At 42.2% G+C, this 144,179-nt stretch overlaps 1 protein-coding gene across 3 annotated transcripts; it reads left to right on the top strand.

Annotated features, from left to right (window-relative positions):
* The first annotated feature begins 48,459 nt into the window (after positions 1-48,459).
* Positions 48,460-132,315, top strand: nrg1 (neuregulin 1). 3 transcript variants are annotated; one of them, XM_066711496.1, is made up of 11 exons: positions 48,460-48,807; positions 61,390-61,561; positions 61,697-61,818; positions 109,143-109,278; positions 114,031-114,089; positions 118,761-118,784; positions 120,798-120,900; positions 121,421-121,547; positions 122,420-122,550; positions 123,806-124,009; positions 126,032-132,315. In XM_066711496.1, exons 1-11 carry the CDS (start codon positions 48,711-48,713, stop codon positions 126,696-126,698), a joined length of 1,842 nt encoding a protein of 613 aa, XP_066567593.1. In that variant the 5' UTR covers positions 48,460-48,710; the 3' UTR covers positions 126,699-132,315. The 3 variants fall into 3 exon arrangements, with proteins under 3 accessions (XP_066567593.1, XP_066567591.1, XP_066567592.1); XM_066711494.1 differs by lacking the exons at positions 48,460-48,807; positions 61,390-61,561; positions 61,697-61,818 and adding an exon at positions 82,398-83,626; XM_066711495.1 differs by lacking the exons at positions 48,460-48,807; positions 61,390-61,561; positions 61,697-61,818; positions 114,031-114,089; positions 118,761-118,784 and adding exons at positions 82,398-83,626; positions 113,422-113,489.
* The last annotated feature ends 11,864 nt before the right edge of the window (positions 132,316-144,179 follow it).

The following is a 144,179-nucleotide window of genomic DNA, read 5'->3' as shown; positions in this document are numbered from 1 at the left end:
GATTCCACTCGTTTTGATGTTTTATATATATTTAACATCAAACAAGTGGAAACATCTTTTTATATATATTAAAAAGTGAAGTGTGGTGAAGCATGGTAAAAATATGGTAGAGATAAAATCATGGTAAAATGTAGTACAATAATGGTAAAAATATTGTAAAATCATGGTAGAAATATGGTAAAAACATGGTAAAATTGTGATAAAATCATGGTAGTAACGTGGTAAAGTGTAGTATACACACAAACATATCCACACAGAACAGTGGTGGTGTAACATCATTGTTGATGGTTCATGGCTCGTTAGAAAGCAGAGACACAGAGCTTTCAGCCCCCATATCTCACAGGCAGAATACACATGTTAAATTCACACTTGCAAAGGAAAGATCTTACAATTCTGATTATGGAGAATTAATTGATGCAGTTTAATTGGGAATTGCTAATGTAATGGAAGTGTCTTTTATTAACTCTCATCTGGCATTCGTTCTACATAACGGCTGCTCGGCTTAGACTTGTAGCAACACAGTTAGATCACAATTACTTTGTCCCACGGCTTCTGAGTGGCGGAAATGAGTCATTGTATTTTGGTTTGGTTTCTATTTGCAGTATTATTTTATTATATTAAATGTATTCTATTATACAGACTTTATTTTGAGCAACTGGGATAATTCATCACAGTGATGGAAAATATTTTATTTTGGGTGTTGTCTTGATCATGAAATGAAGTAATTTTGTGTGCGTTTGCTTATATCCTTAAATCTAAAGAATCAATATTGTACCTTATTTTGAAGAATGCTGCATAGATCTTGGAAACAAATGCCTGCAGTATCCTTTAAGATATATACCATTAGTCATAGCCCCCTGGAATATAAATGACCATAAAATTCCCAGTTTAATACCGTAGGTTTAAAGAATTTGATTTGATATTCACATGCTTCATTAAGCAGAGTGTACTTCTCATTCTTTCCCCACAAAAGACACACAGAAGCTAATTTAGGAGGCTCAGACCATCAGTTATCTCCTGCTATTTTCATCGTTGTCTTTGGAAATGGGAATCAAAAATGCCTCGAGGTTTTGTTAAAAGATCAATTGTAGATTAATACGAAGGGCCCTTGGTAACATATGAGTTAAAATATGAGAAGAAACAGTATTGACAACAAGGCAGGCAACTAAAAGCCAACAGACGCAAGAAATGCACAACAAATCTTAAAACCCCCAACTTGAAATAAAATTAAAAAATAAATAACAGTTGCATGGAGGGAATGCAATCTTTTACCCACCTGCCTATCAAAAGGGCGAGATGAGGGATGTATGAAGCAATATGTACTATACATCTCTAATAACGGTCTTTGCCTGCATGAATGAATGAATTAATTAATAAACTGTGCCCTTAACGAAGGCAGGCCATGTACGTACAGACACACCGAGACAACGAGATGAGTGGGCAGTAAATTATCACCGCTGACATGTTAATGTAATTAGCCTGGCCCTTGTGCTCGCTAGTGATTACAGCCCCCCCACCCCGATACATCTCTGTTGAGAAAGCCCATTGTGGCGTTCTCAGTTGTTTTCCCAGTCCGCTGTCACACCACTCACAGCTCTGACGCGTCTCCTCCGCGGGGGTTTGAGGAGGCCCTGGGATTCGGGCGGACGCTGTTCCTGCAGGCAGCCATGTTGACGGGGTGAAGTAGCAGGGAGAGGAGCGGTACCCTGAGCCCCGAGAGGACACGACTCCATCTCCTGAGGAAACAATTGAGTTGTTAATTTTATCGGAACCAGAGGAACATCTTTCCACGTCTGCGTTTCTGTTTCACCAGAAGCCTGTGTGGCCAGCACTGTCATATCGACCGGGGTCTGATGGTTTAGGCACATCTGTTGTTGTCCAGCAAAGAAAAATATGTTTATGACAAGGAATGACTTGGGTAATTGAATATTACATCAGCAGAAAAACATTGTGATTCATCAATCACAGCTAATGCCTCTTGTTTGGTCCACAGACACAAATAAACTGATACAAGACTGAATGCTCTGAGAGGTGCTCCATATGGATAAGAAAAATTAAGAGAATTACATTTTACAGCAGTCAAATCGCTTTGCTTTGATTATCATATGTGATTGTACCTCAGGTATACTTTTAAATATTCAAAATCTGCACTTAATGCATGCCTCTCCTGATAGCCAGGGCAGAAGAGAAACCCTTTCTTTCCTCTGATAGCAGAATTGGTTAAAAAAAAAAAAACTATGACTTAACTATTCACTCTGTATTACTGGACTTGACTTGGGTTGAAATTATTTATTAATGGAAAATCTATGTCAAGAGATGACTGAGAAATGTTGCAAAATCGATACAGACTGCTGTGATCTTGAGTTTTATTTAAAATATAATATAATAACAAAGAAGACCAAAATGCCAGGCTTGCTCACTGGAGTGGAGTCGGCACTGCTATAATTTCATGGCGGATTAATGCACCCTTGATTTCAGACGCTGATGAGTGAGAAGGAAATTCCACCCAAAGCTGCAGCTCGTTACTCCTCTGCCTGTTCCTAGATTGTGATCCCAGACTCGCTAATTTATTTCAGATGATTTGGTATATGAAGCAGCAGATGTGAATGCCAACAGATTAACATAATGTTTATTTAAATCTTCACACTTGGCATTAGTGCCAGAACACAGCTCCTCGGCTGTGCATCGTGAGCCGCGGCAATAAAGAATGTGGCTTTTAAAGCTTCTGATTTTCTCGTCACTGTCCTTTTCTCTTCACTGCCAACTGTGCTGGCACGCTTGTGTGCATCAATAAACCCCTGATGTCTCCGGAGAGGAGAGGTGATGCAGGGTGGATTTGCCCTGGCTGTAAATCACAAGGAGATCAAATTGGGTTTCAACGAAATACCAGACCCACTCGAAATCTGTCTATAATCAGCCTTGACCAGCGGGACGGCCTGCTCTGGCGGAGTGCTTAGTGCACCTGGTGGGACTGTCACTCAGTAATCTGCCAGAGGAAGATGGGACACTGAAAAGAGATGCTCTATAGACGGCCTAGTGACACAGGCAAAGGTGATTTGCAATAAGCCTGATGGTTTATAAAAGACTCACCAGGAAATACTTTTTTTAATAGTGAGGTGCCATTTTGGGCCTGTATGTGTTCCCCATGTGTGAAGCATGGAATAGAGGGCTGTTTTGGAAGTATAATTTATATTCACTGTCTGTGCCGGTTCAAATATAACAGATACCAATATCATGGATGCTATACTATGATATCAATTTGGTCTGTTATCAATAATGTGTAGATTTGTGCATCGCTGTGTTGCAGTGATGTGCCTGGACAATGACACGGACATGGTTTACATTTTTAACACTCTTCGCTTCAGTAAACATATATTGAGGTTTCTGATATGCTAAGAAACAAATATGATAAGAAAAGCATTGTTGTCTGTCTTTTAACACCGTCTTTTAACCCCCTCTGAGAGACGCTGTGAGTGGCGGGAGGCTGCCTTCTGATCAGGACACTCCGGCTCGTCTGCATTAATCGAATGAGAAGTGGCTGAGGGGGTGATGTGCCCGTAGCGCCACTTTCCTCACTCAGGAACCGAGGCACAGATGATCAGTCAGAGCGGAAAGCCCCCCGGCAGCTCAGGATTGCTCCCAGCCGGTGGTGAGTCTCCGCAGCTGTTCCCGGTGGGAGGAGGTGCTCAGGCTTGTTTTCTAAAGAAGGGAGCGCTCCTGTGGCGGCGGCAGTCACGACGCGGAGAGGGAGGTGGGAGACACAGAAACCCTCACCGCAGATGCGTTCCACTCGAGGCCGTGCCCAGCCTAGCGTAGGGCCAATTTCCTTTTGATTTACATATTCAGCTTTTCACGTCGCCACTTAAGCAGCCTGAAACTGGTGGACCAAATATTTTGAAAGCAATTATCCTGCACAGGATGCGGTGTTGTGTTTAGTTGAGTTTTTTTTTTAACAGAGCCCCAAAGCTGCATTTGTCTCAATCACACACACACACGTGCAACACTCCTTGATTCTGGACTCTGGAGGGTTGCTCGGGCTTGACTTATGCTTCCTTTCTAATTTCAGCAGGAGGCAATATGTCAGGGATGTCTCATTCGGCAGTCTGATGAAAATGGATGCGACTTGTGTGTTTTTAAATGATCTCACAGTGTCGTTATAATAATGCTGACCTGACATACTGTATGTTTAACTGAATGTAAATTCAAGTCAAGAATTCCCTTGGTTGTGTTGCTTAATTGATTAATAACTCCCATGGGTTCCCAGTATTTAGAAACTGCTGATTTAAGGTGACCTATAAGATGATGTGGATTGGGGCTCTCAGGACCAGGCTTGGAGACACTGCTGACGGACCATTGTTAGAAACCGTTTTATACATGTTTAGATAGAATACTGTTCTCATCATTCAAATGTTCTGTAGATTGGGGTACTGTGTTCCTGGTTGTGATGACATCATTATCTTCTAATGGGGTTCGAACAGGACCAGGCTCCTCAAGGGGTTAACTGGTTCCTGCAGGTACCTTTCAATTAGCGGACCTGGAAAAAAAACAACCCAGGTGAGTTAAATCCAGAGCTGGAATAAAATCCTGTCCCCCCTGCGGCTCTGAAATGGCTCAGTCATGGGGCGAGGGGATGTAAACCACACAACATACATGATTTTGAACCCGACAGGTCCTCACATGACATGTTTGCTACTGTATAGGATGCTGCATTGAAACACGCTTATCCTGAACTTCTCGCATAGATGTGACCTGTGGAAAAATCATTTTTTAGATTGTAGATTTTAAGATTTTCTTTTCCTTGGGGAACTTTCTTGCCTTCTTCAGTGCTGATGTGTGTATATTTTATTATTACTAAATTTGTACTTTACGGTGCAGTTTTAGTGATGAAATGCCTTCGGTCCTGTTCTAATTTTATCCGTGTTACTGCTCCGATAAACTTCATCTAATAGCAGGTGTGCGAGACTCTGCTACACAAGAAATACCAGCTGTAATTAAAAACAACCGTTTGTTACAGTTATAATGGATAACATATGAATCTCGGCTCAGTTTAACTTTTGCCAAAAGGATGCTTACTGCTCCAGTAGTTTTAATTAAGAAGGCTATTATAATTTCTTGGACTGTCACCCAAACCAAGGGCTATATCCCCAGTCACTTTCAACACACAGAGAGAGAGAGCAGGGGATGTGAAAGGAGGCAGATAGAGATGGTGAATTTAGATTAAGGTGTCTTAATGAGAACATAAGACAGTGTCCAGTCGAGAGGAGCCCATTCGCCCCATCATGCTCGTTTGGTGTCCATTAATAACTAAGTGATCAAGGATCCTATCCAGTCTGTTTTTGAATGTTCCCAAATTGTCTCTTCAGCCACATCGCTGGGGAGTTTGTTCAGATTGTGACGCCTCTCTGTGTGAAGAAGTGTCTCCTGTTTTCTGTCTCGAATGCCTTTAATATATTTTATCAATAGAACTTCCCTTTTCTATATCAATGGTTCAATTAAAAGCTGTTGTGTACGTGAGAGAAGTTACAGAAGGGTTTACAGGAGCAGAAATTGCATGCTCAATGGTCTTGCTCTGTGCTTGGGAGGAGTTACAATAAACACAGAAAGCTGGTGGAGGTCGGCTCGGAAGTGGCTCATCCCTCCTAGGGCTGCGGTTATAGGAGCGCCAAAGCACAAGGACACAGGAAAGCCCCGGTGAGGCAGGTAGCCGAGCCCTTCACTTCAGTGCGATTGCGGGGGAATCCTGCCTGAGAGAGTGCCGACTCAGCACGCATCACTAATGAGGCCAGCGATGCTGCGGGGCTCCCTGCAACCTGCCGCGTCTTCCTGCTCCTTCCAGCCTGGGATTTCTTTTTCTTTTTTTTTATAGTCATGCCATATACTGAGATATGAATAGCTTAAAGGGACATTGAGTTGAATTTCATACTTTCGAACTTCACATTTCATTGACACATCTGTGCTAAAATCTGTGAAGTAAACCGTTAGCCGGTTACTGTCTTATTTCACAGTTGTTACTTTGGAATTCTCTCTCTGTGGGGGTTATAATTTATTAAAGCTTTATTTGGAACTGTCATGAAAGGTTTTCAAAATAAGGTCAATGGTTGTGCATCTCGAGAGACGGCCACAGGGAATGTGATTGTCCAGTCTCCTGGAACGGGCCGCTAACCAGGGTCTCCACGAGCCTGGCCTGTTGTGTGGCAAGAGCCCCACGGATCTAGCTCTTCTCCTCTGCGTCCCTCAGTCCTCTGGGTCATCCTCCTTACCCTCCGGATTGTTCCCAAATCAGGATTTAAGACAATTAATTCCATTATTAAAGTGGAATAAAAGGGAGTCACGCAAACCTTCTGAGACATTACAGTGTTGTTCTGTACATATAGTACGTGTCCAGTAGGACTCGAGGGTAGCCTTGACATGACCAACACTGGGCATTAGTGATGAATGGTGGTCACACGCTGCCTGTACTTTGTAGTATATGCGTGGCCTGACTCAATCTAGGTCCTCAATCTTTACCCAGCAGGCACTGCTCTGAGTCTGATGCATTATTTATTTGTATTTATTGTGGTCTTGCAGGCTGCTGTTGTATCCAGGGCTGTGTATGGTTAGGATCTGCTTTCAGGAAGCAGTCATCGCTGTACAGTTGACCGCTGGTTATCATTGATTCTGCTGATAACCTCCCGGCATGTCTTGATACGTGCGTTCAGAAGCTGGACTACTATCATTTCAAAGACTCGACTTCATCTTGGCAGATGTGGCTACTCCCCTCCACGTGTGAGGTGGACAAGGAGCTAAAACTCGGATTTAGGGTATATTCTCGCTCATTCACCCTAATTGCCCTCAACTTTGACATGCCAGTGCTGGTGAGGTAAAATAGTCACATAACAGCAAGTTAATGATTAAGATAGAAGCACATTATTATGCCCTGATATAATAGCAGCTGGTTTCACGGCAGTGAGTGTTTTAGGGTGTGTAATCAGCCTGAGAAAGTTGAGGAATTAACTTCTGTAATCAAAGGAATTAAGCAAGCATTGATTAATTATTTTCCTTTTCACTTGTGTCCAGTGAGACATGTTCAGCTTGTATTAATTCCCAATAAAATACTATTTCACTCCATATTCCAATCATATGAAGACCTGATTGTCTTGGCAATTTTTAAATTAAATTTGCACACAATCATCAGCTGTCGAAATTGATAGCCTCGCCGCAGCGTACACCACTTCACGGCTCGAACGCAACTAAACCACATGCAAAACGCAAAGAAAGTGTGCACAGATACCTGCTGGAGTGGATCCCCACTTTTACGTTATTTCCTTCAGATGTGGGCTAGAGGCTTGATTTATTGTACTGGGTACCAGTCTGCGTCAAAATGCAATTCAGATCTACACACCAGGAGACCCTTAACTCCTCTGATCAATTGCAGCCATGCTCCTGCTCAGCAAGGGTTTGAGAAAACAAGCCCAATGCGGTGGAGGACGGGCAGGCGTGCGTGTTGGAGCCGTCAAGGGCAGCATAAGAATACAGACACGATGGGGCGTCATTGATAAGATGTTCAGCAGTCGAGGACAACCTGTTTCAACTTCAGTGAATTAAAATTTTTTTTATTGAGTCGAGTAGAGTAGCTACACATGAACTTTGTGCCCCAATCCTCTTAGCAAAGACCCCACTGGATCATTCAATTGACGGATCGCACAATTGACTTTGAGTAAAAATAATACATACATAAATATAAACTAAATAAATAAAGCTTTTGTGTTGGCGTTAGCGATTTCATTACCTTCAACAAAAGCTGAGGGTAACTGCCCAGTGGCCCACCTTTCTGTGCAGCGCACCGGGTAATTTACACGTCTAAGACACTCTTTGAGAACATATTCTAGTGTACCCTGCAGCCGCTTGTGCTTTGGTTTAATTTAATTTCCCAATGAGAAACCACTCATCCAGGAGGACCTTTGGATGCCTCTCCTTCACAGAGAAGTCCTGAAGCGAGGAAGCATCAGGGTGATTTGCCTACCTTGCTCTCATGCCAAGTAACAGTGAGAGAGTCAGAGGACGGCCAGGGGAGGGAATAAATCCTTATTGAGAGAGAGAGAGAGATCGAAAGCGAGAGAGGGGGTTTTCTGATGTGCTTACGATGCTGTTTCTTGTAATATTATTATGGCATATAAAGATATGATCTAATCCTGCCTCTGCCTGCCTCTATCGTGATTTTGCTTTGCAGACTATAAGTCGTGAAGTTCCAGCTAAAAAGCCAACCTAAGCAGAGACAATGTGAAAATGATTCACTTTAGGTACGAAGGGTTTCTCCTCAATCAGTGCCAGACACGAACACGGTTAAAGATTACCTAGGACAAAAAACAGAAATCCAAAGAAATCAATGTTGTTCTGGTGCTTTAATCACACCGTTTAGGAGACACAATTTCTGCTCTGGCTCCAATCCTCTCTTAAGTACTTCTGACTGCGTGTGAGAGCAACGGGGACATGTCTGCGAGGCCCAGAGGGGATTTTAGGAAATACCTGAGGAGTTGCACATTAAGGAGCAGGTGGTGCCAACAGGTGTGAGAGATTTAGTCCAGGCAGAGGTGCATTTGCTTATTGGGTTAAAAAGCTGTCGGACTGATGTTGACTGGTCTGTCTAGGCAGTAGGATAGGAGCTAAATTAGGATTTCCCAAAGCCCTTAGTGCCATGACTAAGGAAGGCTCTTCATCTTTCGCCGGGGTGGAGGATAGGTAGGGGGTGGCACAGAGGAGTTTTTCTGCAGAACTTTTTCAACCATGAGTATCAGACTTGCTCAAGTTTAAACCAATGTAAACTGCATGACTAATAGCTGATGATGCAAAAAGCAAGGAAAGCCACAGGCTGCAAATCCCTGACTCAACAATTTCTGATTACCATTGCGAGTTTGTCAATTTTTTCCAACAGTTGTAAATTAGCAAGATTAGCCAGGGGGAATATATGCACACAACTGTTTAAAATTTAAAATGCCTTGCTTACCAACCTTTTCGGTGTGTGAATGAGGAATGATTGATCTTTCAACGGTTTACCCTATAACAGGGTAGACAGTTGGATCTCCCCCTGCACATCAAAATCAGGGAACAGAAACATGGCTGGCTGTCAACTGACCAAGGGCTCAGCCAAACACAAAGGTAGATCTCATTTCACAGCTCAGCTTTTTGTACTGGAAAGTCTCACACAACCACTGTTTTCAGATTCATGTTGTTGTTTTTATGCAGATAATATATAGTCTTTTCCACGAAGCAAAAAGCAGAGAAAAAAAGTTCTGGTCAGGTTTGCCGAGAGCGGAGACATCGATAACATCCTCACAAGGCCGCCATATGCATTTAGCAGCACGCTCCCGCTTTATGAATTTCGTCATTAAACCTTCCTGCCGCAAACCCTCCCTGATTGACAATGGAATATGGTCTTGACAAACCAGGGTAATTCGAACTTCACCAGTCAGAGCAGGTTTTTCAGTCTGACTTGATTTGATTTGGACCGATATATTGTATCTCTAGAATGATAAATGTATCACATTTTTGCCGGGCCTGTGATATTTCTTTCCCCTGTTCCCCTGGAGGACTTGCTGCTAGAAAACAGGCTTAGAACAAATCTTCCAAATACAGAGTGTCATTTCATTATCGGCGCACATGCTGTACCTTGTCACAACCGTTTTGCAAAACATGCTTTCCTGCGATGCTAGGGGTCTAATTTGAGAGATTTTTCATTTGGTAAATAGAACACTAGCAACGTGTTGATTGAACACGCATCTGTGCTTCTGTACATGTAGATTAAGGTGGCAATCATGCTTAGTACTAGAAAATGAAAAAGAATATAGTTTTTAAAATGAGAAACGAAACCTTTTACGCCCGAGGTAAAGGCAGTTAAGCATGCCTTGGCAGGAAACGAACTAAGGGCAACATTTATGTGTCCGCTTTTCATAGACAAGATTGACCAGTTTATACTTAATTTATTGTACAGATTTAAATGTGTGGAAATTCAGACGTCTATGCACAAAGACTGATTCTCTAAAGGTATTTAATTAAAAACTGATTTTACATTCTGATATTGAAGCGATCACTGTCTTTCAGCGAATCGTTTAACATTCTGGCACCATTTGTGAATGTCTGCTTTATTATTCTATTCCAATCATTAAAAGTCCTAGAAAATAACAATCAAAATGTAAAACTGTAGTTTTAATCTGGGCCTTTAGTAGCACCACAGATTTGTATGTGAACGGATCCAGTACAGTTAAAATTGTGCGTAGCTGACTACGTCCTTGTTGTGGAAATGTCTGGTCTGTCTTGTGATTTACATAAATGTCAGACATGTCTTGCAGGTCAGAATGAATACTCACATGTGTGATGTGCGGTTTCTCAAATGAGCATTAATATAAAACCATTCCAGCGGGAAGCAGGCCGGTTAAAGCCACCACTGTATTTAGACCAGGATAGCATCAAGAAGACTGCACTTCTCAAGCCTAGCGCTAATGCCCCCTTTCCACTGTCCCATCACAATCGGGCACCTTCCTCGCGTTCGTACAGGTGCCATGGCCTCCACACCTATCTCGTTTTCACCTTTGAGCGATTCTCTGCTGTCTTTTCTCTGGTGCTCCTCTGACAGATGCTGAGTAGCACTACCAAACCCCCTGTCAGCCTAGACACCGCTTTAAAAAGGTCACATTGTAGTTCATATGATTGCTCTCATGTCTTCCCCTTCCTTTTTCCTTTATTTCATTCATTCTTTTCATTCGATAACTGACGTATCCTCATCCACAGCCTGATCACAGGAGAAGCTCGCCCTCTAGTGGAGGTTCAGCCACAGATGGAGGGAGAGATGGACAGCTGTGATCGGTGTGTGAATGGAGAACAGATGCTTCGGTGCCAAAACCATCACAAGGGTTCCCGACAGCATCTGCACCACTGTTTAGCACGAATCTCCTCCGCTGTAACATCGAGGAAATAGCGGTTTAGTGGCATCACCCTACTCTAATTACCCCTCGTGTTGGAGCCATCGCGGCGCACGCGGTAAATATGATCAACGAGCATCTGAGAGTCCACCCCTCCCTGAAGCTGCGCTTTCAATTAAGTGTTGATTGTCTCATTATGACTGTATTATTAGTTTGTTAGAACTGGGGGAAAGCCAAGACAGTCAAGGACACTCAGTCATCTATAATCTGCCCGACGGGATAAAAGAAGGTCAAAGTCATTCCTAGCGGCTTCTCTGAGTAATAAACACCGCAATAACTCATGTGGTAGATTTAAACACTAACGAGTTTTTCCACAAGGAAGGATGTTGCGGTGATGGTGAGGTTTGGCCTCTTTCTGGCCTTGTGAGAGGGGGATACATTGAGTTGCCGACAGCAGATTTTTAAATTAACTTCCCGACAGCAGTACCATAGGCCCCGAATAGCTTTTTGTAATCTGAGTGCGATTGTCCCAGCATGTAGCCTGTTGACCACAGTCCCGGCTCATAGCTGCTGCTTCGCTGGGCATCAAGACAAGAGGACGCTTCCCAAAACAAAGAAGATTACATCGCTTTGCCGGACAATCAGCTTTCATCGACAGCGACCGCATGCATTGTTTTTTGGATGCTTCCCGTGTTTCTAATAATTTTGTTATTGTGCATCTACAGAAGCAAATTTTTTATGCTTGGGAAGCCCCTCTGTCTCTTTAAGACAAACTTCCAATAAGCCCCGTGTTTGTGTCCTGGTGCACTAATGTTTTCAGCCTCATAATATGAACGATAAATCATTTTGAAACTGATGGGGGATGCTTTGCCAGATTTGACCTTTCTTAGAAGAACTGCAATCCATTAAAATGAAAGCAAGCTCGATGAAAGTAGCAATTTATGAGATAGCCTCTAACACAAATAGATGTGGAGGACTGTCACAGAGAGCCTACAGTATTTATAATATAGATTTTTAAAATTGTTTGTTCGGTGCTATTCCCTGACCTTTGGAGAGACCGGTTTCTATACGGTATTCCTTGAATTTCACTGCTCTGTTACATAATTTCAGTTTACTTCCCTGCACTTTTATGTGGTTTTAACACAGGGCACTACAGCAAAGGTTAGTTGCCACACAGGTAGTTATGCATTGTGCTACCTGTGTCCCCCCTGTCAGCGCTCTGAGACTGGTGTGGACATCCTCAATGAGAGACCGGTCATATGTGATGCTCTCGGATGAATCAGTGTTCATGCTACATTTCCAAGGTGGCTGTTGGAGGGTGTGATGTCTCTGTGGAGCGACGTTATCGTCTTCCTGCAATGTTTCCTGCCAGAGCTTGATACGGGGGTGACATTCTTCACATCTCTCTGGCTGGAGTTTTGCCGCCTATTGAGAAGACCGCGCGGAGTCGTAGAGTGACCTTCGTCTGCCCTTTGTTTGCGCCGTAATCCTTTTCCAACACGACGCGGCCCGGTCGTTCACATCTTTCTGACTCGTGGAATTGCGTTGCACTGGATTTATAAACCGCATAATTTGGCCTGACACCTACCGTCTGTGTTTCTCATTTTGATGTGTTGACACCCCCACAAATACCTTCTATTATGTGGATATATCTGGATGTTTTTTAACTTTAAATTTACTTTTGAATCTGCGACAGGTTTCACCCTGTAGGAGGCAGTATTCGCATCAGGGGGCAAATCCCATCTCGGGCTTTATCTTCCTCTCTAGTTAATTAAATTCGCCGTACCTGGCAAGTAGGATGTCTGTTAGTATTCAAACAAGCTGTTCTGTTCTCTTCCCTGCCATCCAGCGTTGCCCTCGGGCATTTTTCAGTGCTTCAGTCTGAACTACAGGACAATGCAGTTTTAAATGAAATATGTTTGAGCCACTGGAGCCAGTCGCAGCCTGTATCTCAGTTTGTTCAGACCTTGGCTACACTGAGTGGCACTATATTTAAAACTGGAGAATCAATATGGCCGAGTGCAGACCTGTGTCTTCCTGAATAATTCAGTTAAATTTGCATTTCTGTGATAGTTTCGAGGGAATAAGGCTGATAATTGTAATCTCATTACCAACAGAATAGGAGCATTTGATCGCGCCCGGGTGATAGAGGATGTGTTCTTTGCCATGAGGCGGCGGCAGTGAAACAGGGAGGAGTTTTTTTAAAAAGCACAGCTGGCTTCATGGACACAGATAATGCACACTTGGCCCGATTGTAGAAAATGTAAAAACGCACCAAGGGGGTGATCTGCTTTCAATCTGTTTGCCCTTTTGAATTTATCAAGAGTTATCTCACATTTGGCTTGCCAGCATTGTTTTATTTTGTTGTTTTTTACATTTATATACACACACACACACATATTTTTACCTTGTGGCTTTTCACTGGCGGAGATAACCTTTGAATAGATGAGATCATTCCCCGGGCTTTTTCCAGAGCGTTGGATATCCCACTAATTGCAGACATCTGCGATGGCGTCCGCTGCGGCCCAGTGTGCTGCAGAACCTCCTGTGATGGAAACAGTCCAGTTCGTGCGGCAGCCCACGGTGTGAGGACTGTAATTAGTTTTTAATAAACTCGGCAATATAGCAGGGCTTTACATCGAGTTCAGCGGAAACACGGACTGGGAGTTCTCTGACTTACCATGTTATATTTATGGTTGAAGCGACAATTTGGGAACATTCAAAAACAGACTGGATAGGATCCTTGATCACTTAGTTATTAATGGACACCAAACGAGCACGATGGGGCGAATGGGCTCCTCTCGATTGGACACTGTCTTATGTTCTTATGTATAGTTTGTTCTCCTTGTGTGTCTCGTGCTCCATGCTTATACAGTGACCTCCTCAGCGGTTCGTGGTCCAACTGTCGCGTAAAACAACGACTGTGTAAACCGGAGTGAGTGATTTACATGACTTTTCTCTGGGTACAGATGCCTCTTTAACAGACGTGACTAATTGATGGCCTTTATAGTCCGAGCTTGACTAAATCTGGCAGGCGTGACACTCACACAGCTGCGCCGCCTCTTGGTGACATTGAATAATATACCGATCAAGCCAATTCTGACACATTACAACTCTTGGATTTGTGTCTAGGAGCCGACATCTGAACTGTGCTATAGGCATTGGACAAAAACAGTGACCTGACCTTTACTATAGTCTTACGTGAGTATCTGGTTGGTGCACAATGCATACAGTACAAACACACAGTACACACATACTGTACACACAGATCCTCTTGCTGCCAGCTGTAATTACCTGCACGACAGGTATTCAGGTGCATTCGCGGCGGCGCACACTGTTTGTCAAATCATATTATCTTCTGTGCTTCTAGATAACGAAGCAGAAACAGTAAAGAGCTAGTAAACGGGAAGAAACTAATTACATTTCCATGCCTTCGTGACAACGGCACATTCCCCGCGTCTCACACAGCGCCTGCATTCGCGCCGCGTGCGAGGTGTCGCCGTGCGCGTGCCATCCATCATTGTTACACCATCGACAGGCAATGAGGCGGAGCTCGAGGCTAGATGTGTGCCTTAGAAACAGAGACAGAAACATGAGAGACTCTGGTAAAAGCAGATGGTTAATGAAAAATCTCTAATCGCCAAGATTCAGAATAAATCACTTTTTTTTGTTTACCTTGCAGAGGGAATCTAATCATATCAGTATGTAATATTGACTGAGGATATTAGTCTGCATTTCTCATACTTTGGAATAATGCAAGCCCATCTAGATGATTGATTAATTACAATATATTATTTCCCTATAATAAACGCTCGGGTGTTTTTGTTTTATCTTTTCCCTTTGCGATATTGTAGTAATGCAGTGGCTGATTGCGCAGATACTATATCTGTCATGTATGTCCCAGACTCTTACATGCTTTACACATGCAACCGAATGTGTGTGGCAAGAACAAGCGAAAAAACAAACCTCTCCAGAAAAGAGATTGTGTGATTATTATTATTATTTCATCGGTATTATTGTTATTCTAAAGGAATGACTGTGAAGGAAGGCTTTGGAATAAGGGGGGCCCAGTGGCACTGAAGGAGACCAGTGCTTCAACAGTGCAGTTAAGTGCTTGTTAGCATTTGCCGTAATCAAGGACACTTTGTTAAGTGTGAGGAATTGCCTGCATTAGTGCGTTAACAGTATGGGCTGAGGGATGCCAAGATTTCTTTCTCGTGGGGCTGCCCTCTGTTCAATTCTAAACCAATAAACTCGACAGAAACACCACCAAACAATATATTACCGCTCTCTTCTGACGGGAAATGAATAATGTTTCATGCCAGCTGCCATTTAAATCGCGGCCCGGGCAGGTTGATGAACGACGTCCGCCTCTGAGCGAGCTTTTTCAATTCCTTCCTCTCGTCGGGGGGTGACGGTGTGACTCCCGGTGGCCGTGCGACGAACCGGTGATGATTCTGGAGAAACATTTCACTAATCCAGGCCGATCTGGAGCAAATCAGAGTGTCGGCTAGGAAGTAATGTGTTGTATTTTACATGAAGGACTAAAGACTTTGGTTGTGCAGTACCTGTAGTAGTTCTAGAGAGAGAGAGAGAGAAAATAATCTTCTGAATAATTTTATCAGCTTTTGATTTAGCCTAGAGGATGTTGTTAATACCAACACACAGAATACAAGGTTTACAAGGTTGCAAGGTGCTGTAATGAGTCAATTTTAGGCAGAATCGCTGTACAAAGTTTTTCTTCATGTGTCATAGACCGACTGATACATTTCCTTGTGAAGTAAGACACGGGCGCTGCTTTTTTAAACAACAGCAGATTTGATTTTGAAAGCTGCACAGCAAGGATTTCTCTACATAAGTACATGTCTGCTCCTCTGCACAGATAAATGGCACCTTTTCACAATCCAGTTTTCCCATTTAATGCATCACAGTGAGCCGGTGAGCACGAGGAGGTGTTGAATTGCAGTTGCTTTGCAGCCGGTCGCAGACAAGGACCTTCCTATCAGAGCGTGAAGGCATATTCTGGGATTATTTGAGCAGAGAGAGTGATTCCAGGGCAAAGGAAGACACCCAGCTACTGTACATCGCCAGCGTAAGGTTTAAAAAGGATTGGCAACATGTGGGAAGACATAAAAAAACACAAACCGAATGCATTGCACTAATAAAGTGAGAAGTATCCTAGGCCATTAGCTCTCACCACTGATTACAAAGAATTTAATGATTATAAATGGCCGTAATTAAAAACTCATTGTGCATAACGTGTTGCTGCTTTTGGGCACTAAATCTGTGTGATGTTTCCCGTGGCCGGCACTGGAGTCGAGGCCAGCGAAGGCAATGAAAACGTGTCATTGTATGTGTGCTGACTGATGGTTAGGTGACGTCTGCACAGCTGTGACCTTTAAATCCATATTAAACCTGAGTGTGTGTGTGTGTCCGTCCCCAAAAAACAACACTGCTGCTTTATTTCAGTAAACAGTATACAAACATTACTAACGTCACACAACTCTCTAATGCATTATTAAACTTTCGGGAAGACAAATGTTTAACTGAGTGTCAATCTAATTGTGTAACCCGCTCTCCATTGCTAGCAGCTGACAGGGTGAAGGTTTGTGTCTCTGATGTCTGTGCGCAGTTGGGATGTTGCAAAACGTTTACGGAGGGTCATTACTGTAGTCTGCAACTCAATGCTTAGTTTGTACAACAATTTAAAAGTTCCTCCAGAAATATTGAAGATGATTTATGGGATAGCCTTCAAAGGGCTAAATTACTTTAATCAATCACTACAGGGTTGCAGGTCTTTATGTATTCAGGGTGGCACACTGCTAGAATCCGTAAACTGGCCATTAAGGAAATGCACCCCATAGGTCTGTATTTTTCATACAAATATTCAATTATTTATATAAGTGTAGTTTAACTCTTTTTCCAAAGATGTTGGTGCCATTAAAAAGGCACACGCTTTCAGTTCAAATTCTTCTCCTTCTAATCTGATAATCTGAGGTATTATAAAACATAATTTCATTTATCGAAGAGAGATTGTTCTAATTTCCATTTCCTGTCACACAAGGGAGAATCGGAATGTTTCTGAGGAGAAAAATACAGATTTAATATTTAATAATAACAAAAAATATATATCCACTAAGAAGCCGTTCATTTTATTCTCGGCATTTTGTCTTTGAAATGTCTGCTAAGGTTGTCAGTTTTGTGTTGTTTGGACTCTGCACTAGAGCCCCTGAGGTCCAGCTCGGTTTCCTCACACAGTCCATCTGAGCTGGAGTCGGCGGGCGTCCCATTAGTCAGTCACCTTTCCCAGTGTCCGCCGATCGAGCAGATGGTACCGAAGTACGCTGTGACCTCCGCTAGGCAGTGCCAGGCCTCTGCCCGTATGCCCTGAATATGTTTCTGTGCCGTACTTCCTGCAGATTAAAAAAGGAAGGATAATAGCTTTGCATTACTGCCTTTTCTGTCGGAGGAATCCAGACTTCAGGGCTGCTGACACACGGTGGTGCCAAAGTACTGAGATCTGTACTCTAATTTTTGTCAGATTTTACCATTTACTTTGGACCGGATTTCTGAGATATGTATTATGAGATCTTAGGTGTTTTTCCAGTGGGGAAGGCTGTCTTCGTTTGGATCTTTCATGCTGGCTTGGTTACAGATTTTTCATTCTGATGACATACAAAATATCCCTCCTCATGCGTGGTTTGGTTTCTACACACCTGGCTGAAATATCTGTTGTGCAGCTGTATTTTCTTTTTGGATTCCGAGAGATCAGATTTAAAAGGATTTGTTCTACGTTACACAAGTTGTGTTTGTTGCACTATTATTATTTGTATGTTGTTGTTCTCCAGCTCAGGTGTGTATGAGTGATTCCTGGTGTGATTGCGATGTTGTTGTCCACAGAGGGATGCTGGGAAGCCCCCCGGCTGGGTGGGAATCCCGGCAAGGTCCACGTGACAGCGCCGACAGCTCACCGCACATCTGCTCTGTAAACTAATATTGTGACCGTGGCAGCCGGTTGCCCTTATGGTAATGGAGTCTATCTGGAAAGAAGTGTATCGAAGCAGCTGATCTGAGTGGGAGAGACCCTTTGACAATATATCAGTGGAATCCGTGTGGTGAAAAATGAGGTGGAAAAGGGAGGCTGTTTGAAGGATTGCCAGTCCTGCACACACTGAACCAATGCAACCTCTCTCCCTTTGTGCCGCAGAATTAGTTGGCTTTAATGGAAATCTGTCAGAAACCATTTCTAGTTATCCGTGGTGTGATCGTGCCTTTCTTTTTCAATTCTTAATCTTTTCCTCGAACGCAGCGCTGTTTTCCTGGGAGCGCATTGCCCCAGCTCAGCCCCCTGATCCCGGAGAGCCACTGAGCCTTGAATAACGTGACGGGACCGAATACTTGCTGAATTAGTACAGATTAACAAGTTCTAAGGGTCACTCCTCACTGACCGGTCGAAGCTGTCCTCCCGGTGACCTTGTCTGTATTGGATTTGATGGTCCCCATTCTGGGCTATTCTTTGACTAAAGAGGTTTCCACTCACTTCCATCTACAGCTTCTCTTTTCCACGTCATGAATAGAAAGTGTATGATTTCATTTTCCCATCTTCTACATGGTCTTCTAGTTTTTATTCATCTCTTGGTAATATATATATATATATATATATATATATATATATATATATATATATATATATATATATATATATATATTTGTCTTCCCTACTAACTGTCTGAAATCAGTTTGGCTGCCACAGTAAGGTGTGTCTTAGTTTGACCTTCACTTCAGCTTCGATAGCTGAGTCAGGAGGAACCACCTTGCCTGACATTTCAGCTCTGGCTCCCACTCGGTCGGCGACAGGGTCCCCAGACGGACACAGACCCGCCCTGAATGTCATCTGGATGTTGGCTGGCATTTTCCCTGGCGCTCATGAGATGCTAACAGCAACGGGCACCGCAGACCAGGCTGTAGCACGACCAGAAACAGCCCACACCTCGGCTTTGTCATGACCTTTTTCTCTTTCAGTGCCGATCCCTGACCAGTTCCACTAGGACCTCGGTTACCATACAAGCGGGGCGGGGGGGGTAATCCGTCACTTTAAGGTGATGTTTGTGCAGTAACAGCTCTGCTCTGAGTTTACTGTCGATGGCAGCCAATCAGTCATTTGAATGGGTGGCTAATGACCACCATGAATAGTATTGAAAGCCCCCAGTGAGTGAAAAGCCTCTATTGTCGGAGTCTGACCTTCGCAGAGAGACCCGTGTTCCTGTCATAGTGAGTGGCAGTGTCTCTGGTTAGACCCGGGGGAAGACGGACCCCCCCCCAAGGTTTCACACGCTGGGATCGTTTACAGGGGGCGCTGCATCGATCTGGGTCAGACCTGCCATTCACTTGGCTGAATCAGGCCCAAGCAGGTAGGTGTTCTTCTAATTACCTCTGTAATGACGGGAGGGTTGAACTGAACTGCAATCGATCCTGCACATTGACTGCAGATCACATTTTTCTCTATATACACAGCGCCAGAGACGTGCTGTGGATGACTGTCTACATAATACTGCAAATAATTAACTTAATCATCATCATCATTATCAATTTAGTACTCTTGGGCTTTAAATAAAAGAGCACTGACCCTTAATAAACGAGAGTGAACAAGAGTTATTGAAACCCTTTTTTTTTTGCAGAACCAAGCTATTGTAGTTATTCGTTTGATATTTGTAACTGCTAGGCTGATAACAAACTAAAAAAGGACAATGTATGAAACAGTGCAACAGTGACATGATGGTTTTTCAGATTTGAACTTCGTCAAGTCCGCCATCTGGTGGAGAATGAGAGTCATTGCAGCCCCGGGTCTGTTCAGTTCAGATCTGGGAACAACGTGCTCATGGGTACAAATATTGACAGTATTAATTACCTTAATTACCCATTCCCAAGATTTTACTGTTAAAACAGAACAAAACACACCATTTAAATTATAATAAAAACAATCGTTATGATTAGAATTTATCTGCATGCAGTTTTAGAGTTGAAAGTGCCTCTACACAGTCAGTTTCCACCTTCAGGGACTGGGAAAAACAGCTGTACTGCCCACAAAGTGCCTGATACAATTGTTGTTCAGTGTTTGTGTCAGTTATTCTCTAATACTTATTAATGGGTTGAACCAGAATTTGAATACTTTGTACAGCATCACTCCTGTGACAAGTGAATCCTAAACCAATCATTCTTCACAGTTAGATAAGTATCTCTGGTATGTATTGTATCAGTATGAACTCAAGTTAAACACCTGAATTTGACTCAACACCCACTCCACCACATTTCATAATTCAGATGACTCCAGTGATTCCACAGGAATGATCATGGCTTTTTTTTCTTCTTCCTGAACTTTCTCCAGAATGTGGCGTGTTGGGGAACGAAACAAAAAAAGCAATTGGCACGATGTGTTGAGTCCCATTGTTCTCTGATCATGCTCGGGCAAGCTCTGGCAGTGAAGAATTCAGATTGAATATTTTGTGCTTTTATCAGCACCTCTCGGATTACTGGCCCACGTCGTTTCACCTGATAGCGGAGCGCCTGCGTGTGAGCACAGGGGAAATACTGTTTCTGCTCATCTTATCTGCAGTACGGCCGCTCCACATCCTGCACGCTGACCCGTGGGAGTCCGCACAGAAACCGGCTTCACCTTAAAAAGGTTGTTTATCTGTTGATACAGTGGGGCATACGTCTCATTGTCATCCCACTCGTTGTGTGGACTCACTCGGTTTCCTAGGAGTGTCTGTAGAGTCATGAGTGGGCTGAGAGTCGTGGGTTTGGACTGAGGCCACAGATTCCAGAGATAGGCACGGGCAAGTGAGGAAACCAATCAAGCCCAAGACATGGCGCCCATCGCTACAGAACCCAAAACATTACCCAAACCAACATCTCTGTTGGCTGTGTCCCTCTGAAAGCCGTCCCGTCTCCTGACAAATAAAGAAGTATGGGACTCTTCTCATTATTATTCTGAAAAAATGAAAAAGGGTCCGTGAGATTTCTATCTTCCTGATCTGGAAATTGTCAATCACAGCAGACTATTTCTATCCCCCCCTAATTTTATTTTTCCTAGATTGCTTCGCTCTTCACGAAACGTCTAATCCTCTCCCTCTCTCTGCGTGCTATTGCTGGAGGACTTTGGAGACGTGGCCCCAGGAGCTAGTCTCTGCCCAGCGGACGTGAGACGAATACCAGGCTCTTGTTTATCTCCCAGGTTTGCAGGAGGCGCTGTGCTCCTACAGAGAGAGGAGGCTGCTAAGCTAAATTGATAGTGGCAGGTGGTAAAACCATCTCAATTTCTGAGCAGAAAGGGCCAGCTTTGTCTCCTGGGCGTCCTCCTAACGGTGCGCTCCTCGCTGGAGGAATCCTGGCAGGGAAGGAGCTTTGTGCCAGTATGCTGCCCAATGTTTAAACAAGGCTGTCAGTAGACGGACCGTTTTTAATAAAATACGAGATCCGACATTTAAAAAGCAGCCCTTTAGAGATGTCTGGGATGCTGCACCTGCCTTCTCTTTCCCTGCTCTCTTGTTCTTTCACTTTAGAGAAACTCTGTTACAATATCCGCATTATATTTTCAAACCCCAGGTGGCAGTATTTTGTAAGTCGTGGATGTGTGAGGGTAATGCATGCATGTATGTACAGTGAGGGAAAAAAGTATTTAATCCCCTGCTGATTTTGTACGTTTGCCCACTGACAAAGAAATGATCAGTCTATAATTTTAATGGTAGGTGTATTTTAACAGTGAGAGACAGAATAACAACAAAAAAATCCAGAAAAACGCATTTCAAAAAAGTTATAAATTGATTTGCGTGTTAATGAGGGAAATAAGTATTTGATCCCCTATCAATCAGCAAGATTTCTGGCTCCCAGGTGTCTTTTATACAGGTAACGAGCTGAGATTAGGAGCACTCTCTTAAAGGGACTCTCCTAATCTCAGCTCGTTACCTGTATAAAAGACACCTGTCCACAGAAGCAATCAATCAATCAGATTCCAAACTCTCCACCATGGCCAAGACCAAAGAGCTGTCCAAGGATGTCAGGGACAAGATTGTAGACCTACACAAGGCTGGAATGGGCAACAAGACCATCGCCAAGCAGCTTGGTGAGAAGGTGACAACAGTTGGTGCGATTATTCGCAAATGGAAGAAACACAAAATAACTGTCAGTCTCCCTCGGTCTGGGGCTCCATGCAAGATCTCACCTCGTGGAGTTTCAATGATCATGAGAACGGTGAGGAATCGGCCCAGAACTACACGGGAGGATCTTGTTAATGATCTCAAGGCAGCTGGGACCATAGTCACCAAGAAAACAATTGGTAACACACTACGTCGTGAAGGACTGAAATCCTGCAGCGCCCGCAAGGCCCCCTGCTCAAGAAAGCACATGTACAGGCCCGTCTGAAGTTTGCCAATGAACATCTGAATGATTCAGAGGAGAACTGGGTGAAAGTGTTGTGGTCAGATGAGACCAAAATCGAGCTCTTTGGCATCAACTCAACTCACCATGTTTGGAGGAGGAGGAATGACCCCAAGAACACCATCCCCACCGTCAAACATGGAGGTGGAAACATTATGCTTTGAGGGTATTTTTCTGCTAAGGGGACAGGACAACTGCACCGCATCAAAGGGACGATGGACGGGGCCATGTACCGTCAAATCTTGGGTGAGAACCTCCTTCCCTCAGCCAGGGCATTGAAAATGGGTCGTGGATGGGTAATCCAGCATGACAATGACCCAAAACACACAGCCAAGGCAACAAAGGAGTGGCTCAAGAAGAAGCACATTAAGGTCCTGGAGTGGCCTAGCCAGTCTCCAGACCTTAATCCCATAGAAAATCTGTGGAGGAGCTGAAGGTTCGAGTTGCCAAACGTCAGCCTGGAAACCTTAATGACTTGGAGAGGATCTGCAAAGAGGAGTGGGACAAAATCCCTCCTGAGATGTGTGCAAACCTGGTGGCCAACTACAAGAAACGTCTGACCTCTGTGATTGCCAACAAGGGTTTTGCCACCAAGTACTAAGTCGAAGGGGTCAAATACTTATTTCCCTCATTAACATGCAAATCAATTTATAACTTTTTTGAAATGCATTTTTCTGGATTTTTTTGTTGTTATTCTGTCTCTCACTGTTAAAATACACCTACCATTAAAATTATAGACTGATCATTTCTTTGTCAGTGGGCAAACGTACAAAATCAGCAGGGGATCAAATACTTTTTTCCCCCACTGTATATAAGAACATAAGAACATATAAGAACATAACATTCACCCCATCATGCTCGTTTGGTGTCCATTAATAACTAAGTGATCAAGGATCCTATCCAGTCTGTTTTTGAATGTACCCAAATTGTCTCTTCAGCCACATCGCTGGGGAGTTTGTTCAGATTGTGACGCCTCTCTGTGTGAAGAAGTGTCTCCTGTTTTCTGTCTTGAATGCCTTGAAGCCCAATTTCCATTTGTGTCCCCGGGTGCGTGTGTCCCTGTTGATCTGGAAAAGCTCCTCTGGTTTGATGTGGTCGATGTCTTTCATGATTTTGAAGACTTGGATCAAGTCCCCACGTAGTCTCCTCTGTTCCAGGGTGAGAAGGTTCAGTTCCTCAGTCTCTCAGTAGGACATTCCCTTCAGACCTGGAATAAGTCTGGTTGCTGGAATATGTGTATGCGTGTGTGTGTATATATGTTTTCAATTTCATAGCTACTTCCTTTTGCACCTACTCATGCAAAGGATGCTGGTAGTGGCAGCCTGCACACTAAAATATGTGCACTTCCGAAAAGATAGTTTGTGTTACACCTCAATTCACAATTCTCTTTTGGTGTGCTACAGTGCTAGTTAAGTTAAGATTCATGCCCTGATTTGAAAGCATGTTCCTCTGCTTTTGAATTGAATGTGTAAATGCACACCCACCCACACTCACAAATGTACAGATACGAAAAAAACTAAAAATAAAAATACAACCAACTTCTCTGCGGCACCAGGCTTACATTCCTTGCAGTTGTTTTGTGGGTTTTGGGGAATTGCCACATTTGATATGGCTTGATCTCTATGGCAGCACTCCCGGATACTCAGGATGCCTGGCGTGTGTGACATTATTTCACCATGATTTTTGTGTGTGTTTTTTTGCACACTGACAAGCCGTGCTTCCAGCCCTAGTTTTCCACTCATTGTGACTTTTTCCGGGACAGATGATTGCACTGAACCGCTGACTCTACCGCTTATTTACAAAGCTATCCCAGATCAATGGAGAATTGGAGATGATCATAATAATTTTCTCTCCCAATAATACAATAAAATATCAGATTCGTCCTGCTTACATATGTGTAAAGGTAGATGTATATGTAGGTATATATTTAAACATAAGTAAATGCAGGTTAGAGAATACAGGGCAGCAGGTGTACATACATTGACTGCTACACAGCTATTTCAACTAATCACAAATCCATTTTATGAGGCTTTAAAGTCTTGTTTAGTGTCTTGTCTGCTATACCCAGCATCCTTTGCTCCTAGGAGACATCAGCAGCCACAGCGTTGTCTTTCAGTGTTACTAAATATATATGTACTGGTCGCTATCTGTCTCCCGAAAGAGTCTGGTGGAAACATAAGCAGTGTGACATTTTCTGTAGGTGTTTCAGTGTTTTCATAGATAAGGAACACTAAAAAAGATAAACACACCACGCCATTCTTGTATGTTATGTGTGGGTTCAGTGTTTTGATACAACATAGATGTTTGGTTTCAGTGGACAGGAAGGAAGTACAGAAGCAGGGCATGGAAAAAAAGATCTGCCCTGGATAGGATTGGGGGGTCAGGCAGTTTGTGTAAAAGGCAGCATTGATAGTTTATTTATTTATTTATGTAAGAACATGAGAACATAAGATAGTGTCCAATCGAGAGGAGCCCATTCGCCCCATCGTGCTCGTTTGGTGTCCATTAATAACTCAGTGATCAAGGATCCTATCCAGTCTGTTTTTGACTGTTCCCAAATTGTCTCTTCAGCCACATCGCTGGGGAGTTTGTTCAGATTGTGACTCTCTGTGTGAAGAAGTGTCTCCTGTTTTCTGTCTTGAATGCCTTGAAGCCCAATTTCCATTTGTGTCCCGGGTGCGTGTGTCCCTGCTGATCTGGAAAAGCTTCTCTGGTTTGATGTGGTCGATGCCTTTCATGATTGTGAAGACTTGGATCAAGTCCCCACGTAGTCTCCTCTGTTCCAGGGTGAAAAGGTTCAGGTCCTCAGTCTCTCAGTAGGACATTCCCTTCAGACCTGGAATAAGTCTGGTTGCTCTCCTCTGAACTGCCTCTAGAGCAGCGATATCTTTCTTGAAGTGTGGAGCCCAGAACTGTACACAGTATTCATATGTATTATGCTTGTGACTGATCCTACCTGAATTTGCACATTGTTAATAAACCCCTGTGTTCTGACTTTCCTCACTTTTACGTTCTCTTTCCACGCTCTCTAAAACCAGAGAAAAAGTTTGTAAAAAATCTGACTTCTGACTCAAAACGATGTCTTCAAACAAAAGCAGAGCGCGGCTCCGGTGAAGCAGAGGTTAGGGAGACGAGAGACTGAGGGCTGTGACAGGAAGGAGTCTGCTTTCTATAAATAACCTGTGTTTATCAGCATCTGCTCCGGGGCTCAGGAGTGACCGATAACCTCCCACTGTCTGTGTGAAAAAGACAACTCTGCCCAACTTTAATCCCCCGGTGGCAATGGCTTGGGGGGCAATGGGGGGTGGGTGGTGTCAGCACCTCCCTGTCGTCGGCCGGAGTCGCACTCCACAGAACCTTGTTTTGGTTCCATCGCACAAACCCAGTCTTCGGGTTGAGATGGTCGAGAAGATCACATTCATCTGGGCCCCAATGTTGGTTTTGTTTTGTGAATATTGAGGGAGTTGTTGGGAAGAAAATATTTGTGTAACATTGTTTTTGTTTACTCTGACTATTATGTATCAATTTATATATTTTTATGATACACAATATGCTACAGTGTAAAATACATCCAACTCAAGAAAGGGATTTGAAGAGCAAGCATTAGACTCTATACGTAAAAGCGAGTCAAGAACCCTTTCTTTCCATTTTCTTCACAAGCCAATTAAAGACCGCCTATCAGTAAAGACCGCTGTTGGAGTGTAATTATACTTTAGAAAACACAAAGGAAATGAAACGTGCTTTGCCTTGTCCGCAAATTACTCATCACCTTGGCCCGGTCTGCACTGGAATGCCGTGTTTGCGTTCTGCAAGCCGGGACACATCTGTGCCGGGACGCGGTGTTGTGGGGATTTCATTCATGACCTAAAACTGCCTGTCACACTAGGAGTTCTGTACAGTTTTGAAGGCGTGTATTTTCTTTCTATACCTCTTGACACCTTTCCATACAGCAAACCACTGAAAGGTTTTGTTTGTTTTGCTTTTAAAAGTATATATTTTCATGATCTTCTTGTCGGGTATTGCAAACCTGCCAGTTGTATCTGCAGTGCAGGGAAGGCAGTTCATCTGAGCGGAGAGAACCGTCTGACTTAATTCATGACAAACATCCAATCACTTTAGATTTCTCTGTAAATAGATATTTATAAGAACACGTTGTACTGTTCCTGTGTTTGTGCGGTTTCATTTGGTGTGTTGTATTTGAGAGCTGTTACAGGTGTGCTGTAATGGTTCTGCAGCCCGGGGAACTTCATTCTGTTCAGTCCACTAGGTGGCTCCTGAGATAAGATAAGGAGAGATTTGTTCTTGGTGTTAGTTTAGCCCTGTTGGTATTATATTTTTTAGTTACATTGTGTGTCAGATGACATATAGTTTTGTCCAACTAGTAGAAGTTTGTGCAAACTGTGATGCCAAGTCTAAACCTGGGTTATAATAACATTGTGTCAGATGGATGTCAATATACAAACAATGGCTCACGTCAAACTGGTAACAATTCTGTTTTTTTATGGTCTGGTGGTGAATTTATGGTCAAAAGCCACTTCTACTCAAACATATGAATGCGATAGGGTATCGTTTTGTTCTATTGTGAGCTTTGATTTGGTCTCGACCCAACTGTGTAGATAAATAACTGGACGTTGCCAGGCATGAGTCTGTTGATACTTTATCTTGTGCGGATAAGCCGTCCTGAAACACACGAAAAAAGAGGGAATATTCCAGAACAAGTCCGAACAGTACAGACAGTGCCCTTCCCCTCTTTCCCTCAGTATATTGGTATTTTATTTGATGTGCTTTCATGTTATTTCCTAGGTGTGTTCTCACTGTGAGATGTTCTGTTGGGTGCCTCCTCTCTGGTCCATTGAGGCCAGCTGCAGCGTGTCGCGGCGCTAGGATGTTATCATTGTGAGAGTGCTGGCTTTTTAAAAAAGAACAATTAGTTTAAAAGGTAGATGTTATCTTGGGGTTGTGTGTTATGATTGAGTTGAAATGTGTTTCACGTTCCATATCTAGAATGAAGCTTTTTCTTAAATATAAAACATCATTCTTATACGTGATCCGCATTCGGAACGAGGGCTAGTGAATTAAACATCTCTGAAGTGGGGAGGTCAATAGGTGGTGTCTTCTGTGGTGGGTGGCTGTTGAGTACCACACTGGGTAATCAACGCACAATCCCATGCACATCCACCCTCCCTGGCCCGAGGAAAACAGGAAACTGGGAACAACGCTCTTGTACCGACAGTAAACAATGAGCTCACCGCGGCCAGGCGATGATGGCTTTCCAACAGACTTGCTCCAGTAGATAACTGGCTTCCTGGAGGCCCAGCTGGGAGATGGCAGTAAACACAAACCAGTGCAACCAGCGCTGTCTTTTCATGCTTTTGTCTCAGTTGTTTCCCCCCTATGGATCGGGACTTTCTCTTTTAATTCGTCAAATATTGAATTTCTCCCAAAAAGGAGGGCTTGGATTAGACTTTAGCTATTGCTCTGCCAATGGTATCATAAAGCATCATTGTGATGAGCAGCAAGTCTTGATTTAGTATAGACCTGAAAGCCTCTGCTTTTAGGGATTTAGTTTATTGCTCATCAGACGCGCCACGGGGACAAGTGCCAAGTGAATGTGTAGACAATGTGTCTGGACAAACTGGCCCTTCTTCAAAGTGTGCAGCAATACATAAATATGAGTTGTGATAAATAAATCGGTTGGTATTTTTTCAGATAACAAAAAAGAAAACCAATAATGAAGCTCTAATACTGTAACGAGGCTGTCATCTCGCCTTCTTCCTGCTGTAGTTTAGGAGCATGCTTTAATTTAAACAGCTAAAATCCACCCCTATTTTCACAATTTTAGCAAATTTTGTTTATTTCTTTCATAAAATCTGTAAAGTCAGAATCAACCTCTTGATGGAGGATTTATATTTTGGAATAAATCCTTACAATATCTAATTAATTTTTCTGATTGTTAAGAGGAAATTGCAAAACATAATTTTTTGGCATATATACGCAGCTGTGAACTACATTCAGAGTTTTTCTTCCCTTATTTTGGTGGAAATCCCAGGGTTTTTAATTGCGGGCCATTGCATGTGATTCAATAATGACGGGGGACTTGGTTTCGGATTCTCAGGTGTGTTTTTCTGGCTAAATCCATACGTACACAACCGAGGGATCATCACATATCACGGAAAGTACAGTTCGACCTAGAGGACTGCCCTTCCACAGCCTGTTGTACCCACAGAGGAAGATAGACCCCTATTCCACAGCTGGGTGTGTGAGGAGGACCTCCAGATAAACTCAGCCTTTCTTAATAAACAGAAAGGAAGATCGACCCTCTCATTTGGTGAGCTGTATTTACAGTGGAAAGTGTAGGGCTAAGTTTATAAAATATGTCTTGAGAACCTCAGCTGTGCACTGTTGACATCCTTGGAGCTCCTGGCCCGGTTCCATCCACACAGACGGGCTTCCCGAGAGGGGGCGGTGGGTGCAGCCTTGATAAATTTGAGAAGGGCAGCTGGCAAAGACTCGTGGACCCGCCAGTTTCTGATGGGTTAAAGAGACATTTTTGCTCTAGTGCGGGGGGGAGGAACAAAGGCTTTTATCAGCAATGTTTTGTTTAGTTTTTTCCTCCTCTGTACCACCATACTGCGTAGGAGAGAAGCTGCACTCCTGTTCGAACAGCAGTTTCTGGTTCATACTGTGTTGGGCAAGTCCAACTTCTGCTGCTATTTGTATATAATTGATTTGCCCAAACAAATGCGCAAATGGGAAGACAGGACAGCCAGTACCATCATATTCAGTATTGTTTTAATCTTTTAAAGGAAGGATCTTAATCATTTGTGTCTCTCTCTGCGTGTGTGTGACAAACCACATCAGTTTACCGACAATATTCTTTGCTCTTTAATCGATCCAAATGCAGGTCTCATCGTTTGAACTGCTCTCAGTGCCGTGTTGTGTTTCTCCTGTCTGTAGTGGAGGGATACTTCTTCCACAACACACAAATTGCTCAGTTTTACCCTTGTCAACTGGGATGTTTTCTCCCTTTGGGTGATGGCTGCGTTGTTTCGAAGAATGTCTCTCTGGAATATATTATAAAGGAGAGGTCTGACAACTCCTGTGGAAGAAACATTAAAGTGTGTCTATTACCCATAACTGAGACAACAGATATTTTTCCACCGGTGTTCACAAACAGACAGCTGTTGTGTGGCTGCATACATTATTTATTCAGTTTCTCAATAAATACCAAACACCTTTTCAAAATGTATGCAAGTAACTGGTGCGCTCTTCCATGGTTTTATTGTATTTTATTTTCTGTAATGAAACGTTGGTCACCTTGGATTTTAATTAGAGATTTTTAACTTTTTACCCGAACCTTAAATTGTGTGTAGCTCCATTTCAATTGGATGATAAGGCTGAGGAGGCTACAGTCCTAAGATACACTGGGGTGTGCCCACCCGTTCTGTGTAATTGTGTGTCCTCCGTGTTTCTCCGTGTGTGTTCTCCGTGTTTCCAGCAGTGGGTTGGGGGGGCGTGCTGAGGCCTGGTGACTCCTCCTAGTTACACCCTTGACAATCTTCCTTGGAATCAAATTATCTCTTTAAGCTGGAACAGTTAGTTGCGCTTAGAAGCTCCTACATGATGAAAATTGCTACAGAACCCAACGCCTACTGACACCGAACTGATACTTTGATGGTTTTATGGTTTTTAACCAAAAGAAAGATATGAATGAGGACCTGAACTAGGCATTACACACTCTGACGTGTATCTTTTTAATCATATTTGGGGGGGTGTATTTGTTAACAGACTCAAAGCTTTTAAGAATACATTAAGAAATCAAAACACCACTAAAGTCAAACAAACATGCAGTGAGATGGGGACAGTTGGGAACAACATCTGTACTGACTGGAGTTAAAAGTGCATTCTGACTTCTAAATAACTTTCTACTGCTTTAAAACAAATCAAACAAATGCTTTGCAGATTCATCTAAATGGTAATAAATTCTTCCTCAGATACAGTTCGTTCTGAGGGCCAGATCACACGCCATTACAGAAACGTGGGATTAAAATGGTCCACGGGTAACCGTTATTGACAAAGACCAGCTCTGCGCAAGAAGACAACAGAATTACAGGGAATGACAACTATTGCAAATCTCAGAGGATCAGTCTAATCGATCTGAATTGATTGGATATTTAGAATTGTACCGCAGAGATGGTCTTGTGCAAAATAATTACACACTTTCATAAGTTTAGCAAATTTCTAAGTTTGAACTACATGTTGAAAACCTGGCAACACTTTATAACATGGAGTTAGTAAGCTAGTAAGCAATCTATAGCATTAATATTCATGAACTTACATGATGCAAAATGTGTCATGAACATGTATCCCTTGTCTTTAGTTTGAGGCCTAAATCTCTAGCACACAATCTAAGGAAATTCGTTTTTTTTCAGGTTCAAGAGCTTCACCTGATATGAAATGTTACTGTTATAATTTGATAATTAGGTTAGTCTGTTGGTTTGGCAATGTTTCTCAGCTCAGTCATGGTTAAAGTGAAAGGCACCTGCATGAGAACTGCATGTTTGCTGCCATACTTCTGAGTAAGGGGTTCGAGTCACACTGGCTGCTCAATGAACAATACATATATCACTTTTTGGCACTTTGTGACTCACCATTTACACGACATTTAGAAAGAGTGGGAAAATGACACAAATTACTTACGGCTGAGAGTTGTACATATCTTTCTCTAAACAAAATACAGAGAAAGGCAACATTTGCACGGTTTGATTACACAATTAAGTTCCACGTATTTTGTCGTTGTTGATGCATAATCTCCTTGTATTAGCGGCAGAGTCAGAATGGACCACCAGTCCTACACACACAACCAGACAGCTCCTTTGTAACGCCACTAATGGGGAATGGAGACGGACAGGCATATAGAGTGCCAGTCCCCATGCGTGGGTCTACTAACCCACCTGGGCAATGCAACCAGCCAACGTGCTGCAAAAACGAGGCTCGTGCTTATTAAGGGATGTAGCATATTGGTTTGAAGAGCAAATTGTTTGGGTGAAACTGAATATCCGCTCCAGACCTTTTCTTGGGCACTACCTCTGCCTCCTAACATACGTTTGCGCTTGTCCTGTCAAGGCATTTGCACTTGTCAGAGTCTGTGTCATTAATATCTCCACAGATCCTATAATTGCTACTTTTTGTCTGTCTGTTTGTTCGAAGGATTGTGACCCCTGTCCTTTTGAATTTCTCGTGTTTGTTTCTTGTGCGTGTTTATTAAAATGAAATGCTGAGCTGCCCACGCTGCTCCAGAGCGTTTTTAGTAGTAGGCAGTGTCCTGTTTCTTTCTAAACCTTTGAAGGAAGGGAACAGGGAAACTGGAGAAGTAGATCAACTTGTGCCAAAGCTCATTTTTCCTCAACTTTGCTCTGAGGAGTTTCTTTCTTCTATTTATGAGCTTTGAGATCTTTTGTTTGCCTTCAAAATGTCCCAGTAGAGACACCCTAAATATACCCTAAATAAAACTATCTCTAGATGTATGGAATGGAGGGATAGCTTTTAAACATATAATACTTCAATCCTGTCCTGCATAAAGCATTTGGTACAGAAAAATTAAATGACAGCGAAAGCTGCTCAGGAACAAAATCTAATTTAAAAATACCCCCACCAAAATATCAAAGACCAAATGCTACTTTATTGGATTTATCGATGCTGTTCATTATTTACTTTATAAACGACTGCATACTTCCAGGTTGTAAATTTTTATATGTTGTGTTGTTTTCTATGGAGGGAAATAATTGTATTGTATTTTTTTCTCTAGCTGTTGGATTGCTGTAAAAACTTGAGGGTGTTGAGGTGTTTTAACAACTGCACAACTGTTTTAAACAAATGTAAGAGCAAACAGCCTGGGCAACACTTTATAAAAGGAATAGCACAAGTGAATATGTTAATAGCAGTTAATAAGCTTGTATGTTTACTTTTAAAAGGAATATCAGCTTGTAAAGGCATTATTAATGTATGTACGTGGCTTTTTTTTTTTCGAGCAAGAGCGTTCAATAGGTTAGTATCATATACTGACTGCTCCTTTGACGAGTTCAGGGTTGGATCACCAGAGGGGGCTATATCGACACGCAATAGTCAATTTCAAACTGTGCTCTCTCAGTATGGAGATGCCCTCAAACTGTTACATGAACTGATGATTCATATGAATTGTCTTCCTTTTTGTAGTTGTTCTCATCTTGATTACGACATTCATTTGATTCAGGACTGCCTATAGTATACAGTATGTGTATAGTATGTGTTTCTGCACAACGAGGTATTATATCAGCCAATCAGAACCCTCATTCAGACAACATCCCCAATGAATTGAACCGCAGTTGAAAATAATATCTCATCCTCACACAGGTAAGCAAGGTAGAGACACATACGCCTTTGTGCTGCCTAGACAGAAAGCAATTCTGAAGTTTCCTCTGAGGAGCAATTTATTTTGGCTAATACTGTCTCCTCTGTGCCCTGGTATTTCGTTTATTCCCCGTTATTGCTTTCTCTGTGATATCTTTCTTTGTATTGTGAGCAGAACAAATGTCCACCAAGGAAAGCTGAGACTCCACAGCAACAGAACTGATCCTAAAATAAGATCCACAAATCAGTGCTCTTCCTTTTCCCACATAGACACACTATGATTCATTTTCCTGTAGAGTTCAGTGTGTTTGTGTGTATATATGTATATAATAAATGTGTGTATATATATTAAATAAATGTGTATATATATTTATAGATGTGTGTGTGTATATAGTCTCTCTCTATATATATATATATGAAATATTTTCCAGCTGTTTGAAAGCTTCCTAGAAAGCTGTTTGTTTACTTCAGCCACCTGGTAGAGAGTAATAAAAAAATCCTGAGCATATCTTGCAAAATGGCATCTGACGCACAAACAACAACAGACAATCTTTCAGATCCCATAAAGTGCAATACGTAGCGAGAGACTAAATAAGATTTCTCTGCACAGAATATCCTGTAGTAACCAGCCTCTTAACATACTTTCTTCATAACAAAATTTTTCAGAAATGTCAGCACATTATTTGAAAAGCATAGCCTGATGTAATTTAAATGAAAACAATGTGAAGACATAGCAAGATTAAATTAAGTATTCGAAAGCTGTACAAGATTAAACTATTCACCAGGAATATTAAATTGTGAATTAAAGTTTTTACATATAGACAATATACAACTAATGAAGTGTCAGATTAAACGTCTACAGTTATATATATTTATGTTGGGTAACTTTACCGGAGACAAGCTCTAATTAGATGTTATCTTTGGACCTGAAACACACTGTGCATGCGGTATTAAAGCAAAGATTTAGCTGCCGCGTTGGAAAGAAGGGGAAGACTCTTAATAGGCAAACTGGAGGTCGGAGGTCATTCAGACCATGTCCACAAGGTCTTGGCACTATCTGCTTTGCACTAGGAGGAGGAAAACTGAATGATCACTCAAACACTGATTACAGACACTGAGGTCATATTGTAGATCATGTGAAGATATATCTATACACACACTTAGCGACACACTTCAAAACTGAACATGTGAATGTATTATGAATAGATACAAAGTGTTCCCAATTCAAATAATGACACTGAAGTTACTGAGCAGTTTTAAATTGTTACCCTTGCAAGTTCCTCTTCTACACATACCCAGGAAAAACCATGGCTGAGTTCAAACCCACCGTCATCAGCAGTGGCATCTGTTGGCTTCTACGTTGACATGAACTTTCAAAGGGGAAAAGGCAGAAGAATAAAACAACCTTTAATAAATCCATCGCTTGCCATGAGGGTACGTGTGACATGACTGGACACTATTGACTCAGCGCTTAGCAGAAGCATGCCTTTCACGAGAAGACAGGACATTTCAATTAGCCTCCGAACGCAGGGGGCTCTGGTGCCACTGAGGGCCCACCGCGGAGAAGAGCAACTCTCCTAGTCTTCAAGAGAACGAAAAGAAAGCAAACCGTTGGGGTGTGGATGCGACCGTGGTTATCTGAAATGAACAAACAGTTCTTATACATATATAAAAGTGCTGGAGCATTTTCTCTTTTTCTTTTTAGCCAAATTTATTTGGTGTCTTGAGACATTTGACAAGTGACTTCTTCCTCTTAATTATCTTCCTCTGTTTATGACTTCCTTGTTAGATAAGCCCAAAGTTATATTCAGGCTGTCTTGACACTCATTAGCCTACTTCCAGCATTATGATTGATGTGCAAATCAGTGAGGGGCTCCCGCACTGCGCTGCTGAAGAGAAGAGCAGGTTTGAATGTGATGTTGCCGACCGAGAGAGGAAATCTTGAACATCTGATGCACGCGGCCGGAAAAGACTGCTCAGTCACGTACGGCTGCTCTCCCCGGTCCCTGATGACGAGGTCGCGCATCTAAGAGGGGAGGTTTCCGCATCTTTTCAACCAATTGAATTGAGTGGTAATATGTGGTTGAAATGGTTCTGTTTTATCGAAAGCACAATCGTTTACTCATGTTTCAAACTTCAAACATGGTGGATATTTTTCTTCACGTCTGTTACATTAAACATGGAAAGAAAACATTTCCATGAATCCATAAAATCTGGTTCTATTATAAATGTTAAACTATGCATTGGATCAAGTAAAGAGTCCAGGTCAAGGCATTGCTGTCTGCATAAAAAAGAACATAAGAAAGTGTCCAATCGAGAGGAGGCCATCCGCCCCATCGTGCTCGTTTGGTGTCCATTAATAACTAAGTGATCAAGGATCCTATCCAGTCTGTTTTTTAATGTTCCCAAATTGTCTCTTCAGCCACATCGCTGGGGAGTTTGTTCAGATTGTGACGCCTCTCTGTGTGAAGAAGTGTCTCCTGTTTTCTGTCTTGAATGCCTTGAAGCCCAATTTCCATTTGTGTCCCCGGGTGCGTGTGTCCCTGCTGATCTGGAAAAGCTCCTCTGGTTTGATGTGGTCGATGCTTTTCATGATTTTGAAGACTTGGATCAAGTCCCCACGTAGTCTCTTCTGTTCCAGGGTGAAAAGGTTCAGGTCCTCAGTCTCTCAGTAGGACATTCCCTTCAGACCTGGAATAAGTCTGGTTGCTCGAGACTTATTCTAGGCTATGCATCCTCAATAACATTATTGGCAGAAGTCAGAATCTGTGCTTGACCTCTGCTGATCTCCTTCAGGTACAGTTCGCATCCTTTAGTAACCACTGACCACATAGCTAAAGTTTCCTCGCAGTCGGAGGGATAAAGCCCTCATTTGATAGATACAGTATCAAACCTCACTAGTCCATTACCTTCAGTGTTTAATAAAAAAAGCCTACAAAATTGGAATCCATGGGTTTCCAACTGACTCACAATTAAAAACAGGTTTTTTATGGACCCCCCCACCCCCTTACTGTGATTTATCACATTGCAAATGTTCCCTTTTTCTACGAAAACACTTTGATAACCAGTACACAGGATATCTAAAACTTTGTTTACTTGATGTACTGAGTACGCATGCAGGGCTTTCCACTTTACTGCTATGTCATCCTATCGTCTTATTTAGTGACAAAATTAACCACAAAAACTCAGATGCGGTAAAGGGCAGGGGGATCAAAATGACGAGACTGATTTGTACTTTGAAAGGTTGCAGCTCATGAAAGCTTCAGTCAAATAACAAAAGATCAAAGAGTCCAGTGATTAATGTTTTGTTTGTTTTTTTGGTGTGGGGGATACATTTTCTTTGCAATTTGAAGGAAACCGCATTGTTTGGAGTATATATCTGCGATGTGACATATCTTAAATGTTTACCAGGATGGGGAGGAGTGAGTATGAGTTTATTGTGTCCGTGGGTCTGTTGTGAGTCATTAAATTGTATGTGAACGCTAATATCTTCTAAGTGGAGCAGTTGGGATTTGCATGGCGGAGACCCTTCATTCGTTTATGATTTCAGACGGATGGTGCTGCATTTCCAGAATGGCTAAATATAGAATCGATCTATTTTTTGCTACTTTCCCTCGTTTCTTTGCTTGTTTCACATTAAATTCTGTGTGTGTTGAGTAAAATCTGTCCCCCGTCTCTGATGGGATTTGGGTGAAGAGCTGTCTATGGGTAATTAAACCACAGGGTCAATTACACACAGGTTCAGCGCCAGTTGTGTGCGTTAATGCCTCCAATGGCAGCCCTAGGGTGTAATGCTTCATAAAGGAGCTTCACCACACTTTCTCTGCAGGAACTCACATTCTTCCTAGGAAGCCACATAAACTGTGTCTAAACTTTCTGTATTTTGGAGGCATTCTCAAGCTGTGCACCATATCGTGTAAATAAATTGAATATGCCGGGAAGGTAGAAAAATCACGTTGATGACACTAGCAATACTAAAACATTCAGCATCTGTGATCGGCAATGTCTGAGTCCCTTGTGATATTAATGTAAAAGCAGGCTACTTTTAAGTCATGTCTGTTGAGGGGGCTTGTTTATTATGGGGCAAAAGCACAAGTTATGCATCGTTCATAAACACACTCCACTAGGTTGCCTTATTGAGCCAGAGAGTGTGATTCCACTGCATTGCTCTGAATATATTGGGCTCCAGATGTTTTTTTGTTGTTTTGTTTTTCCTGTAATTGCTGGTGACGGTAGACATGTTTATGGGGGTGGGCACGTCACAGGGACCGTGGGGGTGCAGTACACACACACTCACATGGCCGGTCCAAGGAGAAGAGATGGAAAATCCAGAGACATAAGAAAGGAAAGAGAAAGTGAGTCTGTGTCTCATGCAATGTTTGAAGTAGCAGACTCAGAAAATAAACAAAAATTACAGATCCTCAACATGCGTAACCAGTCCGAACCCCTCACGCAACACCTCGTGCTGCTCTGATGGTAGAGAAGCTCTGAGTGCCCATCAAAATGTTCTTGTCTTCAACAGCTTAAAGAACATAAGAAAGTGTCCAATCGAGAGGAGGCCATTCGCCGCATCGTGCTCGTTTGGTGTCCATTAATAACTAAGTGATCCAAGGATCCTATCCAGTCTGTTTTTGAATGTTCCCAAATTGTCTCTTCAGCCACATCGCTGGGGAGTTTGTTCAGATTGTGACGCCTCTCTGTGTGAAGAAGTTCTATTTGCCTTTTTTATTGCTTGGATGGAGAAAGTGAGGAGTCCACATAGACTCCTAGGTCTTTCTCATGCATTACTTCATCTAGTTCTATTCGTCCCATAGTGTAATTATAGTGGACATTTTTGTTACCTGCATGTATTACCTTGCACTTGTCCACATTGAATTTCATCTGCCAGGTGTCGCCCACAACTGAATATTATCTAAGTCCTTAACTATTAAAGATAAAAAATCATGAACCTTGGCGAAAGTGTCGTTCCTTAGTGGAAATCGCAATATTGTCTCCCTCAGTCCGTGGCATATTGTAACCTTGAAAAGAGCTGTCTGTATTCCAAACACACAACCACAAAAACAATAAAAAGAAACTAACAATCTTCAAAAGTGGACTGGACAGATTGACTGGGTTTTTCCTTGACGTCTTTGGCGCTGCTGTTCAAGCACAGATGCACGCAGACAATCCCCCAGACGCACAACCCTTAACAAGTGCCCCGAGGTTACGGATCTGGTGCACAACCAGCTGAGGTCGACTCGTGATCTCCGGAGTGTGGCTCGTTGTCCGCCTGTACTTTAACCACTCGGACCGTGGCATCTGTTGCAGCGGCAGGGACCCACTCATTCCTGCATCACGTTGCCCTGACCCTGGGCTCCCAGGGATGCGGGCGGTGGATAGATTCAGTTAAGAGGCTTTACTGAAAAACAGCTGGTCAGCCGGGAGATTTATGATCACAACTGACACTGGGAAGAAAGTTGTCTACTGTCGGGGTCTTCTGCTGAGATCCTCTGACATGTGCCAAGGTTTTTTGTGTGTTTTGTAACCTTGGCAAAGGGTTTCCTGACTGTGTAATTACTGCTAATGCAGGGGTTTGGCATAGGCAGCGTAATATTTGATGCCCTGTTAAAATGTGGATTAGCTATGCTTTAGAGGAATGGAAACCAATTGTATAGGTATTTTAATGCCAAAGCCTTTGTAAAAAGATTAAGGAAGAAGGGAATGCACTTTCAATTGAACTGATATCTTTCAATGACAATCTACTTGCTGCCTTTAACTACATGGCTGTACTGCATCTTTTGATTTGATCAGTGCAACTTGGTCTTTTGTGTTTTGGGGATTGAAGAGATACAGTGAAGCAGCCAAGCGATTGCTAAGACTGGGATGCAACTGATGAGGCAATAAAGGGCGACTCTTTACCTGCCTGGTAGCAATAGCAGTCTTTGGTCTTGGTGTTTAAATGTGTACCTGAATGCCAAAATATATCTTATTCAGTCTCTGTATGTATACTTCAAGAAGCAAAGTACAAAGAGACATCAGTGTGCCTCTCATGGGCATGTAGTGCTGTGATCTGGATGACACTGAATGGCAGAAAGTGCTTCTCCAGACATGCCTTGATGTCTCTCCGTACCTGGCTTTTAAAATAGACATCTTCACTTCTCTATTTCCCTTTCACGGAAATGTGCTGTTTTAGAACATGTAGACATGCATAGTCAACCAAAGCCTGCAACGAGAAAGGAGAAATAAAATGATATTATATTATTTATTTAATTTCATTTAGAGGATTTCATGACCATTAATATCTTGGTAAGAGATGAAAAGGTGAGGTAACAGACTGAACTGGAACAGAGATGCCGTGCAGGTGCTGAGATATTTCCTTAAACAGATCTTGTCTAAACCTGCAATAAGAAACCAGCTGTCAGTTTCCTTCTGTATCTTATATAGTTATTAATCAATTCATAGTTCCTTTAATGGGGATTCAAAGCCTGAACAGAATATGTTCTAAAAGGGAAGATCTAGAAGAAAAACACATCCCTAGGGATTTTGCTTGGGCACGGCAGTTTGCTCTTGGTCTGGCCAGGACTGTCGTGTGACTTTTGATTAAAGATCCTTCCAGGCCTGGGGAGGAGATGGAGTTGGGCTGCTTAAGAATGGGCCAGAATCTGTGCCATATCAGTGAGGTACAACCTGCCTCAAATGCACTCCATCCCATATCTATCCATATTTCATTCCAACATGCACGTCAAATATATTCACTATCTTGCTGCATGTACACAGCAATCTATTTAAATTACTTTGTTTAATTGATGTAAATTATATCATTAGCATATTTGTCTCTGGAATACCATGAACGTTGAAATGTAACATTTACGTCGCATTGACTAAGCCAACGACTTCTACCTCTACGTACTCTGTCTATAAGAGCCAGTGAGGTTTAATGGCATTGTAGGTCAATGAGTTTGAACCTCATCTAGAGACCCTCGAAAAGGGTTGTCTCTTTTGCGACAACATGAAATAGATTTTTGCTGATCGGAGCAGATAAACACTACAGTGCTAAGGCTAGGGTAAACGTTAGTCTTGTGTGAGGGATAAAATGTACAGTTTAGTGGACTGGGAGATGCTCTGGAAACCTGTCACAACGGAGTGTGTCTCTGCATTCATTTTGTATCATTTATCACTTCTTTAAATAGGCAACAGGAAGAGTGAACCTAGCGGGGGCAGTGTCTCTGTATTGGACAGTTTCAATATGGTAGCTCCCAGGAGAACATCTGTTACTTTTCCCACTCTGCCACACAAACGCACGGGGCCAGAAACGATCCGGGAGAGAGAGATAGCTTTTGAAAAATGTGAGGTTGATGCGTTGCGACATTTCTGCTGAGGGCATCGTTTTTAATGGTCTTCTCGCTCTCCGCGGTGAATTAGAGAGGTTAAGGAGAAGGTCTTGAAATTTGATGTGGGCTCATTCTTCTTTCAAATGTATTGAAAAGGATTCCAGAGTCATGTTCAATTTCCTCCTTGGTTACTTAATTTTGTTTAGTTTAGTTACCCTTAAAATACTGTATTGCTAAAATAACTGTACAGTCCATGTATTGTCGAGCACAGATTGTACATATCAGAGGCATCTGTGCGTGGAATTCAGAGCTTTTTAAGGCAATTGTTGAAATGAAATGTGTTCATATGCTCATTCCTGGTTATAAGCAATGAAATATGACTTTAAGATAATTATTTCTGAGCAATGATAGCATGGGCTTTAAAACCGTCCTCTTGTGCTTAATTTTCAATGATTGTAGTGACTTTGTATCAGTGAATGCTGACACTAAGTAAAAAAAATAGTCTTAGAGGACGTTGTTTGTTTGTTTGTGTGTTATTGCCTCTGGGGGGTTCATTTTCAAAGCTGGAGATGCATTCAGGGGTGTTGTTTCCAAAGGACAAAAACATGAGAAAGAGAAAGGAAGGCAAATGAAAGAATGTGTTTATCACTCAAAATAACCTTTCTCCCCCCAACAAATGTTTGTTTACTTATTTGTTCTTAACATGTGACCCCTAGAAATGTTAGAGTACAAGGCCATAGTATTGGTGTGGGGTTTTCAGTCACTCAGTCATTCAGGAGACACAGATACAAGCAAAGGAATCCTCTTTATTCGCACAGAGTGAGTGTCACCGTGACTCAAAGATACTTGGTACAGACAAGACACACATATAGTCTTGGTGCAGTTGACATAATGGTGTTAAGAAGCTGTAGCTGAATCATCCTCCAATTCAGTTCCAGTCTGAGCTGGTTCCTCTTCCCCTCTTTTTAGCCGTATCTCTGTTTTAGTTATCGTTGAAAGTCGACCTTCGTGAAAGGAAAACTGCCTGTATATCTCATCAATTGAAACACTGTGCATCTTCATTAATTAAAGGTAAAGAGAAAACAATCTTAGTACAGGGAACACGCTCTGGTCCAATTATATGAACAGTGATACATTTCCTCATTAGTGTTAAAGCTTATTTCTGCTGTTCTTCTCTCATAGCACGTCCAATACCCACCATCAGACTGAAAAACAAAGGTGATGTTCCTCCCCGTATTGTGAGCGCAGAGATGTATTCATTAAACAATCTCGCTTCTAAAAACGTAACATAGAAACACTTCATGGCAAGATGTATACAGCATCGAGAACATCTGCATCGCAAAAGAGATTCAAGATTATTATCACGTGTTAGTCACTGATAGAGCACAACATAATTTCCTACTTAGTTATATAAAAAAATAGAAAAAAAGAAAAAACAGTCCATGTGGGCGAGTTATAGCGGTGATTCAGATCTTTTCATTTACCTAAATGCTTTTACACACCAAAGCAACAATCCTCTGTTTAGTATTTCAGCCGAGGATTCATAATATTTAGAGTAAGATACTTGAATGGTCGGCTTTGTGCTTTTCTGGGATTGGATGACCTTTCAAGGAAAAAACAAAACAAAACATAAAATTGCTTACAAAAATACACCTGTGGAACTTTCTACTCCTACACACACTGAGCAATCATTTTCGACTTTAATGGCTCGAAAATATTTACTTTATTACGGCTGGATTAAAATATTGGTTTCTGAAATACCTACAGAAGAAAACTAAACAAAGCAGAAGACCTTTATAAAAAAAATTGGGGCAGTGTCAGTTTTCATCCATGTAAAAGATTGAAGTTTGTATTGGTTTACAGTGTAGTCAAAGCTTTCTATGGTGTAAACGTTCCTCTGAATAAAAACAATACATTTTTCATTTGAAAAGGACTAATAAGAGAACAGAAGTGAGCGGCACTGTCCTTGATTTACCTAATCTCAGCTTGAACCAAGATTAAGCAGCAGGACGCCATCTTCTGTGACTGTTCTTGCATTTGATCTGATGGACTCAACAGTTTCAAAGCTCTGACCTCTTGTTTAAGTGGCCGTAGTTGCATGTAAAAAGCAATTTCGACTTACCGCTTGTGTGTAGCTAATTGTGACAGTCCTCACTTTAAGTTATGCAATAAGAAAACATGTTTTTCACCAGATTTAAAAAAATAAACATCTCATATATAAACTGAAAGGTAAACGAGAAACATTTCAACATTCACTGTTTTATGTCTTCGTGGATAATTAGTAATATGCAAAACAAACAGTGAAATGACACGATACACTGAATACATGATATTGGCAAAAATTGAATCTGTGTCTAACTGTAACTATGAGAAACAGTATTGCTGTAGAACATCTGCACCCCCGTTAATGAATCTGAGCACTGTGGTTCTCATTTGAATCATTTATCCAGTCATTTACTCATTTTCTCTTTCTGTGATGTTGTGTAAAACATTTAATGAGAATTAATTGAACTTGATGGGTCCTCATTATTAATCAGTTTTCAAGAAAGCCAACCCCCAGCTACCTTTCCCAGTTTCACAGATCGCTGAGCAGCTTCTCCGCACTTCAGCTCTGCTAAAAGACTAGCACGTTCGGACCAGTTCTGTCCTGTTCGTCCCAGTTCAGCCCAGTTCTACCCAGCACTGTCGTCTAGCAGGATTCTATTGGACAACGGCTGTGAAGCCTCGTGCAGCCTTTACTGAAAGGTGACAAAGGCTTTCATTTTGTGAAGTAATGGGTTTTCTTGAAAAAACCGAAAGAAGGGAGACACCTTTTCACAGCCGGCTGAGATATCGGTTCCACTAGCCACCGTGCCCCCGCTGCCAAATTCATCATCTCAGCTGCAGAAAACGATGCTCCAAACAGGCTGTGACTTAAAAACAAATCATTAAAAACATCATAAAAGGTTTAGTTATGTTTGCAAAAGATAAAAAACATAAGTGGCTACATTTGCAAATTGTTCTTTTAACATTTACAATTACACATTATATGTTCATTTTTTGTTCACATTTTACAGTAATGGCAGCAGACAGGCTTAGCTATAATAATAATACTAATAATAATAATCTTTATTCTATATAGCAGTCATCGCAAAGCACTTTACTTCCCCTGATCGTATTACATAAACTGCGTTCGTGCTTCATCGGCAGCAACTTTGCGGCAGTTTAGGCATCTCTCACGGGCCTGCAGGGTCGCCTCCACCGGTGAGACTCGGCTAACAGCGTCGTCACTGCAAATACTTTACACGAGGCACAACATCCCCTCGAAACGGTGCGTGTCTGTGCGAGTCGGAGGCACTGCATCAATGTCACCGGAAAACCGCTTGAAAAATGTGTTTGTCGTCGTGCTGCGTTCAGAGAGTCACCCCACCAGCGGGGCCGGCTAATTTCATCTCGGCTCTTTTCGAGCTCAGGACGATTTGGTGTGACAAAAGGGGACAGAGAAATGGCTCGGCTCCTCAACCTGTGGGGCCTTCCTCTCTGAGAAGTCTGCCTCACACGTTTGAGCGACCAGCAGCATCCCGTCGGAAGGAACTACGTACGATCGTGAAATGTTTCGTTCAGTGTTTGTCTGCCCTGTGTTTGTCGAATCTGGATTGGGATTATCTGTTTTATTACATCCCCATCTCTGACAGGAGATTAATTTATTTATTTCCTCCCCCATCCATTAATACAGATAACAGTGACATCGCCAACATCATTCGTTATTAGAAAGGTTTAATAAGAGAGATACATCTGTGTACAAGCCTTGCTTTTTTTTCTTTTGGATAGTGTGTCTTTTTGATTAACTCTCTGGGCTCTTGTGGGCGTTATGAGTAAACTGATTACAACACACCACATTGGTAATTTCTCAGAAAAGCGCTCATTATACTTGAAATTGGACTAAGTGCTTTGGCCTCATCATTATAAACTGTTTGTACTAAAACCCCTATGAGTAGGTAAATAGGACCAACACTATACCCATCTCGTTTAATCATTGCGTTCAGACAAGATAAGGGAGCGTCATTCCTCCAGATGTTTCTCTGACATGCGAGAAACAGATTAAACTTCGCCTGACGACATATTGATAAGGACATCTAGGACCCTTGACAGTCTTTGAAGAAATTGTTGTCAAGAAGCTCGGCCGGATGAGGGTCCAGTTTTCACAATAAGACCCTCCCCTCGTTTCGCCTTAAAGCATTCAAAAACCCCACAGATTTTTTGAGAGCTGCGGATAACTTCAAACTAGAATTTAAAAGTCATTGTGTGGGTTTAATTAACTGATTTGCTCTGTGATTCTAATGTACAACACTATTTAAAAGAAGACCATCTAAAAGGATTAAAACAAATAGCAACAAAACACATTACACACAATCAACAGAGCAGACATTAGGAATCGTGCCTAAGAAATGACATAGCAGGATAATCTGGACAATACACACTAATACTTTAACTGCACATTTAAGGCATTCTAGCCCCAAGCACTTGCCTCACCTACGAGGTTTATTGAGAACAGCAGGAGTTTATTTTGGAGACAAATCCCAAGTGCTGGAGTCTCAGTGTATCGAGCGTTCGAGCTTCGGCTCAGATGTGCACAGACAGCAGAGGCTCTATAGCCACAGGACATGTAGAAAGCGCCTCAATACAGAGGATTACTGAGTCAAAAGTCTTGTTTACCTAACATTGCTAATCACCCCAATTAGATTTGTGGTTTTGTTTTGTGATGAGAAGCCCAATGAGGGCTGCTACCCCCGTGTACAGGTTTATCTCAGTACACTTACCATAGGATTTATTCTCTTGAAACATGGCTGAACTGTGGTTCTACCAGACTTCAGTGGTTACCGGTGGCTTCAACATACTTTCACTGTGAACATAAGGGATCGGATGTTTGTAATATAGCGCTGTCGACCTGCGTAACCATAGCTTCTGGCTAAAGATTTTTTTTCCTTTTGATGCATCAGTGGAGGTTTCTCAACAGCACGGCTTGAACAACTAATCTTTACAGCAATGTCTCATGGTAGGCATGCAGATTCCAGACTTGCTCACCTTTGCTGCAGTGGGAACAAGTGGGAAGTAATTACCTTAGCAGTGATCCACCGCTATGACTATGATTCATGGCTGGTTTTGAGTAAAATAAAAAAGGTAATTGACAAAAGTGCCCCAGCAGTACCCCCCACAATATTACCCCTTTTCCCTGGAATGCAGAATGACTGGGAGTGGGTGCATCCATCACGGCACCTAGTTTCATTCACGCCCACGGAGTGAAACTCGAACAGCAAGATCTAAGTAGGAAGGAGACCGTGCTGATTGAACAATAAGTATTTATTCACTGGCCTGTCCCAGCTTGCTGGCGTGAAAAAAAAGGTAGCCTGACCACCAACAGGGGAGAGGGAGGCACGCCTGCACTTTTTAAAAAAAAATTACCGAAGGAAGAGTGACAGTGAACTAGCTCTGAGATTGCAACACGCTGAACTGAGAAGAGCGGTATTGAGATCTCTCTGGGTGTGTGGTTTTAATAGCTCTTATGTGTACCGTCTGCAGGTTGTTGCCTTTGGAAGCAGGAGATTTTTTCCCTCCACCCTTTCTGTAAAATTGTGCGAAATTCCAGTCAGAGCAAAAACTTAAGTCTTACAAAAAGAGAAGAAACACAAATTCTGCTGCTAAAACAGTATAAGGATATTATATAGATACTAACTGTAATATCCATGATGTAGAAGTTATTCAATTAAAAAATGTTTTGGAAGCTTTTAAAATTTCTATTTATAAACTGACCAAGTGTGTTACATTTTGTAAACATGCAAAACACAACAATATAAGCAGTTTACACAGACATGAACAGCCATAGAGAGATCTCTCTCTGAACTGCTTTCTGAAGAAGCTGATCTTGATAAAAGGCACACTGCAAGTTAAAATAACATGTCTAACTAAAGTAATGCATTATTCTACCATTTAACAGTACTTAGTGCAATATAAGACAATTAAATACATTGAATTGTATACCTTGAATTACATTATCATGCAAATTACTTTATGTTTAGCAAAAACATATAATAAAAAAAACTTTTTATTTTAATGCTTTACTTAATCAGTTGAATACAATTTGTGGCCAATGTGATTTAAATAAAAGCTCTGTTCTGTCTGAATGAGCAAATTATATCTAATTGAGTGAATCCACCTTCCTTTATCTTACTGTTAACCGATGGAATAAAAAGGACACCCACATGCAAGATACAACCACTCCTGTGACAGTTATTAAGCAAATACATGCAGAAGCTTAACTCCAGATATGATGTGAATGTCTCTGATCAGCAGACGTTAATGAATATATACTGAAGTCTGAATGTTGTGAATTTAGATTCCTCATGCACTAAAGAAATAGAAAATAGAAAAGAAAATCTGTCTGTAAAACATGTATCTCTCTCCTCGCTCTGTGTATATATATTATTTTTTCCAGTGAAAGTCAGAATTTGAGTCACCACGCTGGTATAGTTGCCATAAGAATACACAGTGAAATTAATTCATGAATCATATGCTAATAGTCGAGTTCTTCTCATATATTGCCATAGGAAGTTATTTTTTTATTTTCTTCCGTCTCCAAGCATCTCTCCAAGTTTTGTCTCACCAAAGCTGTGACTAGACACTCCAACAAACATTTATCCAAAGGAGAGGGAAAATATTGAGGTCAACTGTCATTCCACTTTGGTCTGCCCATCCTATTCCTGAGTTTTTTTAACATCTCCATCCATACCCCCACCCGGAATTAATGACATCAGCGCCGTCTACAGCACCGTTTTTTCTCTCTTTTCCCTGTTTCCAAATATCCCCTGAATTTGTTTAATAAGGATCTCAACTCCAATTGTCCTTAGCAACAGCAGACAAGCCTTGTCTTGCAATAACTACTTATGCTCCTTCTGCTTGAATCCCGGAAGTACAAATATAAAACGTTTTCGTGACTTGCACAATATCCGTTTGGCATTTGAAATTGCGTGTTGAAACATAGCTATAATAATAATGATAAAAAGCCCTATTAAATTGGAGACAAAGGGTGCTAATCTGATCGTGACAAGGCACAGAAAATGAGACTTGAAAACTTTGAACAAACGAGCTTAGGTCAATAAACAGGGCATTTTATTTTTAAGTTTTTACTATTCTTTATTTTAATGACCGCAAAAATGGGTGTATTGAGCCTGCTGCTCAATAAAACGAAAACAAGGCCTTGCAGAAGCCATGATTGTCATGCAATATGCCCCCACCACCAGGTGCTTGGATTTCCAGTGAATGCAATATAACTTTGCTTGTAGTGAAGTCCACACAGAAAGGAAGAGGGCTTGGAATGAACAGCCTTATGGAGACTGAAGACATTGATCTCATTTGATGCTGTTCAAACCCTCCAGATTTTCTTCCCCTAAACACAGTAATATGTCATTTTCACAGAGCTTGTGGTTATGTAAACATGTGTAAACTCTGGATTTACCCCCACTTCTTTCGGAAGGATGTGAGACCCAAATTGGTCACTGTGTTGTTTACTTTTACACATAAACAAGATGACTTGTTCGTTACCAGTGTATACTTTGACACTAAATTGACGTCACATCCCACATTTAATTTCTTGAACAGCATTGTCGCTTGCTGATGGAAATAATATGCAATAAAGTGATATGAAACAGAGATGTTGGGGTTAGTCACCTGAATAAAAAAAAACTATACAACTAGGTCCCTTAATATCAAGGGGTCACTTAAGGAGTTAAAAGCAGGACAGAATAATAAATGTACTAAATATAAATAAAATACAACCAAATCTTTGTTCTTGTGCTTTTAAAAGTTATAAGTTGCAAAAACACAGGTAGCCACATAACCCAGCAGCTGTGATTTCAGTTGGAAACGGGTTTAAAGTCTCAGTGCTCAGGGTGGAAGTTAGGTTGAACCAGTTTCAAAGTCACTCCTATTGTCAAACCCACAAGTTGTATCTTATTATGTTTTAACACTGTATGGAAAGCGGTGCTAACATTCATTTGATCATGATACTCCCAAGAGCCTAAAACCTGAATTTTGATAAGTCGCATAATTAAAATACTAACCTACAGTAATTATTCAATTTGTTTGTTAACTTTTTTGTGGTTTTATGTTCTAATATGATTGATTGGTTTATACAGTACTGTTTACTGAAATCTTACCAGTAGCACCAAGTTTGTTTTAAATATGTAATATGGGTTTATTCAATTAAATATTTTAAATTATTATTATTATGATGATGATTATTATTGTGTTTTACAATATATAGATAGTTAGCCCTGTATGTGCTATTGCATAGAAGAGTAAAACATTGAAAAGGAAAAAAAACACCCATTGATTCTCCTCCCATTGTGGGCAGGTCACAGTGAGTGGGTTACTGTGTAAAGCATGCTCTTTAACATGTTGCGTGCTCAAAAGCCAAGGGGACAGGTCTTTAAAGTACAGTGCCACTGAACTCCGGTTTAATTGCCGACCCTCTTCAGTCTGATTTGCGCCGCGGGACCCCGGGACTCCAGCTGCAGACGGAGCGGCGTGACCGACAGACAGACACACACACTGTCTCCCTTCCTTTGCATAAGTGTCATCTGACTGCCTGGACACACAGACAGAGACAGACAGAGACTCGGCTTGCACTAACTCCGGGATAGTCATGTCCGAGAGGAAAAGAGACAGACAGAGAGGTGGGAATAAAAAGAAAGCCAAGGATACCGCGGAGGCTGTGCCCACGGACGACACGGCGCTGCCAGGTATGTCCAGCAGGTTGTCCACTCGGATGGACACTGACGCGGGGACCAGGCTCTGTGTTGGTGTCACAGCCCGCAGCGCAGCGCTGAGATCAGGGCGCACAGTGTGCTCGTACCGGGACCAGGAGTCACAGGTGTTTGGGAACTGCAGCTACACATAGAAACTCTGTAACTGTCGGGAACTTTGATCTTCTTCCTTTTAACCTCAGCTCGGCCGCCCTTGGTAGCTGTATGAATATAGAAACACGCACACACAGTTATTCATGTATTGATTCATTGTCGAATTCATCTTAAACTAGTTCTCCTGGTGTTGCAGTAAATCACGTCAGTCTTCAGTTGGGAATGAAGTTTGGATTCCACTGCCTTCTAGTGGCAACTAGAAATGGGTTATTTCCTGGAAAAGTGAAAGCTGTCCTTTCGATTCCTGTACTACTACCACTTCAACCACTGCTAACATTGCCTAATACTTTTATTTCAGTCTTGTGTTTATGGGACAGGAATGCTTGAGTTCTAGAAGTACATTGTAACTAATTGAATTGGGTTTTTATGACATAAGAAATATGGATGAACTGGTGCTGCATAGCTCAGCAATGTCACCCGAAGTAGGGTTTTGCAAGTATAGTACAAGGAATTTGACTCTTGGTGATCAGATTGATATGAGTTTCAATGGAGCAGCACCATTCCACCTATACTACATTATTTAAATGCATCTAATGTATAAATTACGTTTACTATCTAGATGCAATTGCGTGGCTAAAATGAGGGCACGTCCAATTTGCCTTTACATTCACTTTCTAAGAACAGATCGGACCTGGTTTGACAAAGGAACAAGGGCATGTGCCAGAGGAGAGCAGCAGTCCTCGAATTTGCGCGCAGTTGTTTGTGGTGCTTTCTGTTCGCTGGCATTGGGGCCCTGGAAGCTCAGAGTCTTTGTAACGCGATACGAAGCTCTGATCCTTCTCTTCACTGTTGTGTTTCCAGCCCACATCAGTGGCCCCTTCACTTTCAGTTCCTTCCCTCTGATGGCCTTTTGGCAGCAGATGGGGAATTAATTCTGGTGGTCTCTAGCCACTTCCTTTCGGACAGGTGTCCCATTTGGAAAACTGACACAACAGTCTGCCTCCGTTGGCAGTGTCGCGGCCGTGCTGTGTTGATGCCAATGATGGGAGCGAGGGGAGCTGCTGTTCGAGGCGAGACCACTGCACCCACTTGTGCCCACCCTGGGTGCTCCTGTGGGGGGCCTGTACAACAGGCTCCTCGCCACCCGCCAGCCTAAAGTGGCGACCAATCCTTCAGTCTGCACGTGAACCAGACTTTATGTTGACACGTGTGTGTGCGTGCGTGCTATGTTGGTTTGGCCATGTGATCTAGAAGAGAAAGAGAAGCGACAAATGTACAGTTGTACAGTTTTACATCAGTTCATATACATTTTGAGAACTGGTACGTTTGAGTGCAGTATTGACCGGCTCATCTACAACCAATATACTGGTCTTGGAACTTTTCAGGTAACTACACCTTATGATTCTTAAATGTGATTTGTCTTTGATTAATTGATTGATTGACTGTTTATACAGCCTTGGACTATATTAAACTTCTACTATAAATGTATTAAGGGTTCTTTACAAATTAGGGGTTGTCCAAACTCCTGAAATTGTCTTATTTAAGGCTATGTGTCTTGTCACATAGTCTAACAGCTTCCACTATCATTTTTCATTGTGCATAAAGTTGCGAATGATATATCACTAATTGTCTCTCTGAGTCCTTCTGCCCCCCCATGACAATCTGTCATCTCCATTTGCCTTCGTTTTAAGCTATGATTTGTTTTGTTGTGTTGTGTTTTCTATTAAGTAGGCCGGTTGGGCTGTATTCTGTTCAGGATTTTGTCTTTGTCTTTTTTAAATTTACATTAAGAAGCTGTGAATCAAATGTAGATCATTGCAATTACGGTGTTACTGCCGTCTCATTGGTGGGAGTTGTTCTATGGGACCTGCAACTTATGAGTGATGTTCTTTGAGACTGATCCAGCCTTTGAGGGGCTGAGAGCTGTCTTTTTGTACATTGATATTAATAGCAAATCTAGACTGCTCTAATTGTGGAGTTGGAGCATTCTGTAATTGTGATAAGAGAGAAAGATAGAAAAAACCTCGTGGAACTGACTGTCTACAGTTGTCGGTTGTTTTATGTGGTGATGTGATCCTAGCTTAGGTTAGTCTCATGATTATGTTACTCCCTTCCATGGCAAATCAGCTTGTATTTAAATTGTAACAGAATTTAGGGTCTTAAAGTAGACTCCTATGAAAACATATAGTATCGTATTGTATTTTTAAATCTAATCCATATTGATCCACATAAAGTTATATTCTCCCTACTTCCGTTTCTCAACGCGCTTGATTACTTTTTCAGCCTCTTCCACTGTGGTTTGTCTTGCCTAACTGACCTATATCCAGGTGATACTAAATCTAAGTGTGTGGAGCTGTATTTGTGACTATCATCACACATTGTCCTCCTACAGCACTGTACACACTTGTGGCTGACGCACTTGTGGCCGACGCACTGCTATTTCAAAGCTGACACACTGTTCACTTCAATACCTGTCCTGTTGAGGATAACAATGGCAGAAAGCAGGACGCAAGTGTGTGGTACTGCCCAGCTCCATTGCTGCGTTAATTAATAAAGAATCTGATCTGTGTAGCTTCGGTTCATCGTGTTCATACGTAGATTGTGACCTCTTTGTTACGTGTCTTGCAGTGTTCGTTTTTATTTTAGTTCAGTCCCCCCTACCCTCCACTCCTGCCAGGCAGTTCACCCAGCGAGGGACGGCCTGGGCAGTTCTGACCGCTTCATTATTCTTCACTAATTTTCAAGGCCTTGGGCTGTATCACTAGCAGGTCCTCCTCACGGGCCTCGCAGACAGACAGATGAGCCTCTTAAACCTCATTGAAAGCAATTTAGACAGAAGGGGACTGCAGACGCTGAATAAATGCACTTTCTGAAACAACACGGTGGACTTCCAGAGTGAAGGAGACATTTTTCAAAAAGTAATGTTTTGTTAGATGCATCTGAATGTGTTGTTTGAGTCGGTGAGAGGCAGGAGGCCAGGTTTACTTGTCCTATGTTTCATTTAAAATATATTGTAACAGTTATTTCTATTGGTAACATAAAGAAGGAGCACACAAAGGGTGTGAAATTGTAATGCGGTAACACTTTCTTGTAAGTTAGGAAAATGTGCCCATTGTTTCTGTGGTACAGTTACTTGATTTGCCCCCCAAAGCCCTTTCAGAAAACGAGGTGGGATAAGATAACGCTGCCCAACGAAGTCAGACTGACCTCTGACCGTTAATGAAAGAGGCAGCAGAACAGAGTTTTAAAAGCGCAGCGTCACAGTAAATCCTCTGAAATACTCATTTGTCTCCAGGGGAAGATTTGTTATTGCTGATCAACCCCCAGAGAATTCATGCCGGCCCTCTCTGTCATGGAAATGCATTGCTTCCTGTTGATCTGCATCCGACCTCGTATGACTGTGAGATTGGGGGGACAAGTTAAAAGCAAGAATTAACATGTTTGTGTGAGGGTGAAGTGCAGTATCTCTTTCAGACTTCATTACCTAAATAGCCTGTTACGAGTCAAGTGGTCATCCAAGAAGTATAATCTATTCCTATCGAATGGGATTAAAGGCACCGCGTGTGAAGCATGACAATAAGAATTCATTATGCAATCGTGTAAGATATTTGAAATGAATGTATTGCTGCCTACTTGTTCTCCATTCACACAATCACAAGCTCTCTAATGCGAACAGATGTTTTAGAGCAGTTGACAACAGCTTTGCATTAATGGCGTACAAGGCTTTGCGAGAAACCCAACTGTAATTGTGCTCTCATTCCCAACATGGAGAACAGTGAGATTTGTTTCAGCAAAGCGCTACACAATATTAATTATTAAGGAATATGCAATGTTGTTTGCAGAACTGCTTTTAAATTTTATATAAATCAACACAAACATTAACATTTTATTGTTTTTGCTTTTAGGGTTTTGCTAATAGCATTTTATTGCAGTGTTGCTGTTTTTACAATAAGCGAATTGGAGTTACATGTAGGGAATTTATAGGCACAATAAAAGCTAGCCATTATTTTTATGGTTTGCTTGAATTTGTCTCTTTTTTGATTGGAATCGCCAATCCTAGAATGAAGAAGGGGAGGTAGTGTTTTGAATTGGGCTGCATATGGCATGTGAACTGCTATTTGGTGTGAGGTTTTGGTAACCTGGTGATGTTTAGCTTTTACTTGTGCATAAATCGAATCAGTGCTTAATGTCTGAGAGACGAGGTGGTGCGTGTGTCCCTGCTGATCTGTGGGTTGCTGTTTTTTTTTAAATGTTTTTGCCATTTAGCACATGTTTGCGAATGGATCTATGCACCCCTGCCCCTGCATTGCTGTGTGTCTCCTGACAGGTGACTGAAGCTCTGGGCTGCTCTCTTGACCTGACCGGCAGTGGGAGATGTACTTCCCCTCTGTGTTTGCCTTTCAGAATTTTTGTATTCTTTTCCGCAGGAGAGAGCTTGCTATATTCGTCCACCTCGATCCTCACCTATATTCCCAGCGCTTATTATAAAATCAATACACAGTCTGGTACTCAGGGAAGGCCAAAGAGTCTCGGAAGCAGGGCTTGATCGTACAAGTCAAGGTTGTGTAATAATTTTGTGGTTTAGCCGCTGAGCAGTACCTCTGTGTGAGCCAAGCAACTCTGTCATCCCCCTGTACCACATCTGTAGCCAGTCCAGAAGTGTCTGAGCCCCTGGTGTGTTTATGACTGTAAAAGGTTCACACTACCTGCAGGTTACGTTCTGAAGTCACTATATGTGATGCCAGGACACAAAAACCTGCCGCATACCACCCATAGTCAAACATCTAGGCATCAGATCTCACCTATTGACGGCCACAGTGTGTAGTGTGCTTGTCATTGTTGTTGTTGTAATGTGTGTCTGGGATTGTCCCAGTGCTCTGAGCGTTTTTACTCTTGAAGCTGGTGGATGAAGACACCCCTGCGTTGCTTTGGAAGCCCCGATGTCCTCAGCTGTAGTTGAATCCAGTGAATCAATGTCCCACACTTGTCAGGGCCACATTGTGGACGGCCGGTCAAAGGTTAGCATATATTAATAATATAGATGCACTGTCTGTGATGGACATTATTGACTTAATTTACAGAAATTATTGTAGAGTGTCGTGTACACAGTGTGGAATGACCACGTTATGCACTGAAGTTTAATCTTGTTTTGCAATGGGTGGAAACAGTTCCTGTCCAGAATACATTTCCAAAAGCAACACACCTGCTCCCCCCTTCAAAACGTCCAGAGGACAACAGAAGGCTGTGGTTTTCTGGGACGCCTCATTTCAGACAGAACGGAAACCAGGGAGACTCATTGGGCATTTAGTGTTCCAGACTAATATATATATATTCCATTATCATACACAGATATCAGATTCCTACAGAGTCACAATAGTTTCTTGATGTCGCTGCGACGATGACTGGTCTTTCAGGCTGGTCCTGAAAACAGCATGAGCTCATGGGATCCCGCGGTAACGGCGCTGGCATGCGGTGGAATGCGGATTTTCATCCGTGTTAATTTGTGGTCTGAAAAACACGCAGGGGATCCCCAAAGGGAGCTATAGCATGACATTGTAAAACAGCTGGACAGGCCAGGCTGGGATCCGTGGCATCCTAGTCCTGAGAAAACAAAGGCATTGGAGCTGAATGAAGTTATCCCTTTGCCATAGTAACACTTTTATGAGCACATGGTAGATTTCAGGCAAACATTTATAAAAATAGACTTTCCAATGTGTCATCGGCAACATCTGGACGCATGGTAATTCAGCCCGTGCACTTAAGAGCTCAAAAGGCTGAAATTATCTTTTGAAAAGTCTATTAGCCATTTTAAAACACAAATAAAATAAGCTGGTGTGTGTGTGTATAACAGTTATATATGTCTGTGTGGTTCAATTGTCATTAACTCTCTTGGACTTTTCTACCAGTAATGATGTTTATTTAATTCAGCCTTGATGTTGAGCTAGATTTTGTGAAAGGAAATACATTTTTAATGAGCCCTTGGGGTGTGTGCGGTAAACTTGTTCCTGTTCCCGAACAAATTAATTAATTACTAATTAATTTGTCTTGGAAAATGTAACAAATGGGTTGCATGAGAATATTCAGCAGTGTCCGTCCATGGCTATAACTTTTGAATGTTTTCATTATTTCATTATTTCGTGTAACACTTCCAGTCTTCTATATTACTGTCAGAGGTTTCATTCTTCCCTGAAACCAGCAGGGTGTTTTTACCACGATCATGGGGGCATTGCTGATAAGTTTATTTCCTCAAACCCTGGAAGAAATGCGTAACAGCCAAAGCATTTCATGAATTTTCCTTCTGCGCTGGAGTATTAAGGGAAAGCAGGCGGGCTAATTAGCAAAACCTATGAAGCCTGAGTAACATCTGCGTACCACAGCACAGTGAATGTTCGGTTTCTACTGGAAGTTGAATAGTGAGAGCCCGGGTGCGATGCTGCTGCACAGACACATGTAATATCAGATTCAGAGGTGATTATAAACAGGATGGCATCGGTGCAGGAGTGGCAGTATAACGCTGTTCTTGGCAGCTGTGTTTTGTCCACTTTTAAGTATGTGTAAGGTGTTGTTGGGCCGCCATTTTCAACTGCTTTAAACATAATCCGTACCAGTATGAAAGGAAACGGATCCTAACAAATAACTTCAGAACCCCATTGAGTGCCACCTGACTTTGAGATGATAAACACTTGGCGGTCAACCGTGGACCACAGAAACTGGGTCCGGGACCGCTGTGCCGGGGAAGGAGCTCTCGCTCGTGGAGTGAGCACGTTACATACACTCGTCTGTGGATGCTCTGCGTAGCCGGCCTCGGGGTGAAGCTCTTCGTGAGCTCGGTTGGAGGGAATCTATTAATTGTCTGGTGACTCAGAACTGTCTTTCCTGGTCAGTGGATTAATGAGCTTTCTGAAAGGCTGTTTGGAAACCCAAGAGAGGGTTCTAGTTTAGAAACCTTGCTAATGATTCAGTTCACCCTTTTGTAAAATGCAGCAGGAATTGTGCTCTGAAGCCGGACGATCTCAGACTTCTGTGGCTCTGCTTTTCCCTGCTGGTGTAAAACAAAACACACGCTGACTGTAATCTTTAGTGACGTCCCTTCTGCCATTTTTTGATGTGCTTTGAGTGTGCAGTGTGGAGTTCAGCCAAGGCAGTGAGTGCCTGCCTGCTGAGAAATGAATCAAAAAGAAAACTGAAACGAATAAAAAAACCTGCAATGCCACTATTAGAGTTGCAGGTTGGAGCACACCTTCATTCAAGCGATCCTCCTCAATGACACAGACTCACAGAGTGCTAGTTTACACAGATCTCCCGTTTCTGCTTTCTCTTTCTAAGGAGGTTTGTGAAATGGGATGAACTAGCAGCTCTTTTCCTCAGGTACCCCAGCAATCATATTTCCTTTTAAACCACATAATTGGAAATTTTGCCACACGTATATTGATATTGTCATTAACCTCCAGTGCTGGACACACACTGTACACATCAGAGACATTTTTGTACAGCCCTTGTCAGTTAATGTCACCGACGCGGCCCCGTCTTCAGCAGCACTTGCTCCTGACACGAAGGGCATCTTTCACTCCCTGCAATGCCTCTCTCTCGGCACCGGGCCAGGCATGTCTTCCGGCTCATTGCTGAGCAGGAGATTAAAATTATTATGTCAGAATAACACCCAGTCAGCAACATTTACAAAGAGAATGCAGTGGGATCCCTACGAAAGAAACGCTATTAAGACCTGCCTCCTTGTTCTGAACCCCCCCGAGTATTAAGCCGAGCGAGCGTCTTTGAATGTCAATTTGTTTTGTTGTAGATTTTTTTCACCTCCTGTATAATGTGTGTGTGTGTGTGTGTGTGTGTACGTGCCTGTACATATTTCTGAATCATTTGAACCAGTGTGAATGTCTCTGTCTTAAACTGAGATTTGAATTTACTAAAGCTCCCCTGATATATACAGTATATTTATACAGCTTATGATTGTTTTGGAAATTAATGTCCTTTTCCCAGTGGAGTACGATTCTATTTTTGCTGATTACAGGAAAAAAATCTTTACTTTGGAAAATACTGATGTAAAAACTGTAGCTTATCTGATACAATATTTCTGTGGGAGTGAGAGTTCAGGTTTGGGCTGGGCCCTTAATTCTCCTGTGGTTTCACGAAGAATGAAAGCAACAGCTGTGACTAAGGAGGAACTCTATTACAAACACCATGGAGGACTGGCACACAAAGGCACTTGGATTTCAGTGGGAAACCCTGTGTTTCCCCTCCAGGTTGGCGGCGACCTGGGGCCACCTGTGCAATTACAGGTCTCTCCGTTAACGAAGGACTGAATGGCAGTTAGTCGATGACGTCACCACTGATCTGGTGCCAGGTTTCTGCCTGGTTGCATAACTCAGTCCTTCGTGATTTATTTTTAAACTTTTTCTTATCAGATGTGTTTTGCTATGCGTTACATATTTTAAACTGAAACTCCGATCATCGTCCGTGTGGTATTTGCAAATGGCTTTTCGGTTTCAATGGCAGAATAAGATGTTAAATCCCTGATATCACCCCAAGCAATATTAAGAACTACTATGTTTGGGATCAAAAGGTAAAAAGGACAAAATAGATAAAGTAAGACACATCGTATTTGTTTCCAGTAATAACATGGATATTACGTGTGTTTAGAAAGTTGACTTGGTTCTTTTTATTTTCCGACTTTCTTTTAAACTAATTGACAAAGCTTCGCCAACTAAATAACAAAAATGACTCCTTTGTCTTTAAATTCCTGCCTGCTTATCTCATAGCATCGCTTTTTCACTGATACCGGCTCTATCAAGGCTGAATAGCGTGGTTATCACTGCAAAATACACCTGTTGCTATTTTCCAACCCGGGAATTCCTAGTCAAATATTGACACATTGTTCTATTCACAGTCAAGCTGTGCGCAAGAACGTTAACACTTTCACACTTGTGCTTGATGCAAAACAACTAAAACAACATATATGCATAGTTTTTAATTGAATACAGGCACGTTTTTAATTTTTCAAGGTCAGTGGTAGAGAATGTAAAGTGGTGGAGAGATAGTGGGCGAGATAATGTGAAGCCTGTGTCACATTTAACACGAGGAATAGGGCAGCAGACGCAAGCAAAGGTGGTCCACTATACACACCCCACAGTAATATTATTATTTTGCGTTTTAATCTCTGAAAACGGACGTAATCCCTTCGTGGTCATTACACACGGCAAAGCCCCACGGCGGATAAGAAAGTCCCAGTGCTGGTGTTTCTAAGCTTGAGTGTTTCTCTGAGCATGAGCTCGGCGAGATGTCATGGCCTGTGGGTGGCTGGGGGATCTTTCCGGAGCAGCCGTCGTCCTGCACAGCTGCTGTGAAGACCATGAATCAGATCTGATTCCTGGTGTTGGGTTTCCACGTTGTTTCTTTGAATTGACATAGCAAAGATTCTCGGCTGCCTCCTCATTAACATTTGGACCACCGTGGGCGGGTTGGGAACAGAACTGGCAGTGTTGTCAGAGGTTGCCGGAGCCCCGTGTTGTGGGGAGAGTGTTCGGTGCCCCCTTTTGTGTGGTTTGTCTTGTGGCAGTGTTTCAGCGGGGCAGTGCGTTATGCCGCTGTTATTGTTGCGCATTCTCACTGCCAGCCAAGGCACTGTTGTTGCAATGAGAAGTGGGAGGAAGAAACAAAACACAAAAAAGGCTCAAGGACATGATATTGTCTCTGACCGTGATTGAGCTGTACATTTATTTCGTGGCTACGGGCAATTTTACATACTTTACTTTAGGATTAATTCCCACTGTATGCTTTTCGTGCCATTGAACTGACAGGGAAGGCCCCAGGTATTTGCTTGCGGCAGGCCGTGCTCTGCTGGACACATAAAATACCCAGAAAACCGTCAGGGGGTCGAGTGCGGCACATTTCCCAAAAACGCAATTCACTTCATGTGCTAGGTGGGTGTGTGACAACCTCTCTGATTTCTGACTTCATCTGTAGCATACATCGTGTGTGTTGTGTGTGTGTTTGTGCATGCACCTTTATGTACATTGTGAATTCCTCCCAAACCGCGCTTAAACGTTTTGGTTTTAAGCAGCCGCAGTGTATGATTTCTGCTCGGCTGTACTGGAAATGCACAGATACACATTCAGAGGAAAGGAAAGGTGTATTTGGGCCGAAAAGAGAGCCAATTGGTTTGGTTTTGATGTAGTTCAGTGAGTGTGGCAAACGGGCTGTATGTGCTCTCTGCAAAAATTTATAAATCTGTGCATTAATTGTGTTGGTGTCAGTTTTACTAAGTTCAGCAGCTGCCTGGTTGACATGTGTAATTAGACAGATGTGTATCTATAAGCTGCTTGTGAAGCTTCTGCACCGAGGAGGGAGAGAGCTCGTCTTTTCTAATGATGCCAAATTAGACCATGTCATTCTCCCACATCAAACAGACGGCCGCACGTCAATTCAAGTTCTTTTTTGGGTTGTTATAGGTAATGATAATGAAAGGAAGCAGAATCTCCCTTTGTTCTCTCGCTTTACAATTCTTTTGGAGGATTCTGGGTTTTCTTAAAAGGGACCCACGAACTAAAGCAGTGCAACGAAAACATGATTTTAGCACTTTTTTTAATCATACTTCTATTTTATTTATGTTTCTTGTTTAAACTTTTTCATGCTATGTATATATATTCTGAGCTGTTGGGGATCCACACAGTCGTAGGGAAAGCAATATATTCTATTGGAAGGTACACGTTACTTACTTTGTGTGTGTGCTGTACTTTTTCTGCCAAGATACTCAAAACTCGGGAAGTCAAATTAGAAAGATATGCGTGGTCCTTTAAGGTAATGTAGCCAGATCTGTGTTAATGGTTGTCGTCAACATGTCACAATGTGGATCATGTTATGCAAGCTGTCATTCTCTCTCTCTATATATAATTCTATATATTTTTGTATTTGTGCGTTATAACTTCCAGTTCTACAGATACACTATTTTTTCTACACTTCAGCCTGGGAAGCATTTTAATCACTGCACAGACAGGCACTCATTTTTATTCATGGCCCTTTTTAACACAGGTTACAGAATTACCCAGTGCCTGCACCCCAAGGGACTATACCTGTTTTCAGCGTATGTCGTACAAAGCCACCACATTTCAGTTACTTCCCTTTCAACCATAATGAACATTGTCTAAATGTGACAGTGAGGTAACTCAGGGTAAGACATGTGAATATCATTTTGATCCCATTGTTACTTTGGGGGTATCAAGGAAGACAGTATTTGATTTAAAAAAGAAAGGATATAGAAACATTGCATGTGATGCCAAGTCTTTGTTATGACAGCACGCCATAAATTATGCACTACCCTCCAAAATGACGGAACTGCAAATATAGCCTTGAAGGAAACCTCCGAATGCCTAAACTGTCAAAATGAAGGACAGGCGTGGAACCCTTTCCGAATCTAATTTTGTTGTCAGTGCCGTATTTCGTTTTATTGTCTTTCCTGAAATGCTGCTCTTCTAGGGGAGCGGAGTTGTGTGGTGGGACGGGAGGGGCTGTGCGTGCCCTCGACTGCTCATGTGCAGTGTTGTTGTGCAATCAATTGAATCCAATGAAAAGTAAATAGTTGTTGTCATACCGAATTTCACAACAGATGACAGTGAGACGAAGGCGCTATTCCAGTACGTGGGCATCTCGGAGACACGGGGACGCTGTTCGTACTTGTCTGAAAGCCTCGATTCACTCCCTGTTCCTCTTTCTGAGCAGCTACTCTGTTCCCTCTCCAGGTTTCTCTGTGACACGAACCCGGCAGTGGAGATTAACGGGTCTGAGCTGCAGTTCTGAATATTGATAACCGGTCTGAGCTGCAGTTCTGAATATTGATAACCGGTTTGAGCTACAGTTCTGAATATTGATAACCATTTTGAGCTACAATTCAGAATATCGATAGCCTAGAAATGGGATTGTTTAAATCTTTTCAAGTCAATAAAACACACAGATACAATACATTTTTCATATTCAGCATGCGTAAAGCTGTATCTTTCTAAGTATTAAAAGAGAACCAAAAAGGCCAATGACAAAATGCTATTCATACATAGTGATAAAGCTTGCTAGTGCACATCCCATGTCAGATTCATGTGGACGTCCCGTGATCGTTCACCTCCAAACAGGCAGTGCAAAAACATCTGAGCACCGCCGTTGTGTTCACAGCCGGGCAGACAGATGAAACCGGCTCAATGGAGGGAACAGCTCCAGGAGAAATCCTCCCCCGACTGGCACACAGTCACTGATTTCTGTTGAGCTGTAGCGTCTAATATTACTGTAGAAACCCCTGGAAAATGTACAGTGGGGCTTTCCCTGTATATCCTTCCAAATAGACTGCAGTGGATTTGATATTCCCCGTCATCTGATATCGACGCTGGCGCTACTAAGATCATGCCCCAGGCGTGGGCACCACTCTGATGATTCCTGACCTGTGTTTGTTCTGTGTCGTCCTGTCTCCAGCCCCTCCCAAGCTCAAGATGATGAAGGATGTGCGCGTGGAAGAAGGGAAGAAAGCGGTGCTGAAGTGTGAGGCCCGGTCGGGACACCCAGAACCGAAGTTCAAGTGGTACAAAGATGGGAAGTTGCTAACGAAGAACTCCTTCAAAGACATCAAAATTAAAAAAAAGAAAAAGTAAGTGGGATCGCGTTTACTGCTGTCTTCATCCATCAATGTTCACAAACCTTCTGAAATATAAATACAACTGAATGTATAGTTTTGTGTCCACTAACAAAGTCCCGTTTTCCTCGGTGTGTTTGTCTTATGCAGCAAGACAGCTTCAGAGATTCAAATCAGGAAAGCGAAGGAGTCCCACTATGGCTTGTACATGTGTGAAGCCTTCAATGACCATGGAAGTGCCAACACCACTGGCAACCTCATCATCACCAAAGGTAGGACCCTGAAGGCTTTTTCTTTTCCTAGTGAAACCTGTTCCCACTTGCTGCCTGGTTTAAACCTGCTGCGGGCTTCACTGACAGCCTCCGTGCTTATGTGGAGTCTTCTGCTGTTAGCCGGGACACGTATGTCTCTCATGACTTCACTGTGTTGCTGTGGAAGAGTGTGATTCATTATCATTGTATTATCATTCATCACTGCAGTGGATGCACTGAGATTCATGGGCTATTTGCTGTTGCTGTTGTCGTTATCATCTCTTGTCAACGATTGAAAGGAACAAAGCCCTATTTTGGTCTGTGCAGCTTTGAACATGAACATCTCCTTCCCTAGACTTAAACTCTCAGTGGGGAGGGAATGTGAGGCATGACTTCACACTCTGTTATCACATCTCACTCTTCGGCACAGACGGCCTCCTCAGGTTAGCACACGGTCGCAACGCGTTACCAATCGCAGACTCCGCCCACAGCGGCGTGGCCTGGCGTGTTATAATCACTCTGTGTTATGCAATCCTCGCTCTTAATAGTTGTGGTTTTGCTTTAAGCTGTGATGCCTGTGGAAGCATTACGTACGCTGATGAGCAACAGATGTGTAGAATTAGTACAGTGGTTGTCGTAGAGACTGGATGGAAATGTTTACAAAATTAAGTGTTTGACTCCTACCGATCTGGACTTGTCGTTAGTGTGTTAGGAGAGGCGGTAATGTTGAAAATGCTCGTGGTTGAGTTGTGTGCCCTGTAGATTAAAAGAGGAGCTTTTGAAAAAGACATCCTTCTTCCCCTAACAAAGTGATACTAAATGTGTCCAAGGAGGCACGTTACTTGTATTTTTAGATAATGCACTGACTTGGCTAGTTCATTAGCTAGTTTCTTTTACTGTTTTTTGCCCTTGGACAGATGCGTATTGCTTGTGCCTCCGCTTAGTTTTCCGATCATGTCCGGGCCAAATCAAATGTTGATAAACTTCAGACTGAGTGAAAACCCCGAGACCATTAATATATGAGACAGGTGAATGCTCTCAGACTGCTGTCCCCGTCTCCTGCAATGCTGCGTCGTATTTTTGCCACAGTGCGGGAGTCATTACCATTCAGGGCAGCTTAATCTGGGCGCTTAATCACTTTTTTCAATTAGCGCATAGTACTCTTCTGAAACGATGCCAAGGAAAAGTAGCTGTTTCATCCTCGTCATGTTCAGAACGGTTTACAAAGCAAGGGCAGGCCAGGGCCTAGCAGAGCGCTGCCAGATACAATCGGCCATGAAAATGCTGCCCCGTTTGATTCAAGCAGCTATTATTCAGATTACAGAAGGGACGCAGGGACTTGGGAATGCATTGTTGACATCTTTTGTGTCTTGTTAAGGCAGCCATATTAGCAGACAGCTCCAGCGAAGGCTTTTGCAACCCATTGGATTTGGCTAGACACCACTCACACACACACACACACACACACACACACACACACACACACACACACACACACACACACACACTTTATTTTATGGATTGCTACTCAATTCCATTAGACGAATAGAGAAGTGAAGGACATCATTGTACTGCAGTGTGTGTGTGAAGAGCCACACTGCTGCTTGTGCTTCTAACTCGATCATAATGAAAATAAAATGAAAGGACTGGTCTGGAAGTGTGTCCCGGTCCGTCGCTGATTGTGCTGTCGACTACATTTCCACGGCAGAGAATATCATTGCATTTATTTTGTTTATTTTGTTTTCTCAAGGCAGCTTCAGGTTGCAGAGGGAAAGCAGTCTTCCCTGATGTGAGTAAGGATGATCAATTAGGACTGTAATTGCGAGGATGATCATTTGCAGATCCCACCCCGGCTCAGTACGTCTGCTCTGCCGCTCAGAAAGTCTGTGCGCTTTACTGCCTCTGTCACTCCTGTCAGGACGATGCGGAGTTCGACATCTTGGCGTCCCCTGGCAGGTTTCAAGTCCTGCTCAACCAGGTTCACCTCCTCACGATATCAATGTCACCTCCACCACTGCCAGCTTGACAGAGATTTGAATATGAAAAATCTTTTTCACAGGGACGGGCATAGTCAATACTAAACTGCGTAGGTCTAAACAGCGCTGAAAGAGAGACTATATTGCAGCAACATAAAATGGAAAGAGCAAACGAAGAAAAACAGCAAATTCTTTTATACAGGTGTTGGAAGGTGTTGTTGAATGGGGAAAAAACTAAAAACCTTTATCTGTAAATGTAATAGGCGTCCATGAACTCGATTGAGTATCAATAACATTACCAGCAGGCTATGACTTAATAGAAGAGAAACCACAGAGAGCAGCAGGTAACGAGGAAAGAAAACAAGCTGTTTTGCAGGTATTGCGAATTATTCCAGACTCCCCTTGACTCTCTCACACACCTGTTAGTTGTGAACCCCTTTTCTGCTTATATTAAGAGCACTAGGAAGAGCTACTGCACAGCGTTGTCATGGATTATCTTTAGCACGCTGTCTGGCATCCAAATTCCCACAGGTTGCTGCCCTGACTAAGGGGTGACCTTGACTTACCGCACCGTTTGTCCTAGAACAGCAGCAACCCATGTGCCCGTATCTCCAGATATAGTGCAGGTATGCAGCACTTGCGTGTCTGCGTGTGTATAGGGGTTTTGTGTTGAGGCAATATACATGAGAGCAAGCTTGCAATGCATTAAAAGAAGACAGAAAAGCACATTCTCTGACAAACATTTCAAAACACCTTCAGCTGGAGGGAAAGGAACGAATGGAGTCATTGTAGCCTCAATTGCAGAGATGAAAAGGTCTCAGCGCAGCAGACTATTTATTTGGGGTCCTGTGTTCCTGTGCACTGCCCACCATGTCAGAGAAACCCGGCCTGTAATTGGACACCATGTGCCGTCATTAGCCGAGTCAGAGACATTCTCTAAGTATGTTTGAGCTTTTCTCTTCCTTACGCCTGTAGAGGAAGTCATTTTTCATCCTTTCCGGGAATATCGTGACCTGCATTTGTCCCTTGTATTGGAGGGAAATTTATCGGCGTCTGCGAGAGCTGAAGGCCTATTAAGCTGCCCTATTAATTTCCGTGGTCTTTGCATATATGCTTTCTTTCCCTCTTGTGTTTCGCAGCTGTTCCGGCACCAGCAGGCTTGCAGAGAGAAGGAAATGGTGAAGTCATGTGTTTCGGAGATGTTAGCCAGTTGAAGCACCCAGATATCACTACGTTAGGGAAGGATTTACACAAGTTTTAATTTCTTACACTGAAACCGTCAATGGTTTTCAGGGCAAATCATCAAAGAATGTGTAGTGAATCCAGAACAAGCTGTAGATGAGTAATTAAAACAAAAGCCGGGTCAGTTTTTAATTAGTTAAAGCTGATTGGGCAGGCAAAGACGTAATTTAATGTAATTCAGATTGTAACCATTTTTGAAACTTTGGAATATACTATTATTAACCTTTGTTGTGGATTGGAAACTGCTATTTGTTCTATTTAAGTATTTGCATTAGTTTTACTAAGCAAAACATCTATCTAAAGCATCATTCTTCAAAGCTGAAAGGAACAGGGGCCATTTTCCTGTTGATGATAAAGAAAGGGATTATTGCAGATTTTCCCCCATATGGAAATTACCTGAAGTTTTGCCTATTCTGTAGCAGGTTCTTTACCCCTCTGTTGTTGAATTTGCAAGATGATTCTTCTGTTAGGGTTCAGGATGAAAACCCTTGGTAGGGTGGGAACTTGGTGTTTAAAATAAATATAGGAATGATTGAATTAATGAAAAAAATATTCCTTGTGGAAAAGGGATACATCCCCAGAATGGATTGGTATAGATTTTTACCTCCCTTCTTTGCAGAGCATTTAATTTTTGTCGAGAAGGGTTGAGAGAAAGAGAGGGAAAATGGGCTCAGCACCAGGAACTGAAGGAGGCTGACATTGCAGTCGCAGGAAAATGAATGGGCCAGTATCTAATGCTTCAATACAGCTGGCACAACTAAACCGTATCGATGTTCATTAGCTGTGATCCATTTGCATATTGATGTCTGCCTGCATAAATCTGGATTTTAAAATACTTATTTTGATTTGTTTTATGGCCTTAGTGTCCACTTTGCCCACTGTACAATGGGAAGTCCTTGTCCATCGATGCCTTGAGATGTCTTGGATTGTCTTTAAAGTGAAAGCATTACAATATTCTCCTGACATCTGCTCAGGAAGCTTGTTGAGTAGAGAGGTCCCTCTGTGAGGAACAGTCTCAAGTCATATTACAATTGTGCAGATCTCTTTTGTCACCTTACTTTGATTTATCAGCTGGGAGAAATACAGTTGTACTCAAAGTGAACTGTCTGAGTTGTTGACTGATCAAGTCTACTGGGGGTTGTGGAGCTCATTTTTTGTGTTTTCCTTAGTTTAATATTTAAATAAGCCACAGTGCTTTGCTTGGTTGCGTTTCTTCAGCTGCGGTCTTGTCTTTCGCTGCGACCACCATCACTGATGCATGCTTGAAACACTCTTTGCGAAGTTCTCCAGGGTATCCTCTATCACGTTTTCCTCCACGATCCTGAAACAGTTAAACAACATTTCGAAGGAGAAATAATTGCACACGTGTGTACTCTGACAAGGGAGATTATTAGATGACTTTTATCTTTGTACTGTATTCCCTTCAGCATGGATTGTACATTTCCCCGGGATGTGTCAACAGGATGCTGAGCTTCACATCTTGAGTCCTGTGTTGATAAAAATCTTCTTCTTGTTGTTTTTTTTCCCTCCAAGTCTAAAATGTACGTGCATTTCAATATTTGTCTTTTAGCATTCTCAGTTCACAACCATTGTGACACTAGCATATTCCCCCCCTTGTCCATTACAGTGTTTTCCAGCGGGTCTCCCCGAAAATGCCTTTGCTTCCAACCCAGGGCCCCACAGAACTGATGATTATGATTTGCGATTGTTTTTAACATGCCACATAAGAAGCGAACACACAATCTATAACCATTAACACTTGGGGGCCTCCTCGGGACACAGTGCGCGGCTCCGAAGAGTGTGATCTCGCCGGGCCTGCGCTGCACTGTGGTATTAAATGAAGTCGGGTGGGTCATTGAGTGGTCTAGCCGGGGGGCACAGCAGCTTCAGAGTCCCATTATATAGTAGCCCCGAGTGGCATAATAAGCAGATGAAAAATAGAGTCTATTGCATGAAAACCTCCTCTGCCCAGACTTCAATTACAAACCTGACATGCAGTTACTGATCCTAAAATGTGTGACCATGAATTGAATTATGAGTGGTGGGCCCTATGATAGCCTTTCAGAGGGGAAATCTCAACGGCAAGTGTGGTTACACTGCCGTTAATGTATTCGAACTTCCACACAAAAATCTCCGGCTGCTTCAAAAACCTATTTAAAAAATAATAAGAGAAGATGGAATATGAATAATCATGTATGTGAACTGTGGTGATTTTTTTTTCAGTATGTGAAAGATAAAAGGCGCCCCTTAAAATCTGTAAAAATGCTCATTAAAAGTGGTCCTAACCAACTAAAGGTGTCAACCGCGGTTAATTAACTACCAATTTGAATGCTAATAAATGTATTTTTCCAAAGTGAAAACTTCAAACAGCTCCACTTAACTGTAGTTCCAACCTGTGTATAAACCTGATTTGCATTATGCACTTTTCAGGGTTAATTATTCTCACAAGATGCTATTAGCCGTCTAAAATACTTCAGTTTCCCGTTAGCTTGAGCAAAATGTAGGTCAGCTCAAAAGAGACAAGGGTACTCAAAAATAAATCTGCTCATTTTTATTTTAATAGTTTACATTAGTCCTCTCAATCTAATCAAAACTCTCACCCAACTGTCAATTGCAAAGAAATAAACAAAAAGCAGAACTTGATGCCAGGTTTATGTCGGTGGCAAGGAACCTCCTGTCAAACTCAAAGCTGCTGTCAGACATTAGAATTTAAACTTTAAAAAAAGGTTTAAAATACATTTACATATAGTTATTATCTGAATATGGCTTTTTGAGATATCCTTCAGGAAAGGCAATTTTTGAAGTAATCAAAAGTAAGTCTGGAATAATTTCTGCAGACTGCTGTAGTTTCTGCCCAGCTGAATGAGACATTTAATAATCTCTGTGGAACTAGTTTAGTTAAGAATAGCAGCAGTAGAGTCACTATATTTAATAGTTTTTCAGTCATACTTGTGTTTTGTTTTAATTGTGTCATATTAATCACAAAAATAATATCTGTTTTCCAGAGGAATGGTGTAATTTTAATACTAGTTCAATATGTGGCGTCCTGCATGGGCTTCAACATTTAACATTATTCAGATTGCACCGAATCATAATATCGTGACTTAGCTGGTTGGACTCGTCTTGGCTGGCATTTATTTTGTTGCATTGTCCTCTTGGTAGCCTAATCTAGTTCAGGAACACAGAATGCGATAAACAGAGGGTGCCTGTAAAGGTTTCAACAGACAATCGTTGTGAAGGAAGGATTTAGTGCCCCTCTCGTGCATTAGTGACAAAACACAGATATTGCTTGATTTAAAATCTAAACAGAACATGCATTTTCCTACCCCTAAGACGAACTTATCTGATCTAATTCATGTTTGATAAAGGAGGTGAGCTGTAAAGGGCTAGTTTGGATATTGGCGACCCTTCGGATAACATGTGTGGATTAATATTGTATTTATTTACGCTTCGAGGCTCATCAGCAACTTCAGCACAATGTCTTTGTCACGTTCTGACACTAGGGCCTGTTCTGAGTGGCTGTATTTCAAACAGAATCACAGGCACATACAGTAAAAAGTCAGAGAAACCCTCTAGGCCAACCGCTGGCTTGAATACGAAACTGGCTCTGGTAATTGTCAAAAGCATTTCCTGACACTATCTAATGGGTTGCATTTCCTGCAGTAATTCTTAATGCACGAATCACATTGCCATTGGATTTATGAATTGGTTAAACAGGGCTGCTAACATACAACTTAATGTTTTCCCTTTTATCTTTTTATGGGGCACAGTGCCGTTTGTACATAAGATTAAAGATTTATTTGGCAGGTTGCCGAACGAAGGAGTCTCTCGTGTTGTATCACATGTACTTGAGGTTTGTGCAGCTGGACACAGAAGGTGATACCACAAGAGTCTCGGTGGTGCATTGTCTGACATTGACTCAAGCGCGAACTTTAATCAGAGATATTTGTATTTTTTAAAGTTAGTTGTACTTTAAAATAGGTACAACTTTGACAGTTTGGTGCTGCAGTAATTTGCAGGACCAAAAAACAAAGAAGAATCATTTTTCAAGTCTTAAATTATGTACACCGGTCCTTTCTTGCAATGAATTGAGTGAAATCTCTTACATCGTGTATATTTCAGAGGTGCATCCTATAAAAACCTGTTGTGGTTTTCTTATGAGAACAAATCTTTTATACGGTTTTGTGTTTCAGCAGGTGTTTAATTCTTCTCAATCCTTGATAGTCTTTATATCTATGTAACCATTAGACCGTTTTCAGTTTGAGTGGGCTCTCTCGTGGATCAGGTTATTTTTTTTATAATTTGCAAAAAAATGTATATGTACGTCCGGGAAATACAGCTGTAAAAACGTATGATTCATGGCTGTGTTTAATTCGATAATTTGCTGGAGGAATTCTGGAGATCATATCTGTGTAATGATATAAAGTTGGAGACATAGCTTGTGTTTTAAGGGTTGGGTGGGGGGATCTATTGTACAGAATGCAGTTGTGCACAGACGTTTGTAACACCCTACCTGGCTCTGGAACAGAAGTTGCTATATGGTTAACATCAGTCATTCAAAATTAAACATGTTGCTAGAAAATGGTCAATGCAATCCAGAAAGTTTGAAAAAACTGCTTTGGTCTTATCGGCCACCTATATTTGGTATATTTGGCCTCCGTGAGTGATTTTCAAGGGCACGTGTTGTAGTAATTGACACATTTGACTGTTTTGGCTGCTCACGAGTCAGTTATGTCTGTTACAGGTAATGGACGTGTACTTGAAAGGTGCCAGAATCAACGCTGCTATTAATAGTGCCGAGCTCCACCATTAGGGCCTACATTTACCTCGACGTCCTTAATGGATTTTAACATGGCTTTGTTTACTGTCATTCAGTTATAATGGATTTGAAGCTTAGACTGACATAGGTACTTCTACTGTGATGTGTATATACTCTCTCTATATATATATATATGTGTATATAAGGATGATATTTTTTATGCTCTTGACATTTTGTTGCCCCTGAGGCCTTTTACATTCTGTCATTCTGACAATGATAGAAGTGCTTTTCTTTTCTCAAATGCGAAAAAACAAGAATAATTACAAATGATTATAAAACATTACGGAAAGCCGACATGACAGAACCGTAGACCGCAGCTCTGTGAATTTCGTGCGGATGACTACCAGTGTAATCAGAAGCAGAATCTGTCTTGAGAACACATCTGCCACTGTATTGAGCATTTCTGTGTAGCTGTCCTCTGATGACATAGTGAAAAAGGAAGAGGTGACCTGGATTGACATGACGTCCTCGTTTGTTGTGTGATGGCGAGGCAATGCGGCCCTTCTCTCCTTTTTTACCTTTACAGTGTATGTAATATGCTGCATGGTTGATCAAAGAGAAAGAGGAGGGGAGCATAAGACTTGACAAACTTCATCCTGCGAACACACAATCACTTAATCCTGCGAACACACAGCCGCTTCATCCAGCAAACATACAATCACTTCATCCTGCGAACATACAGTCGCTTCATCCTGCGAACACACAGTCGCTTCATCCTGTGAATACAGTCGCTTCATCCTGTGAATACAGTCGCTTCATCCTGTGAATACACAGTCGCTTCATTCTGTGAATACACAGTCGCTTCATCCTGTGAATACAGTCGCTTCATCCTGCGAACACACAGTCGCTTCATCCTGTGAACACACAGTCGCTTCATCCTGTGAATACAGTCGCTTCATCCTGTGAATACAGTCGCTTCATCCTGTGAACACACAGTCGCTTCATCCTGTGAATACAGTCGCTTCATCCTGCGAACACACAGTCGCTTCATCCTGTGAACACACAGTCGCTTCATCCTGTGAATACACAGTCGCTTCATCCTGTGAACACACAGTCGCTTCATCCTGTGAATACACAGTCGCTTCATCCTGTGAACACACAGTCGCTTCATCCTGTGAATACAGTCGCTTCATCCTGTGAATACAGTCGCTTCATCCTGTGAACACACAGTCGCTTCATCCTGTGAACACACAGTCGCTTCATCCTGTGAATACAGTCGCTTCATCCTGTGAATACAGTCGCTTCATCCTGTGAACACAGTCGCTTCATCCTGTGAATACAGTCGCTTCATCCTGTGAACACAGTCGCTTCATCCTGTGAATACAGTCGCTTCATCCTGTGAACACACAGTCGCTTCATCCTGTGAACACAGTCGCTTCATCCTGTGAATACAGTCGCTTCATCCTGTGAATACAGTCGCTTCATCCTGTGAACACAGTCGCTTCATCCTGTGAATACAGTCGCTTCATCCTGCGAACACACAGTCGCTTCATCCTGTGAATACAGTCGCTTCATCCTGTGAACACAGTCGCTTCATCCTGTGAATACAGTCGCTTCATCCTGTGAACACAGTCGCTTCATCCTGCGAACACACAGTCGCTTCATCCTGTGAACACACAGTCGCTTCATCCTGTGAATACACAGTCGCTTCATCCTGTGAACACACAGTCGCTTCATCCTGTGAATACAGTCGCTTCATCCTGTGAACACACAGTCGCTTCATCCTGTGAACACACAGTCGCTTCATCCTGTGAATACAGTCGCTTCATCCTGTGAATAGTCGCTTCATCCTGTGAACACACAGTCGCTTCATCCTGTGAACACACAGTCGCTTCATCCTGTGAATACAGTCGCTTCATCCTGTGAATACAGTCGCTTCATCCTGTGAGCACACAGTCGCTTCATCCTGTGAACACAGTCGCTTCATCCTGTGAATACAGTCGCTTCATCCTGTGAATACAGTCGCTTCATCCTGTGAATACACAGTCGCTTCATTCTGTGAATACACAGTCGCTTCATCCTGTGAATACAGTCGCTTCATCCTGCGAACACACAGTCGCTTCATCCTGTGAACACACAGTCGCTTCATCCTGTGAATACAGTCGCTTCATCCTGTGAATACAGTCGCTTCATCCTGTGAACACACAGTCGCTTCATCCTGTGAATACAGTCGCTTCATCCTGCGAACACACAGTCGCTTCATCCTGTGAACACACAGTCGCTTCATCCTGTGAATACACAGTCGCTTCATCCTGTGAACACACAGTCGCTTCATCCTGTGAATACACAGTCGCTTCATCCTGTGAACACACAGTCGCTTCATCCTGTGAATACAGTCGCTTCATCCTGTGAATACAGTCGCTTCATCCTGTGAACACACAGTCGCTTCATCCTGTGAACACACAGTCGCTTCATCCTGTGAATACAGTCGCTTCATCCTGTGAATACAGTCGCTTCATCCTGTGAACACAGTCGCTTCATCCTGTGAATACAGTCGCTTCATCCTGTGAACACAGTCGCTTCATCCTGTGAATACAGTCGCTTCATCCTGTGAACACACAGTCGCTTCATCCTGTGAACACAGTCGCTTCATCCTGTGAATACAGTCGCTTCATCCTGTGAATACAGTCGCTTCATCCTGTGAACACAGTCGCTTCATCCTGTGAATACAGTCGCTTCATCCTGCGAACACACAGTCGCTTCATCCTGTGAATACAGTCGCTTCATCCTGTGAACACAGTCGCTTCATCCTGTGAATACAGTCGCTTCATCCTGTGAACACAGTCGCTTCATCCTGCGAACACACAGTCGCTTCATCCTGTGAACACACAGTCGCTTCATCCTGTGAATACACAGTCGCTTCATCCTGTGAACACACAGTCGCTTCATCCTGTGAATACAGTCGCTTCATCCTGTGAACACACAGTCGCTTCATCCTGTGAACACACAGTCGCTTCATCCTGTGAATACAGTCGCTTCATCCTGTGAATAGTCGCTTCATCCTGTGAACACACAGTCGCTTCATCCTGTGAACACACAGTCGCTTCATCCTGTGAATACAGTCGCTTCATCCTGTGAATACAGTCGCTTCATCCTGTGAGCACACAGTCGCTTCATCCTGTGAACACAGTCGCTTCATCCTGTGAATACAGTCGCTTCATCCTGTGAATACAGTCGCTTCATCCTGTGAATAGTCGCTTCATCCTGTGAACACAGTCGCTTCATCCTGTGAATACAGTCGCTTCATCCTGCGAACACACAGTCGCTTCATCCTGTGAATACAGTCGCTTCATCCTGTGAATACAGTCGCTTCATCCTGTGAACACACAGTCGCTTCATCCTGTGAACACAGTCGCTTCATCCTGTGAATACAGTCGCTTCATCCTGTGAATACAGTCGCTTCATCCTGTGAATACAGTCGCTTCATCCTGTGAACACAGTCGCTTCATCCTGTGAATACAGTCGCTTCATCCTGTGAACACACAGTCGCTTCATCCTGTGAATACAGTCGCTTCATCCTGCGAACACACAGTCGCTTCATCCTGTGAATACAGTCGCTTCATCCTGCGAACACACAGTCGCTTCATCCTGTGAACACACAGTCGCTTCATCCTGTGAACACACAGTCGCTTCATCCTGTGAACACACAGTCGCTTCATCCTATGAATACAGTCGCTTCATCCTGTGAACACACAGTCGCTTCATCCTGTGAATACAGTCGCTTCATCCTGTGAACACACAGCCGCATGTTGGTGACTGTATGCCTGGGCTATTGATTTATGATTTATGATAATACTGCATTTCTAAAGCCCTGCTAATCCAGCTCTATGGATTACCGAGTCTGACCCCCCAGGGAAGCACACCAGGCTCTACACAAGCATGACAATGCTCGACAACCGAAGCCATGGCTGTCCCTACAGCAGGTCCATCAGCCGGATAATAACCAGGGCGCTTATCTTTTTATTTAGTCACTCAAACGCTCTCACATCAGTGCATTTTGGGAAAGAGCGCTGAGCTGGTGGCCTTGAAGAAACTTCAACATTGTGTGAATAAAGGACCTTTTCTCACACTTTGTTAGATCTGTTTTCTAGCTGTCATAAGTGGAGATGCTGTAAATGGGTTACTGCTTGACTTAAAAAAAAAAAAAAAACTACATAGCAGTTTTATCTTCTCTGCAGATTTTAAATAATATATGTTCCACTTTTTATTTTATTACTTTATGTAGTGGATCAGCTAAATGTTTAATTTCCTTTTTATATTTCATAAATATGATATTATCAAAACTAAGCAAAATAAGAAGTTGGTCACAAAGTCGTTTTTAAATTTGATTTGATGTAACCTAATTCTAGATTCTATTTGGAAAGGTGGTACAGGATGTATTTTATGTCTACCACATGACAAGATTACTTTGCAAACCATGTTTTTGTTGCCCATACTGAAAATATACTGTAAGTGTGTATATAAAGGAAGTCAAATCCTGATTTTTCAGAAGTTTTCAGAATTATGAAGAGCTCAGAACTGAAACATCCCAATGAAGACTATTTTGCCTATTACTTTAAAGAGTAAAAACACGTATCCGTTGCAGCATTTTCCTATTTATAAAACACACTGAAAAGTCAACTGTTCAATCCTAACAGCACATTTCCAGATGAAACGGGGTATCTGGAGTAGCTGTCATATCATTTATTCAGAAAACTTCAAGTTGCAACAGTTAACTGGAATATTAATATTGTCTGACAGCTCCAGGTTAGAGATCTAACATGATTTATAAAGACAGTAAAAAAAAAAGAAACAAGAAAGCGCTCACACCATGACACACTGCTACTGTACCTGGTGTCAGAACCTTTAATTCCCCTTATCTTCAATCTGAAATGCGGAACGAAATACAATATTATGAAATCATCTTCACTTTATGATTGTGAAGGGAGTGTCCTAGATTATTCTAGATGCACCATCCATCCACTATAGGCTGACAAGCTGGCAGCCCTGTACTACAAACAAGGTTGTATGGCGATGCTCATCAAGATTTTCTTCATGATGAATGTTTGTTTGACAAGAAGAGCTTGTGTTTATTTTTGGGAGTTTGAGAGTTTACTAACCATTGTGTCACCTACAATATCTTAATAGGAACATCTAGCTACAGCAAATAGTTAACTCTTCTTAAAATAGCCAAACATGTTAAAATGTGAATGCAAGTTGTACCTATCAGGACTTGCGGGACTTCATATTGTGGAACCTACACATTCCTACTTTGGCTTGACTGAACATATTTGTGTCGTTTTAATTATGTTTTAATTCATCATAGCCAATCCCCTCCCGCATCACGTTGGCTTTGCTGAAGTGCTTAATCCTGGGAGGTGAGATGGTGACAGAATCCAACTAGCACTGTCACAAAATGATAATAGTGTTTCCTATGTGTCTCCAAAAATTTCAATAATGCATTAGTTGAACTTCACAAAAGTGCACGAATGTGTAGAGATATCAAGGTAACTCTATAAGCAGAGACTAGCCTTTAATAGTCAAATATGTCAAATGTTTCCTCCGCGTCTGTTCCTCCAGTCAGGTGTCCCAGATTAGATGTGTCTGAGGTTGCCTGATGTAAAGCTGTTCAGCTATTTTCTCCCCAGGAACAAGCAAGCCTTGTTATTTGTTCCCTGTTGTAAAATGTATCATTGCCTCGGTTGATGTGCTTCTCGGCGGTTTTCCAATGTCATGTATTATTCATGTTTTTATTTTTATGCAGTCAATACACAGTTATATAGTTAGCTCTTCTGTATCAAGACTGATACTGTAGATGAGACCGAATGCGGTGCATGTTATTAATACCCAAAATGACCCTTACTAAACAGTATAGGAAATCTATATTGAAGCATTGCCTCATAAACTATAAAGGAGGCAGGAGACTTTAAGGAGGAAAGTGCCAGTGGCTCAAAGAACCTGAAAGTTTATTTCCAAATATCCTCCAATTAGGCAATAAGAAGGTTATCGGCCACAACGAGATCTTACATTAACCTACAATTAGACCGGCCCGCTATGACATCCTCACTCTTCATTTCAATAAGGCCCGGCAGCTCTCTCTTCTTGTGCGTTCCTCTTCAGCAGCTGGCATTTGGCAAGGGTGCCCTCCAGGTTAACTGTTAAGAGTGGGGTGTATTTGTGCACCGCTGATAAGCACTCTGTAGCCTTTTGGGAATTGGACGTGCTCTCCTTCTTCATCTATCAGACTGCCAGAGCACATGCCAGAGGTAGGCTTCGGTGCATCTGTCGTCAGCACCAACGCAGGGATTAGAGGTCAGGACTGCATACAAAGCATGGGAAGACTGTCAAAGAAAAACACACCTAGAATTGACTGACTACAAAGTCGACAATCGCTTCTGGAGGGTTGGGTGGCTTTAGGACATTGGTTGTTGGTTATTGCACACCGCTGGGGTGGATCTGGAGTCTTCATGACTTAGTTATATCGCTCCCAAGACCTGCGTGAAGCTTGGAACTAACCTTTCTGAGAGGGAAGGAGTGGAAATTCATAACATCTCCTTGCAAACCGTTTGTGTCCATGAAAACGGCAAATCAGCCCCATAGTCAAGCTCTGTGTCTGCTCTTCAGTGTAGACTCCATGACAGTGGTGTCGTTAGCAGCTACAACACAAACGAGCACAAAACGAGATGTACACGACAACCACCACTAAGGAGAAGCGAAGAACGACGCCTCTGGTTTGTGCCTCCACTGCAGAGAGTATTTACCCACAGGGAGCGTGTCTCATTTTGCAGGTATTAATCATCCGGCACCTCTGGGTAATTAAAGACGTTCTCCTCTGGAGGCGGACCGTCGTGTAATTGGTCTGAGCGGTCGCTCCGGCGGGGAGATCACCTCTACCAACTGCGGAGGGTCCCGTATCGGCTAGGAGCTGTTCATCAGAGCCAGTGCTGAACACCCCCCCGTCCCTGCTCATGGGCCTCTGTGAGGAATGTGGTCATGAGTGCCATTAATGATAATGGAGGTCATTGTCTTTCCTTTTTTGTTATTTTTTGCATAAACAGACTGACTGTTCCTTCCTGCACGGAGCTCCATTACATTCACAGCTGGAACTCTGCAGATTGTTAGAGTGTGTCAGGCGGCATCCACCAGCCCCCATCAGGAGACCGATGGGCCTTCGCTACAGGCAACAACCAGGCAGGCAGGCAGGCAGGGGGAGGCGGAGGAGGTGGAAATTAAAGCACCTATCCCCAATGATTTTATGCAAATTGAGTGTGTGTGTGTGTGTGTGTGTGTGTGTCTTTGAAAGTTGCCTGGTGAAGGTTTAGCGGCTGCCCCTGCCGATTAAACTGACAGGGGGATGAGTCAGGAGTGACTGACGGGTGGGTGTGTCCCTGTCAGTGCCCGGCCAGGCCGTGCCGCTGCGGCGCTGTGCGTTTCCTCTCCTCGTTGAATTGAAGGGGGGATGATAAAGGGTTTCTATCTCTTTAAAAGCCTTTATTGTTTGTGCGTCAGCACTGAGACGACTGCATTATTGAATTCCAGCCCACCTCTGAGACCTCGTCCCTTATTTGTTAATAAAAGTTATGCTTCAGTGTTTTTGGCAAGATTCAAATCTCATCTCCTAATGCACTGGCAACCATGCGCTCGGTGTCCAGTGGCTGGCTTTCCCCCTCCATTGTGAGCGGCATACGGGGAGTTTTCTAGGTCAGTCCGTTTCTCTCTCTCACTATAAATAATACATGTAACTTCCTCTAAATGACTGTATGTAAAGGGATTTTTTCCTCCTTGTTTAGCTTAAGGTATAATTACCACTGACAAGAGCCCGTTTTCATCTTTAATTCAGAAACCCCAGGACTGTTAACCAGCCTTCTCTGCATTTAGATGTTAACATTGCCACGTTCTGTTCCTATTCACTAGCCAGTTATAGCTTTGCTTCTTTGAATAAATACATTTAATAGCACAAGTGTCAGTTTTCAGATGTTTTCTTTATTTAAGGGGTGTCTCATGATGCAACTAATAAAAAGCCTCTGATGTAAATATTTATGGTACTTAGATATTCATTTTTACTGTGGTTAGGACTGAATTTGCTTGCTTTTACTATAGCTATGGGTTAAATCAAAACCCACTAAGAAAACTACAAGCTGTACTCAGTGGTGGCTTTATTTTTTGTCAGATTCTTTACTCTTCCACTCATAAATATATCTGCTATCAAGGACAGTTTTTTGTAGTGGTTTGCGATTAATGGGTGGGTCAATATTGGGATTTAATGCAGCCCTATATGCAGTTTTTGAAATATTTTGAATATTTTGTGAGAAATGTGAATCACTCTTAGCAGGGGCTCCTCCTAAGAATTAATAATTATGATTTTTTACGAATCATTTGTATGTTAGGAAAGTACATCAGTATAGAGCTAATTGTACAAAAATAGATATTTATTTTAAATGAATTGTTCAGGCTTGTGTCGTCTGTACGTTTTGTTACTTTGTGGCGAGTTTTATGTGTCTGATATGAATGACTAATAAAATGAAAGGAAATTGACAGGACTTTGGGTTAAAGTGTGCAAACTTGTGATTTTCTGGCTTTCCTCGGGGGTTCTGATGAGTTTAATGAACTCTTGGCTGGGCTGTGCCTGTATTTAAACCGTGGTTCCCTGAGCTGCTCAACGGTTTCCCCAACTTGATCTGAGGTGTGGGTACCGCTGTAGTAAACTGCTGGCTCATGTGTGGCTCTCTGCTGAGTGAACGCTGCTGCCACTTTATCTCTAGCAGCTGCGGTGGCTGAGGTCACTCGTCACAGCCGCGGCGCAGCAGCCTGAGGATCCACTCTCTGTAATGCACTTACGCGACTCCGTGGCAGAGCCGGATGTGCCGCCGCGCGGGGCCCCGTGCAGCTCATTTCCATGGTACCCAGCTCCTCATAACCCCCACGACTCTAGAGAGCAAGGAGCTGGAACTGGATACGGTGTCGGTGCGCCGGCCGGCAGCTCAGGGCTGATGCATTAGCTGTGATTGAACAGAATAAGGAGAAAATAGACTAAGCCAAAGCAAAACTAAGCAATGCAGTCTCTGTAAGTTGCATACAAACAACTCTGATTTGTTCTTTTGTAATATAGACAGTATTTACTTTTTTATTTAGTTATAACAATTCTTGAATCTTCTATTCGCATTTAATGAATCATCTTCTTGTTCATTATTCTTCATGCATAAAATCGCACCTGTCTTTTTTGGTGGCAGCAGTTCAGCCCACATGCAGACACAACACACAGTAGTTGGTAAGTAATGAAAGCCAAGTTTTCTCCCTCAGAACCTGCTAGAGCTAAACAGAATGCAGAATTGCGATCGCTGCATTGTGTGTCGCTCCGGCTGACTGCCGCCAGCTCTCTACATACAGAGATCCCTCTCCAAACATCTTCAATAAGTTGCCACGAGGCCCTGGCATAGAGGACTCAAGCTCCTGTCAGCGGTCCAAGACTCTCTGCAGCACAGACCTCGAGTGGATTTAGTGAAATGAACCCTCTTGGAGCAGCTTAGCCTGCAGGCCCGACTGACGGCTCTTGTTTTGTCTTCAGTCAGTGAGGCGTCAGAGTGCACTATCAGGACCTGCTGTTACAGGGTGGTAGTTAGGGTAGTTTGTGCATTTGTTCTGGACTGTTATCATAGCTTATCTATCTATTGTTGAACAGATGTCCCACCCCTGGGGGCTGAAGGCATCGGGTTAGATAAGGTCCTTGTCTGAGTGTTCGTGCCACAATACTTGTCAAAACAATCACAGTTTAAAATTCCTTCCTCTGCTTCCGAAACTCAAGAGCACTTTCCTCTGTTTTTTTTTTTTTAAATGCCAGTTCTGCGTACAAAAGAAAAGAAAATGAACCCCCGGTACACACATGTGTCTGAAGGCCTCCCTGTGCTCAGCATCCTGGTGATATGCAGTCTCATCTCACATCTGGAATCAGCTGCCAAGATATGATCTAACCAGCAGTCATAACCTGTCCTGGGGTTGATGTGAGTTCTTAGGTATAGAAAGCTGAGATTGCTTGGAACATCTGAGCATTTCAAAAGGTTTGTTCTATTAAAATTGATCTATTAAGATAGATAACAGTTTGATAGAACTCATGATAGAACTGCTGGCCAAACAAGAATTAGTACCGGCCTGTATTCAGTTTAACAGGGTTTCCTACGGCGGGCAAAAGGAGATTCTCACTTTGACCTGACCTGTAAGCCGTGTGCCCCTGGTGTAAGCTGCCTGTGCAGACAGCATTCCTTGGATTTTCTTTACAGGAGCCTATTAGCAAAGTGAGGGATTTGCAGCTCACCGGGAGCTTTTCTGCAAGTCTATCTGTTGCACACAAGGCCGTTTAGACGCTGCCTCAGTGAAACCCAGCCATGCATCATGAATCGAGTGACCTGTAGTGCTGACGTCCTCTCGCAGACGTCTGCCAGGCATGTTTGAGAAAACTGAGAACTCTCCCCGGTGCACGGGGGACGGAAACAGACCCCCCCCACCACCACACCCCGGTGCAATCACTTCTCCATAGGCTTCAGCTCTTATTACAACAGGTTAAATATTAACAGAACGCAGCGTGAAGAATGTTTAAATTTAAAATACTGTTTAAATAATGCATGGTGTCATTTTGCACAGCGCAGGAAGAAATGGCTTCATTTGTAGGAAACCAAAGAGATTAAAGTAATCGTGATGAATCTGAATATCAGAAAACGTCCAGTCCATGCAAATCCGTGCTTGACTGGGTTGTGGGGAGTGCAACTCGTTTTTGTTTGAGGGATGATTATGTAACTCAATGATGATTTGACTCAAGCTGAATCAGAGTGTTTCTGTGCTTGTTTGTTTACTTCTCGATTGATTCATTTTTTTTGGTTTGTTCGGTTTGGGTGGGTGCGGGTTGCCCCTCACTGTTGCTCAACCCGGGTTTTATACTGCAGTGCACACGTGCTTTTGTAGAAGAGGTTGCAGACAGATGAGACTTGGCAATCTGTGTGTGGGGGTGTGGGTGAGCATGAATGGTCCAAAGACAAACCAACACAGCTCGTCCCATTGAAGTGGATTGGGTTCAGCTCCCCGAGGGCATTCCTGGGCACCGAGGGGTTAACTGTTCCCTGGGGCAACTGAAGGGGGTTCTTGTGCTAATGAAGTTGGCTTAAAGGTGGTGATTGTTAACCCCTTAAGCCTTTTCTTGACCCCTGAGAAGCGGTGCGTTGCTCTTTGAGCCCCAGTTACACTTCATTAGGTTTGGGATTTTAATGATATGACCCCGCTTCCCTCAGGACCGTCTGTTCCACTCTTCTGGATCTTCAACACAATAACATACATCTTATTATTAATAGTAGTACGAGCAGCTGAAGTAGTGTTACCTTCTAAAAGTTATGCCGTGTAATCGTAGGCTAACCGCTCCTTTTATCTGACTTGGTTCACACGGTGGAAATTCAAATGGAGGTTGAAGTGGCCAGAGTTATGAAAATTTAATATATTCACATACTTAACAGCGTCTCTTTTCATGGCTAACCAGTGGACGGTTTATAAAAAAAAGACCCGCCCCCCATGCATAAGGGAAAGGTTTTTCAAAGCTGTCGATTATACACTAATCAAGTGGCGAATAAGCACCACACCGGGTATTAATTAAGCCCCGCTGTTTCCTCTGTCAGTGAGATTTTCTCTCTCCTTTTTAAATCCCTTTATCAAATGCTCATTAGTATTATGGAGGCTTGGATAGTGTAGCATCCTTCTCAATAGAAAGACGCAGGATCCCTCTTGTGCTAATAAACCTCAAGTAGTCTGTATCTAGTAAAATATTTATGTACAGTCGATGCTGCTTCCGGAGTGACTTTACTGCCTCGTACATCGCTCGACTCAGCACTACACAGCCGTATAACTGTAAATGTGATTATTGACGGCGAAGAAGCCAATTTTACAAGCACGGATTTTATCCACCAACAACAACAATGTGAAACCAAATCAGAGCAAATTGAATCTAAAGCTCATAAATCCGGTTGAGAATATTACAAATGGAGTACAAGCTGTGTGCCACAGATTACAGGTCATAACTTTCCAAAACAGAAATGGTACTGATCTTTATTACACAAAAAAAACATTTTAAAAATATTAATAAATACCTGAAATGTTGTTTCTTTGTATGTTTTTTTATTGAAGCAAATAAAATGTTTGCGAGAGAGGAAGACAGCCTGGCAATATTAAAACAAAAGCCCAATTCTCTTGGGAGGCATCATGTGTCAGTTTCAGCAGTTCAGCTCCATCCCCTTACAAACCAGCCTCCCGCATTACCATAATCAATAGCCATACCTAGAAGAGAAGAAAAGGAAAGGAGGAGGAGAAAAAAACAGGAACGTCTGCCTCCCTTTGATTTGATGCCTTTCTTCCTAATTGGATCAAGTACGAACTTGCTTATCTGTATGCTGTGTGTTCAGATTGTCTGCAGCGAGGAAGCAAAGACAGCGTGTGCTTGTTTCTTTGAGAGAGGGAGAGAGAGAGCGAGAGAGAGAGGGAGAGAGGGAGAAGGAGGGGAAAGAGAAAAGGGGAGTAACCACCGCCTCACAGCCTTTCTGTCCTTTCTAGTCTCTCTCTCTGTAATGATACGTTTTGCCCGTGCTGCTCAGACGGGCACCTGCTGCTCCTCGGTGATTCAGCCTCTCTCCGCTGCCGGTTGAGCTTCAGCACAATGTCTCTCATGCCGCTGTCGCCGCCTCCCCTGCTCGCAGCACCGCTGCCGCCTCACAGCAGTGTTGACATGAGCCCTGGCTGCACACTCAAAGTCTTCAGGTGAGTGGGCTGGCATCCGAGACCGGGAATCTCCTCGCATCTGCTCGGCACATTGTGGAGGACTTGGAAGAAGAGAACCCTTCTCTACTTTTAAGACACAGATTGATGTCTTTAGATATTTATTCACTTATTCATGTGTGTGTGTGTATGTGTGTGTATGTAGTTATATTTATATAGCCAACATGCCTTGAGACCAGTCCTGAACAGAAGAACTGTCAAGCATCCTGTATCTCCGGCACACGCGTGTCCCGTGTGAGAAGCATCAGACGCCTTTTTAAGCGCAAGCTCGTCAGATAATGGGAGACGCGCTCTATCATTCCTGCCGGCGTCTGTCTTGCGCTAGGAGTTAGAGTTCGGGCCTCCAGAGACCGTCGTCTGACCGAGAGGATGTCTGAGGCAGCCGAGGAATCCTCCGCGGGCCTAGTGGCCCCTCCCTCCTCCTGCTCCGGCACTGGCGCCCTGGATCCCGGGTCTGCCCCCGAGGAAGCCGCGGGTAGCGCCGAGGAGAACCGTGCCCTGGGGCTGGCGGGCCTGGCTGCAGCCTGCTGCATCTGTGTGGAGACGGAGCAAGTGCGGGGGTGCCTGCACTCGGAGAAGATCTGCATCCTGCCCATCCTGGCCTGCCTACTCAGCCTGGCCCTGTGCACCGCCGGGCTCAAGTGGGTCTTCGTGGACAAGATCTTTGAGTACGAGCCGCCCACCCACCTGGACCCCAAGAGGATAGGACAGGATCCCGTGCTAGTGGCTGATCCGACTCTGGGACTCACCAGGGAGCCCCCGAGCTCCTCAGCCCTCCCTGCCTCCAGTACGGGGCGGCCAGTGGTCCATGTGAACAGCGATGCCACAGCGGAGCCCTTTCATCCTTCCCCCAGTGTAACTCGCAATAGTCCTACCTCGGCTTTAACTCTCCCCACCACCCCCCCATCCTCGGAACGTCTCTCTACCCCTAAGCCTGAGATGAAGGAGTCCCCAACCCTGCGTCCTCAGACCACTGTGGAATCTAATATTAAACTTGTGCCCAAGTTTTGTAAGTACCATTTATTTTTTATTCTCTCATTGCGGCTCCATCGCTTTCTCGCATCACAGCTCCCCTGTCTGTGTCGTCTCTGTACTTGCTTCTGAATTATCCAGCATCGTCAAGTGAGCATCTTTTCTAGGAACACTTAAATGGGATATATGTTTTGTTTATGTAGAAATCAAACAGCATTTGATTCAATAATAACATTTTTGCAGCATCATTGATTTCTAAACAAATTAGTGAAAGGAAAAGCTAAACTGGATCTCTTACTTGTTCTTTAAGAGCGTCGCACAAGTGCACTACTGCATGCAGTAGAATGTAAATAAAATCATTCTTCAGCCTGCATTTCTGTCCAAAGTGAGGACAGGCTTTTGTGTAGGTCTCTGATTACACACTGCATAATATTTGATTTGATTGTACCAAACAGAAACACCTAATTTTCCTCTCATAAAATCTTGTCTTCAACATCGAGCCAAAAGATTGAATTAAGCAATGATAAGGCATCCACTTAAACCATGATTTTAAACCTTCAGGTTAATTCTAATTGCGGAGCTCCACTGACAGTGTGATGGTGATTAAATCAACAGTGTATAAAAACATCAGACGATGACTTTCGAAAGGGTGGACAATACCTGGGTGGCTGTTTGAGCCATGGTTTTAAAAGTTTCTGAACAGGCGAGTGCAGCCCCTCATAACAACCATGGAGAGCAGCGCCGAGTGGCTGGAGATCCTGGCTGAAATAGATCATGTACCTTCATGCCTTGGAAGAATGTCGGTGTCTGATGCTCATTCTTCCGCAGGAATTCACAGACAAACATGATGTGTCATGTAACGAGCTGCTTTATGACGCCGTGATTGAGAAAGACTTTAAAGAGCCTGTGACCTGCGTGTGTGTGTGTTTATTCTGTGTTCTTGGATCAGCACCAGCCAGCTGACTACTTTTATTTCAAAGCATGCCATGGCAATTATTGTTTTCCTCCTAACTCATGACTGATATGAGACGGATAATATTACTAATCATTATGCTCATGTAAATAATAATATGAATGAACGTAGTAAGCCTCAGCATCATCATCATCTGCACAAATCACTGGGACTTGAGCAGCCTGAGACTCGTAGACGGATATTAAAAATCAATAGCTGATGATACATTACTTCCTAGCAGAAATCACTGCGGAGCTCAGATATTTCCTCTCCTCTTCCCCGAGATGCACTTCAAGGTCAGTGCCTGCTGGGGGCTAATTGATTCCTCTCCATCCTGGAGTCTCCAAGAAAGACAATCGCGGTAATGCTATCCGGCTCACTAACTGCTCTCCACCATGACTTTGAAAGCAGGAAAATTATTACATTTGGAAAGCTGCCAGCTGCTCAGTATTGTGCCATTTATATCCCCCTCTTTTCCGCGTTGCTTTTAGTAAGGTCAGGCTCCGGACCATTAAGACTAGCAATAACGCACAGTCCTGATCTTGCAGTTTTCTTGCTGGGCCGTAGTGTTGTAATGCAGGCGCAGCGTTGTAACGCAAACCCATGTGTAGAAAAATGTTTGGCGTATGCGCTGTGTAGGGTTTACACTCTCTTGCCCCTTCTGTCAAGCGCTGATGAATTAAATCGAGACGTTAGCAAACACTGTCATGTGCTGCCAACCATGGAAATACTAGTTAATATTGGGGTAATTATCATACCAAATCATTTGCAGTAATTAAAGCTACTCTTCATCAGTAACATTTGATGGGTGGTATTGTTGTATGGAAAATACAGCGGCTGATTTTATTTTCAAAACATTGCGTGTGCATGTGTGTGTGTGTGTGTGTGTGTGTGTGTGTGTGAAAAATGAGAAGTCAGTAGTACTGTGTACTTTCATCAGTCTGGTGTTTGGTCTCCTTGCTTCAGGTAGTAATAGGTTACAAGGTTGTCCTTACTAGGCAAACCATAGATATATTATTTATTGCTCCACAGAGAGCGCTTGTTTGAGCTACTTTATTTATTACACATTCAGCACTTCATACCTCTGAATCCAATTGAGGCGTTGACTGTGTATCTGCACCATTAGCTTCTCAACTTAAAATCTTAAAAGTCTTTTGTTTGTTTGTTTAGATGAGCGTGACCAAATTATCAGGAATATTTGTGATATATCTTCGATTCTTCAATTTGGAGATGGATTAGATTTGAAATTCAACGACTTCCTGTAAGACGGTTTGGCTTGTTTGCCGTGCTCACGTTGGTGTGTGGTGGAGATCACGTTTAATCAAGTAATGGATTTTAAATTAAACATATCGGTGCTGGTTCCTTTTAATAGATGCACTGAAATACTCAGCAGAACCATATGAGTGACTCGGAGACTCGGGTTGTTTTTATCTTTTATTCATTTTGTATTTTTGCAACGTGTCTGGGAATGAAATTAAGAACGAGTATGAGCCTTTGTTTTATGTTTTGTTTTAAAGAAGAATAATCTATGTGATCAATTGCGGGCTCCTAAATGGAAATGCAATAGGTCGACTCCCGAAATCCAACTCTAAATCAATAGCACAAGAGCTGAGCAGCTGCCTTAGTTGTGAATCAGCGAGAATGTGATAGCCTTCTGCTGCAAGGCCTACCTGGACAGGAAGAGACACATCTTTCCTAACAGAAATGAGTTAAGCACAGTTCACACCAAGCAAGTGATGGTGATGTGGCATTGCTTAACACACAGAAAGCCAAAGTCTTTACTCTGGGAAAGCTGCGAAAGAAGACTAAAAATGGTGAAAGAAAAGCTACGTTGGAGGTAAAGAATCATATTGAGTTGGGCATTGAAACTCAATAAACATTGTTATTATGTTGTGCAGTCAATATTGGATGGCTAAAACATTGTTATGTGAAGAGGCAAAGGTCATCTAATGCAGTTATGTATATTTCTGGCATAGAAACCTGCATAACACTTTCAGAATTCAGATCTCTGCCACACAAGCCATCATCTTCATTATAAAACTACAGGCAACACTGGGCAAGAACATTAGAAATCAAAGGAGTTACGTCCTAAGTCACAACTGACTAATGAAATGTAGTTCAGGAGTTGTCTGCAGCCCTGAGTCTTTTTTTGGACACCATTAACTGTAAGCATCAGCAGATGGATGAGAATCCATTAACAGGGCTGGCCCGTCTTCAGACATGAAGTCAGAGGATCTCTTGAGCTTCACACTCAAGGTCTTTCATCTAGTTTCACTTCTCCTGCTCCTACACAGACTTAATTACAGATAGTGACCCATCCACAATTATTGTATAGCGTACCAAGAAAGAAAACAAAAGTGTCCACCTTGTGTTCAGGGTTTATTATGTCCATGCCACACTCTCCCTCTGGCCCAGCTGGCAGCCTCCTTGTTTTTTTGGTTTGGCAACATAGACTGCAATTTCCATTGGTGTGAAGTTGCAGATGAAAGCGTGGTCGTGGGAACATCGCTCATTCGCGGTTATCATGCGAATGTTTTCAGAGCTGCTGTGTGCAAGTGTGGGTCGAAATAGCTGTGTGAAACTGCGGAACGAAAGTCCCACTCCTTGGCAGGATTTAGCCCAGGTTTGCGTACCGCTATGAAAAGGCCTTTTCATAAGTAAAGATGCAACAATTGGATGAAAGCAAAAGTGATTTTGATTAATAAGGAAAGACAGAAGTCTTCCCTCTTTTAGCCTAAACTTAGCTCAAGCTGTGGAGGTTAAAGAGATACTCAGTGTCCATCATACCCATGCCTGGGAGAGCAGGTTTGCTCTTTAAGAAATGTCAAGCAGCCTACATTGTCCCGTATCCTGCACAGAGACATGGCGAAGGAAATGGCCTCCTTGGAGAGCTGTTTCACATTTGTTGATTCCATTCAATTTTTGGCATCTTTTTAATCACTTTAATTGATTCAGATTGGGTCTCTCCAGCATTGTTCTTAAATTAAACAGAGCCTTCGGCCATTTGTAGCTATCGAGATGGATAACATGGGAGCTTTATGAGAATCCATTGGTGTCTTGACTAGGTAACCCACATCACAATTCATGTGCATCGTTTTTTATCATGAGAGTAATTATACAGCAAGATATAAACATTTAAAACACTGAGCTTCAGCAGGACCCTGTTTGGCGCACGATAACAGCCGCGTGCATTGTTTGTACCTCAAGGCAGGGATGTCTGGTGAAACACACGCACACGCTGTGGGAAAGGTCTTTCTCTGGATGTGCAACGTGTTTGTGCTCAGGTTTAATTCCCAGAAGAAATGCTACCGAGCCAACAAAGCTTAATCAGGAAACCAGCAGATTTACTGCCTCACGACAGCTACCTGATTAATTAGAATTAGAGCTAAAAGGGGTTATTTCTAAGCAAAATTAAAAGTCTATACTGAGTTAGGCGGCATGAGAACCTACAGTTCGGTCTATCGCATCTGACCCTTTTCTACCCTCAGTTGCTCGGCTTTGTAATTTACTGTTCTTGTGAAACCAGTGCTGCAGATTTTAATCGAATGAAGGCAGAACCAAGACTACAGACTAGAGACAGTCAATGTGTGTGGACTGCCAGACAGACTTTCTAAGCCCAAACACGGGACATTTTTCTGAGACTGAATGCTGTGCTCTACCTCTTCTCAGAATATTTGCCTTTTCTGTTTGTCGCTGTTAAAACAGATCACCTGAGAGATTGTCAGTCTGCGATGTATTGCTCTGCTTCCTGGCAATACAATACCAGGTACATGCCTGGCTCTCGGAAGTAACGCAGTTTAGTGGAGGTAATTAGACACTAGTCTGAACACACTGTGCACACTATGCCTGCGCTCAGGCAAAACCCATTGATGGCTCAAAATAGACTGGAGAGAGCATAACAGGGAGACAGCTACACACTAAATAAACATGCACTGTTAGATTCTTTAGTTGCCCGTTACAAGGAACATGCCATTCAAAGCCATTCGAAGAATTACATTGCCGTTTGTTTGTGTTTACTGTGTCTTGTAGTCCAGGCTGTGTGTTTGCGGTATTAGCAGCGCTTGTTGCACTGGGGGAAAAGGCGTTAGGCTTTTTTATCTGCAATACACCGTGGCGATTCCTCTGCTCATTTCACAACCCATTGCACAGTACACGGCACAGTTATGAAACTCACTGTGTTTGTTTGTTTTGTGTTTATGTTTTTGCCTGTTCTTCATTTCTCCGGGTTTCTGGTTTACCGTTTGGTACTGTCACTGTTACAACACTGTGCTTCCTAATCACACCGTTTGTGTTTCATTAGCTAAGATTCTTCTCCTCATTATTATTCTCCTCCGGCCTAAACACCAGACATTTCTGCTCTGATATCTCACAATGATTTTCAGGGTCGGTGTTTTAACAAACCTTGGCCTAAATGTGTCATTCCTAATGTATTTGCATCTGTTATCTCTGAAATTAAAGTTGCTCCATTGTATTAGTTTTAATATTTATTACCATTTTTGTTATATATATAACTAATGAGATGGTATTCTTATCTTCTACGGAATTAAAACATGTTTCCATGACTCTCCTCTCCAGCCTCTACTCTTGACCAAGATTGTCAGCTTTTTTTATGCCCTTTACACGGCTCAGTTAGAAGATTCATTCTGAAACTACAGGGCTATAATTAAGTCTTGAATAGCAAGCACCTCCATGCCAGGATGAATTGTCTGACGTTACGCTGAGGGCTGATTTCACAGATCCAGTTTAGCACCAGTCTGGGTCGTGTCTGATGCTGAGTCACAGCCCAGAGCAGTGGCAGACACTGTCCCAGTTCACTTCTACTCTTTGCACACTTCATATCCTATAAATCTGTTCACAACAACTAAAGCAACAAATAGGTCAAAATGGTGAGTCCTTTACACCTTCAGGAACTTCTTTGAAATAGATTTTTCTATGAACTGTTTGAGCGCACACGTGTACTTTTAACGTCTTTTGTTACAGATTTCTCAGGTTATTTGTAATCATAACAGTAAACATTAAGAAATAGAGAGTTAATCTTTGCCTTAATCTAGGTATACAAATGAACTTGCTTTTATATTTATATTGAAAAAAAACAAGAAATATAAAGAACATTAAAGTGTACGCTGTGTTATTCGCGTAAAAAAAGACAAAGAACCGCAATTCCGAAAAAACGTATTTACAGCTTGAATCGATAAATCCTTTATTCGAAATACAATTTATGAATCCTCAGATTGAGAGCCAGCTACCACCCGGGATAAATGGGCCCGCACAGGGAGAGGACTGATGGGATTGCCAGTAAAGGGACACAGGAGAAGTCCACGAGGGCCACAGTGTGTTTACCACCACAGTAAGAATATATGATGGTGTTCATGGACAAATTGTGGACATAGCTCATTTTTTTATAGCTCTTCCTCGAGGCTGTGTGGCATGCAGATAACTCATCTGGCTCTTTGGGCTGACACTGCTTCATAGGTCATTTTTATGGCCAATAAAGTACAATCTGTGTGAGTGGTCTTGCTGGAGTCATTCTCTTCATTACGTGCTGCTGATGTTAGACAACAACAGAAGCGTGGAGCCCCATCTGTAGACCTAATTAGATGTCACGGTTAGTAAGTATTTTGCGGTGTCTGTGACGCCTGCCGAATGCCACGGAGGTGTGTTTCTCAAGCCTGGAAAAACATCCTGTCTCCTCGACACACGACTGCATTAGACGGAGGAGAAGGTTTTGATTTATCTGCGTCCATTTGCACGCACACACACATTCTCCGGGAGTGCCTCAGACAGACCACATATTTCCGGCTGATGGACTGCTGCGGGGCTATGCAAATCCGCCTGAAGTGAGACGAAAGTCATCTCGGTATGACTCCCCCCTCTCCTTATACTCATATTGCAATAGCAGATCAATGAACTATTGTTTTTTTTATTTCATTTATTTTTTATTATTAAATAAAGAAGAAAAAGAATCATAGGAAAACGAAACTGGTTCCATCCTGTGCGTTCTGTACACCCTCCCAAACTGTGGACTTGTGATGAAGGTTATCGGACTGAGCAGGATATTTTTTTGTGTCCGGTTTTGTCATTAGAAGTAATAGTACAGTACATTAACATAATTGAATTCTGTTTATGGATGTGTTCAGGTGCAGCTTGTTAGTGCAAGTAAACATGGATATTGTGTGAATACCCAGCAGGCAGCTGTGGTCAGGAGAACTGTGTCCACGTTTGTTAAAGTATGTCTGAGCTTCCAATCTGAGTTCAGAGTTGATTTTCCTCAGCAAAATTTTAATTTGTTTCCTTGATTTTGTGTTTATGTGTTTCAGCATGTTTAGAAATGGTGTGTGGTCAACAGTGGTGAACCCTGTGGACACAAAATACGTCAATATTCCAAAACCATGCAGTTAAAGTATGTAAACAACTTAGCAAATCACTTTACATTAAACTTAGCCCTAGTGTATGTTATTCTTAATTTAATCCTTTCACTAATTGCTTTTCTCATTCATTCCAACCAGTTGCTTTCCAGCTTATTAGAAATTAACCAAATTAAATCCTGGAAATTCGTCTCCGATCTGATCAAATTGTGTCTCTGATAATCCAGCCCGTTAGGCAAACATTCCTTGGAGCGACACATTTAGTTGTTTTTTCTTTCTTTCTTCAAGGCAAATAAATTAGTTGTTGAAGAATCTAATAGAAGAAAGCGTTCATTGATGAAACAAATAGGCAATTAAGTGGCTACATAAAAAAATTACAAAATGAAAACAAAACACAGATAATTGGTTTAATGAAATGGAATGTTCCACAGAGAATCAATTGAATGAAAACATTTGCTTTGTCTACGATGCAATTCATTTATCTTAGCTTTTACGTTCAGCCCAGCAAGCTGTGTCACTCCTGTTTATCTTCCCGATTGTTGCCAGAAGACGGTGATATTGAAGTCCCGGGCCCGAGCGTAGGTGCTTGCTGTACAGTCTGTCCCAGCTCAATCAGTAGCCTTGCCACAAGAGCACACTATCGCCACAGGGTCATGCTTGTGTTGAGGCAAAGGCTTTTGTAAAAGAATGGAGATCGTCCATTTCAAGCACACCTTATGAGCTAGACTGACTTAAAGGCCTCTAATTAATACGCAATCATCAGTAACTACCTGGAGCATTGGCAATTTTATGTGTTGACACTGTTTTAAATTAATGAAACACCAACAAAAATACAAACATTATTTTACTAAATACCAGTATTACGAACTTGGCCTTCTGTAATCACAAACTCTGTAAGTGTGGCTTTGATGCTTACAGCCACTGGCTCGCATTAGCCCTAACTAGCATGGGACAGAGACAGCAGGGTGCTGTGCTAATAATGCACATTGGAGGTTTAATGCATATTGATTAGGTGTTAGTCTTGGGCATAAATTAAAAACAGAAAAAGCCGGAGCTCCGATCTTTGAAGGAAGCAGCTCTCAGAGAGGGGATAAAGGGGTAATTAATTCATTGTCCTGGCTAAAGCCCAGCTGAAGCAACACTTTTCTAATTTAATTAGGGAGAAATTAAGTGACATCTGGTGGTTAAACTATCAATAAAGTAAAAATAGCGCCCGATAGTTCTCTCTTCAAAATGCATTTCTTGCTATTCTTTTGATTTGTTCTAGGATCTTCGTGTCTAATTTAGAAAATACATGGTCCTGAACATTAATGGCTACACATATTGTTTTTAAAAACACTGTTCTTTATTGTACCAGCCCACATAGTTTAGTATTATTTATTTTAAAATGTCCAAGGATTAAAATATTTTCTGCAGATTATGACTTGTTCCTCTTCCCTCATTTAAGGAGTAATAGGAGGAGGAGGAGATTACTGCACTGTTACCACCAGAAGATGGGTTCACATAATCTCCGAATCGAAATGCTACCTCATTAGCTGTGGAAGACCACCGTTGTCATCTCCTGTGGATACACAGTATTGCAATAGCAGATACAGAGACGGATACAGAGCCACTCAATTAGTTTAACGAAATTCTATTTAAAAACTGCTTTGAATTTCTCTAATCTCTCCATTGTCGTGTTTGCCATGCTGGGAAAATGCAGCCATGCTTGGGCTAAGAATAGAAATGCTGATCCTTTCAGGGAAGGCAGACTTGTTCTGATGAATGAATGTAATGAAACAAAATAAAAAGGGAAATGCATGACGGTGGATTTCGATATTGAACCAGGCTCCCAGTCTTGCTGCTGTTCTTGGATGTAACTAAATAAAAATTGACCGGGATCGTTGTCAACTGGGTGAATGGAGGTTGCTTTCAGCGATAGAGAGCATTGCAGGAAGACCCGCAAGTCGTTTTGAATCCAGTCTCGGCTGCTCATGTGCGGTTCGGGTTCCTCACCGGTGACAATTATGTCCTGGAAGCCTGAAGAAGCTTTTGAATGTGTCTCTGTCGCCCAAATACGCTAGCCAATATTCACACATTTTCTTCCATTGTAATTCAGATACAGAATTGTTTTAAGAATGAGTCTTTCCAGCATCATCCATTCAGACAGTTTTGGAAAACATTTTTTGGAACTATATTTTCCTTTACTGTTCTTTGCCTTTAACGTTAGGCTTCTGAGATAAATTGACAACATTAAAAGCTTTTGTTGGCATGTTTCTGAGCTGAACCTGCTTTGGTATTTCTTGTTTCCTTCATCTTTGTTGAAGGCGCAGTCACAGCGACATTTGACAAACAGATCCCATTAAAAAAATAGAAACATTCTCTTCAAAAACATGCATTCAGTTGCCTTGTGCAAGTTAAAAAAATAAAAGAATGACAACTAATTAATAAAAAACCATGGTGAAGCAATTTTACCCTTTTATGATTGAACAGCTGATGTCCAGATCAGATTAAAAGAAGGTTAAAGAGGGGTGACAGGCCTTCGCTCGGTTAATTAATTCATTTTTCAGGGATGCAAACCAGGCAGGCCATTAATTTACATCTATTCTGTTGAGAAATGCTTGTTGGTTCTTTAATTAAGAAAAAATCCTGACTAGTTCAGAATCAGACCAGCTTATGATATTGCAAGAGTGTTTCTTAAAACAAATACGCATGTTGACCGTCATTATTTAAAATCTTACTCTGGGCTTTAATCGGTAGGCACAGCGTAATATTTCAAATTCAATACAATAAGGCTGAAACCATTGATCTTTAGAAATAATTAGACAAATTGAGATTAATAATAATAGGGTTGGCATAAATGATGTTGTCACCGTAAGAATTTACAGCGTATGTTACAATGGTACCTTTATGCCTTAAGACTGCCTTTATGCCTTGAATGCCTAATGAATTGCATTTTAGCTTTATTAAATCTATAATAATCCCTTCAATTGGACTAAATTTCCTAGATTACCATGCTGGTACTGTGATCTTTCAAAAGGGTCATCACAAAGTGATTTTTTAAACTTGATCTGGGGCACTGGAGGTATGCTTTCATTTAAGAAATGATTTTGTTATGTAAATTAAGCTTTAAGAATGATTTTATTGCCCAGTTCTTCAACATGAATTGGCTTGAAATGTCAGTTTGATAAGGAAATAGATGGATGATGAATTAACAACACTATGTTAAATATCTGTCCATGACATTCAGAAAACTTTTGTGTAAGAAAGCAAGACAGTTTAATCTCTCTTCAGAGTGGGCGAAAAATACAAACAATTAGAGATTTTCCGATTCATCGGTTCATGTTCAGTGAAAATGTTCATGCGTGACCGGGTCTCGGTGTGTCACACTGTGGACATGCCTATACCATGGAGGTGACCGGTGTTAACGTTTACATGGAGATGGAGGAGGTTAAGAGGGTCTTTAATGCTCCATTTGAATTCACAAATTGCTAACTGGGTCTGGGAGGAATACAAGTGGCATCAAGTGTGCTTCATCTTCAGTGGAGATGCACTGGTTCAAGTGCATATAGAAAATCAATGGGATATAGAGAATGCACCTAATACGGCCTTATCAGGATGCTCAGCAGTCTTGTGTAATTATTGTGAGGGGTACGTACCCCTGCGAGTATCAAATGAGATTCTCCTATTTCCCCTTTACAGAGAACAGTAATTTAAATGACAGGAAACCTTACATTGGCTATATGTTAAAAAAGAAAATAATACCTTCTATTTGCATTACTGGTACTGTAATTAGAAAATAACATAACAGCCTCTGCCATGATAAGTCAGGGGCACCAACTTATACCCAAGGTGCCTCTTCTGAAACACTCCACATTTGGAAAGATGGGAGAGACGAGAGCCAGACACAGAGCTGTCCGGGTCAGGGAGGCGTTAGGATGCTGTAGTTAACAGACTGAGGAAGAAGCTCTTTAGTTTCTTTGTGGTGTCTTGTGGACAGTGTCTCTGATGCGGTCCTTCTGTAACGTGTGCCGTAGTGCACAGTCAGACCGCGCCTCCTGAAGCCATCCGCTGTCCTGGACTCCCGCCAGCTGCGTAATGGATCACGAATGAGTCGGTTTCATTCAGCCTTTTTCAGAGAGTCAATTCGCCTGATGGCGCACGACGTAGTGACTGACGAGCGCTGCCTTACTTCTGTTTTTCTCCAAGCAGAGTTTAAGGAAGCGCTAAAACATAGAGAAAGAACGTTGTGCGTCTGGTTATTCATGTGGTGTTTCGTTGAGGTTCTCCCTGGGCCAGGTGATCCTAAAATAGATGCTTATGATGTCAGTGTTTGCATCTGCAATGACATTACAACGAGTTTGTTTATCAATGATTATAGGTGGATAGAGAAAACATGCAGAGGAGTCACAGAGTGTATTATAAAACCTCTATCAGCGTAGTTTCTAATTTAAAATCTCTTACCACACCTACAGTCGGATAATCCCACTGGTGCCGGACTCATTCGGATTCCAATTATAAAATCTCATACATAGTTTAGAGGCCAATTGGTATGGTAAATCGAACCCATCATTTAGCCCTGCTCAGCGGAGTCCGTCAAGACATGAGATCTGCCACACAATCCTCTGCACCTGTAAATTACACGTTATGGTTTTTATAGGATTTTATTCAAATAGCTTCCCCCTCACCGTGAAGTTTGCTATAACTTACATTTACATGGTGGTTCTCCTGTGGAGGGCAGGAAAGGACAAACACTAAAGGTTAAATCTTAATCGTGCTGCAAAACCCTGCCACACTTTTCATAACACCGCCCACCCCACCCCCAATTAACCCTTTAACCTTCTTTTAATTCCCAGAAGGAATGTTCTCAGGGCACTGGTGAGATGATACTTGCTGTGAAAATGTCAATGAGATTGCGAGCTTCCTGAGCCGAGCCCCCCCGTTGACCTGAATCCTTTCTGGGATTAGTGTTATCTTGCATTTTTATGATCTAGTTTTATTGTTGTTGAGTTTTTAACAAACATTAAAACACATCTAGCTGGAGAAAATAAGGTTTTCTTTTCATTCTTCAGTGCATAGCTGGTGCACATAGAAGAAAACAAATGGGAGAAGCACAGTGTTGTTACAATGTCCTCCCATTGCTTTTCTAAAGCGACCCACTTCAGGGCCACTTAATTGTATTTTTGTCCCCTTACAATGCACTGCAAGACACAGTTTAACCGCGAGTCCCCAACATGCAATCAATTATGCAGCATGGCGGCCTCAGTAGGCGCCCTTTCCTTTATGACAATGAAACTCATCTTCAGATTTCATAGTTTGTGACAGCCCTCACATAAAAGCACACAAGAGGCAACTGATGGGCTGGCGTGTTTAATGAAGTGCCCACTTCGGCGGGGTGAACTGAAATTGGAGGTGTCAAGGAGAGCGACGCCTCTTTGTTCACCAGCGAGTCCCGCTGGCTGCGCACTGACAATCGCCCGGGCCATGTCTGGAACAGCCCATCCAGCCACGCACTGCAACAACACGCTCAATCATCCTAAACCTGAGGAGCTGTTCTCTGTAATTGTCATGTAAAGTGGATTGTTATGAACACCGGTGATTATCCTGCTTAGCACACACCCATGATGAACGGAGCCGCCGCCAAGCGTGTCTGACGTTGATGTTGTGCTGGTTCATTATATTGGAAATATTCTTTGCCGGTTATATTTTACTTTGTGTGACAACTCCTTCATACGCAAAATAACTGGACTGTCTTCTATGCACAGGTCTATAGTTGTTAGATGTTACACACAGTATTTTTGATGTGGTGCTACTGTGGCATTTGTGGATTCCAGCAGTATTGTATTGTAGTGTATTGTACCCCTTCATACTAAAAGGCTTCAATTGAAGTGGAAATGGTGGCTCTATAAGGAAGTCTTCGGTATGCACTGGGGTTCTCCATGAAGAGGTTAAAAGCCATTTCAAGATTAATGGTTTTAAAACTGATGAGACTGTCCTTGTCCAGAACACTTATTCTCCTAAGTGGTGCTCAGACATACTTATTGTGTATTTGAGATCTTGCCAGTGAAGTGCTTGGAGTCTTTATTGAAATACCTTCCCAGAAGCCAAAAACGAAATAATGGCTTCACGTACATTTAGGTGAAAGATAATTCTGTGCTTTTCATTTCCCATGGCCAAGCACTTCAATTCAAGCCCCTAATTATTTTAAGTTCACTTTGACTTACAGTGTGGCATCCTCAGCACCTCGCTTTGACATTTGAGTTGCTTTCATATTTGGGCTATGCACTGTTTTTTTTATGATGATTCATAACGCCGATAGACAGAGAGACTGGGGCTTCTGCTGTATTTAATTGATCAATAATGGAAAAATGACAGTGTGACACTTGCTTCCTTTCCAGGGCTGACACTGATGTAGTAAACCCCCGGCCCAACCATGGAAATAAACAGAGTCATTAAATTAGAGCGCTTGCGAAAAGTACATTGTTATTGGGGGGACATGTCCTGAAGCTGGTGATTAATGCTCCGGAGGGATTAAATCAATTTCTCGGGGAAGAATGCCCTTCCATCCGCGCCGCACGCCGAATCCAGCTCCCGGAGATGGCCATGCGCAGTTTATGTGTCATGTCATGGTCTCCAAATTTCTCCTTGATTTTGGAGATAAAGGAGGGAAAAATGACAACCTGCTAACAACTCTAGATTAGGTACTCAAAGAAATGCAGCTCAGGATGTGTCTGTCCCCGCGGCGTGCACCGCTTCACACGGTCCTTTGATCGTTGGCGACGTTCTCTCCCTCGGCTCCGCGGTCGACTTGACTCTGTCGACTCAACATCGTTTGATCTCTCGCTTGTACAGCATCTCCATATAGACAGCTGATCTCTAAAATGTAAGAACAGCCGGCAATTAAGGCCCCCTCAGTATATTTTGTGTCGGTTTTCATTCTCGACTTTCAATTTCTTTAAATGTGTTGCCGCCACTTTTCAGACAAAACTTTAAATATGACCGCAAATGCATCCAGTGTTAAAATATTTGGAGTGTTTTTCCCCCGCATTCTTAATCTCAGCTTTGGAGGATATATAAATATGCAAATGAGCGCCTGAAGCAGGGCGCCGGAAACCTGTTTGGAGTTTATTCCGGATTATGTGAGCATAACAGTGTTGCAGGGAGAAAACACAATAATGGTAATTTTAACACTCTGAGAGAGTGCTTTATGTTTTTAAGTCAAGGCTGCTTATTCACATGTAGATAATACTCTTATCATAACTCACATTCGGTAGACCGGTGAGCGGTATACAGTAGCATACAAACGGTTTGCAGATCCGAACTCCAACAGACAAATTTTGCTTGTCACAATATTCCAACATCCTTTATATGTCAGATAAATCCCTTGGAGGTTTGCGTAATAAAGCACTAATGAAACCGTATTATAGCCCAACGAAGGCACAATATAGGAGTGTACCGGCACCGAAGCATATGGTAAAGTGTGTTGAAGTGTTTTGTTATTGACAGTATGTGCGTGCGGTAAATATTAAAATTCTCGGTGAGCCACAGAAGAATTAAAATATAATATAAAACTAAAGGCACATTGTGACATTTTATTTATCTCTCTCTGAGCATTACAGTTTGATTGACACTTCCTCCTTTCTTTTCTTTTCTGCCTATCAGTTTTTTTTCGGTAGTTCGCCTGTAATGATTTTGCAGATTGTCTCAGAGAAAATCACAGTTTACTTAGTTTGCTGATTTTGTAACAGTCTCAGAATCCGTTCAAGTGAACATACTTACATAAAACAATGATTTAACCATGTTTTTATATCAATAGACTGTGGCCCTTTTATCAAACAATGAGTCCTGTGTTCCTGCTGTCACAACTGTACTGAACAGTCTTACAGATACTTATGGTGTTGCTACCCTGTAATCCCGATATGGGAACTGACTTTCCTGTTACATAATTGACGGTAGATGCCTGTAGCTTGATGAATACGTGTCTGTTCTTATTAGAGACCCGGCAGAGTCACTAACCCGAGTTGTCTTTTCAGCTTTCACATATTCCTGTGCAAAAGTTTCCTGTTTACTGTAGTCAACTGGCCCTTTAACCTCTTGCTGACAGTTTGATTAATGCATTTTTGATATGGTATTATAGAAGAAGAAGAGAGAACCATTAAATTATTGATTAAAATTATTGATTGCCCAACCAGCACCCAAAGTAATGAAATTTACCTGTCATACGCTGGAGTTTCTGAGGGCCAGGTTTAAGGCTGTGCAGTCAATATTTTCCAGCTTTTGTCTGGAATGTAAATCTGAGAGGAATGTAATGTCTTCCTAAGCACCTCCGGGTCATAGTTCACCGTCCTATCAGCTCCTGTAAATGTAGAGTTCATGTTGGTCAAGAATGCCCATCAGTGACTTTTCTTAACAAAGTCTCTGTGCTCTTTGCATTTTTTAATGTATAACTTTAAATTGTAGTTCATATATTTTATTTAAAACTGTTGAAACCCTACATTGCGTATTACGAGTTTAATCTATACAGTTATTTTAATTTTAAATGTATTGATATACTAGATAGAAAAACACATTTGCAGTTAATAAAACCAGTTAAGAAATTGAATTATATTATATATATATATATTTTTTATATATATAAACAAATGCTCTTTCTAAAGCATGAAACCCAAAGCCCTTATTTCTATGGATTATCTATGGATTCCAGCACTGTCTGAATCTCTTCTTTTCAATACATTCAGAATTGATTTCCTCGCTCTAGTTATCTTTAACACAGTTCAGCTTCCCTGGGCCTGGACACAAGACAGTGAATAGATCTTGTAGTTTGTGTACATTCAAGGAAAGTATATTAAGAATTAAAGTTATTTTATTTTCTTATATCATGATTAAATGTGTGTATCGACCTAGGCCAGTCTTTTGTTCTACCGGCCCTGTCAACAGGGCTTATGGGAGTATCCCAGAGAGTGTTTTTACAGGCTCCCCACAGCCGCTAATCCCAGCGGTCCTGCTTGTCAGGGAGTTTTTTTCCATTGTCAGCCTGCTGTTTCGAGCGCCGTATCTTTTAACCTCCAAGAAAGGAGAGAAAGTGACAGCCAGTGTCTATCAGCGGGCCGTAAAGCCCGAGCGAAGAAAATGAAATCCAGTTTAGCGAGCACCCGTAGATCAGGAAGGATTTCTTCTTAATCTGCTGCCAGGGTGAGACTGATGGCCTTGCCGCAGGTTCGGTATTGACAGCATGTGAAAGTGATCCTGAGATTTAGACGGTGCGCCATGGAAATGCAAGACAGCCCGGCCGGACCTGGGGTTGCACTCCAATGAGGCTGGAAAGTGGCAGGAGGGCAGATAAATCACAAAGTCGTTTAGGGAAATGGCCGAGGGACGGGCTCTTTCCTGACGGCTCAGCCGGGGTGGCGGAAGATATATTCGCGTGCAGAGTCCTGCCGTGCTTATTAAAGCCTGTCTGGTAATCGTGGCCTTATTAGACAGTCGCTTGCCACTGAGGAACACAAAGGATAAGATATAGTGTGAGGGAAGAGACTCCATAACTATGGTTTATAGGTCTTGTTTCTGATGGTTTCACTTTACCTTGGAGACTTCTTTGCACAGCGGAGGTATGGATTACCATTTAAAGACCATTAAAAGGCTTTTTGTAAAGGGTGATTTTACGCTTGGAGCAGGTTGCTGATTTATTCTAACAAGAAAGTCGCCATGGACATGAATATTAAAAACAATATATATCACTGCTCGTAACATTTAAAAACTTCCTTATGATCCCTCATTAGCACACATTTATCTGAGTTACAATATATTACAGCCTTAGAAAATGACTCAATAATCCTACATTACAGGAGCACATTAACTAAGACAATAATTACAGATTGCAGTTAATTGACCAACGCTCTGGACTGAGCCGAGGAGAGACATTCTTCTGCTACAGATTATTTTAAGAGCACAGTATCCATTTCAGACTGGTCTAATAATAAGAAAAACATTGTGTAACTTACCGAAATAATGTTATAACACCATATTAAATGGATTCATATTGTATGTTTCGTGTCTTGAATGGACCTTTTTCAAATTATGAGATCACCTGAGGCCTTTATCTGGGCAGAGCTGTTATACCCTGACGTGTTTTACTCACTCCTAGTAAAGAGCACATCCGTACTGTGGTGATGTTTCAGATGTAATTGTACACGTCAGTGGTTAATTTCATCTTACATAACAATAATTAACGGGACAAATATTCAGACATGCAGTCGACATCCCTGCTTATTCCGCAAATCGAATATGTTCAGAATTGTGATTAATGGAGCCGGTTTGAACCACATTAGAATAATTATAGATTTGTCTCTTTATTGATTCGTAACTTTAGTACTGGGAGAAAATGCTTTTTTTCCATTTAATACCTGTATTGCATTTTTTTATTGAGTCTATAGATTGATTGCTTTGTTTACTGTGTTTGAAATTACATTAACATGTAAATGAGTTTGTCTTGCGTAAGATTCATCAGATTTGTTTCCTAGATTAAAAAAATAAAATAAGCATTCCAGTCTGTCTGTTCTTTAGTTTTTCATCCGTACCCATGACTTAAAATGATACGAGGAACATATATTAGTGCAAGATACAGTTCTGGTGATGCTGGAAGTGGGAGATTGTGTTGATATGATCTCAAATCTAGTGCTGAAAACTGCAGACCTCTTTTGGCATTGAGATATATTTCCGTAGCTCCAGTTTTCACGGCCAACTTCTTGTAAAAATCGATCAAATTGGAAGACAGTTCCATATGCTGGAAACAACGCCTGGGCCCGGGGCGAGAAGGAACGACTTGAGAGCAATCAGGATCACAATGCCAGCTAATGACTCAACAGATTGCTGGGAGAGAACTTCCCCGGAGGCTTTTGCACTTGCTGGGCGAGCTGCAGTGTTTTGCGAACGCATCCGTCTTTCGCTCAGCCGTTGCTTTGTAAATTAGGATAAATAAACTCAGCGCAGTTTGTGTTCGGCAGCCGGAGCAGCGAGGTGGTAAGTGGACTGTCACTCCAAGACGCGAGCACACGTACCGTCCACGGGGTGAGACTGTGAGCTCAGGCACCATCTGCCAATTCAGCTACACACTCTCATCTATCTGTCTATCTCTCTATCTGTTTATCTAATCTGTCCACCTGTCAGTCAACGTGGCCATCTCTCTATCCATCTCCCCGCTCACGTTTATAGTCAGTGTTATCCATCTAGACCGTCGGTACAGAAATCCACTGCTTTCTGTCAACTACGAACAGCTTGTCACCTTTTTTAAATATTTATAAATGGTCACATTCCTGTTGCTGTTCCTGTAGTAGATCCTAGTTCGTCCTAAACTTCTGGGTTGCTTTGCAATATTATGGAAAGCAGTAAGCTCCTTTGTAACAGCTGTCAGGTTTGCCGGCGCCCGTTTGCACGCAGACACCATGACCGAGAATTGATGAAAGGCACCGTGCGAGTAATTAACAGTTCGTACAACTTCCCTAATTAAAATAGACACTGTGTTTCATCCTCAGCTGGCACCTCCTCGCTGTTAAACTCATAGCCTGCAGTATCTTCTGCCTGGAAGGTAGAGGAAACATTTAGGACATAGTTACCGCTCTTGAGGAGCACTAATAACCTTGTAATTGGTGTTCGTCTGTGTGCTGAGTGGCGGGGAGTGTTTGTAAGCACTGAATTCAATGTGTTCTTGGGGCTTAAGGGCTTTCGGTATTGGGTTGGGCATGTGTTTGTGCTGGAGGGGGAAATCAAGTAAAGGAGGGCCCCCCATGAAGAAGTAACTTGTTACCATTATTGTTGGATAAATACGTGCTCTTAGTTTATCTGGTGTTATAGGTATTATCCAGTCTGGCCGGTCCGGCACAGGCAGGTATAGCAATTCTGAAGTAATTAACTAATAAAAAAAGCCCTATTGAGTGAATTCTGCTGTTGCTAGGACTGGGGTGCATATTTCTAATTCAGTCCACTCATTTACATTTAATCCTCAGCCCATATGTAGCAATCACACACCGGCACTTATTTGAAATGTGACCCATTATTCATCCGTCATTCTGCTCAGAGATGACCGTCTCTCTCTCTCTCTCCCCTGGCCCCCTCGGCGGAAGAGACTTTTGAGTACTTATTTCTCGAGCAGAAATTGATTCTCCCAACAGTCAAACCAGGCAATGAAGCATTAAAGCTGGTGTCTGTTTATCAAATCATCTATCAGCTGCAGGACAGGCCTTTGACGCCGGGGCCTCGGAGAGAGTGGCTCTGAATGAGATAGTGTCCCCGTTGGAAAGAAAGGCCGTTTTGCTGGTCGGCAGGTTCGAATGGTGCTGCTGATTAACAGGCAGGGCAACAGTGACCAAGGTTATATTAAACCTATAAACCTGGCAGTGCGGCAAAGTGAGCTTAATTTTTTTTTTTTGTTGCTTAAAGGTCTCGGCTCGCTCTTCCTCAGCAATTGTCTCCTTTGAGTCCTTGGCAGCAAACCTGTAATGCAAACGAACTCCGAAATTAATATTTTTAGCCGTGTCTGAAAGCTGGCTGCTGGCTGTTCCAGATAACACGATGACAGCGATTCAAAGTGACTTCAAAACACTGCGGCGGGCCTCATTAACAACTCGAGCCCATCGTTTAAACGGCATACTTAGCGGCCATGTTTTGAACTGGCAGATTTTGCCACGAGGCCTCTTACTGTAATGAGAAGTTGCCCTGTTTGATTACTAAACCGCCAGGCCTCATTAAAGGAAAAAAACACTTTAATACATTGGAATTTGAATATTCTTCAAAGGAGGGTAGCACTAGGGTAAATTAAGTACTTACTAAAGGTGAAACAACATCCTTCACTCCTTTTCACGTTCTTTCTCTGTGGAAACAATCCAAGCATTTGCCAGTTTGGTCTTTGGAGAAATAAAGGCAAAAGGAAATCTTTTCTCTGTACAACGTTTTTCACAGCATAATACATTTTATTTTCTCGCAATGGATGTAAGCATAGTTGCTCTCTTTATTTTTTTATTTATTTGCTGACATTTCCTCAGAAAATATCCCCTCATCCCCCATTTTAAAACAGCATCCAGATTGAGCTTTGAGCCTCCCAGTTTCACCGAGGCTTCACTGCCCCCACTTCAGCAGAGACGTTCACGGGGTCTCAGGGCCCCGGTTTTGGTGGGGCTTGGCCTTGAGGACCGGACCCCCCGTGTGCGCTGTGTTTCCTGCCTCTACCGCTGCAGTGCTTCATTGCGAGTCAACAGACGCAATGCATTATTGTCTGCCCTTGACCACATTAGCAAGCCGCCTCCTCCTCTCAGATGTGGCTCGACATGATAATGTACCAGACCTGCAAGAACCCGAGACGAGGGGGCCCGAGTCTACTCCCAGTGCAGCAGTCCAGCTACGTTCGCCTTTGGGTTTTGATTTTCTTTCTGCCAGCAGAAATAAAATGGACCTGGATCGATTTCCAGAGTCCACTTCCGATCAGAGTTAAAAAAAAAAAAGTACAGCTCAGCTCTTTCTGCATTGTAACTGAATACCTGACGTCTACAAAAATAGCCTCTCGAGTGCAGTGCGGGTCTTTCTCAACACCGGGGGCCTGGGCGGTGCCAGCATGCGATGGGAAATGTTTAAAGATTGAGATAAAATACACGGAGAATTAATTAAATAGATTAGACTTACAGGATTCCAAGAGTATTGTCAGTGCTTGTTTTTAAGACACATGGAAGTTGCCAGAGAGGAACGGTTCTCTAGGTGCATTCAATAAAATGCTTGTGCTTTCTTCAGTGCTGTGCTTTGGAGTGAGGTTTAAAATGGAGACAACCAGCGAAAAGAGTGTTTTCTGCAGTGAGTGCAGTAAAGCTGTGCTGTAGCTGGGCTCTCTCTGTGCCCATGTGTCACACAGGTACAGTTAAGTGCCAGTGGTGAAAGGGGCTTAGCAACTCTTTTTGAATGGAGAATTAATCATTATTAAAACTTGTAAAAAGGTTAAATTCCCTGCCCTCCCAATTGGAATACATGTCATGGGGATCTGTTTATGGGGGAAATGTGCTGGATAACAGCTGGACACCCTTGAGAAGAGGCTGGTTTATCCTCTGCACACTAGGACACAGCTCGGTTTGTTTAATGATCCCGCTTCAGCTTACCCTCGCAGTGGTGGCTTCTGGGAGACTGGAGGGGTTAGTGTGAGCAATGGTCTGATCTCCGAACACATCTGCCGGGGAATCGAGCCGCCTCTCATCAAAGCTGGTAGTGTGTTTAGTGAGAATGTGGCAGAACGTTTTTATTTTTTGTCACCACCCCGTTTTGACTGATGCCTGCTTTTGAAATGTGTCAACAACTAACCGGTTAACCAAGTGAACAGTCGGGCAGGAATTCTACCGAAGTACGGCTCAGAGATAATTGTACAAAGGGCTTAAAAACAATCAATCCAAAGTAAGAACATAGTGTGTACATGTCTAAGTAATTATCTAAAATATTTTGTCCCATCTAACGAAAATGGTGAGTTTCTTGGGAGGAGGAATGGTTGTACCTGGATTACAATAACAAGCTGGTTTTAACTGCGTGTTTTTTCATTAGAGACTGAAAAGGCTGTAGTTGTTCCTTTCAGAGCATGGATGAACACGATGCTGATTTGTGTATCTCCCTGAGCTCAAACAAAGGGATGGAGAAACGGTAGGATGTGCATTCTGTTGTGAGACGGAAATAAAAGGCCACAAATGGAATAATTTAATCTGGAGAAGAGAAAAAATCCATCTTCTACATTGTCAATTATTAACGATGCTTGTCGTGTTTGAACCAAGTATAGATATGAAAAGATTGGATCGCATTGAGGAGAAAAGTCATATTTCATGTCCAGTGAGGTCCCTGACCCCATGAAATCATCCTGCCAAGTAAAAATAGCAGTCTGTAGGCAAACTCGATTGTGTCTGTCTGGGCAGAGACCGGGGGGCTCCCGTTGTGCGGTTTCCGATGCCTCGCAGAAATGCTGCTTCAGAAAGGCCCGAATCCATGCTGCGCTTTGGAGCCGCACTTCATTTGTAGTTAAGCGTGTAGCGACGGGCCCGAGTGGGCGGCCGGTGGGTTCAGACGTAGATGGAGGTGAGCACCAGCCTGATTACATTAGATTAGCATTCAAGAAGCTTTCGGTAAATGGAACAATTAGTATGAGAAATCACACTTGGCTTTCTCTGCAGATGCGTGGAGGGCCTGGGTGCGTGCGTCGTAGACCGCTATTGATTCATTGTCCTGCCACTTTCGGGGGCTCATTTCCCTGCTCCCAATCAGCTCAGGTCCCCGGGGAGGGGGAAGTGATCGTGTCTCTTGATTCCCTTGTTCGTAACACGCCAAATCTTCAAATTGTCTCTTGGCAGACGCGTGGCGGCCCCATGCGTAGTCTGCTCTTCATCCAATAACTGACGTCTTCGCTGTCGCCGGCGTCGGAATGAGTAACACCTCTGATGCCATGAGTGACGTTCACAGACGTGAGGCAGAGGGGGAAGAAAAGTGCATATTTAAAGTAGTTATGAGCCTTAATGCGGCAGAGCAGAGGAGACAGGTGCTGATGAGGAAGGCATTAGAGGTAGAGTACAAATAAAGATCTGCAAGTGAAGCGTCGGGGAACATTTCTCTGTGTGCTCCGGGCAGGAGAGAGGAAATGCGCTTCCGTATATCCAGAGTGTTCAGAAACATCTCAGGTGAGCCCTGGGGTAACAGAAGTTCGGGGAATATAGTTGAGAAGAATGTGGATACTTTAATTTTGATTATATTTAAAGATTCACATTTAATCTCTTTGAGTTTTTGTCTTTTGTCTCTTTTGTGTTTCTTATTGTCACTAAGGATTAACAGAGCGTTGTAATTGTACAGACAGTAACAGTTAATATGCAGTTTCACATTATGATTAATATGCCAGATTTGCTTTATTTCTTTTAATTTTCAAAGCTTTTTGTTCCTGCGTTAAATGTACTCTATATATACTTTCTACTATATACTTTATACTTTGTAAATTGTAAAATTGGCAAGAGAACATGTTGGCACTGAAATACATTTATATTTATGTATTTTATACACTTTTGGAAACAATTTAGGAAAAATCACTAGTTTGCTTATTCAGATGGGGAAAATATAAACTTGAGAGCATCTGCCTTTAAAGGTTTTTATGTTGATGTCACATTAAATATTAACATTAGTTTAAAAGGTTTTATCAATGTAAAATAGTCAAAACATATTACATTCTTAGAACAAGCAATGAATGTTTTCAACTTTTTCCATTATTAATGAAGCTACTAATGTTACTTATGTTGATGTTCATGTTTATGTGAACTGTGAAATTGTAAACAATATTTACAATATTAGAATATGCTTTTACAGATTTTTCTTTTTGTTTCAATATCTTCCTTATTATTATTTTTCAAAAAGTTAAATCAGTGGAGAACATACAAAATATTTAAATTTCTTTTTACCGTGTTTCAAGACATTTTCTTTCCGACATTATTATTATTATTATTATTATTATTATTATTATTATTATTATTATTATTATTATTATTATTATTATTTCTTGGCAGACGCCCTTATCCAGGGCGACTTACAACATAAGTGCAAACAAATTCAAGACACTCTGTGCCTTAAAACTGTATTTCATTAGACTAAGCGATGATGTGCATTAATCTACTTCCGAAATGAATGGCTCCTCAGATGAGATGTTTTAATTGTAAGTAAATGCTGCAGCAGAAGTCTAGCGCAGGAAAGACAGTGTTTGCAGATATATTTGGCTTCAAGGATTCATCCTCTTCTTCCAAGGTGAACTGACTTGGATGGCTGACATGACATTGGATATCATATTCTCTAAACACACTCGATATAGCCTGCTTCTCAGAAAATGAGGCTTTCTCTTTTTGGCTGGGGTTTTCCAGTCTATTTTGGTATAAAAAGATGAATGTAATCGTTGTATCAATATGCTTATTGCTGACACGACTTCCGATCATGTTGTTTTAAATGTGCTTAAAAGTGGCACGCTAACGAAGAAGTCTGAAGGGCAGCACATTGAATATTTAATCTCTGCCGACGGGATGCGAGTTATTGTCTTGAGCCTGTTAAACTGCATTAATGTGGCCTGGAGCAGCAAAGCAATTAGTAGGAAAGGAAAGATTTCTCATGGAGAATATTCGTGAAAGTCTTCAATATCCAAACCTCTGTACGATCTGTGTCAGCATAATTAGACTAATTCATACCAAAATAATAAAAAAATGAAAGTCTCCCCTGATGATTTAAGGATCGCTGCTCATAGGAATGTCTCCACAATGTGGTAACTTCATGGGAGAGGTAGTTTATATATACAGAAGGTGGATCAGGGCCATGTTAAATGTGTCTTTGTTGTGTGCCTGTATTTATGAAATATAAACGAGACAATGCTCACTTGTTCTGGGTTTTCATAGACATTTCCCACATGCCGGTCAAAAGGGGGCAGAAATGGTGTCCCTAAAGTTCCAAAGATAGTTCAGTGAGCTTCTAAATAATCATTGTATAGGAAACTTAGGATATCATTCACAGCTGAGAAAGGATACAGTTTCTGAATGGCCCTGAATGGAGTTTTATTTCAACCGTTTTAATTGGCACATGCACTTCACTATAGCAAATTATACTAAGTAAAAAGCTTCCCTTCAGAGGATCTGGTAATAGGTTTCATCGCTGATTGCAGAGAGACGGTTTTCCCTGATGCATGCAATATTTACACAGAGCGCATCATCTAAAGGACGGGCTGTTCAGGACGAGAGCAAGGGATGTGCCACTCTTATGGATTCTTATTTTTGAAATGAAATTAGCCCTCTGAACTGAAAGGCAATGTGATTATCAGATATGATTGATTGACAATATTCATATTTCTGCAGCAGCTGGTGTCTCTTTGTTTTATATATGTTCATGTAAACCCTTCAATCTAATATTTTTACAGCCTGCTGAAACTGGCCTGCATTTTGAACATTTATTAATCAATCCCAGGAGCATAAATGACACCTGATCTTGGCCGTTCAGGTTTGCCCAGCAATCAGGAATAGACTGATAATGTATAGCGTGTAAAGTGAACACACACCTCAGCTTAAAACATATATGCAGGATTTGCCGTCCCTTCGTGGACCTTGGTGGTGAACTCTGAATTGCTCTGTGGGGAAAAGTATGCTTCGGCAAATCTTAATGATTGGGATTTGTAAAACACATATACTGGTTTGCTGTCCACTGACTGTTGTTTTTTATTTCTAATTTTCCTGTAGTGCCCACCAGCACGCCTCCATCAGTGAGAACAAGCCATGTCACCAAATGCAGTGACAGCAAGAAGAACTATTGTGTCAACGGAGGGGAGTGCTTCACCCTGGACGCCATACCCGGCAGCACCAAATACCTGTGCAGGTAGGAGCCCATCTGACTCAATCGAGGCAGGCTTCTCCTGCTGGACGAGATAGGAAATATTCTCTCTGTTTTTGATTAAATTAGGCTGCAGGTTCAATTGAAGTGGTCTCATCATTAGTCTCCTTATACAATCCATCTCCCTGTTCGTTCTCTGATGCAATATCTTATTTGAATAATGCTCTCATCTTTTCAAAGCAGCTCCAAATTGCACGATCTCTGCTTAAAATGACCCCATAAGGACACGGACTCTCAATATATTTATATTCCAGGAGGAAACAAAATGACTCGTGTTGTCCGTTCTTGTAATCTGGTTATCATTTAACTGAATCACTTGTCTGCATTCAGACCGGCATATGCATTTCCCTCAACTTCTCTTCCAGTTTCTTTCTCAAGCAGTCCTTAAAGACAAGTTTTGAGCGTGTTATACACATCAGACATTGATTACTCACTTAAGTTTATGTATTTATAAAAAAAGGGATTTTGTGGTAAATAAATTACATTTGGACACTTATGGACTTAAATTACTAGCTCTACATGACGTGATAGTTAGGAAGCCATTGCAGATGCCCGGTTTATGAATAATGAATGCCCATAGTCAATAATTATCTATGCATAGGTCAGCAATAGAAAATATGACAAATAATTAATCACAGAGATCATTACAGATGTATGAAAGCCCTTTTTCTCTGCTTTGAATTTTAAGTTCAAGTCCTCTTGCAATGAGAGTTTTAAACTGATGACTGCTATACTGCCCCTGTATGAATACTGTACAGATTGAACGTGGGACAAGTGGAAGCCCCCATCTTCAGAGAACGCACACTGTTCACATTTTTAATACGCATTTCTTTATTTTATTCTTTAGTGCTTTGCTCTGATTCAGTCTGACAGTTTTTGAAACAGGTCGTATCACTGTGTGTTCCTATAGCTTAGATGTGGAGGCAGTAAAACCAGACTTTGGTGCCTTGCTCAAGACTCTTAAATACATTAATAATATGAATCCTTTCTAAGTGTATGCTTCAAGGCTTTGGGAGTATTCTCCTTTGTTGAATTCAAATTATTCTTGTCATGTTAGTCTAGTCCCCAGTGCTCAGACGTATAGCCCAGAACCTCAGCCTGAATTAATCAGCGCTCCATCGTTCAGGAGGGGGTTGTCTGGAAGAGCCAGTCTTAAACAATACAAGGGGCTTTTAATGTAATGGACTGACAGGGCGGTCCTGAGGATAGGGTTAATGTGCTTTAAAAGTGATGAAAGACAGTGTTTGTACTGCCATCAATACCTGGGTACCGAATACAATGCCAAGCATGTGATCAAACCGGTCTGAGGACTGGGGTGATTTGAAAAGTATATTTTAGCCAGTGAGGAGTTGCCACTTACATTAAAATGCATAATGTTTTACCCCAACACAGTGTCACACAACATGTTTTACAACAATGTTTTACACTGGCTGTATTAATGAATTACAGCAATATTAACTTCAACAGAGAGTGATTTGTTCCTGAACATCTGAATATCCATCTTAAATATGCATCTGTCAAAACATATGAAAATACTTGGAGTTATATACTCCCTCTCTGTTTATTAGTTATCTTTCAAATCTAGAATGCCACCCAAAGGGGGATGTGTGTGCCTTTTTTATAATTACTAATGAGACATTGTCATTATTACATTAATATCCAATGTGAACTGAAGTATACTTAATGTATGGAGAGTCAGCAGTGCACTAAACTGGTTTGAAAAGTATGGTTTGTCACAAGGCAGTTTATAGGACTAACCGAGTATTTTTGTGGTCAGCTGTTGGAAATTCAGCTGAGCAACAACCAGCTTACTTTGACTCTGCAACTGCAGAAACCTGGCATGAAATACAACCACTGCAGATGGATAATTCTTCTCTTTTTAAGTACTTGACAAAAATAATTGAAGGGGCTTGCAGATACACTTTGGCTTCTGTCCATCAGATGCATAACAGGGACTTTTAGTGTCCACGCAGAGATTGAGTATCTTCTTTAATACTTCAGTGACTAAGCAGAAAAGATGCTGCCCCCCCACGGGCTTCCGTTTGCTGTAAGTAAACGCTGCAGGGCTTAGTGAGTGAAAAGTGTTTGTTGTTGTTCAGCCATTACGGATTGACAGAAATGTCTGAATCTGCAGAAACAAAACCCTTTTGCAGTGCGACCCTCATTGACCAGTATACTGCTGAGGTTTCAACACCATGACCAAGCCTCCTGAGTAGACAGGAGGTAGACGAGAATATCAATGTTCAATTGATTTGGTGACCTGATATTATATCGCTTCTCATAAGAAGATGATGGTGCAAACCTGCTTCCTCATTCTTAGGAATCTGCCAAAGCATCTGAACTAAGTGGGGATGTTAGAATATTGTTGGCTTTCAGAGAGCGACGCGTATATGTTCACACATGAACTTGACAACATGCAGTTTACATCTCCTAGTATGATCTCCTGAAAGAAGTCCATCAAAGCATTGAAAGTAACACAGTGTATCGAGAAAGCCAAATAAAGCTTGTGTACTAGTTTACCTTTGATGCCCAACATCCACAATTACATCACAATGAAGGACGCTTGTGCACCAGACCCAGTTTCACAGGGATTGAGGGACTGGGATGACGCAGTCAGAGTTACAGCATGCGACGGTGACTGACAGCCAGTGAAACGTCCTCCTGCCACGGTCTTCTTCCTCTGGTCCCTGGAAGTGCCAGCTGTCTGTGCCAGCTGGTGAAATCCTATAAAAGGCCCAGCTGGGTGGCGGATGGAGGTTCTCCCTGCACGCCACAGTATCTACTGCAGGACAGCTTTTACTCTATTCCTGCTTGTCATCGACGGCCAGATGGCTTGTTGATAGCAGAGGGCTGGAGGAAGGAATTGCTGGCCTTAGGCCCCGTCCCTAACTATTTCTAATGCCTGTTGTAGCGAGTTCTGATCTTGGATAGACCGCAGACACGGTGCATCAACTTTACCGACATTGAGAGAAGTGAGTCTAGAGACTCGGTAGATAGAGATTTAAAAAGCTTGATCTTAATTCATCCTCAGGCTGGGTAGGATAGACCGTGCTCAGTATTCCTGTTTTTCCCCTCTCCTCTCCAGGGAATAAAAAGTAACAATGTGAGTACCCTACAAGACATTAATGAGTCACAACCCTGCTTAAGTTTGAGAGCCTAGTTTTCCTCCGCCCTGGGCTCTTCAGTTGCAGTTTAGATGTCAGAAGCACCACATGCTAATGTAAACTGACATGCATTGAAGCAATACGATGTATCCCCACTGCTTCAGCATAATACAAGAAAGATGATTACAGGAACAAATTAGCCTCCATGGGAGAACACAGGGGCTCCATTGTTACTGCAGCAAATATTCAGTAACTGGAAAATATAAGAAGGGCACTCAAACGATAGAAAGATCAATGAAGATTATTGACATTAGCCCGTCATGCACTGCTGACATTTCCCCTGCGCCGCGGAGGAGGCCATGCCGCCCGAGAGCTCCCGGAGATGTCAGGTGTGAGTGATTTGCCCATTGTCGTGTAATTGTGCTGCGTTCCCGCTCCTCCTGTTTAATGGAAATGGCAGAGCTGTAATTAATGTAAAGACCAAAGCAATTGCAAGAGACTGGAACACAGATTATCACCGTGATAATTGGGATGATTGAAAAGCAATGAGAAATACCAACTGGGCACACAAGGAAACCAGGATCACATCCATGGAGAGTCCTGCTGGGATGTATGCTGCCCCCACCCCCTTACTCCTCTTTCCCTTCCTCCCTTTTTTAAACCCACAATCTGTCATTACAGTACTGACCTATTGGATTACAGCAGTGCCAGCTGAATCTGTGCTTCATATTCATCTTTCAATGACAACAGTTTGTCCCAGTAGTGATTGAGAAATATTGGCAAAAATAGTTTCTGCTCCTTAACCTGACCCCCACACCACACACACACAAACACTATATTATAATACAATTAATTCTGTTGTGTGGGTAGCTTTATAACATTAGGTGTATTAGAAGTCCAGCAGTGTCTACAGTAATTGTTGACTCTACTCAAGCCTTCAGAGTGATTACCAGGCTGAGAGCTGTGTGCTTTGTGCTGTTTGTATTGGTCTGTTTGCATATCTTATTCCGTTTTTGCCCTTTAGGTGCTTAACTGGATACACGGGGGATCGGTGTCAAGACATTGTGCCCATGAGAGTCATAAACCACAAACGTATGTCCACTCACTGACCAACGCAGCACGTGCCATCTCTGGTGTTAAATTTGTTGATTGAAGTTCCAATCACTGTCCCTCACGACGGACTGCTTCAATGCCAGCCCACCAAACCGAATCTCAGCCTTCCCTTGGCTCTTCCCACACGTTGTGTTTCGCTGGCTTCCCTCCATGAGTAAATTATGGGGGAGATAACAGAAGGGCGCTTCGTTGACTCTCATCAACATGCAACCTTATTTTGATTGGGTCCCGTCCAACGCACGTACGATCCGACCTCTGTGTAACGTTAACATACAGTACAGCTTTTGTTCCCAATTCCTTCTTTAAGTAATGTATGTTAACGATGAACCACAAGAGAGCTCAGACATTGATTGGTACTTATTTCAAGTAAGTATCTGTGAGAACTTTCCTTGTGCCGTCTGTGAGACACTTTCTCAACAGCTCCAAACACCAGCGATGCACGTCGATGTGTACGAACTCTGGTGTAAACTCACTTCTTTTCTCTTTTCTCTTTTCTTTCTGGTTTTTGTTTCCTTCTCAGGTGCCCAAATGAGTTTACTGGTGATCGCTGCCAGAACTACGTAATGGCCAGCTTTTACAGTACGTCTCTCTTCCTTCTTCCTGTCTGTGCCTGGGTCAGAGCATGCTCAGACGGTGCTGCTTCCTGCTGCTGCTTTTGCTTTTCCAGTTCTAGACAATTCGTTTTTGGTGTTTTTATTTGTTAGGTTTTTGGTATGAAAGAACAATGTGCGTTTTCCGTTACCTGCCTGTCACATGATTAGGATTGCTCCACTGATTGGTTGACTTAATATTCAGGGGGAAATATGGGGCAGGAAAGATTTGACAAGTGTAGGGAGGAGAGAGGAAAAGCATGCGGTAAAACTCAGATGTTACAAGTCTGTCCTTGTCGCTTTAACAGTGATGCCTTTTAATATAGTCTGAAGCTTAACATTTAAAATGAAATCCATGCCACACTGAGACTTAAAAATGGTTTTAAGGCATAATATATAAATTAATTTGTGAGGGGGAGCTTGGGACTGGTCTAAATTATGTAGCTATATAACTACAAAAACAGAACAAGTAGAACAATAGATTAGCAAAGCTTAGCCTTTCCTTTCTACCAAAGGAAATTATTTTAAACTGCTTGTGATTCAAGCTAGTATTGACCTCTCCTAAGGTCATGCCGGTCGGTTCAGTTCGGTGTAGAATTACTTTCTGAAAGGGATAGTCAGCATTCCCGCTTCAAACAAGACACATAATGTGTGATAAAGGACTTAGACCGATAATCACTTCCACCTTAAACCCAGTTTATCGATTTCAACAGGATGAGTGACATCAAAACTGTTCGGTATATCAGAGTGAAAGGACGATAATCTATTCTGCAGCAGTAAAAAAAAACAAGCTAAATATGAAACCTTTGTAAGCAAGATAGGCACAGCTGAGTAATATCTAGTCTTTTTCTTCTACCATCTCCCAAGCAGAGACCACACTGATGAGCAGTGTAAGGCCAAGCTCATATGTTCCCAGAAACTGTCTTGTATTTTTCTCTCAGAACCATTACTAATGTATGACGTGTTATATGAGCTTAATCTCTCCCATTTGGATTAATTCAACGGGGCTACCCAACTAAAATCAAATCAAAAATCATTATGCTGAAGACACTGAGCTAGCAAGACAACTTAATGAAGATGGACCAACATGTCCAGAGATTACAGTTTCTGTGTCACTGTGGACACCGATCAGCTTTCAGTTGAGTTTCAGTGCTACATTTGGATTGTTTCTCTGTGCAAAAAGAGCTCTCTGTGATTTTAGGGGTGGGGGGGAGCTGTATAAGTTAAGGATAAGCGACCAGGTAACCAGGCAGTGTGTTAGGAAACACTGGTATAGTGTGGAGAAGACTTATCCCAGAAAGGACTGAGGTTTGTCCTTGGTGATCAGCCTCACAGTACCGGAGGACATTAATACCTTAATGTCTTTGTTTTCTGTTGCCAAAAATCGGTTCTTGCTCTTGAAAGGGAGAGGAAAAAAAAGGTCAGAGAGGATAGAGACGACAGAAAGCAGCATCAGCACTACAGATGTGCTGAGGAGCCTCTTTCTGCTCCGGCGTAGAGAAAACAACCTGGGGACAGAGCGAGTCTGAGATCAGGAGGCCACAAGGCTGGGGCACAGTTAATTGGGTCACACATGAGAGGCGTATCAGAGATACAATGTGACACATGCCTCTCCTGAGACGATATGATATAGCTAATCTAGACCCAGGAGCTTCTCCACTCTTGGTCAGGCTCCTTATTGATAAGTTTACTGGCCCTTCAGTTAATGCACTTATGTGGTATACTTGGGTTTTAATCGTACCCCTCTCCAATATAGTATCGTCCACTAAGTAAGCCCATGGCAACACAAAATGGAGGTAAACAGAGCTCTGATAGCTGAACGACGTCAGATGAATCAGTCATGTCAAAGATATGGTGTGATGCTCTCGTATGACCTGTCTACACAGCAGGTTCTGACATCAAGCTGGAGTTTGACTGAGACATTGAAAAGTGCAGGAAACATAAGACAACACTAGACCACCACCCCCCTCCAGAAAATGATATTGTACAACCCCCTATAGATGTGTAACACACAGTAGAGAAGATGACCTCTGGAAGTCCATTGTTTAACACATACTATAGAAATAAGTTCCAGGCAATTTGAGAACTCCAGCGGTTGAGGGCTGGAATCCCGGTTTAATATTTTCAAGCGCGTCCTGTAGGTAAAATGTTCACTTTGTTAGAGGAAATCGATAGTGAAAACATGACAGAAAAGGTCATTGTGTTTTTTAGCTGCCAAAATCTAATTTTCCAGAGTGGCTCTGGCGAGAGAGAGGCGGCAACACGATCGCGGTGCCACGTAGGGCGATGCTACCTGGAAGACTGAGCTGGCAGCTCTGAAGGATGTTTCTGAGCCGTCAGCGCCGTCTCTGGGGTTTCGCTCCACTTTTAAATCCTGACTCTCAGAGAAATATTTACGAATGCTTCAAGGACAAAGAAATAAAAGGCATCTGGCAATTGTAGCAGAGTGGTGCTTGGGAAATGAATGCTAGTGTAGCTTACAGATACGACATTTCTATCTTTATTATCACTTCTATATTATTATTGTTGTTGTTGTTGTACAAATGTAGCTTTACACTTATCCTAGTTCATGTGACTGCCTTTGTTTGTAAGTTGTACTTTTTACACAATGCAGTCAAATATCCAGCGTTTTCAAGTGTTTTCTGATCTTTTGTTAATGGGGAATTTGATCTGGGGTAAATTCTCCTCAATATGTACAGTAAGGTAATTTAACAATCTAGTCAGGTGACAAGTGTTGAGAATCTGCTATATTTCCCTGGGAATGTAGAGCTAATCTGTTTTGTTGGCCCCAGGGTTTTCTGCATTAACGTGTGGCACCGCAATGTTATAAACCGTTTTCACAACACAACAGGTCAATAATAACTTCACGCCTCCTGTTTGACTAAGATTGAAATTCCAATTTTTGTAAAATTTCGAGAATTTGTTTAGCGCGAATCCTATGAATTATTTACAGCGCACCTTATTTAAAATATCAGGCGTGTTTACAAGGACGTTGGCTGAAAACTAATTAGATTATTTTAAGCAGCACGTAGGAAAGTAGGAGAGGGGAAATAGACACAAGGCAGAGACATATTTTATATATGAAGGCAAGAGCTCTTTAATCGTCTCTGATGGGGATGGTGGTTTTAACCCATCGTGAGCAGTGGCTCTGAGCAGAAAGCACTGTTGGTACTGCTGTGTAGGTTGTGTTGAGAATGAGTTTTGCATGATTCTCTCAGCATGCTTTCCTGTGATGCTTATATACAGAATATAAATTAAATTTCTAAGTGCCTACTTCCCGTTGAATTAGATGAATATTGAAAGTGCTTGACCACAGATAAGACTGAGGTTCAGTTAACACAAGCAGTGGAACAAAGCACCACAATGTATGCATGTGCATGCTACTGATTTTACTAGTTACTTTGTAGTGCTTGTATATGTCAGATAAATGCCATTTAAATCTCCTTAATACAGTCATTTACTACACATAAACTGATGCCTTAGATGGCTAAAGGGAATGTGTCACATTTGTAAGAAAAAAGTCATTTTATTTTGAGCGTAAATGTTTACTTTTTTAAAGCTATTTACCCATTTATAGTAAATAAATAAATAAATACATACATCAAAGGTGAGATGCAGAATATATTTTTTTAAAGGCTAATGATATACATTTGGTTACGTTTTCCTCTTAACCGATATCCTGTGAGTAAATAATGCAGCGGCCGTTGCTGGATTAAACTCCCTCCCTGAGAAACCATAGATAAACCATGAGAATTGATCCGATTAAGTTTACTTGTGGCTGTCCTTATGCATCTGTATCCACATTCACTGAGGCTATTCGATAAATTGGTAATGAGACGAATATCTTCTGACGTAGAAGCATCACGGTTTTGGACCCTGAACAAGTTACAGGTTGTGTCTTTTTCACCGCTGTGCTAATTTGAATTAAGCTGTTTGTGAACAAGGGGACGGGGATGTTCTGTAGCAAAATGGTTTGAGGACATCAGATGCTTCAGACACCTGATTCATAAACAGTTTCTAAAAATAAATAAACACAATTATGTTTACTGATGTGCATTCAAAAGATGGATACATGTGTCCAGTTCAGTCCTGACCATTAGTTATTAAGGAGGGAGCACTAGTTTTAGTTAGTTTAGTCCTGTTATGTATATAGCTAGACTTTCCTGGCGCTGATGAGGGATGCTGGGTTTGTGTAGTTTTAGTCACAGGTTTGTAACCTAGTCATGTGACAGATTCCCATGTGCATAGCCTCTGCAGGTAGGAATACAGTTCCATCGGGATAGCCTCAGATTATGTGGTGCTGTGAGAATTGTTGTTATTGTCTTGTTATTATTAGTAGAAGTAGTACTGTAGTAGTTATAGTAGTATGTTTGCGAGTACTTTTAATGATACCTTAGGAAAAATATACTATATATAACACAGAGAAGAATAGAGAACAGCCAGTTTATTTGCAACCAGAGCGATACATGCCATTCAGCCACCTGAATACTATCCCAGCTGAGCCGGGCACAGTCTAATTTTAATGTTTTCGCATCACATTAGCAGCGGAAACATGGATTAGCCGTCAGTGTACATGTGTGATTTGTTTTTTGAGTGCAGCGTAATGCTCTTTTCTCAAACTGTTTTTCCCTTTTTTCTTTCTTTTTGTCTGAATTGGCAGAGCATCTTGGAATTGAATTTATGGGTATGGACCGATCATTCTTTTTAGCTTGCCGATTTAGGATCCTTAGGAGCTTAAAACTTTCCTTTAACTCCAAACCAGTTTCCTTGTGCTTATGAAGGGATCATACAGCCATAACGTTAAAAAAAAAACATCAACCACAGAGCTCAGAGTAATCTCCCAGAGCAAGCAAAGAGCGACTTCACTTTATGAAGACACAAATATTGCATGTACAATTATGATCTTTGTAGGGTTTCTTACTTGTAGAGGACTCATCAATTAACTTGAAATATATATGATTTAATAGAAATATTAAAGCGGTGACCTACTTCACGTTTTGCCTGAAAGTGTGTCTTCTCCGAGCCTCAGAGGTATCTTGATTAAAGTGATGCATGCATAAGTGAAGGCAGATTAAGGAGCCCTCAATTATTCATAAACATTAGACTAGGATGTGCACCATGCAGTCTTTAACATACAATTAGTGTAACTCGCATGGACTTAGAGACCGGGTGAAGTCCTTAAATATGTATACGGCACTTGACCCTGCTTTATGATCTCACACCTCAGATGGGATACACACACTGCTCTCCTGTAGGTGGTCACAACAGTTTACTGGTTATGCTGTATGGATTATCCCTTCACACTTTGCTTTAGCCTTTTCCCAGCATTCTCCACTCTGTTTCCTCCAGTATCAAGCATGCTACGCCAGGTCTGCAGACGCCTCCCTCAACCCTTTGCGTCCCCCCCCCCATGTTTTTCTCTTCTTCTTCTTCTTCTTCTTCTTCTTCTTCTTCTTCTTCTTCTTCTTCTTCTTCTTCTTCTTCTTCTTCTTTTCTTCTGTTTCTGTCTGTTAGTGTCCCCGTGTCATCGTTCTGTGTTCCCTCATCCACTACATCATCCATACAGATTAACGGCTGTCTCTCTTTTCGATGGCCTCTGTTTCCTGTAAACAATTGTTTAATAATTGTGTTACATGAAATGCTCATTGTACCGGGGTTTGCTCACAGGAAGTACACGGCCGTGATGGCTTTGGTGAGGATTTTACACACCCGTACGGTCTTGCTTTGTTTAAAAATAGGAAGAAAAAAAAGTACAGGACAGTTGGTATAATGATTTATATAAAGTAATGTTTGTATGTGAGAAGTGTCGTTGCTTTACTCTAGAATAGTAATTGAGTTTAAAAGAAAAAATAAACAAACATATCATGGTTGAATCAAAGACATTTTACATTAAAAGCAATTACAGAATTATTAATGTTCAGTCCTGTGAACAAACCCTTCCTCTGTTATTTAAATGTATAAAATGTATTGTAACATGTGTATTGATTTTAAACTCTGATCATGTATATGTATGAAATATTGTACATTTTGTATACATACATATATGTTTGCGTGTGTGTGAAATAAGTTTGTGTGATTAGTAACATTACATGGACATTCGTATTGCCATCGCCATTGTATTATTTTATTTTCAAGAGTTTCCTGTAGTGTTAATTTCAGTGTTTAGTCTTCTGCTTTCTCTTTTATATCCAAGAAGGAAAGCTTTTGGAAATATGTTTTCAATTCCAGTTTTGTAAGGCAGTAAAACCCCAAATTGCTCTAACAAAACTTTTAGTGGTTATTTACAGTAAGTCATCTTGAAATGTATTTTTCTTGCCAACCAGACATTTATTTCCGGTACAAAGTGCCACTGAAAACATGTACCATCTGATAGAAATTAAAATGCAATATTGTTCCTATATCCTACTGGCCACTGACATTCCTTTCAACAAACATCCATAGAGTTGGAGAATAGATGGCAATACCAGTGTCCGCTAATATAATCATCATATTTAAACTGGAATTGTATTAATAAGTATGTGTAAACAAATAACTTCTGCATGTGTGCGTATGTGTGAATGCATGAGATAAAGTTAAAGAATGAGGAGACACATGTTTGTGTTCTTCACTACCTGTTTCACTACTGTAGGTGTTTGTGTTTATGGTGTGTATGTCTATGGAGGAGTTGAAATCACAAATGTTTGCTTCTCTCTTCTAGAAGCTGAGGAACTGTACCAGAAACGTGTTTTAACAATTACAGGCATCTGCATCGCGCTCTTAGTGGTGGGAATCATGTGTGTTGTTGCCTACTGCAAAACCAAGTAATTTATTTTTACTATTCCACTAATAGCTATGATTATGTTTATGGATTAGGAACCTCAGTATCACATATACCAACTCTCAGTGACCTAATCATAATCTCATTGAGCGCAGCTGTACGAGCTGAGTTGTTTGTTTATGTTTTTATTTCCTTATTCTCCCAGAGTATGACCTAAGTGAGAAATGAAAAACGCAGTCTGTGTGTCTAGCTGTAGTCAGTCTTATGAGATACAACCATTAAATCATAAATAAGTTGCTATTCGGTAACAAGAGTAATATTGTGCCTTTCCAATAGACTTTGTACTGTGCTTTATAAGATGTAGACTTTGTTTTCTCTATATAATTCACCAGTAAGCCTTTATTATTGTGTGAAATATTCTCTAGTTTCGTATGCTTCAGCATACCTGGCACTACTTACCCCTCTAAACAAAGTCCAGGAAGCAGAAGCAGCTTACGCTTAAAAAACAGGGAAAGAAAAGCAGGTTGATAACTTTGTAATGAAGTATTTTTCTACTAAAACAGGAAGCAAAGAAAAAAGCTTCACGATCGCCTGAGACAAAGTCTGAGGTCTGAGCGAAACAACATGACCAGTCTGGCCAACGGGCCTCAAAGCCCAAACCCACCCATGGAGAGCATCCAGCTTGTCAATGTGAGTTCGGGCCCTTTTCAGAGGCAATCTCTCTCTCTCTTATATGCACACACTCTCTCTCTGTCTCTCTCACACTCTTTCTCTCTCACTCGCTCTCTTTCTCTTTCTTGCTATTAGATAAATATTTCACTTCTGTTAATCACAGCCCATAAATACCTCCCCCCACAATCTCACTGGTTGCTTCCTTATGGTCTCCAGTCTGTCATATTCTGCAGACAAGTTTATAATTTTTTTTTTTGTATTTATTCACAATAACATTTGGGGAACTGGGAGAGAATAGAATTGCCGGGACATTTGTTTCTCCAAATTAGATTTCAGAGGCTGAAGAACTTGTAGACTGGAGGGTAAAGCCCTCAGAGACAACACTGATTTTACAAAAAGAGAACAGAGAGTGAGAGACAGAGAGAGAGACAGAGAGAGAGAGAGAGAGGTAGAAAGGAGTGGACATGTTATCCTGTGGCAGGATATAAAAACTGAAAATGCCACAGATATAAATAACTATATTATGGCTGAAATAACCTGTGCAGAGGCTTGTATAGTTTTACAGTAATGACCGCATCCCAGTAGACGTAACTGGGGATTGAAAGTGCTGAGTTTATGGTCACCTCTGCCGCAGTCAGGGCTGTAAAATGGGAGAGTTGGGAGTTCATTGAACCATTAACCCCTCGGAAACAAAGACCACATGATGATGATGATGATGATAACTGCATCCGCCAGCAAAGCCAACCTTTAAAGCATGCATACGTGTGCATCGTCATAATGATTGTGGAGCCGATGTAGTTATGTGTAACTGTAGGTGAACGCGGGGTCAAACAGCCACTTCCTGTGCTGATCTGTAAAGCTCAATTTTTCCTTTGTTTTTCCAATTTTAGCAGTACGCTTCGAAGAATCCCATCCCCGCCGTGCACAACATCGAGAAGGAGACGGAAACATCATTCTCCACAAGCCAATACACATCGACAGTACACCATTCAACCACCGTGACTCACACATCCAGTCAAAGGTAAATAAATAAAAGCTGTTACTCCTCACACCACTATACAGCCTTTTCTTCCCAGATCCTTTATCCCGTCTGACACGCCAAGATTGTTCCCTTGGAAAATAAAGCTCTTATGGGTGCATATCAGCAAAGAGCCATTATCTTTGTCTGTGGAGCTTGCTTTTCACGCGGCACAGATTGTATTAATGTGGTGGATCCTTAGACTGTCGGAAATCGTTATTTTATACTTCTAATGGATAGTATACAGATGTTGAAAATAAATGTTCCATTGCCTTAATGTTCCTGTTTGTTAATCAGGCTTTTCACTATTAAAACTTACCTCTGCACCTCTGATAAAAAACACACACAAAAAACGCTGACAGTTTGTTTGCTGTGTGGCAGAAAGTATTTCCTTTTTACACACACATGCAAACAAACTTCATCACGAGTCTGTCTATGGCACGCATCAAGCACTAGGGCATTGTGGCAAAGGCAGCTGTCCACGAGCCCCTTCTTCACACATGGAAATGCTCCTGAGACGAAGATAGGACAGTGCAGGACAAGAGGAGCACTGTCATGAACATCTCTACATGTTGTGTCACCTTGGACAACAGTGGACCTTTGGCATAGGTGGAATTTTACCCAGAGACCCCATTTGTTTCTTGTCTGTCGTCATCATGTGACTTCAGACCACGTCTTTTGTTCGTGGCCTTTTGGAGTGTGCATACGCGAAGCTTGGCAGACCTGCTGACAATGTCACCAGTTACTCTGCAAACGTGAGGCGAAGGACAAGTCGGGTCTAATGTATTCTGACTAAAGATCATCTTGGCAATCAGTCTTTCCGGTGTTGGACGTGATTCCCTTCTCTCTCGCCGAGTCGTGTTTCTAAAGGGCAAACGCTGGCCGGCGCTGCGGATGAATTCACGTGAGAGAGCCTCGTGTGCAGGGAGGTGGGTCAGAAACACGCGAGGCACGTGGCGCGGCTGTCGAGGGGGAACGGCGGACACGAGGAACATGCCAATAGGTGTTTCAATCGTCTATTCCAGCGCTGCATTTTTATCAGTTGGATGGGGACCGGAGTGGGATGAAAATGTATTTTAACAGCCAGGTTCCTGTTGGTTTGTTTGTTTGTGTTCTGTCTTTTGTTTTACACACACCGGACAAGTCAGCCTCCTGGGGGGTTTTAATTGTTTTCACACCACAAAGCCCCCTTTTGTTGTTGTTTTTTTCCTTGCTTCTACTCATGTGTGTTTGCTGCGCCTCCCTCTCCCTTCCCCAGCTGGAGCAACGGTCCGAGCGAGAGCCTGGTGTCAGAGAGCCGCTCGGTGCTGATGACGTCATCGATGGAGACCAGTCGACACACCACTCCGCTGAGTCACCGGGGGAGGCTCAACGCCACAGGGTGTGCACGGGATCTCAGTTCCTACCTGAAAAGCTCCAGAGACACGCCCGACTCCTACAAAGACTCCCCCCACAGCGAGAGGTACTGATGCCACTCCTCAGGGCTGCGGTGCTGCTGGCCATGTTGGTAGTGTCCTCTTTAAATGCTCATAAAACCGGGGAGACCGGGGCTTGCACGGTTACCTAGCTCTGCTTCCTGTGAACTGAAGTCATTAATTTGAAAGGATTTCTTTAAAGATTTGTATGAATCGCATGAATGCGGATTTGTTTATTTGTACCGACAGGATTAACTGACAAAACATTAAAAGGTTTATACCTTTAAAAATAAGGGGATTCATTGTGACCCACCCAAAAAAGCCACATGAAGTGTGTTCGGCACAATGTGTTGATTGTAGTGGGTGTGTGGCCACCTTATACCAACGGTTTCGGCAGCAGCTCAGTCTTTGAGATCAACGGTAAAGGTAAAGGTTGACATGCTGTATAATAATGCTAAGCCTTGTTTGTGGGCTGCTTGGTTGAATAGACCCTCACTCTCAGGCCTGACTGACTGACACATTCAGTTTTACAAGAATGTCAATTAGCTGTTGCGAAATGAACCCTGTATGTACTTTCATGAATGGAGGAATCACAAGACGCGGCAGGTGAACACAAGACATTTTTATGTTTGACCAAATGGTTTTCCCTGTCAGCGGGGGATACAAAGTCAGTGAACCGTTCCTAATTCTCAGGAAGTGATGATTGATCCGAACGGAATTTGTTCAATAACTGCTAAAAAAAACACCCTAAAGATTAACTTTTTATTTTTCACAACTGCCAAGTCGCACAGGTGTTTAAGGCCAGGGGATTGTGTTTCCCTGCGCTGCAAATTTGAATATTCATGACTATCAAGAATGAATGTAAAATTGCTTCTTAATGATATATTTACACTTGAAAGCCTTTTTGACCTAAAAAACAAATCCGTCTCAGTTATTTTTGTACATTGTAAGTGCAGGCAGGGATTAATTCGCTGTTTTGGTATCTTTTTAAAGGCAACGTTGTGAATTAAGCAGAAACTAGACAGATTATTTGAAGAAAATGTAGCTTTGAGTCAAGTAGTGACTGGATGTTGAGGAATTCCTGCATCCAGACGATTGTTTGGCATCTAATCGCGTCCGCCATGATTGACTCGAAGTTCTCATCGATATGCTTAGTTTATCTCCATTCTCCTGACACTTTTAGTGTGTTCTTCGCATTTGCCGTTGTTCTACACCGTGTTCCTGTCTCTGTCGTTGTATTCCCCAAAGCTCTTCCTCTCTCAGATGCCTTCTGTGTATTGATAAGCAGGAGGCAGGGAAGTTAAAGGGAATGTAAGACGCTGTGGATTTGAGGGAGTCTGGGCGGAGGGGAAGCCAGCGACTCGCGCTTCTTCTGATCAGCGTGACGGCTGTCACCGGGGTGTTTCTGTGTGCCGTCGTTAGTATTCTCCAGCTATACATCGTCCCAGTCACCCCCCCACCCTCCTACGCTTTCAAAACACTCTCGTGTCGTATTCGTTTGTGTACCATCAGACTCTTACATCGTGTTGTCTGGGCAGTGCCATATGTAGAAGGGCTGAGGGCAGGAGTCAGGGAGCGTGTTGAATTGTATCATATTAATGAAGAAAGGAGAGAGCAGATTTTGAATTTGTAAACAGGCCTGGTTGGGACGCCTCTGCTTATTTCATTGCGCTCCTCTTTGTGAGACAGTGACAGCGCAGCATGCCGCACACCTGCTCATGGGACCCGGGGGTCACAGGTTGTAGCATCTTGGTTGCTGAGAAATAGAAGCTCCATCTGCTTTCATCACTCAGATGATGTGACAGTGGCGCTGAAGACCTAATGTGTCTCTGTCCCCCCGATCGTGAGGGGCATGAGGAAACTGCTCCACAGGAAGTTAAAACGATGCTGGTTTTGGCCAGTGCTTGTTATGTTAGGCCTAGAACATATTTAGCAGCCCCTGAGTATTGTCTTGTGCCCTGCGCATGACTGATTGAGGGTTTTAATAAATAAATTACCCCTGTAGATTCTGTCCTTCCTGGCAAAATGCCTGAACTTTCCCTTCTCCCCTGTTTGTTTGTCCTCCAAAGGTACGTGTCGGCCATGACGACACCCAACCGCATGTCTCCAGTGGACCCGGGCCCGCCCATGTCCCCGAAGTCCCCACCCTCGGAGATGTCTCCGCCAATGTCCAGCCTGGCAACATCCATCCCCTCGGTGGCCGTCAGCCCCCTGGGGGAGGAGGAGCGCCCCCTCCTGCTGGTGACGCCACCCCGGCCGCGGGACAAGAAGCAGGAGCTCCTCCCCAGCCAGTACCAGCGCCAGTCCGCCCACTACAACCACGGCCACGAGGCGCACAGCCCCCCACCCAGCCCCCTGCGGCTCGCGGAGGACGACGAATATGAGACCACCCAGGAGTACGAGCCGACCGCGCCGCAGCCCGCTAAAAAACTCACCAACGGTCGGCGGGTGAAAAGAACAAAGCTCAATGGCCACGTTCCCCAGCAGCCGGAGAGCGAGAGCGACAGCAGCACGGAGAGCAGCAGTTCGGGCAGCGAGACGGAAGACGAGCGCGTCGGGGAGGACACGCCCTTCCTCAGCCTACAGAACCCCCTCGCTGCCGCACTGGAGACGACCCCCGGGTACAGGCCGGCCGAGGGGGGCAGGACTAACACGGGCCACCGGCTGTCTGCGTCGGAGGATCTGCCAGCTCGGCTGTCCAGTGTAATAGCTAATCAAGATCCAATTGCTGTATAGATCGAAAATAATAATAATAATATTCATAATAATAATAATTATTATTATACATAGAGTCACCGGTAAACCTTTATTTTATATAAATGAAGTATTCCAGGAAAATAATAGATAAATTAAAAAAAAGAAAGAAAAACTGAAAAAAAAATACTTTAAATTAAACTATTTTATTTTAGCAGTAGTGAATAAAGTCTTTTATAAATTCTATGTATGTAAACGTGTTTTGAGTTCTGAATGAATGTGCCATATGTAGCAAAATTGACAGTATTTCAATGGAGAGAAATATCAATGGTGCCTTTATGTTTTGTTCAGCGTAAAGACACTGTTCCAGAGTATTTCCACGCGAGCGCTGTTTGTCGTCTCCTCGCAGTGCTTTCCTCCCACCAATCCATTGGCTCTAAAGTAATACGTTATGGGGTATCTGATAGTGATAACGCTGGTTAGGATCAGTGCACCTGCAGTCAAAAAATGCCTTTTTTTGTTTCACCGAATGCATTAAAGGTATTGGCAATCAGTTCCAATGTTGCGCTTTTGTGTACTTCAAACACTGTCGAGTGTGACATCATAATCCCAACTGTCACTGTTTTTAGGTCATTTTTCTGCACTCTAGGTCATATGTTAACTGTGTGAAGTCAAGAGATATTATATTTGTATTTTAATTTAGTCTTAGCCTCGCATCCTGACGAAAGCCAACTACAGACATACTCAACGATATATGCGTATTGTGCCGTATCATAGTGGAAGTGAAAGCTGCAAACTGACTACTAATGTAATCCTTAACTTTCCTGAGACTGCAGCACCAGTCGTGTCTCCGCAGACCACAGAGGCAACCCCGCGGCAAAGAAAACAGGAAGGCCCTGCTGCTTTCACCCAGGAATTTACCTGTACGCGCAATTCAGAAGTTAAAAATTAAAGTTCTCTGAATAAGCACAGGTGTATTCTTCATATGTAATACATTTGCAGCTATCACAGTTAATATATATAATATTTCCTTTTATTTATAGATAACTGTGCTGCAATAATTGACTAATCAGATTATTCAGGTCAGATGGCGTTGTACGCAGCCAGGGGATCATCAGATTAACACAACAGAATAATTTAGTTTTCTTTTGCCAAATACACTTTTAGTGGGATTTGCTTGTGCCGCGAAAAACACATTTTGATTTGTAAAAGTGCTATGACTGTTTGATGCATTTTAAAACCTGGCCTGTCGAAAAAAATTGCCAGAGCCATCCGTCCTCTGTGTTTCCAAGGCCTTTCACACGGTGTACAAGCTCGTTTGCCAGTTCCTGTTCCAGTTTAATACATTAATTAAAACTCGTAATAACAAGAAATAGAGTCACCTTTGATAGTAGTGTTATCTCAGGAGGGGTCAGGACCTCTGTGACGGTGTGTCCATGGAAATACCCAGGGGGAAGAAATGAATCAAAAATACAATTTAAAAGTCCCGTCAGGGGGATTCTTAACTAGCTCAAGGTTTCGCTTCAATTGTTACATGTTCTGTTGCTGATTTGTCTGTTTACAGTTTGTTTTATAACTCTGAATCAATAAACCCACCCCATAATGCCTTGCTTTTGGCCAATAATTAGTTCATATTGTGTAAATATACCATTAAATACACAGATTCCTTTGCATTTACTGGCATATTACTTATTTGTGGTTACTGGGCCACCAGAGCTTCGTAAATAGTCTTAATTTCTTCTTCTGCTCTTTGTGACCCCCCATGGAGTCACACTGTCAGAAATCAATATCAATATATTATTTTTGTTGCTCGTTTGTTTCTGTGGAGGTGCACTAGTCATTAGTTCTCCGCCGGTGTGGCTTGACTGCCATTAAACGAGCATGATTAGGGAGGATTGAGGCATACAGATAATACACTGTCCAATTACATTGTTTTTATGCAACATTGTTACCAATATGGTTCCATAACGAGCCGTTACAAAACGCACTGTAACCGAGACGAGGCTGACAATACGTACAAGGAGAACGATTTTAGTGAATGAATAAATAAAGAGGCACTCTTGCATTTTCGGGCACGCGCTCTCCCCTGTAATGAGGCCGACAGCATGCATGCGTTGCACCGGGCGAATGTGCATGAGATGTTTGAGCAAACGAGAGCCTGCCGCCAGGGTCTCCTTCTGCACCTTCTCCTGCCCCATGCGTTCTTCTCATTCTGCACATTAAAGGACTAGTTTGGAAGAAGAGAAAAGAGTTCTTGTGACACGCGGAGTGCTTCCCACACACACATGCGCACACGTGTGTATACTTATATATATAATAATGAGGACTTCACGGCTTTGTCAGGACAGCTGGACTATTTTAATCTGTTTGTGCAATCGATGAAGGGCTTGTGATATGACCCCAAGGGGTGTCTGCAGGGGAGAATGTATCGCAATTAGCTCGGCACATCCAGCTGACAGAAACGTCAACTTTCAAACAACTCTATTAAAAAAAAATATATATATACATGTGTTTTAATCAATCATACATCTTGTGTGTCATGTTCAAAATTTAAAAGCAATTTGTTCCATCTGCTCTTGTTTTGTTTCTTTCTTTATGCAAAACGTACACAGACCGGCGGCAGGCTGTGAGATGTCGGCCTACATTTCAATAAAGCCCCTAGAAGCATGCATCACTCTTTGTGGATTCCTCTGCACACACTGATGACCTGCTAATATGGCACTCGGGTCTTTGATTGACAATAATAGGTACCTGTATTGCTTTCTGCAACAGAACTAAAGATGAAAACAAAAGGCACACAAACACACACACACACAATCTTAATTGCATATCTGCTGAACTTTAATGTTGGTGAACTGGCACACCTGACAGGAATTTATCAGCTTTTCTTTAAAAAAAAAAAAAAAAAAAGTTTGCCATTGTACATAAAAAACAGTGATGAAAATTAAACAACTTTAAAAATAATACCAGCAAGAAAGGACAACGTTGCTAATGCTTTTTAAATTTTGTTTGGTTTTCTTTCGTTCTGCATCGTATCTTCCAAAAAATGTCCTTTTGCCTTTCATTTTGTCAGTTGTATCTGTTATTTGGATGCTATGATCCCTTTGCGTCTGTGGATTACTGTTCCATACATTACCACCAGTGCATAGTAAAGGAAATGCCCAGCATGTATACAGTCCTCTAGGTTTTAGTTAATTTTGGACAATCTCAGATCTATCTAGCCCAGCATAGACCAGTTTCTGTTTGGAAATCTGTTTCCCTGCGATTCCTCCCCCAGGCAGGTCAGGAATTCACCTCCCTGTGTTTTCAGTTGTAAAGCCGTCTTAGAAACCTCACCCCTACGCTCTGCTAACCCTTAAATCTGATATGTACAGCAGTCCTCCCTCAGTGGGTAGGTATCTTAATTCACACAACGAAGACCCTTTCTTCTCCAGTCTATATATGAACACCTTCACCTTCGGATTCAGCTTTAGGTTTGAGCCTTTAAATGGTGTTTTCAAGGTCCTTACACTATATTTTTCACCAGAGGTTCCCAACCCTGGGCCTTTGAGGTTTTTGTTCCAACCGAGCTCTCAATTACTTAATTGAATCTTAATTGAAGTAACATTCTGCTTAGATTTGACTTTTTAAATTGTGTAATAAAATTGTTGGTTCTTTAATAAGTTCTTTATACAATTCTGTACTGAACTTAAACCCCTACTGTTTAAAATCATTAAAAGGCTCTGATGTAGGAAATTATTTGTTAAATTAAGGGTTCAATTAAGTAATTGAGAGCTCAGTTGGATCAAAAGGGGCTTCTCCAGGACCAGGGTTGAGAACAACTGTTTTACACTAAAAAACATATTGTTTGGTAATAGTATGTCTATACAATTGTACGTAAAGTATTTATATTTATATTATTTGATTTGCTTTTTATATACTGATGTTTATTTTTAATTTTATTTTTAGAGACCTATTGTGAATTGTGATTTGTCATGCTAGAGTTCAATGCAGTGTTAAAGACCAACTTGTTTGTTTGAAATAGACAAAGGACACTTATTTCTGTATACAGTTCATGCACATTGTCTGCTAAACAAATGACATTCGTGGTAAATGGATATCAGCAAGGCTTTTCAACGACATTATATCACTGAAGCATACTGCAATGATAATGTACGGCTTGAATAAAATGGTGTCTTCTATAGGTAGTCAATGTAAGAATGCACTATTTTATTCTAGGCAGAATACCTGTAAAAATATTCATGCTTTAATTATTATTATTTAAATTGTGAGTACTACTTCAGTTTGTGTTCAATGATTAAGGAATTAGACATACAATGTCCAGCTCAGACTCATACACAAGGTTGTGTGGTCACATGAGGGGATGGAATATTAACAGGAGTGAATCTTTACTTTCACATTTTTGAACATATGCCGTCTGTGATAGAGCATTTCTGTACAAACTTTGGGCTTGGCTTTATCAGACTACACTTCAATATGACAACTCCTCCCCGTTGTGTCCCGCTGATAAAACCCATTGCGTTATTTCAAGCTCGAATGGCTGTCGTTCATATGACCCCGATGCCACCTGACGTGATTCTGTGGTGACTTCACTCAGTCTCAGTGGGTTCTCTTGTGACCACGTGTGTCGCGTTGGCACATCAACGATCAGATGTATGTGATGTCTTTTCACCTGAAGCTAAACTATGCACTCAAACCCGTTGTGGTGCGAAAAGTCTATGTACTACCAGATGTAGGAGCCCGTGAGTAATTTCAAGGTTGAGATTTGATTTGTATTTTCATGCTGGGTTCTGTAATGAACTGCCTGCAGCAGAATTCAATTAGCTGTGCAAAACCTGACTGTTCACTTCAAGTCTGATCATTCATTTTGTACAATCATGACAACACAATTGCTGTTGAATTGGGCTGTAGAGTAGTTTTGCTCATAGCAGAGAAGGGGAAGACCCTGAAACTGAGTCTCATCGGCGCTCAAACGACACAAGCATTGATCAGGGCAACTCCCTGTAAGACACTACATCAGCAGTGCTAGGTTTATGTGAATTGCATTACAAGAAAAGATGGTTGCACAGAGTAGTGATACGATGTGAATACTGCCCTATATAACAGTCAAATATCTGCTCGGATCATTGGGTTCACTTTGTGTACTTCAATTTCCAATTATAAACCAGACTGACATAGAAATGTTTTTGTTTATGTTGTTGTTTGTTTGTTTGTTTGTTTGTTTGTTTTCTGATTCTCTTTCTTTCGATCCTCAGCATATACAAAATATTATTTTTATTATTTGGAGAATGTTTATTGTTTATTATTTTGTTTATTTAAGTTACTTTCTAAAATGGCACCCTTCAACATTCAACCTAACATTGTACATGCTAGTTCTTATTTAAAGAAATGTTCCACATAACAGATTGTTTTAAGTTGTATAAAAGTATTTCTTCGGGTTTGTTTTTTTTCTCTCATAATCCATATTTGTTTCTTTAAAATAATTTATTGTTGAGAATAAGGAATGTATCTTGTGTAAAATAGTTGAACGAAGTCTTTTGCCACTCACATGGGAAACTCAGCAATATCTTATTATTTATTTATTAAAAGTTGCAATTTTTTTAAGAAGTTCAATTTTGTACCCTTTTATGATTCATTAAATTGTATTATGGCATCAACAGCATTGCTTTTCCTTCAGTTATTTTCCTTATTGTCATACACGTTACATTTATAATTGTAAATTCTGTTAATTTATCTCAGATTTGATGAGAGTTGATGCTGCCACTAATTTGTAGTGCCTAGATGACTCTCCATCGCCCTCAAACAATATCAACTGCATATCTTGTGTCATAATCACACAATCTGAAGGCGTAGGTCTTGTAAAGTGACACTTGACATCACAGACCTCTGTTTTGCCCCCTGAACATTTTCTCTCTTGAAAGGGAACACAAAAATCACTTGCTGCAATATCAAATGTGATTTCTTGTCTCTCTCTTAATTGTAGTCCAAACATACTCTTAATATCATGCATTATTCCTCCCATGAATCTCACTAGGACTTTATTTTTCTGCATAATTACTTTAAAAGGCACTCGGGCCAAGCTGAGTCGTGTAAAGTAAATGTCACACATTGTCAATAGACACTTGAGTTGTGCTGATTGCAACAGGTTTCTTCCCCCTCTGGTGGAAGAGGGCGCTGAGTGCCGACCGATATGCTGACAGGTATGTTGTGCTGTCTCTGCTTTCATTTGTCAGTGAGGAAAAGATCTGACACAACTTTCACTCATGGCAAGTGTGTTGACCCCATCGCCACTCGTAGTAAAACCGTACCCGCTTTACATTCCCCATGCAGAATGGGGCAGGAAATGAGAATTGGAGCTGTTCTCCCTAGGTGGCGAGGTGGCAATTAATGGCTGCTGCAATCCACAGTGGGGGGTTGTATTGCTTTGCACAGCTGAATGGATCGCTGTTGTCAAAAACTGCGACGCCGGGAGCATTGATGATGGTACAGTCGTGGAACAGCAATTGAAGAGGCGACACTACATTGTGACATCGCGCGGGCATTCACCAGATTATCTTGATCTGAAATTGCTATCGACTGCAAGATATTTGCTGTCAGGTAGTAACGTGAGAAGGTGATGGAAAACAAGGGATTTGTCTCTGGCCGGCTGGGGGGACACTTTTGACACAAACCCGAGAGGAAACACTGAATTCCAAATGTCCCCCCAGAAAATGTAGCATGATGTATTATAATGTATCGTGGTGTGATACATTTCTCCGTGCTGTTGGCATAAATGCTGCCATATTAGCGGTCTTCACAATAACATGAAATACAAACGGGTTACTGGTCGATTTCAGTGCATTTCATGTATAGCTTCAATCTACATTTTTAAAAATGCACAAGAGACGTTCCCCATTTATTTTTTGTAATGGACAATTTAGGACAAACTAATTGATATGAATTTGCACAGGCTTGTATAATGACTTATGTGCGGAAAACTCAGTCTGCAGTTTGCAGCTAAGACTGGTTAGGTCAGTTCGTAACCCGCGGACCAGCGAGGAAGGAACACATTTCTACAGCAGCAACAAAAATAGTGAACAGATACTAGGACCTAACACAACCACACTATTGTGGCTCACAATCAGTTCTATCAAACAGTGACTCTGGAGCAGCCATCGCGAGGCAGAGAAAGTGCTGAGGTAAAACTGTATCCCAATAAAAGTGTACATTGTAAATGTTCACCATCCCAACAAATAAAGAAATCACTCAACACACAACGCAAAGGCGCAGAGTAGCAATCCAAAAGGGACACAAGACGGGGCCTGTCAGGGGCCACAGCTCTGGCATGCAGTGATGCAGCCAGTCTTTCAGGCCGGGCCGTCTGTCAGAGCGGTCCAATCAGCCCCACTTATGGAAAGCAGAACCGGCCATGGTGAGGCGAGGAAACAGTTTCCTTAAATCAGAGAGGAAAGAACTGGACTCCACCCGTTAAACACCTCCTCCCTTCTGTGCATTGACTTGATTTGGGTAAAGTGTCAAATGCTAAAACACTCTAAAACAGGTTTTAAAAAAGCTGAAAAGCTGTCAGCAGGCTAAAACAGGCTCTAAGGGGAAGATTGCATAAAAAGCACGTAAAACACAAGTTCCCATCTTGTGCTGCTGTCGGGCTCATCTTTGTCCATCATCTTTAACCCCCAATCCCAGCGGGAGGAGACTCACGCCGCACAAGGTCCGTGTCTGGAGCCCCTGGCCACGCGATCAGTCACAGTCCACTCCAATGGCTCCCGGACGTCTCCATCCCTCTGGAGGTCTCCTGCAGCTCTCTGTGTATGCCGCTCTGCCCGAGATATGAAAATGCAACCCCCTCCCTGCCAGTACGCCTGCCCTATCAAGAGCCCGTCCTACCGCCTCCACTCAGCTGGGTAATCTATACTGCATATGGACTCCTGGGAAGTCCATCATCTATAGGCGCTGTGGCTTCCAGCTCACTCTCCGTGCTCCCAAACACAGACTCCGTAGAATAAACAATCGGAAGTAAAAGTAAATGTTTGTAAGCATATAGAACATAGAATAGAAGAATGTATTAAAAACTGAAGGAATTCAAATTGGGGTTTAAGTGTTCAATACATAAAAATATACATTGCTCTGGATAAGGGCGTCTGCTAAGAAATCATTATAATAATAATAGTAATAATATAATCACACAGAGCAGGAGCCTTTGTGACATAATCATAGTCAATGTTTACAAAGTTGCTCTTTTCACTTCAGCCTGAGTCATGTTGCATCCCAAGCCACCTGTTTTCGTAAGATGAGGCAAAGGTCAGGTAGGAACGCCGCAGTTACTGAAAGGGAAAGTCAATCCAACCAGTTCTATAATAAGAGTAAGATCTAAGGCTGTGGCCGAACATATGTCTTGCGCAAAGGGGAGTTCCTCCTCTCAGACGTTTATTGTGTGCCTAAAGCAGATTGTATCAGATGTCATATTTCTCTTTCAAATTCAAAAATTTTCCCTCAAGGACATTTTGCAAGATATTTTCCTAAGTCCCGTGTTCGACTTGCATGTGAGTTCAGCTGTATGTGTTTGTTGTTTATTTTGTGTACTTTATGGGGAAAGATGTCGGTTATGAATTCCAAAGGCATTTAAATCATGCAATTACACATTCTTCCTTTGTTTTGCTGATGTTTATAACCTATTCATCCAGCTTGATGTCTTGCTTTTCGAATCCACCAGCATCTGCTTCGGCAAGGACACGAGTGCTTGGCATCCTGCATGAACCAGTGTTCATTTATTGAGTAGCTGTGAAGTCAAACATGACAGAACATAACTTACCGAAAGACCAGTGAACATATGGAAGTGTGTCCACTGTGGAGATTGATGGGAAAACATCTGCAGACATCTAGCTTTCTTCAGGCACTTAATGTCATGCTTTAATTGATATTTCACTCAGGTGTGGAGTGCTTGGTTTCAGCATCGGGATTGCATTAGTGTAACAATAGATCTTTCTTTTTTGAACAGGATCCGCTTACTTTTTAATATATTTTTTGGAGAACATTCAAGCATGCCTACCTGTTGGAGATGGATGTTGGCTATTGCATATCCTGAGGTCGGTAAGCACATTAAACTAATTCAATTCTGCCAACTCTCAGTGGACGATATTTCTTTGCTCGGCACCGAGAGTCAAGGTGTCTGCTCAGTTTAGCTGGGATCATCAGACGGTTGAAGGTGTTTTGTGTATCGAGATGTGCAGTGATGTGGTTAAAGCCATTCTGTCCCATTAACGAATACCTGCATACTTTAATATCTTTTTAAAAATCATTTATTTGACACAAACAGATCAATTTTTAACTGGATGGGCGTATATTGATGTGGAGATCTCTGGTATCCTAGACATAAACCTTGATGCCTATCTATGTTAATATAGACATCTGTGGATCGTGCTGAATACATGGTGAGATCATGATTTCTGAAGTGAGGTCAAACTCCAGCATTGCAAGAATGGCAACTTGGTTTACACTACCTCCACGGTGAGATAAACCCAGGCAGTTAAAGTGAAAGTACATTTCTGCTCTGAGGTTTCAATGCTCGCACTCTCACTATGCAACCGAGAGGAACGGTTTCCCATACCTGTCTGGACATGTTTTCTGAACCTTAGCCCCGGCTACACAAACCACATTCCTGGCATTCTTTCCCATTGAAGTCATCAGAAAATGCCCGGGACCGCATGATCTCAGCGTGTGTAGGACAGCTGATTGGAGGCTGATTGGAGGTGAAGTATGTCCCTAATGTTCTCCTGTGTTGAATCCCCCCCACACCGAGCACGAGCCCAGGCCTTTGGATGCGATGACGGGGATTGCACACCATGAACTTTGACTCACACTGGTGGTTAGCAATTAACCTTGACATTATTTATTGCACTGGGGCCTTTCTTAACAAGCAGTTAGCCCCCCGCGGCTCCAGAAATGACACGGGAAACGGCACATGTTCAGAAAAACCTGTCATGCCTAAAAAGATTATTCTAGACATATAACCAAAGAGCTGAGGAACACGGGGGATTAGCTGTATGAAATTCACTAAAGTTCAGGTAAAGATAACTGTGGAAGCAAAATGAAAAAAACATGCCTTGAATAATGACATGAAAAGCATCTTATTATAAAATATTTTAGTAATCTGTGTGAATATCAATCGCCTGACTGTAACGTTCATATAACATTCCTTTTACTCTAAATACAGATCTACCTTCACGAAGACCGAATCATGACAAATGTTCCTCTAGAGAATGATAAGGAATACAAATAACTGAACAACGAATGAAAGGAAATGATAGAGAGGCTAATGCAGTGTAGGGACCTTCCCAACCTCTTTTCCAAACCTTTTCACACAGGTGCTAAAAATAGACTGAGCAATTGTTTCTACTCACCTGACAGATTGAGTGTTGCTGACCTTTATGGCTCCTGCTCTCTGCAGCAGCACCTGTTACTGCAGGTAACGCAGCGCCAGGAGCTCGGAGGGATTGTCACGAGTGTGGAGCAATGAAATGTAATTCAGTACGGCTAATAGTCACGTAAGTAAGTAATACCACGTGGCTTTCATTAGTTTTAACAAGTGACCTACCCCTTTGCAAGCCCTGTTAATGAGAGTTTAAGTAAAGGGAGAGTTCAGTGGACTTTGTTTTAATTACTGTTGGAGGTATTAATCTGATTGCTGTACATAGAGAAGTGAGTTTAGCCACTAGAGGGGGGTGTTTAAAAAAATGAAGGTGGAAATCGGAAAGCTAGAGAGGGAGTCCGATGGTCATATGAGATCAGAAACGAGACACAGAGGATGTAACTTTGTGGGTCAAAGAGTCGACCTACGTTGCACGGTTTGTAGGAAGGAGAATTATCTCTATCGCTCACTGATGGAGTCTTCATTGATGTGTTAGATCACATTGCGTCCTGATGGTGTCACATATGGTTTACTGTTAAGGGATCATATAGTAGAATGTGTGTTTTTACTTTTTTAAGAGGCTAGGCTTCATAGTTTGCAAGGTCTGAGCATTTGCAAGACCAAACCACCAACATTTGCCAGCCTTTCATCACATCTCTGTGGGTATCTTCTGTGCGTACGACAGGAGACTGCACAATCTCTTCAATAGCGCAGTGCTTCATATACTCTTAGTGGCGCAGTCCTGTTTCGGAAATACAGGTAAGACGTGTCCTGCGGCGGTGAGAGATCGCTGCGCACGGTGAGATCTGGCTTTGATGCGCCGGCATGCATTAGTCACAGTCTCAGATATGGTGTATCAGGGGGGTATAATTAAACCTGAAAATCTGTGCTCTTCAATCATGTTCAACACATTTTCCCTGACAAGCCCAGATGCTTGGTCACCACATGCCTTCAGTCATCTGTGCATAGAGAATGCTCCTTCAGTTCACATCAACAATTAAGGCACCTGATATCTTTGGGTATCCTTAATTAGACCTGGAGGACCCACTTTTTCCAGGAACGGCTACAACTTTTGCTATGGTTTGATATATATATATATATATATATATTTGAAATTAATTGTTCACAGTGGGTTTTTTTCCATTCATCTACAAATATCACTATTTCATTCAATTAAAAAAACACACAATCTTGCAGTCAGTCTGGACTTGTTTTTAAAGGGCAGAATGCCCCAAGATGAATTGAAGCAATCTGCCGTCGGCTTGTGCTGAAGTTAGCCTTCGCTGCTGGATTTTCTGCACTGACTCTGCAGTACACAAGATTAAAGTCAGTTTGTTTAAATTGAGATTGTCTAGCTCTTCCTTCAAAATAAATAATGTATTCCAACAGCTGCGATGCTTTTCTCCTCGCTTGAAACAACAGTCGGAAACCAAGTGCAACCGGGCCAGTTGTTCACTAAGCTCAACTCATACATTTGTTACACAAAACTGCCGAACATGAAATTGTGTGGCTCGGGAAATATACAAATAAGGATACTGACAAAGGAGGTAGAGTTTCACAACCCTTCCCTGTGCACACATACTTCACTCCAGTGCAGAAACACTTATCTATAGAGGGGTTTGAAGTGTGTAGAGCAGGAGGATCTTTCTTCTGTGTGTAGTATATATGCTGTGGAGATTGCCATGTGACTAATTCATTCATACCTGTGAGATGGGTGTTGTGAACTCGAAGGTGTAATGGGGAGATCGAATTGTTTACCTGTCGTCAAACTACTCATGGCTCTGCTCGATACAGACACAGAGAAACAGGATGAATTCATTGCAAAATGCACAACCTAGGCCTACAACATTTCTAGCAAGACCCGATTGATTCATAGTCCCTAGCCACTGATAGCTACACTTCTTATTCCTGGAATATAATTGATTTACAATAATGTCTCCAGATAGCAACAGAAATCGCCAGTGGATTGCTGTCAGTGCTTACAACGGACAGTTTTGCTACCCAGGCAGGTTTCTCAGGACTTGGGAGAAACAGTAGCGCAGCTGCAAATGAATGCTTTCCATCTGCGAATGCGTAATAGTGAAATGTTATCCCAAAAGCTTTGGTCCTTATTATTTTTGTTGTTGTTTGTTTTAAAGGGCACCACACAGAATGGATGTCCTTTTGATTTTGCCTGCCGTGCACATCGAACCGTACTGAGCTGAGTGATCATTTCGTTCACGGACTGTACTTATGGAAACACACGCCGCAAAAAAACTGAAAAGTCTGCATGGTCATTGGTCACAAATAGTCAATTATCCTACGAGCTCCAATAATGGAGAAGAGAAAGGATTTTTTTTTAGCCGCACTGAGTATAACAGCACATTGAAGTTTATAGCTGGATGCACAAAAGCCTGACTGGGTCATTTCTTCCTTCCAGTGATACTGAAGAACAGATTGCTCTCTTTTTGTTACAAACAAAACCGCAGCTGGATATTGTTTAATGATGAAATGCTTCTTGTGAGTTTACTTTCATTAACCATTTGATGAGTTCCAATCTGAACTACTACATATTTGTTCCCGTAAAACCGAAAACTATTTAATACCTAGACAATATATTCAAGAGCAAATGTCTGTCATATGAAGACATATAGTTGGTGTCCTGCCAAGTGCAACTACAGTGGGTTTAAGATGAGTTTGTTGGCAGGGCCCTGAACTGCAGACGCACATGTGCCTGCGGATTTAGATGCTATCTTGAATATCCCAGTAGCCGTGGGGACGCACTGAGACTCCATTTGGACGTGGCTTCTTTTTGAAACCCCCGAACAGCAGATGCATTACAGAACAAGCTGGCAGGACCTTCAGGATGAATAACTGGTGTAACACGGAAAAAACAGGGAGAGAGGGAGGGACAACTGCGGAGATGTTAAAGTTTTTTTCTGTTTTTAAATATAGGATTACTGGGGTAAGGCCAAGACACAACAGATGCCACGTAGAAAGACACCAGGAACAATGAAGTGTATTCATTCAGGTTCATCACAAACATATCTCATAGCTTACATCTCATGTCGCATATCCTGCTGATGAATCTTTAAGCAAGTCTCACTAGTGATACAAGGAGAGTAATGGATTATTTTTAGAACACATCTTTGTCTAAATGATGTTTCTGTTCTTAAAGCTCCCATAATCTTGATTTAGAGAAGAAATGTTTCGATCTCGTCACACTTCAGGATCATTAAGTCGTGTTGTGCAAACTCATTCCTGTCAATTGCAAAGTAATTGTAACAACTTGAAAGCATTGTGGCTTTTAGTCAGCTTTGCAAACGGCCTCATCACAAACGCGGTGCACCTGGCTAATGGTGCGATCTCTCATGCCATTAGGACACAAATGGCAACAGAATCAACATTCACAGAGTTGATGCTAATAAATGAACACCAGAGTTTACGCATGTTTGCTCTGAAATCATGCCTAGCTTAACACTGAGTGTGGCCAGGCTTTGACACTAAAGTGTAGTGCGTACAGCGAGGCTCAGTCTGAGGGGTGAGGGCCTGGACTGCAGAACCAGTTTGCTTTGGAGAGGGTTGCTGTTGCTGGGACCAGTCGGGGTGTCCCAGCGCCTGTGTGGGGTCGTGTCCGGGGAACAGCAAAACCCCATTCCCTTGCTGTTCAATTTCTCATTAATGCAATTATCTAACCAACCAATCACATGGCAGTTGCTTCAATGCATTTAGGGGTGTGGTCCTGGTCAAGACAATCTCCTGAACTCCAAACTGAATGTCTGAATGGGAAAGAAAGGTGATTTAAGCAATTTTGAGCGTGGCATGGTTGTTGGTGCCAGACAGACTGGTCTGAGTATTTCACAATCTGCTCAGTTACTGGGATTTTCACGCACAGCCATTTCTAGGGTTTACAAAGAATGGTGTGAAAAGGGAAAAACATCCAGTATGCGGCAGTCCTGTGGGCGAAAATGCCTTGTTGATGCTAGAGGTCAGAGGAGAATGGGCCGACTGATTCAAGCTGATAGAAGAGCAACTTTGACTGAAATAACCACTCGTTACAACCGAGGTATGCAGCAAAGCATTTGTGAAGCCACAACACGTACAACCTTGAGGCGGATGGGCTACAACAGCAGAAGACCCCACCGGGTACCACTCATCTCCACTACAAATAGGAAAAAGAGGCTACAATTTGCACAAGCTCACCAAAATTGGACAGTTGAAGACTGGAAAAATGTTGCCTGGTCTGATGAGTCTCGATTTCTGTTGAGACATTCAGATGGTAGAGTCAGAATTTGGCGTAAACAGAATGAGAACATGGATCCATCATGCCTTGTTACCACTGTGCAGGCTGCTGGTGGTGGTGTAATGGTGTGGGGGATGTTTTCTTGGCACACTTTAGGCCCCTTAGTGCCAATTGGGCATCGTTTAAATGCCACGGCCTACCTGAGCATTGTTTCTGACCATGTCCATCCCTTTATGACCAGCATGTACCCATCCTCTGATGGCTACTTCCAGCAGGATAATGCACCATGTCACAAAGGTCGAATCATTTCAAATTGGTTTCTTGAACATGACAATGAGTTCACTGTACTAAACTGGCCCCCACAGTCACCAGATCTCAACCCAATAGAGCATCTTTGGGATGTGGTGGAACGGGAGCTTCGTGCCCTGGATGTGCATCCCACAAATCTCCATCAACTGCAAGATGCTATCCTATCAATATGGGCCAACATTTCTAAAGAATGCTTTCAGCACCTTGTTGAATCAATGCCACGTAGAATTAAGGCAGTTCTGAAGGCGAAAGGGGGTCAAACACAGTATTAGTATGGTGTTCCTAATAATCCTTTAGGTGAGTGTATGTCTTCTGTTTGAGGACATCCTCCCGCTTTAACATGCTGCTCTTTCTGGACGGGCAGAGAGATTAATTCATGCCCGTGAATTTACAGAAGTTATAGTTCCTGCTCAATACCAGCTGTGTCCATCCAGTGTCCCACATGGGGGAAATGTAAAGTGCTGTCCTGTATGATGTATTCATCATTTATGAACCAGAAAAAGCAAAAGGCCCTCTGTTACCAGATTACAAAGAGTAAAAGCATGCAGCACATTGATAATGGCTTTGAAAGTACATCTATTTGGGTGAATTCTGCAGCAATTATTACGTCTTTCAACATGTGGTTATTATATCCACTTTGTTTGTTTTCTCACTTTTTCATAAGTCTTGAAATATTCCAGGTAAAACTCTGCTGTTATGCACAGCGTTATCTTCTGTCACAACATTGATGGCTAATTTATGTAGAGTTGGTCGTATTGCATTTTAACTACTCCAAGTTAAGTATTAATTAGCATTCAAAAAACAAATGCCTACTTAGCTTATGATTGTGGTGAAGATTAATTCAATAAGACTCACATTAAAGTGCTTCTACTCTATGTTTTCTCAAGAATTGACTAATGGATGACGATGAACTCTAACACTCATGTTTAATTAGAGGCACATTGTAGGTAACATGTTCAATAAGCATGTATTTATGTATTATGCATTTTATGTTTGTTTTACTTTGGCCCAATTTATTTTTTAAATGCAGAAGCTGACCTACATAAAAATATTACCAGACCTCCACATTATCTGAGGAAATTATCCTTTTGATTTCATCACTACCTTTAAAGATTGCTATGATTTTATCTGTAACATGATCTGCTGCAGCACAAACACTGTCATGAGCAGCAATTACACGCATTCCCAGGCCATCGTGTAACCTGTGTTGCTCCGCGCTTTCTGCAGCGAGGATCTGCCGACGCAGGACACACGCATGTTCAAATGATGAATGATCTCGGAGACTTGGCAGCCCTTTTAAAAGCGTTATTGAAGATCTCTGAGATGACACGGCATGATGAGGCACTAAAGAAATTCAATTTGTATCGTACTGTATCGATTCAGGGAGAGAAATGAAAAACAAAAAGCAGCCCCTTATTCCCAGGAAGGCAGCAGGTCTGAAGATGTATGCGTCTGTCCTGGTGGTTTCTGGCTCTCCCTGAGAACCGTGCCATGGTTAATTTATTGCCTCTCCAGTGCTTGTGTAAGAGGCCAGACTGTTTTTAAAATTTGCTTATCATCACCACTGTTATCCATTCATTTAAATCATCCGTACGCTGTGTCTTTTTTTTTTTTTTTAATTAGCACGTCAACTCTTGTTACTTATTTTTCCCTGTGAAAAATGAACCTGCTTTTCTAAATTGTAACACGATCAACGACGATTCATTTTAAGGGATTCTGCCCGGCTTTGAATCACATTAATCTACAGTGAGGGCACATGCTTCGCGATGCTCTGTTCCTGGAGGTCTGCTGTGAATTGTTTACAGTTTGTGTGACAGTAAACAAAATTACTGTGCCCATTAATCAGCATGATTTGCATCTTAATTAAAACCTCAGCGTAAGGGGTTCTGGTTGCTCTAGTTGACAGCAATGACGATATCTTGTGTTCACGAGCCCCTTGTAAGATGAGCCTCTATGTGCTGAATACAGACCTAGAGACCAATCTCTTCCCCTACACACAATACTGGTGTCCCTCCCCCAATGTGTGTTCTTGTCATGCTGTTTGCCTGCACCTTCCCCAGATTACATTTAAGCCCAGCTGAAACCCCAGATCAACGCGAAGTCATTGTCTGCTCTAGCATCAATCTCCAATCTTTCCTAGTTCCTTGCTCCTTTGTTTTAGACCCTTGCTTAACCTTGACCACTGTTCCTCGGATCTCCCTCTTGTCTTGCTTCCTGGATTCCTGACCTTTTGCTTGCATTACTTTGACTACGTTTCTGGATTCTCTACATTGCCCTGTTCGCCTGTGACCTGATCTCCGCCTGTTCTCCTGACCACGTTTTCGGAACTGTCTCTGCTACTCCTGTTTACCAGCCCCGATCTCCCTGCCTGGATAGAGCTCGCTCCGCGCCTGGGTCCCCGTTCGCCTGGTCAGTGCACCGTGACCGAGCTGACAGATGACTTCACCACCGCTGCGGACACAGCGGAGCCCACAGATCTTCATGCAGCCGTCTCCTCCCAGGACGGCATGAAGCAATGTTAAAGGAGATTGCTACTACCCTAAATCAGCTTGTGTTGCAATCACGTCCACGTCCTGTTTCACCTCCT

The sequence above is a fragment of the Amia ocellicauda genome, chromosome 8 (assembly GCF_036373705.1).
Source record: "Amia ocellicauda isolate fAmiCal2 chromosome 8, fAmiCal2.hap1, whole genome shotgun sequence".
Lineage (NCBI taxonomy): Eukaryota > Metazoa > Chordata > Actinopteri > Amiiformes > Amiidae > Amia > Amia ocellicauda.
Note: the sequence above shows the minus strand (reverse complement) of the source record. Positions and strands in the feature narration are given on the sequence as shown.

Bases quoted from the DNA above. Each gene is read 5' to 3' on its own strand.
- nrg1 (XM_066711494.1), top strand. From the start codon at position 82,987: ATGTCTGAGGCAGCCGAGGAATCCTCCGCGGGCCTAGTGGCCCCTCCC. The intron at 109,279-114,030 runs GTAGGAGCCCAT...TTTCCTTCTCAG, and splicing joins AGCACCAAATACCTGTGCAG to GTGCCCAAATGAGTTTACTG. The intron at 118,785-120,797 runs GTATGGACCGAT...TCTCTCTTCTAG, and splicing joins TCTTGGAATTGAATTTATGG to AAGCTGAGGAACTGTACCAG.